This window comes from Pholcus phalangioides, unplaced genomic scaffold (genome assembly GCF_987345545.1).
Source record: "Pholcus phalangioides strain wild (caught in Gottingen) unplaced genomic scaffold, Ppha-v1.0 ptg000009l_1, whole genome shotgun sequence".
Lineage (NCBI taxonomy): Eukaryota > Metazoa > Arthropoda > Arachnida > Araneae > Pholcidae > Pholcus > Pholcus phalangioides.
The window spans coordinates 15,547,266-15,691,444 of NW_028301602.1; the positions used below are offsets into that span (position 1 = coordinate 15,547,266).

General features: G+C 36.8%; 2 protein-coding genes across 5 annotated transcripts in view; one reads left to right on the top strand and one right to left on the bottom strand.

Annotated features, from left to right (window-relative positions):
- Window positions 1-260: 260 nt before the first annotated feature.
- PRL-1 (protein-tyrosine phosphatase 4A family member PRL-1) lies at window positions 261-79,245 on the top strand. Of its 4 annotated transcripts, none has more exons than XM_089235599.1 (6): window positions 261-579; window positions 65,850-66,367; window positions 67,700-67,792; window positions 71,045-71,175; window positions 74,440-74,514; window positions 78,656-79,245. In XM_089235599.1, exons 2-6 carry the CDS (start codon window positions 66,236-66,238, stop codon window positions 78,762-78,764), a joined length of 540 nt encoding a protein of 179 aa, XP_089091725.1. In that variant the 5' UTR covers window positions 261-579; window positions 65,850-66,235; the 3' UTR covers window positions 78,765-79,245. The 4 variants fall into 4 exon arrangements, with proteins under 4 accessions (XP_089091725.1, XP_089091727.1, XP_089091726.1 ...); XM_089235601.1 differs by lacking the exon at window positions 261-579 and adding an exon at window positions 19,018-19,110; XM_089235600.1 differs by lacking the exon at window positions 261-579 and adding an exon at window positions 20,174-20,478.
- Window positions 79,246-97,972: 18,727 nt separating this feature from the next.
- LOC149082091 (uncharacterized) overlaps window positions 97,973-144,179 on the bottom strand; it is a 57,964-nt gene continuing 11,757 nt past the window's right edge. The window contains exons 2-19 of the mRNA XM_089235603.1: window positions 127,831-128,074; window positions 125,081-125,107; window positions 123,378-123,490; window positions 122,692-122,759; window positions 122,365-122,537; window positions 119,112-120,986; window positions 118,896-119,003; window positions 117,875-117,967; window positions 114,201-114,314; window positions 113,013-113,196; window positions 109,185-109,283; window positions 108,132-108,202; window positions 107,839-108,016; window positions 107,534-107,710; window positions 106,482-106,597; window positions 104,954-105,093; window positions 101,034-101,187; window positions 97,973-98,719 (exon numbers count right to left, since the gene is read on the bottom strand). Of these exons, the coding sequence (XP_089091729.1) occupies window positions 98,565-98,719; window positions 101,034-101,187; window positions 104,954-105,093; window positions 106,482-106,597; window positions 107,534-107,710; window positions 107,839-108,016; window positions 108,132-108,202; window positions 109,185-109,283; window positions 113,013-113,196; window positions 114,201-114,314; window positions 117,875-117,967; window positions 118,896-119,003; window positions 119,112-120,986; window positions 122,365-122,537; window positions 122,692-122,759; window positions 123,378-123,490; window positions 125,081-125,107; window positions 127,831-128,074 (4,089 nt within the window). The 3' untranslated portion in view covers window positions 97,973-98,564. The remainder of the gene's footprint in view (window positions 98,720-101,033; window positions 101,188-104,953; window positions 105,094-106,481; window positions 106,598-107,533; window positions 107,711-107,838; window positions 108,017-108,131; window positions 108,203-109,184; window positions 109,284-113,012; window positions 113,197-114,200; window positions 114,315-117,874; window positions 117,968-118,895; window positions 119,004-119,111; window positions 120,987-122,364; window positions 122,538-122,691; window positions 122,760-123,377; window positions 123,491-125,080; window positions 125,108-127,830; window positions 128,075-144,179) is intronic.

Sequence of the window (144,179 nt, forward strand, 5' to 3'; positions counted from 1 at the left end):
TTGTTCCGGGAAATACGGGACGTATAGTCACTCCAGGAGTGACCAAATTATTTGAAAATACGGGAATGTCCCGGCAACTATAAGACATATGGTCAGTTCTTATATTCAGAATCCCGGTTTCCTGTCCTTTTCTCTATGAAATATGGTTTACACAATAAATATGTGAACGAGACCATCACATGGTGTAAGTTAATTTGCATGCACATCAACACTGCACGTTAACATTTCTTTATCCCAAAAAAACAGTGGAACTAAGTAACACACAAATGACATATATATCTTTAGAAGGAAAATAGTTACCCCATATCCTACAATCTTGAAAATTAAAATAGAAAAGTTTCAATATTCGGATAGTTTTGAAAAAATAAATAAAGTATCGCATCAAAGTATAAATTTAATGGCAACAGACAGAAAGAGGATAGAGTAAAAAAAAAAAGAAGCAGAAGGCAGGGGCGCATCGATCTGGTCAATTTGTGTGTGTGTCAGCTGGTGGTTCGCGAAATCATTCCGCGTACGTTTTATTTTTTGTGGTTACGCGAAATTTTGACCGTTTAATTTTCAATGAGCATCGCAGTGGTGGTAAGTTGGACATCCGTTAAATGCTTTAATTGATGACTCGACCGTTTTTTTTTACGCTCCGTTGGAAATCCATGGCTACCCAATTATCTAGAAGTTGTCAGCTGTGGCATGGCATCCCCCCTCCTCCCATTACCTCAATGTCGACCAATCAAATGCATGAATATAAGCCTCCATATGGCCGATATTTGTCAATATTTTATTTATAACTCAACCGTAATTTTCATATATTTGTATCGCGTGTCGACGTGTTTAATTGTGAAGAATGAATGCACCGACTGTCGCGAGCAGAAGCGTATTTACAGGGACGGGGGGGGGGGAGACTTAGAGTGGGCTGAGCCCAATTTGTGGAATTCAGAGGAGCAGCACATTTGAGTAGTGATTGGCCAATTAGTGGAATGGGCGGCGGGCGGTATATATAAAATGTGTGTAACTTGTATAGGTGGTGAAACCAGAAATCTGCCTCTGTGTAGAAAATGAGTGACCAAAGGAGTGATCTGCTGAGTAAGGACCCAGGTCAGAGTGAATGACCAAAAATAATGGGCTGAGCCCAATTTGTGAAATTCAGAGGAGCAGCACATTTGAGTAGTGATTGGCCAATTAGTGGAATGGGCGGCAGGCGGTATATATAAAATGTGTGTAACTTGTATAGGTGGTGAAACCAGAAATCCGCCTCTGTGTAGAAAATGAGTGACCAAAGGAGTGATCTGCTGAGTAAGGAACCAGGTCAGAGTGAATGACCTAAAGAGGCAACCACTGATCGATAGCATGTGGTGAAATAGCTTAATTCTTGAACAAGCATCATTATCATTTTCTCCCCGTGTGACAAGGAGTGGAGAGAATCACTCTGGAAGATTCGGATCACTGTATATTACGGTCGTGATGGCACTGCACTTGTTGAAAAATAATTTTTTATATTATAGTCCACGTCGTTTAATGCGATCACATCAGGACTGTGTTTTTGATAGCAATAACCAAATGATAACTACATCTGATAAAATCCCATTTGGAAGTACGGTGACCATACATCCTGCGAAGTACGAAAGCCTGAATAACCACTCAGAGATCGAGATGTAGTTCAGAAAGAAAATTCACATTCCTCTGTGAAGAATCGAACCACCAATCTCTCAGTGTCTGGGCGGGTGTTCTAACCATTGAACTACAGAGGACAGACATTTTCCTTCCTTAGAGCATATGTATGAATGCTGAATGGGACTGCACAGGGACAGCCTTCTAGCTCAGCTAATAGCTCTTATGACGTTAGCCCCCCAGAATTTGAACAGCAGAGAGTGATATCGTTTCTCTCTACCATACATTCTGTTTGGTCAAATGGGATGTGTGGTAAAGAGATATTGGTAAAACGGGACAAATGTTTTTCCTTCCGCATTCAGTGAAACCTGCCTATAACAATATTATAGGGACCTAGCAAAATATTGTTATAGACATGTCATCATTGTAGATAATTCGCAAGTTAAGCATTTGTGCTATTTTATATTAAATAAAAATTCTTCCAGGACTCAAAAAAACTATCATTATTAGGCAGGTTTATCATTAGACAGTATCATTCTACACAGGTTTCACTGTACTTGTAAAATATTCAATTCTAAAATGGGAATTTTTTTGTTTGCCTTTAAGTTAAAATGCTGCAATTTTATTTATTCAGCCATGTGAGGCATTAGATTCCTGTGAGAAAGTCAGTTGAGACCAGATTCAAAAATTTGTTCAGAAAGGAGCTGATCAACTGAACTGCAAATGCATTTGCCTTCACTATAGGAAGGTCATTGTAGAAGCAGCTTTACACATATATGGATCAGAGATTGCTATGGACCAATTACGACATTAAGTACAGAAATGTTTGTCAATTGGGGGGGGGGGGGGGTTAAAGAGAAAACCTTTTAGCAACTTAGCTTCAGAATGCGTCAAAAAAATTATATACATATGGGGGAAAAATGCCTTTATCTGAAGTCCTGATAACTTCAAACCAATTTTTTCCGGTGTTATGAAATTGGGCTGTTCCCTTCTTTACAAAAGTGTTAACTAGAGCTTGGATTTTTATGACCTAAAGATGAAACGTTGTTGCTGATAGTGAAAAAAACCTGAATTTCAATTTTTTTTAGTTGATCAGCAACAACGTTTCATCTTTAGGCCATAAAAATCAATCCTAGTAATAATGATAAGTAGTAATGAATGATATCTGTGATTATAATAAGCAGTGTTGACTGTGTTTATTTTTAGAAATAATTGCAATACAATAATAAAAACATGGCTTTTATTTTATAATACAAACAGTAGTTTTCCTTGTGAAATAATTGGGCTAATTGTGTTTCCATTAGTTTTTTATGACTGATAGAACTTGCGGGGCTCCCAGTTGTCTTACTTTTCCTACTTTTTTGTAAAATGTCCTCATTTCTCAGTTTTGTCTTTCTGGGTTTTGCCTTATTTTTTTTTACCAAATCCTATCGACAAAATTTGTGTAATTGATTTTAATTGAGGAAGGAATCGTTGATATATTGCCAAATAATACAAATGTAGTGGATTGTAATTAATGATTTTCTGCTTTGGCAGAAAATATCTTTTTATGACTATTTCAGGGAGGGGTTGCTAGAGATGTAAAATTCTCGATAATATTCTCATGAAGGAGAATATTCCTGTAAGTTCTTGATGAGAATATTCTGTTATTTATAATATAGTTACATATAATATCCTTGAGAATATTCTCTGGAAAGACTACTTTCATAAATTACTGGGGAATATTCTTATAGAAAATAATAAGAATTATTCTGAAGTTATTAATAATAGTGCTTCCACAGAATATTCTCAAATATTCTCCTAGATGAGAATATTCTTCAGTTACCGAAATCTTTCCAGATATTATCAAGAATATATGTAATATGTATTATAATAAATAGGCTAATCTGGATGAATAACTTGAGAATAATTATTTTCGATAAGAATATTCTCTAGTAATTTATAATAGTAGGCTAGTCCTTTGAGAGAATATTCTCTGTCCCCGTCTCTCTTCCCGTCAAGAAGATGGGAACATTGAAGTTTGTAGACCACAATATTAAAGTTTGAAAGCAAGAAAATTAAACCAGCATGGCTGAATTGCACAACTTTTAAAGAATTGAGTGATACAGAATTTAAATGTATGTGCATTGAAAAAAAACAAGTTCTGTATCTTATAATGAAAGTCATTTTATAAGAATAGCTTCCTTTATCAATCAACTGTGGTTTAATTTCTTATGTTGTGAACTTGCTTCTGAAAATTTATCTAATTTTAAAATAATTTTTCAAGGTTTAATCTAAAGGTTTCTAAAATCTTTATAACCAAACTTTTAACCTCTCATCATGACCTGGAGAATATTCTCGAACTAAAAGTTGCCATTGGAGGGGGTTGCCAAAGTTGCCAAAGGGTGATTATATCAAAAATTGTTTTGTTGTAAATGTTTCAGGCAATAAAAACAGATTTATGTTTCACAATATAAACAAAATTAGTAAAAAAAATTTAAATTATTTAAAAGAAAAATGAATATTCTCGATTATTCTGCAATTTTTACATCCAGGAGAATATTCTCGTTCTTCGAGAATATTCTCACCTCGCATCACTAGGGGTTGCAGACCATTTGGTTTATTAATTTCTTAATCTCCTAATTTGAGAGTCCAACAAGTCAAAGCAGTCACTAAAAACTTTTGTCTGGAATAGGTCTATTCGAGGGTTGTTTGGTTTAAACCAGTGATTCCCAACGTGGGTGTTAATGTCCCCTGGGGGGGCGATGGAAAAGTTCCAGGGGGCGGTAGAAGCTACGGGTATAACATAGGATTCTATGGGTTAGATTGCATTGGGGGCAATGGGACAAAAAAGGTTAGGAAACTATGGTTTAAACCATGTTGGTTTTAACCAAGCGGTTTTTCTTAAAGAACCAGTTTGGTTTTTTCAAAAAATCACCTAAAAGTGGCTTAAAGTATAATTTTTTTCCCTTGAATAATATCATATTGGTTCATCATTAGCCAAAATGATTAATTTTTACCACATTTTTTACTCTTGGGGTACGTTTTGATGGTATATCTTTGAATGGTGTAAGATGATATAAGTGGTTTTTCAAAAAAATCTCATGAAAGTGGCCTGAATATAAATTTTCTTTCATATTAACTATTTAGTAGGTAGTTGCTAAAAATTATATACAGTATCAAAATTTTTCATTCTTACTGTAGTTTCAACTTTACTGTAGTGTCTAACTTTACGTTACATTCTGATGCTCTATCTTTAGCAAACTCGCGAGAAATGCATCACACATGTGGTGTATATCTCCCAGGTTTTTCCCCTCTTCTCAAAGAAGCTGCAACAGTAATAACTTCATGGTCAGGGCATAAAAAAAAAACAGTTGGTCTTATAATCTAAAAAAGACTAACTGCTCCTAAAGGACAAAAACCAGTGTACTAGTGGGTACATTACCTCGGACATTTGTTTTCGATAGGAAGCAGCACATCTCGTACTGTATATTGCCACCAGACTTAATATTGAATTTTTTTTACATATTTTCAACATTCCCCCCAGTTAATGAAGGTTGGGGTCGGCTGAAGTTGGTTTTCTGTGGTTCCCAACTTCAAGGCGTGAATGCGAGCCGATCTCCCCGTTAAAAAGTCTCGCCACACAGAGCAACAGGGCTACAACGTTACAAATATTCAATCATTACACTTCACTCACAATTTGAAGTATATATGGCAGCACTGAAATATCATACACAACACTAGCTACACACTCGGACTGTTAGGTGCACTCACTTTGTTCCAGACTCTGCCACGAAGGTTCTACTGTACAGTAATAAAAGCCCGAAATCTGTCAGTTCGTGAATTGTCTTTTCCAAATAATTTTCAGTTAGAAATTCCTTGGAATATGGACTTGGTCACCATTTGGTTAGAATGTACAGTAGTAAGTGATTTATGAAAAATAAATTGGCTATATACAAGATAATTATAATTAAAGTTCTGATTCCAAAACATGAATAAGAACTGCTGGTCAGAATAGCTTGAAAATTTGCATGGATCCATTGCATGAAGCAATGGAATTATTTATTTTGCTGGAAAAAAAATACAATTTTAAATGTACAAGTAGATGTTGTACTTAGCCAGAGATATAATCTATTTTGCGCAACCATATCATTTTGGCATTTCAACAGTATCAGTGTGTGTGAATAGCTGGGCTGGACAAATCCCAGATGCGGAGGTGACTAGAAAATCGGTTTTGGCACCTAAAATTTTATATGCATCATTGCTAAAATGAAGTGCAAGTATGAGAATTTTTTTGATTTTGTAATGTCTTCTAACATGAGAATAGGCCATTAAGGCCTGGAAAAGTGAAAAAAAAATTACTCTGAACTTTTTTTCGTGGGGAAAAACATGCTTCGATCATAACGAATTTGGCTGGTGCCTAAATTTTTTTCCATTTGTCCAGCCCTGGTGGATAGCACAACTTTTATCAAGATGCACATTGTAACACCAGCAAAGCAGCTGCTGAAGAACCATTTTGACAATAACAAGATATGTCACCTGGTCCCCATGTTCACCTGTCAGGTGAACACCACTATAACCCTTGCAACTTTTGACTTTGGGGATATCCCAAAATGTTATGTGCAGTGGTTGGATTGCAAACTTTGAATTGAAAGCACATCCACATATCATTACCATAACATACTGATTCGTAATTGAACAAGCATTTCTGTATTTCCACCTCACAGCCAGAACACGGGACAACATATTCAACATTTCTTGTGTAAGTTGTTTGTTCAAATGACTTCATTTTTGTGATATTTCCATGAATTATAAAATCGTGTTATGCTAATTGCGTTATTTTGTCTTGACTGGCTATCATATCCATTCTGCAAGCAAATTTCCCATGTGTTGGATGAGTACAGCATCATCTATTTTACATTTTTAAGTATTTCTTCCCCTTTGCCATACAAAATTCCATTGCTTCAAGAACATGCATGTAAATTTCAAGTCATTCTGACCAGTGGTTTTTATTTTAGTGTTTTGAAATCAGAACTTTAGTTACAATCATTCTTCATATTGTAAATCATTGCTAATTAAATTGCATTAATTATGTTTCATTAAACATTGTATTTGCCTAGTTTTATCATATAACATCCTAATTAAGCATATTGAGGGAGAGAAAGTAACGAGAAAACATCTTCATTATAGGATTAATAAAATAACATTAAGAGAATTCTCAAGCAATATTTCCTTGAGTTAAGCTATAAAATAATTAAATTGCAAAAGCTGGTTTTTATTAAAATATAAGAAATATTTATAGATTTATTTATATAGAAATTGTGTTAATTACATTAATAGACATTTTGTTTTAATTATTGGAAGTTTAAAAACAATAAAATTTCTAAAAATCATTCAATGTAAATGCTATCAAAACCAAAAAAAAACTTTAAACCAAAAAACTGGTTTTTTTTTCCCACCAACCCTGGTCTATTCTAGGTTTGGTGATTCTGATGCTACCCAATGGCATTCAGTTGTCTTTTGTATTTTTAGGGCATGCTGAGACATAAACAATATTTACAATGCTCAGCTAGAAATGAAAGCGCTTCATTTGTCAAAAACGATTACACTGGTATTGAACAGTTAAACGTAAACAAATCCCTTTACAAAAAGGATGGCAATGCAGTAAAACCACCTGGTCCACCTTGACTTATTTACATCAGAGATCAGACCTTGTAATTTATACATTTTGCACTGTGCTTTTGGAAGTGGTCTAGAAAGAGTGTCATTCTGAAAAAACTTGCATGTCTTCATGCATTGTCGAAGAGAGTTGACAGCTGTGGACTGTGAAAGGCTCCAAAAAAGAATGTAATATATATTGTGAGGAGAGTCAGAAAAGAATTATCTGTGGTTGCTAATACCCTATTTTGGTCAAAAATTGTTTGTTACCAACATGGCCCCCACATGGGAAAGGGGCTGACAGCTCCAGCCCTGGGGTCCTGGGAGTTGGTGTCCTGTGGTAAGGTCTTTTTGATTTTTTTTTTTTTCTTTCAGATATGTCCCATAGGAAAATAGACAGGACTCTTTAATGTCAATTGTATTGATTTGTACTCGTATGGTGACCTGGGATTTGTCCAGTCCTGATCAAAGCATCGCTTAGTGCAGGGCTCCCACTCGTCCTACTTTTCCTACTTTTTGGTAAAATGTCCTACTTTTGTCCTACTTTCTTGGTTTTGTCCTACTTTCTAGTTTTTATCCTACTTTTCCTACTTTTTTTTATCAAATCCTATCGACAAAATTTGTGTAATTGATTTTAATTGAGCAGGAAATTATTGATATATTGCCAAATATTACAGATGTTGGAGAATGCAATTAATTATTCTGCCAAAGCAGAAATTGTATCATTTTTAAGGTAATTTAGAGGGGGGGGGGTATGTGGACCATTTTATTAATTTTTTATTTGCTTAGTTTGAGGGTTCAACAAGTATAGTAGTCATTAAAAACTTCTGTCTGGATGGAAAAATAATTTTGTATTTATTAATTCGTGGTCTTGGACAGTAACTTTCATCATTCAAAATTATGGTGCAAATAGGTGAAACAACAGTTTGCATTTCAAAGCAGTTGGATACATGGGCCTATTCTAGGTTTGGTGATTCTGATGCTACCCAATAGCATTCAGTTGTCTTCTGTATTTTTAAGGCATGAACAGGCATAAACAATATTTACAATGCTCAGCAAAGAGCTAGAAATGGAAGTGCTTCATTTGTCAAAAATGATTACACTGGCATTGAACAGTAAAATGTGAACAAAACAGAAAAATTTTAAAAATGATGAGCAACACAGTAAAACTATCTGGTTCACTTAGCCTTATATACGTCGGATCTTGTAATTTACACATTTTGCATTGTGCTTTCGAAAGTGGTCTCAAAGGTGTGTCATTCTTAAAAAATGTATGTCTTCTAAATTTGCTGTGCCTTGTCGAAGAGAGTTGACAAGCTCGTCACTTTGGAAGACTCCAAAAAAGAATGTAATGTATATGAGGAGAGACAGCAAAGAATTATCTGTGGTTGCTAGTGCACTGTTTTGGCCAAAAATTGGTTTTGTAACTAAGTCATTTGTCATTTTGTTTTGGCTCGACTGAAATAGTGCTAGGGAAAAAAAAAGTTAATTCAAAATTAACGGGTATAGTGGACTAAATGCTGCACTACGTCAATACCCCTGTGCGGTATATCAATTCGTAAAAATTATTTTATTTAAATTATATAAAAAACTTAGCAAGAGATACAAAACTCAAATAGCTCAAATAAAACATTCTAGAACAATTTTTTTTGTTTACAATACAATGAATAAAATACTGGGTTATTCAGAAGTTTAAAAAAAACAAAAAAAACTCAAACCTTAAACTAAGTAGACAGCAAACTATGGCCTACTTAGCGGTTCTCTATCCAGACCGCCAAATATTTTAAAATAATTGTATAGAAATTTTCAGTTTGTTTTGAATAAATTCATTTAAGGGGATGTTCAAATTTTTTGCATATGCAAAACGTGGTAATTTAAATATTTTTAGAAATATGCGTTTAAAAAGATGATTTATGTATGAGTATACAGGTAGAATAAAGGCTATTTGACCTTAAAACTGAGGAACAAAAATGCAATTGTGTGGCAAATAATTTTAGAATTTTTTTTTTTCATGTACACATTTCAGTGTTCTCTTGTTGAGCTTCAACCTGCAATAAATTGAATTTTATTTGTAAGTTTCTCTAATGATTTAAACTGAAATTCATTTTATTTAACATAAAACTTTCTAATACATTAATTTGTACTTCAAGTCTGTACTAACGTTGAAATTAAACTATTTTTACTTCATGGTCCACTTGGGGCCTCAACTGGGGGGGGGGGGGGAAGAGCCGGCAAGCCAGGTCAACACCATCTATAACAGAAGGCCTCCGTGCGAAACTCGTGATGTCACTGTAGGTGCTGCCATCTATTGGAAGAGGTGGGTTTTTTTCTTTTTTTTTTTTCTGGGCACTTTTTGTCCCTTTACAATTATGCTGCAACAAAACATTTTCAAAAATTATTACGATTAAATAAATGCTGCTGAGGCTGATTTTACTCATGGCTGAGTCTGCATTTTGCGACACCTTTTTTATAATACCATAATTTATATTCTACATAAGAATCTTGTAGGACCATACTTTAAAGTTGACTATACCTTTTATTTTTCAAAAAATGTTGGAAAAATCAATGTTCAAGATTTTTTTTCTCTTACGATCCGTCTGAAAACCTAGCCTATCGGAGGCACCGTGTGTATGTTTGGTAAAATTAGTCGTGTTGACAATCTCTAAATTGTATAAATCTAAGTTTTGGGGGGGGGGGGGCGAAAATTAAGAATTGTTCTCCGGACTCCCGCGACAATTCTTACTTGGCGATTCCGTCAGTCTCATGCTTGTGGGGAACTACGATTTGTCAGAACTTATAATACGGTTACGGCATTCTTTCTGCGAGTTCCGAAATATGGAAGAATTGGTAGGACCAGTATAACACGAAACATGCATAACTCCAGCATCATTAATACGTTAGAGTCACGCAGACGCGCTTCTGCATGTACGAATTCGTTAGAAATTCCTCAGGAATTTTTACGAGGTGCATACGCGGTTGAGTAGTAGTTTCTTCTGTGACTTGAATTACCAGGCAAAACTTTTCTCTTTTTAACGTTTCCTATAAATTATCGTTGTATAGAAGAACCTCTTAACACATCCATGGGCCCGTTTTCCGTTCACGGGAAGTGCCTGCCAATAAAAGGGAATTACTGAGCATAGAAGTCCAGTTTCATGGAATCAGGAAGAGGTACTCCAACGAGAAGTGTCCATTATGGAAGGTTCTACTCTCTACAGCAGTATTTCCCAAAGTAGACAATATCGCCCCCGAGTGGGCGATGGTATGCTCCACGGGGCTATAGAAGCTACGAGTCTAACATAGGATCCTATGGGTTCGCTTGAGTCGGGGGACACGATGAGGGAAAAAAATTTCTGTAGAAGGGGGGGGGGTTGGAACAAAGTTTGGGGAAATACCGCTATAGAACAGTTTCCCAACCTTTTTGTCCCACCGCCCCCTTCAGAAATTTTTTCTCACATCGCCCCCAACGCAATCTAACCCATAGGATCCTATGTTATACCCGTAACTTCTACCTCCCTCCTAGAACATTCCATCGCCCACGTTGGGAATCATTATTCTACAGTATTTACATTTCAACTGGAAATAATATTTTATATTAAAAAAATTGCTTTCAGAAACTTAGGGTGTCTGCCTACCTTCATATAGCCATTGATTACCTTAAATTCATCTAATGCAGGGGTTCTCAAACTTTGTCATTCGCGGCGCCCCTTTCTCTAATCAAAGCTTATCCTCGACTTCCCATATAGTAGTCTAACAAAGAATTTCTTCGAAAAACCTTTGTTAGGGCCGCCGTTCCGCAAGGCCCTTGACAAACGTTGGCGGCGGCGCACAGTTTGAGAACCCTTGTTTCTGTGGAATAAATTGAAAGTGCTATTTTTATCTTTTACAAAAATTATTTCGTAAGCGCGCCGACTAAATGCACTGCTCAAAACAATTAGGGGAGCACATGGTTTTAACAAAATTACGCAAAGATGTATACCGATAAGTAACATAAAATGAATCGTCCATAATTTAAAGCCTTGCAGGAAACGGAAGAAGAAAACTTCATATGCAAATCAAAGTTCATGACGTCAAAAACCAGAAAAAGAAGATAAGGGCAGAAATCGGGATGTTGCAGAAACGTCTGTTTTACTGCCGTAACTGTGAAATTCGATTGCGCAGTATTTTTTTTTTTTTTTGAGACAAGGTGACTTGATGTCTCAACAACGTGATTTACCGGAATCCATGGCATGGCGTGTTATAGGCAGACTGGAATCCGGGCAAGCACAACGTAGTGTCGCGGACGCTGTTGGAGTCGCCAGAAGTGTTGTTGCAAGGCTGTGGAATCGATTCCAAGAAACAGGAAATGTTAGACGTCGATCAGGGCAAGGTCGGCCACGCGCCACTGCAGCAACTGATGACCGGTATATACGGTTAACAGCCCGTCGAAACAGAACAGAGAATGCTACGCAGCTGCAAAGACGGTTGCTCTTGGCAACAGGACGAAGGGTGTCCAGCCAAACAGTACGTAATCGGCGTCATGAGGGAGGGCTCTATGCACGTAGGCCAATGGTCTGCATTCCGTTAACCCCACGCCACTGTGCGGCCCGAAGATGGGCTGCTGAACATCGAGATTGGGAGCAACATGATTGGAGCCAAGTGCGGTTTACAGACGAGTCCCGATTCAGTCTGGAGTGTGACACCCGTGGTATGGAGGGACAGGGGCACTCGAAATAACCCCGCATTCGTTCGTGAAAGGTCACAATACAGACGAGCTGGTTGGATGGTATGGGGTGGAATCAGCGTAGGCGGACGTACGGACCTGCATATCATTCGGAATGGCAGTTTGACGGCCCGAAGGTATGCAGACGAGATACTGCGACCTCATGTCATCCCTTACGCTGGAGCCATTGGAGATTCCTTTGTTTTCCAGGATGATAATGCCCGACCGCATAGAGCTTGTCTGGTGGAGAACATGCTTGAAGCTGAAACAATACAGCGTATGGAATGGCCAGCGTGCTCTCCTGACCTGTTGGGACATGCTCGGACGACGCATTGCTGCGCGACCAAGGCCGCCTGTTACTGTCCGAGACTTGCAGATTGCACTTCTTGAGGAGTGGAACAGTATCCCCCAAAGTCTGACCGATAACCTCATCGCATCCATGGCAAACAGGTGTGCAGCACTCTTAGCTGTTCGAGGAGACCACACGCCCTATTAAAACTCATGCATCATGTCTAAACAGTACTTTTTTTTATCGTTTACATGTAACCAAATTGTTGCCCTAAATCATCTTTTCATGTTTTTTCCATATTTTCAAAGAATTAAAGCTTAATTCCAAATTTTTTTACGTCTTTTTTCTGTATAGCGCATTGATACGCGTGTACTATCCATTGTATGCCAATACGTGGCTGTCTCGCACGGTTTTCTTCACTTTTTTGCTTGCTCCCCTAATTGTTTTGAGCAGTGTAGTTACACGAGGTTTGAATGTAAATTGAACTTCGAGTAAGGGTCGTTCTTTTGCGTTGTCCTGACATAGAAAAGGTGAACACTGAACAATAAGATTGCTCTTCGAATAGACTTTCTCCTCTATCAAAGCAAATAGGACATTATCTCCGGAAGTATCACTTCTAACACATTGTCGTCCTCTCAAGTATGAGTCATTATCGCTTCGTGACGATGGCTTTTAAGAATGTCATTCAATGAGAAGCACTTGTTCGGATGATTGCAGTGTTTAGCTCTGCGACGAGAGAGGGTTCTAATCTATTATCAGCTGAACCCGGCCATCTTGTTGCGGAGTTGAACTAGTTTGTCTGAGGTAGTCGTTATCACAACTTCGTGATGTCTCATATGACTTATCTTGTCCACTTCATCCAGAAATGTCTTTACCGCAAAACATGCTTGGTGTTGACCTTGAAATTTCGTGTTATCGAAATGCATTTGACCACTATTTTCACTTATTTGATGTTATCAGACTTTGCTCTTTTGTTTTTCTTATAATGTATTGCATCTTTGAATCAAATGTTTGTTTAGATGTTTACATTCATTAGAATTGGCAATGTTGCTCAATTTTATCAGTGTACTGAATTTGCATTTACCGAAATGCTAATGATGGCAGCGCTATTGTTGTGGTCTTATTAACAGCCATGGCTGAGGGAAATTTTCTTTTCTTTACGGATTTAGACATTTAGAGAGAGGGTGCTTTCACATTAAATTTCAGAGTGAAAAAGAAATGATCAAATACCTATTAAGGTTGCTGTGTAGTTCAATCTAGAGTAGCTAGACATCTCGGCAGATTTATGAGTATTTTTTTGGGAGATTGTATAATTTGGTCGTGTGGTACCGCTTGCGAATAAGCGATGAAATTTCCGATTATTGCATTAAACCACTTTACGTGCTTGGATCATGGGAACCCAATTTTTTTTTAGTAACTCCTGGATCTGCTGCCATGAAAATAAAATTTTGGCTGAATTTAGGCGTTCGACCTTTGGGACCGCTCTGATGTCTATTAAATGGGGAGCGGGACGCGTCTGGTAAAAGTAATGTCCTGAAAATATACACGGGATTCATCTCTCCAACGAGTAGCATCACTAGCTAGTGCCTGAGACGCCTTAATTACGTTCCTGCTCTTCTCCCTAATTCAGATTATGTTGTTTTCTGATGAGAACCTGAATTTTTGTATCCCGATAACTTTCACCTTCACTTGTTTATACACAGCAATCACATACGCAAGGTGAGGATTTTAAGAGAAGAAAAAATTCGAACCCCACCGGTGCCAAAGTGGTGCTCGGTTGAAGTTGATTTTTTTTTTTGTGGTTTCCACCTTCGAGGCGCGAATGCGAACTCCCAGTTAACCACTTTACTAGCAAGGACGTAATGTTGCGTCCAAACACTCACTACTAAACCGTACATGCGCCTCGTACACATTCCTGTGCCGTCAAACCGAAAGATACCCAGGCCACATCGCCATATGGCAGTATCGGCTCATTGTCCTCACGGACTGGATACCGCTGGCAATTTATTCGTAAAACAGCATACATTACAAAATATACATTCCTCTACCGAATTTCTAACGAATCGGCACGTGCCGGAATGTGTGTTCTGAGTGAATGAGTGGCTCTAATATTATGGTATTTATATATGGCCCTGGTATTTATATGTTGTTGAGTTGCGCTTGTTTCGTGTCCGTGCTGCCATATGCTTTACATTTTCTGAGGTAACATGAAAATTCAAGCATTTCCATCTTTATATCAGTATCGTGTTGTAGGTCAGCCTGCTCTCTGCGGAGCATAGGCGGAGGTAGACATGGAAGTCTGGGGGGGGGGGGCACGATGATGTCAATACATACATAAGATCAGTCGACTCCACCTTTGTCGCTGGGGGGGGGGGCAATGCCCCCCACTTTCCCCCCGTATCACCGCCCATGCGGAGAGACTTTTTCAAATGGGAGACCGGCTCTCATTCGCACCTCGAAGCTGGGTAACCGCAGAAAACCAACTTCAGCCGAAACGCTCACTCACTAATAAACTCAAACAAGCTGTTTTCTTTCCTCTCTCATCATCGCGAGTCTTTGTTGTAATTCTACGACGTTGTTCTTTTAACCTTTCTTTTATTTCTATACGATTATTAGGGGTTTATTTCTCCCACGTGTGATGTATGTATGATATATGTGGGATTTATGCTATGTACATACGTTGGCGTACGCAAAAGGAAGGAGGGTTGGGATTCTAAACCCCCCAAGCCGATATTCTAGTGTTATTTTGCAGTAAAAAAACGTAAACCCCACTCCTTGAAGGGGGAAAAAAAATTGAAAATCCCCCTTAAAAGTTCTGCGTACGCACGTGTATACATAAGAGAAAAATAGAACAGATAGGGTGATGGTGAACAGAGATCTACTTCGTGTACCTACTCTCTTATCTGTACTTGTCTATTATACGGTTTCCCTTTTCTTTCCCTTCAACTTCCTCTTTTTCTAAGGTTAGGACAAGGTTACCATATTTAGCGCCTATTCGTCAAATAGAAATCATCTGAATTTATTGCCAATACCTTGTAAGCGAAGGGGTTAAAAAGTCTCTCCACAGAGAGCAACAGGCCTAAAACGGTACATGATTACACTTCTGTCGATATTTCAAATATACGTGGCAGCACTGAAAATTCACACGGCTCTAGATACGCACTCACTGTTGATACAGAGGTGCTTTGTTCCACACACTGCCACGAAACTGGGCTGGAAGAGATTTCGGTAACGGGATAAGTCTGGTGGCAGAGTCCTGGCGTTCGTTCATTTAGCTGGAAAATTAGAAGGTCAGGAGAAATGTCTCAGACACGCATCATTCCACTTTTAAATTAGTAGATCTAAATGAGATTGGATTTCCAAATCTGTTTTATTAATCATTCTTCGATCGTTTTTACTAGTGAAGAAGAGTTGGGGCTTTTGCCAGTCATTCAAAGTTAAAAAATTATCCTTATTAGAACTATAAAAAAGTGCTAAACGATTTCATTCAATGTCACAGAATTTGTTTTCAAAATTTAATGTCAAATTATATATAGACATTTTATTTGTATGTTTTATTTCTAGGTCTTGGATCTTGCTTTTAGCCCATTACCTATTTAAATTAATTCATGGGGAAATGTAGTTTGGGTCAAAGTTACCCAAACCGGGGTTACTTGAACCCAAATTTCAATAACTTATATGTATATAATTAAAATTTTCGTTTGAGAAAACCCTAGAATTTTAGAAAAATATCACAAAAGTATTAAAAATTAGGTTAGGGCCCTTTCACACGGAGCGGATGCGGGTCCGGAAGAAGTTTTAACAATTGGAATATACTGCGCCTTTCAGACGAGCCGAAAAATCTCCGCACCTAGGAAATGTTCATGCGGGTCCGGACGTCGTCCGCATGTGTCAAAACCTAAGTGCGGGCTCCGCATCCGCACACAGAAGTTTTGACAATAGGTTTATTCGGAGCTGTTCAGACGATGCGGATGCGGAGCGAATTCGTCCGCATCTTTGGCTACTTTTTGAAGGTGATTTTTCACGGAATTTTTTTAATTATTTGCCATAAATACCCTTAAAAACACCATATGATGGTCCCTACTCATTAATATAATGTACCTACATACGTGTATCCCTTCGTTTCCTTCTGAGATTGAGATATAGCAACTTTAACTGCCTTTTGTCCATATTTCACAATTTTATACAATAAAACCTGCCAACAAGGGCCACTGACGGGACCAAAATTATAAGCCGTTCTGTTCATTACGAATATTTAATTGACTACATACTTTAATAACTTTTAAATTTAATTTAAAAATATTAATTTTTTTCTTTTTAAATTTTTAAAATTATTTAAAAAATTATAAATATTTGAAATATTATTTTAAATATTTGTTATTTTTTTAAATATTTATTATTTTTTTAAATTTTTAATCTTTTAATTTTTTCAAACTTAAAAAAAAATTCTTTTATTAAACAATGTTATCCACGTACGGTGTTCACTCATGTCCGGATTAAGACGTTTGAAGACCCTAGCACTTGAATATTTTTGGTGGTTCCCCCGATACCCCTACAAGTTTATTTTACTCGATATTCAGTCTATAAACTTAAAAAATGAAATTTTATATTTCAGAAATGACTAATCTAAGGATGGGATTTCACTATAAAAGGTTTATGAAAGTTATTTTATAAAACTTGAAAAAAGCAACTAATAAATTTATCGGTTGCATTTGCTCTAATGCAACCGATAAATTTATTAGTTGCTTTTTTTTAAATAATTGTTATAAAATTTTTATAGTGTAATCCGGCCGGGATTATACTATAATGTTTTATAAAAGAACTTTTATGAAAGTTGAAAAATTCAACCAATAGGCGCATCGGTTGAAAATGCAACCGGTGCACACACACACACATTTTGTATTAAAAAAATTCAACCAATAAGATAATATTGGTTGAATTTTTCACGTTTTATCAAAGAGCTTTTACAAAACTTTTATAGTGTAATCCCGGCCTAAGGCTGGTATTACACTATAAAACTTGAAAAATGTAACCAATAAACACATCTGTTACATTCGAGCGAACTTAACTGATCGGCCTATCGGTTGCATTTTTCAAGTTTTATAAACTAACTTTTATAAAACTTTTATACTGTAATCCCGGCCTAAGACAGAATTGTGATGTGAATATTTCTAAGCACAGACATTTTGAACGTTCCCACCCCTCCCCTTTTTTTCTACTTGCAAATTCTTTGATATCTCCTGAATTTTGTTTTTAGGAACATCGAATATTTTGGATGTTTTTGGATTGGATTTTTCGAACATTGGATGTTTTTGGAATTTTTCTTTCATATTTTTCCGGAAAGACGGATTTTTTTTTTCAAAATGTTTTGAAAATATTTGAAGACATTTTCTCCCATCCACTACTTGTGAGGATCGGAATTAAGACATCTTTATTCCCATATTCTATGTGGCTCTAGACTAAACCACCAAAGAATGCCTCTAGGCTGCCTATGGCCACTAAATCAGGGGTGAAGGAGAAAAATAATTACAAAAATTGCGAAAAAATAGTTTTTATGCACGAATTTCAACCTAAAGATGCGGGCGAAACACCCGCATCTTCAGTGCTCGTGTGAAAGGGTATGCGGACCCGCTTCCGCATCCGCTCCGTGTGAAAGGGGCCTTATCAGCATAATTAATGTTCAAGGCTATCATGTAAGAAATGTACAAAAATGTTCACTTTCGGAACTAAGTTACGTACAGGGTTTTGACAACGTGCTGTTGAAGTAGCAGAAATAAATCTCGAAAAGTGATATTGATAATACGTGTGTAAATGAAAGGGAAAAAAATGAGAGGAACGGGTTTTTCATTCTCTCCTTTTCCAGCCACGCTTTCCCTATTTATAAGTGATACTTTTTTTTACTTAAATCGTAGCAAGGGAGAAAAGAGTTTATTGCTGAGAGAGAGGTAATGGAAAAGAAGAAAAAAAATTCATTTACAGAGTCTACCAATTGTCTCGAGAGAAGGAATAAAGAGCGAAAGTATTTCTTTTTTGTGATAACTACTTCGCCTTTATAATATACCTCCTCAAGGGGTTAATATCGAAATGTGATCGCACCCCTTTTTCTGGTTTGTGCATTCACCTAATGCAGTGTTTCCCAAAGTGGGCAATATTGCCCCTGGGTGGGCGATGGAATGGTCTAACGGGGTGGTAGAAGCTATGGAGTTTAGTTTAGGATCCTACGGGTTGGCTTGAGTTAGGGGGTGATGATAGAGAAAACAATTAAATTGAAGAAAGCGATGTGTTGTGTTGAAGTTAGGCCGTGATGCGTATTTTATTATTTCTTTCTATATTCCCATTCTTATCTTATATGTACATCTCTCAAGTAAATTTTTCGCTCTTCATTTTGGCATTTGTGTGAAGTGAAAGTTTCTTTGACTTTGAGTACCTACTGTATGCCCCAAACACGAAGTCTCTCGAAAAATCTTTTTTTTTTGTATTTCTCTGTAAAAGCTTTACTTCAACTCTCAAGAGTATTTTTGCTTCACGTGATGATTTTAATGCCTACCCGTGATAACGAAAAAAAAAAGGATTACTACTCAATGTGTTCAGCGGAATATTTCCTTCGTGTTCATTGGCTTTTGAGCCTTAAATTTTATGGGTGTGGAGTGCAAGATTCTTTCTTCATAACCTGGCAACAAACACTCCCCTAAATCATTTTTTTTTTCGCTTTGTGACATCTCTGGGACAGATTCTTCTAAATGGGATTAAGTTTTCAACGTCACTTCGTAGACTGGAAGATAAAAGGCGTCGCGGTTATACAATATATATTCATACCTATTTGGAGACACAGCATTTTCTCTAGTTTTCAGTTGATTGTGTAATGTCTCGGTTCAACAAGGTAAGTTACTTCATATTCATTTTGCTTGCACTCCCGAATTACCACATCCTGGAGCTGGGCCCACTCTATAAAGTAAAAAGAACACTCATCCCTGGTCCTCGGGCTAGAGCCCTGTCGGCTTCCACCGTGGGGGGGGGGGGGTGTGCATGTCACGCTCTTTATGCTCCCCCCAATTTCGAATCAAGAATTTGTTTTGGTGTGAATGAAGATTGAAAACGAAACCAAAACGTGAATATTTAACTGATGTATAAACGCACTCTATTAATAGCTGGGTGCGTTTATTATAAAGTAATTACTTATACCAAGCTTACTTATACTATAAAGTAATTACTTATTAACTACTGTACTGTGTTTGAAGATAGGTTTGGGGTTTTATTTTCGAGTGAAGAGCAGAGCATTTGCGATTGAAGCAGGACCGCCCTCAAAAATGCGGGGAGGAATATTTTCATAATTTGTTTTCAAACTTCCACTGTTGGAAAAGAGCAGCCACATTGTTCAACTGTCAGACTTAGTTTTTTCCCTCGTGTCTATGACTATGAGCGTAACTCCCTCAGCTGTCGCACATCCCAAAGGGCGGCTCTGGTGTGAAGTTCCATTGCACTTTTTTTTTTTCATCAGAAATTTTCACGATTTCTACATTTTTGATCAACAAATAAAAACTGACTAAATCCCCCCATCCCCACGATTTTGTTTCTCTTGCTCTGATTTGTGTGAATTGGAACAATCTTTCAGTGATGTTGCTGGATGCAGTGTTAGACAGGTGGCCTTTCGAACACTCGCTGTCCATCATATTACGTATTCATTTTCCGCCCTTTCCGTCGTATAAACGCACAACACGGAGCGAAATCCTTTTCCACTGCGACTATTGCGCAATAGCGAAGCGAGTGACGTCATTAACCGTGGCGACTTCTTGGCCGAGTCTGGTTGGCGAGACCTTTTTGCCTTAGCATCCCAAGGCCGGTGCTTCCGGCAGTTTTTTGGCTTGTTTTACACAATTTGTTTTTTTTTCTTGTTTTTACTTTATTTTGGCTCGGGTTCAACTACGCGTATTTTCCCAAAGAATGAGATCCTTTATTACATGCTTTACGAGGAAGAGCAATTGATAGTGATTCAAGCCTTTCATGCGTGTGTGTGTGTGTGTGTGTGTGCGCGCGCGCGCGCGAGATTGTAGAATATATACGGTATTGTGACTTTTCATTTTTAGTGGTGGTTGGCCGTAATAATAGGCCGGTCTTCTAATTAAATTATTAACTGTCGAGATGTGATCCTTTGGAGTTATTCTGTAGGCGCCTTTTTTTTCCATCTTCCATATTGGTACTTTTTTATACTTGTACGTGCTGTGGATTTCTAAATGGGCAGTGATCTGAGGTAAGTGTGGTGAACTGATGACATTACCGTATGGGGGTGACCTTAACATAAGTATCGTGTTGAATATATGGATCTTGTGGTTTTTTTCCCTTAGTTTGTATGTGAGAATTCCGCTCTGTGTATATTATGATCGTTTTTGTCGTGTATAAATGCTGAACTGTCTCAGATTTATGTATCCATCTTCATTATCAATCTTCTATGCTTCATTTTTTCTTATTCTCTTTCCACATTAATATTGCCCAAGAAAAAATTGTTTTCTGTTGAAAAGTAACCGATCTCAAAATGTTTAAAAATGGTGCTTTCTACGTTAGAGATAATTGAATCATTGATAATTCGTGGGAAACTTGGACTCCATCTCCTTTTTCCATTAACTGGTGTGCACGCTGTCTTTCTTCAATCATTTAACAATAAAACCCTTCTTGATGGTCACCCGTTTTACGGCCAAATAATTTCCCTTAATGTCCGTAAATTATATTGCGGACACCCCTCAAATGCTCTTTTACGGCCAAATAATAATTTCCTCTTGTATAATAAAGGTATGCACTTCAAACTACTGAATAACGGTCACCCCCCTTTTACAAACTTTATTTTTTTGTCCTGCCGGTGTCCGTAAAAAAGGATTTTACTGTACTGCATAATCTCTTGACCGAATTCTTTTCCTCAAGCAGCCTTAAAAAAATCCCATTTTTCCTCTTACGTTGTTAAAAAAATGTTAATACTTCATTATAAATGGGTGGGGGAGAGTGCTTATTTATTATCACTTTTCCTCCACAAAATGATGAGCTAAAGTATTTCGTTTCCAGTCCCTAATTGACTTAATAGAGTATAATATCCGAAACCTTAATTGAAATTTAGTGGCTTAATATTCTTGTAATAGATACGTCATGAAGAAATATTGTAACTGATTCAATGTACAACATATGCGTAATTTTTCGAGGGTTCAATCTCTCGCTTAACCAGATTTTCGCTAAACCGGCTGACCCTCCGCCACAATTAAACGTGGTAAAAGAGGTTATACTGTAGTTACACCTTTCACATGAATTACATTACAAATGCAATATGAAAGAAAAAAAAGAGGAAAATACACTCAAATGTTGTAAATGGTAGGTTTCTCGTTTCTCTGATTTTTCATCATTTGATATTGAGCATCTTTTTTCATTACGGTAGATCAAGTCTTCATCTTTCGCATTTCCATAGTGATTTTGGGCCTGAAATGAATCTTTTTTTTTTTCGTTGGAAAATCTTGATTTGGGATTTTTTACATACAAATGTGGTTTTTTGTAGATTATTTGTACACATGCTGAATCTATTTGCATTTTTTTCTTCAAGACAAGTTGATGTTGTGGATGTTTTCAAGTGGCGAATGTGTGTGTGTGTGTGTGTGTGTGTGTGTGTCTCCTGAAGCGTTACTGCCTGTGGTTTGAGGCTTTTTTAGAGAACTTGTTGGTAAAAGGGAGAGAGAAGCTAAACAAAAACACTAGGCACACGTCCAGCGGCTGTCACGAGCGAAATAAAAAAAAGCGCCGTTCTGTGCTGATCTTTTATTTTTCTTAACTGTAGTCGTCTTTTTCATCTTTTCTGGAGTCCTTGACAGAACGGCGCTGCCCCTGTTGAATGTAGAAAACTTCGTCTCCTCATTCGCCTTCCTGAAATACCGCGAATCCGTCGTAGTTAAGCTGCGGTAGTTGAGGTGGGGAGAAACTTCGCATGCTTGTCTACCTGACGTTATTCGACCATTTCCTCGGCTGAAAATTGCAGAATGGATTTTTTTCTTTCGTGATTTTATTTTCCGGCTGCCGTAATTAGACATGGTTTTTTCAGCCCATGTCGACAATGTGGTAAATTGTTTCAAATGAGTTCAGTTTTCGTGATTAAAACTCTGTACCCTTGAGAAACGATTGAATTTTTCTGTGAAAATTTTAAACCACGGTCGGTCGAGCTGCGTACTTTTCCCTTCCTCCTGAACCTACAATTTTCCGCTGAGAATGCGTAGTTAGTATTTGTGATATTTATAATCGCTGCTTCCGTTCTTATTGCCGAATGGAAAACATGTATATCCACTTACTTTTTTCAAAAAACTACAGTCGATGCTCGTTATAGCGACCGTTCCATTACAACGACCGGTAAGATCAGTCCCAAATGTTTTCATGAAATGACTATCATATTTTGCTTTCGATATAACGACCCTCCCAGTATAACGCCCATTTGCGACGGGGCGAAGGGGATCGTTATATCGAGCGTCGACTGTATTATGAAAAAAACCGTAAGTGTGCTTTAAACGGGAAATCTTGATAAGAATTAAATTTGGGACCACGAAAATAAGTCGTACTAAGCGGGAAAACATAAGTTGGATCGTTATAAGCGGGATCGACTGTATACGTATTTACAAAATGATTTGGTCATACTGAGATTCCGAGGTCAAGAGAGAAGGGTCATAGCTAGAGCCTTGGTCCCAGGAAAATCTTTTTGCATAATTTCTCTCTCTCATCACTATTGTTGGAATTATCTTCCCCCCCCCCCCTGTTTTTAAACGATATATTTTTGAGAAATTTTCACTTGGCCATGGTATTTTTTCCCCTCCAATCAACTGTTCTATGGCACCGGGCTTGAAATTTTAATTTTTTAAGACACAAAAAAAAAACCGATATGTCGAAAATATGTGTAGGTCTGTGTTCGTTTCAAATAAATTCGATCATCCATTTTTCTGCGGCTTGATTAAGAACAACTGTTTATATCATTCTACATGAAGGAAATCTGAAAATGACATTTGATTCAAGATGACTGGGAGCTGTGATAGTGTTAGCTCTTCCATCAGACTATCATCCAAAGGAGTGCAGTGACCTCCCGCGAACAAATGTGGAAAAGTTTGTGGGAAAACTACTACTGCCTGACATTTGTCTGTACCAGCTTCCCGGAGCACTTTTCCCGCCAGTCCCGTCTGGATCATTCCTATAGTCTGGCTCCGCTTCGTCTTTTTCGGATTGTTTTCCGTCTGGTTTTTCCTGATAGGGCCAGTCTGCTGGAACTTTGTGCGTAATTATTCGCGCTGTGGATGGTATGAAGTGTCAAGACCAAGAAATTTTTGTTTGCAGTGATTTTTTTAAAATATCTGATTTTTCCGGGGGGTAGTCGGTAAAAGATGTGCTGAAGTTAAATTTAGCACTTTTTTTTTAAGATTTAATTATGTGAATGGAAAAATTTAAAAAGTTAACGAATTATTTCATATTTTTGTTTTCTAATTGCATTTCCCTTGGGATCATTGTGTGATCTGAATAACATCTTTGATGGATTATAAAATATATTCTGTATGTTTGTTACTTTATTAGCTTTTTTGCTGAGTTTTTTCCTCGTTGAAGGTTTACAACTAATTATATTTTTCCCTACACAAGTTTCAAGAAATTCTTCTGATCTTCTCGATATTACTTATGGCATCTTTTTTTTTTTTTTTGAAGAACCTTTTTATTTCGCGGTACACTTGGACTCTCACTGAACAGTTGAACTTCCGCTCCACTCTCTTGGTGATATTTTTTAAAAGTTAGTTTTTTAATGATTTAATCATTAAAAATAATATCAGTCACGAGTTTATTAATAAATAAAAATTATTTTTAAAATAATTATGAAATCACTGAAACAAGATTTGGTTAGGTATCTGAGCTTGACGATGTTGTAGAATATTTTTTTCTCAGGAACTCTCTTAAAGCTTCTTCCAAAGATTCTACGATCGGTTCTTATTTTTAATGTTTCATTACAGAAAAGAATTCACACAAATGGGGTGTTAAGAACAGAATTTTTGCTTTTTTAAAACATTTCAAAATGTGCCATTAATCGATTCCCAAATTTGTCTAATTTACTAAATTAAATAAAAATTTTATTATATATATTTTTTTAATGGTTTAATTGCGATTCTCTGCCATATTTCTCACAATGTATTTTTACTGTGACCTCTTTTATGTAATATTTCAATTCGCTGATGCTCGCACACGGTTCCCAAACATTGACTCGAAGAGTTGTTTCCAAGAATAAAATTCTGCGCTAGAGCCCCTTGACCATCGGTTCTCAACCGATGCTCCGTGTGCACTTCCCAGGGGCTCCGCGGCCACTCGAGAATAAAATCAATAAATTTGATAAACAAACCAAAAAAAAGAGGCCTAAAGGGTACCGCCACATAAATAATATACAATAATATACTAAAAAAAGGCTCCTCGAGTTAAGCAGGGCTCCGCCGAAGAAGTTATTCACTGAAAAGGGCTCCGCGAGTCGGAAAAGGTTGAGAACCGCTGCCCTTGACCATCTTTTTACCAACATTTAGTCACTAAATTTACTGATTAATTTCATTTTTATTAAAGTGACCACTCAGCTCCAAGGACTCCATGGAGCTCAGGTTGTAAACCATTACCTTAACCAGTGGTACTGTTCACTCAATCCGAAGACAATACTCGTTTATGTCGACTGGCTGCATAAAATTTTGGAATAAAAGTTTATGCAATAAATCGAACTTTCGAAAAAATTCGTTCCTCATCGACTTTACACCTCAATAGTTTTTTTATTGTATTTTCTATTTTTACGCGTTCTCTTCGGCAAATTTGATAGTCTTGTCTAGGACTTGTTTTTAATTCAGGTACTTTTGACTATTTTTGTATAAAACTGTGCAGTTGGTGTTAAAAAATTGAATGCAATGCTATTTTGTGTTAGAAAATGACCATGGCCTTCAAAAATATTGGTCCGGTTTATTCATTTTTTCGCTGAAACATATGAACTGTATTTGAATTTTTCAGGAAAATAAAAATTCAATATTTGAACATCGCGTTGATTTTTTTTTTTTTTCCCCCTGCCCTTTTTCTTGCATCTCATCAATAAGTTTCCCCTTTCGAAGTGAACGCCACGCCAAGGTTACAAGTTATTGACCGAAGCGAAGCTACGCCAAACAATTAGCACCGTGGTAGAAAAGAAGAAAAAGTAGATGAGACGACCTATTTTTAAATCTTCATTCATAAATAGGCCACCAACCAATCTCGGTGTCTAGATTTATAACGAATGGTTTTGGTTCCTCATGAATCGGGCCAGAGTTGGCTTTGACACCTTTTTTTTTTCATTTCCTTTTTTTCAATATTTTAAGTACTAATTAACTGACAATTGTTGTTGCAGCTATCAGTTGGATTAAAGGATCGATATGCGAAATGTTTGGTTAAATTGACCTTGACTTGATAATTTCCCCTCCTCCCCTTTTTTGGCTATCATCAATTTGCAGACTTATGGAGTCCTTGATTGGCGTCTTCGTCTCGCTAAGAAAAAAGTGTGGAATGATAATTTGTTCGAGTCGTTAAAGATGCTGCGAGATTAATCATTTCAATGACGGCGTTGACGTTTCGTTTATTTTAAAAGACTGGCAACGGAGAGATATTACAACGACGGACGTCTTAAGTAGGAAGCAGTTCACGCAAGACTGAGTGATAAGCTTGTTACGGGAACTTATGCAATCATATTATCGGGATTACCAATGAAATGCAATAGTGTGAAAGCTTTGTTTTGAAATTTCTGAAGCAATCGCAATGAAAATGTTCTATTTAGAACTGGCAAGCTCTTTCATGAATGTATTTGCTGCTCATGAATATATTACTGCTCAGTAATCTCAAATCGTTCTTTTTCATTTAGGAGGCGGGTTTTCTCTGCTTGTTGCACTTTTCGGACTACCCCCCCCCCCCCGCTTTTTTTTTTTAAGATGTGCAGTTAACGTGAATGGTCCCCATGGTTGTTTGCGATTTCGATTGAATGTTCCAGGAACGATAACAGACTCATGGGAAGTAATTTTTGAGTGTAACAATTGGACATTATATACGGCTGTGCCAAGCGGGTGAAAAAATTTGATTTCGTGCTTGAATGTTGGTAGAAGCCCTTTTGATCTTTCTGTGGAATCAGAGGGTGGCCGACTACGAGACCAAGAGGAACGACAAGACTTAATGATTCAGAGTATACTTGTACAGTATTCAGCTTCTATTTTTATATTCTATTCAGCTTCTATTAGGTATTAGGGATGGAACGAATAGTGATTTAGCCGAATACCGAATATTCGACTTACGTTTTGGCCAAATATAAATTTTCTTAAAATTCACCAAATTATAAGATTCCCGTTTTTAATTGAAAATTATTGGTGATTTCAAATGATTGATATTGAATATTAATTATTCAATTCATCTAAATAAATATTAAACTATTATCTGAAAGATTTTTATTGCCATGATACTGACAATCAAATTAACAATGACATTGTATTTTAATATTGCAGTAATATCTCCGCTAACAAAGATGATTCGTTCCGGAATCACGTTCGTTAGCCGAAACATAATTTCCCTTAGGTTTCTATCCAGTTTGTCTAAAATTTAAAAGTTTTAAAACATAAAGGAGTGATATAAAAGACAAACTGGCTGAAAGCTAAAATGAACAGCATCAAAATTGGATAAATGAGAATATACAGGAAGATATGAAAGTACTGAAGATATTTTTTATTTTAGAGACACAACATTGGTATCAGGATGGATGATATCAGAAATTTTTGAGCGAAAGATGGTTGAATAAGCTGTCTTTTTTTTTTTTTTTTTTTTAATTTTTTTCCATCTTATCTGATTTATTGCATTTACCCTAAAAATACAAATTAATCGCTGTCATTCAAATATTACGTCAGCATCGATGGGGGGGGGGGGTGTTCCAATTTGCTGACTTTTGATGATAGGGGGGGGGGGGGTTCGGAGGATGCTTACGTCATTAATCACCCTTTAAGAAGATATGAAATATTCTTAACTGCATCTCTTTTCGGTGCGCCAAAAACGAAAAAAACCTTTCAATAGTTATTGGGCACTTGAACTAACATTCTTCCTATTGATAAGTCCCCTACAGAGTCACTTCAGTGATTTCTAAATGTTTCATGAATCCTTCAAGTGCTCTGGAAATGTTTCCGTGCCGCTTAAGTGCTCTGGAACAGTGCCACGTATTGCTCAAGTGATCCGTAATTATGCTACGGATCACTTAAGTAATCTGGGAATGTTCCGCGTGTAACTTAGTGATGTAGAACCGCATTGGGCGCCGCTTAAGTGCTCCCAGTGCTCCTAATTGTGCCACTCAAGGGATCTCTAAATGTACCACGGATCGTTTAAGTGTTCTGAAACTGTGTTGCGGGTTACTTAAGTGATCTGAAAATGTTCCACGGGCCACTTAAATGCTTTGGAATAATGTCGGGTCATTTAAGCGATTTGTAAATGTGCCGCTTAGTTCATTTTTATAAAATTAAGTTTGAGGGGCCTATACCTTCAGGGCCACATTTGGTCCGCGGGTCAAGGGTTTACCATTTATGGCTTAAAGGGTGGGTCGCAATGAATTTCTTGAAGAGAAATTTTGAGTTCTCACCCTTCAAATAGCATTTAAATTGACAGAAATTGATTATAACATATAAAGGTATTTTTTTTTTCAAAAATTTTGCATTAAAATTTTTTTTTTCATCTGGGAGGGAGGTGCGTGAGTCCCCTATGCCTCCCCGCATACGTTTCTGATCCCACTAATATGCGTTAGGAGGTAGGGGGCAGTGCTGACGGAATTTTGCTGCCAAGGGGGAAGAGGGGGTCAAAAATGGCTAAATATTTGCTGACGTAATACTTGAACGGCCCCTAAGTATAAAAATGAATGAAAATGTGTTTGGGGACACTCTAAACATTGAGAAACTGAATTTGAAGGTTGATGACGGGGAAAAAACACACGCCAAACAAGTTTCGAACGATAAATACTCCATATGCTACGCGAGTGTTTGGATTCAGTGCTGTTAAAAAAAAAATTTAATTTTATGGAGGTGAAAAACAAACTTTTTTATTACTCTTCATTTCGGTGACACTATATGCGTGATTGAACGAATATTTATACAATAATTATTTCAAACGATGTGCCACAAAGTAATTGCTTGTGACTACAATTTCATCAAAATTAGAAAAAAATATAAGAATTTTCCGTCGAACATTGCGCTATATTATAATTTTGTTTCATTTTGCAATTTCCCAATTTTTGATAATGCTAAAAATACGGATGAAACGAAATGCCGTGGTTTTAGCAAAGACGACGACACCACTATCCTGAACTTGGCGCACAAACAAGATGTTTTACGCTATTGGGAGAACCATTATTTATTGATTATCTCCATAAATATTTACATCAATCTAATTGTATGGTATTAATTTGTGAATTCTTTGCACTTTATTATATTTACCATTTCAGCTCATGAATGCTGTCTAAGGAATGAAACAAATTTCTGAAATAGTGAAAAATTGCAAAATTTCGTTTTACTCGAATACTTAAAAAAAAATGTTTGAAAAACTGGATGGATGGCTTATTTGTCGTATCACCGTATACTTAAAACAATAATTGCCCATTTCAGCAAAGTTGAGCTTCGTATTTGAACATTTTCGCATAATTTGTCATGAGAAATTTTTCAATCGTTTTCAAATTTATATCTAGTATATGGTCCCTAAAAGTGGTCATTTTCATATAATCGCTCGTATCTTGCGAAATAGAGGTCAGATTGAAATGGAAAATGATTCCGTTGGGTTTTCGACTATGCTGATTCGAATGAAGTAAAAATTAATGTATGCGTCTATTCATAAATTTTTGTTTTCATAACTCATATTTTAAGAAAAGCCAAATTCAAAATGAGTAATAAAATTGTTTAGCCCGTTAGAATCTATCATTTTAAAATAAAAAGTAATGAGATACCTATATTATTTTAGCAATTATGCTCAAAAACAAATGTTCCTGTTTAACATTACGACACTCGTTTTTCAAAAATTTATATTTCACTGTTTGTTCAAAATTGATGAAATTTAGTATTTCGGCATTTCATGAGAGAGATACTGAATCCAAATATGGAAGGGAAAAAAAAAATGAGGTTGCTATATTGAACGTACAAAAGTTGAATCTACTTTTAACATCTAGAATCTGTGTTCCTTAACCTTTTTCAGCTTATGGCTCCTATGGGTCATTTTTTTTTCTCGTAGCCCCCCCCCGCCCTATCCATGGCCCCCCTCATCCAAAAGCGAGATGCTTTCTATTTTTTTATTATGAATGAAATTTTAATAAATTAGATCAATCTCTGGAATCCTGGCTAGGCACGGATTCAAATTGTGGATTATCTCTCCCAGGAGTCAAATTATATTGCAAAAAACGGTCTGTGTAAAATACGGGACGATCCAACGAACCTGAACGATAAATCGACGCTCCCAACTCATCAACCGTTGCTCTGGCGGCCCTCCATACTTAGCTGAAAATAACAGCTTACATATGAAAATAATAGTACCAGATCCCATATAGTGTAGTCCCCTTCCTCCATTCCATTATAGACATGAAGACCCGGGTCATGCCCACATAGACCCAAGGGTTTAGATGCCCCTGGTTCTATGGATGAATGTGAAAGTAGTAATATTTTTCCACCATGTTTCACTTTTAAAGCTTCTCTCTTCATAGCTCTGACTCCCTTCACCACCTGTCGTTGATCGCCTTTTTTTTCTCCCTTGGCGCCCTAGAATATCCCAGGACCGCAAGGGGGCCATATGGCCTCAAGTTGAAAACCACTGATCTAGATGGCCCCTTAAGAAAAAAATGAACTCAATACACTTATGGAAGATCTTAAACGAAGAGAAGAATGCTACCTTTCTTTTTTTTTTTTTTTACAATAAGTAGAACCCAAGATATCGTCATCGTTCGGTTAAAAGTTGTGCGTACTGTACATGACATGAATGATGTTTCAGAATTGGGAGATAGAAATCAAATGAAACCTCGCTAACTTGGCATCCGCTAAGTCGACATGCTCGTCGATATTTTTTGATGTCGAGTTATTGAGGTTCTACTGTGTTATAATGACAATTGGTGTTACTTTGGGGAAACATCCATAGATGTAAAAACCCAATATCCATACTTTTGATTTTCGTTAAGTCTTGATCAAAGGTGCTGGCCACCAAGCCAGATTTTCCCGAGAAAATGGGATCTTGTTGCCTGTGAAAGATGCTAAAAAAAAAACCCAGCAGATGTGCAGAAACTGCCCTATATAAAGTTCCATGCGGTATCTAAAGTTTCCGATGGTAATATGTCCAATATTTTTATTTTGACAGAATTCGAAATTTGATATTCTTATGCTGTGTGGCTAATATTGTTTGGACACACGACCTAATTTTTTTTTTTTTTTTTGCTTGTGTGATTTGTAGTTTCCTGATAGTTCCCCATATTGTGCCGAGAAGTGTATATCATGCGGAAAATCACGTTCTTATTTTCTTACGATAGCTGAAATATTTGTTTCTTCTCGGGCTCCATTATTTGACAATTTTATTTCTTTAATCATGTGATATATGCAGTTTTCAATGCTTTTACAACTCCATTGTAATACAAATATGTTTAAAACTGCTTCATATAGGTTTCTTTAGAATATTGTGGCAAGTTGGTTTTATCGCAAGGTATGCTGTATTCCCTAACGTGTGCGAGTATAAATTTTTTTAGTCAGAAATTGCATGTGTGATCCGAACGCAAAAAATCCAACTATGTTAACTAAAAATATGCGGAAATGAACGCCAGACAGCTGTTTCGGAGCTAATATATGTAGCTACTTCGTCAGTGGAAAATGAAAGTGAAAAACCTGTTATAGCGCATGTCACTCGCTAAACACGCGGTGTGATGATAGTGATGATGAAACGATTACGATTCGGTGTGTATCAATGATGGAGTGGCTGTGAATACCTCCCATTTCACAGATCACCGTCTCACTTCTGATGAGCTGAATGAAGACTGTAAATTAATGAATGGGTTGGGCTTCATAATATTTTTTTCCTTATGGTAGTCAAAAGTTAATTATTAAAATTCGAAGAATCTTCGTAAACTTTAGAACTCGTGGGAAAATCGGTTTAGAAATTCGTACATACAAGGTTTTCTCTTCTATGATGGGAACAGGAGCCGTCTTTTGAATGAGGCGAAATGTTTATTGGTTTGATGTAAAGTGGATTGATTTTCTTCATTTATCAAGCGAGCTCAGTGATCCATACTAATATTATAATCCTAGAGTGGAAAATTAAATCGAGTACACAGGCCTACTGTACTGTATTACTTTGCTGCATTACTCGTACAGATAGGATTAACTGCAGCTAAATGAATAATATATCTCTATATTATATAATGTGCGTTATAGTCCGCTCTTTGCATTGATGAATGCAGTAATGATTCGGAATCGCCAGTGTAACTTATGATGTGGATATTAGATCCGCTCGTGAACGATAATTCTGTTCCAAGGAGAATCTTATCCCCGTTGCCTAAAAAACTGAACGAGGCTTTTTTATTATCGTGGTTAGAGAAAATGGACTACTTAATACCTACCCCAAAGGGATTTTTTTTTCTTTCAGTTATGTTATTCTTTTTTTTATAAAACGGAGTCATGGAAAGTGAACTAAGATGATAAAGCTGGATTATACGGACAAACAACACATAGGAATCCTTTTTACGTATCGACGCAAAGCTTTTTAAAAGAGCGAAGTCCTTATCTTGTTTTTATTTTCCGACTGTTGGCGTATCCGGTGAGTGTTGTCATTTTTATACCTGCAATTTACTTTATCAGCATTTATATTGGAGCGTGCTCGTATCCATAGACTTTCCGGAAGATTCGGGATGTAGGTAAGCTTGCGTATTTTCTTTCAATTCCTAATAATTGTGCAATCGAAATTTATCTACGGGTGTAATTAAGTGACAATTTCGTTGAAAAAAAAATTACGTAGAATTATTTTAGTATACTTTCTTGTAGTCGTCGCCTTATTTTCCCAACGAATTACGGCGTTTTAGTTTAACACTAGAAATACCAAGCGGCCACTTTGATCTTTTCAAAATTTGATCGAAATTTGCAATGCTATTTTTGAAAATTTCCGTCCGCGACTTTTTCAAATTCGTTGAAAGGAATCTTTTTGAGCAAAAACGAAAATTGTAAGTCATTCCATTGGTGGTTAATAATTATATTCACCTCGGTTGCGGGGGGGGGGGGGGCACAAATCGGGTAACCCTATTAATTCGGGTACTTGAGGCCGCTTTCCCCCAAGACCAGTGTCACCTGGGTGACGTAGAACAACACGTTCCGAAATTCTGAAATTAATTAATTTGAAAAATGTAAACGTAATATTCATGAGGCTGGGCCCCCATGTCCCCGAAAATCATAAAAACATCGCAAGTCATAACATCGTACGTCAAAACATCGCCTGAACATGGCCCTCGAAAAAAGATCGCCTTATGAAAAATTTTTAAATTTAAAATTTAATGGATTAAAAATTGTAATGGAAATCACCTCATCCCTTTTTTTTGTTCAACTGGTAACCAAAGCTGCACTAAAAGTGCATTAAACTTTCAAGCGGCTTTGATTGTGACAAAGCCACACTGTCATGTGTATGTCTGTGTTCGACTGTTTCCACGCCTATTAGTTTTCTCTCAATACTTCTAATTCGGCCTTTTTCTGAGTAATGGACAATGAACAGAGAGAGAGAGAGTTCTTATAAATTCTGTATTATACAAAAAGGTTGTTTTAACAGCTGGCTGATGCGAAAATATATTTTGGAAAGAGAAAATTTAACTGCCCCTGCGGGGAATCAAACCCACTTTCTAATCGAGTGAACGCCCTAGACCAGCGGTTCTTAACTGTTTTTTGCTCATGGCCCCCTTGCGACCATGATCAATTTCCTACCCACCCCCGTTTTCCCGTTAAATGACAACTGCTCAAATATTGTTTGCAGTATAAATATGTTTGAATTTAATTTATTTTTAATTTATGAAAATTAAAACACAGTAAAAAAATACATGTTATTTACAATCAATGTAAACATTGTGCTTGAAGACGGCATAATGTCATCAAGTTACTGTTCAGGATGAAGTTTGAATTATTTACAAATTAGTCTGTCTTGGGTAAATTTGAATTTGGGTGAATCAGAATTTCAAACAAATCAGGAAGTATAAATAATCAGATTTAAAAAAAGAAAGTTATCGGTTTATTTATAATTTCGATACGGTGAGATTTTTACATTCGTCGTGAAAATCTGATGTCTCGCTGAATGACAAGCTATCTCCAAGTGGCTTTTTGGTTCATAATGTGACACCTCTCGCCCACAGCGAACGAAGCAACGTGTGAGTCTGTTATGTGAAATATTGTGTTATTTCACATAACAGACACTACTGTATGTAATGTACAGAGGGCATAGGTAACAAGACGTATGGTATTTTACTTTACTGGGGCAAACCGCGTTCACCCTACAGGAATACTTTCAATTAGAAAAATTATTCAAATAACGTGAAGTACTCAGATATGCCATTCATGTTGCAAGGGGGTGTATAGTTATGAAAATAAAAATGTTAACTTTTTATACGGACACGTGTGCTCAAAAACCCAATTACAATGTTGTTGCCCCGTCTCTTGACGCCAAAAAAACCGTTTTATCCGCATTTAACGTTGTTTTTTTGGTTGTCTTCAAATAAATGTTACTGTCAATCACTGTCAGTAAAGTGACACTGTATGCATATATATATGTACATTCATCTCGAAACCTTATAATTATTGATAACACAAGCTTTTATGACAAGGGCTTTGATTTTTATGACCTAAAGAAGAAACGTAGTAGCTAATAATTTATCAGCAACGACGTTTCATCTTTAGGTAAAAATCAGAACCCTACTTATGAGAAATTGGTAACACACACGCAAAAAAACTCAACTTTGCAAGAAACTGAAAGGGAATTCCTGATATTCGAATTAACCAAGTTCACCTGTACCTTTATTATTTCTGTAATAAAATCTCAGAAAAATATGCGATAGTGTATAATCTTAAGGAATAAAGCGATTATAAAATAATGAAGCGCAATTAAAAATATCCGATGTCTTTTTGAAACTCAAAGCCGCTGATTATATGCAGGTAAATACTATATATATATATATATATATATATATATATAAAAAAAAATCACACACACAGTATATTAATTTTCGGTGATGTTTTTGCCACGGCGATGTTTTGACGGGCGATGATTTGACGCGATACCGTAAAAAGGGGTTTTACTGTAATTCTATATCGAAGGTAAGCAAGCTGGAAATTGGTGTGTCCGTATTGATCTAATAAACATACGTGCAGGAATGAATTGAATTTAAGTAAATAGGGCGCCTACAAAGAATATTGAAGTATTTGAATTTTTTCTCTATATCAAGGTAAGATTTGTTTTTATTTGTTTTCAATTCGACATAATTGCAAATCGTATTGATTTACATAGTTATAAATGAGGGTCCTTTTCCAATTTGATCATTGATCATTTTCTGCACACGGGCTAATTATTAGACTGGGAGCTAGTTTATTGCTGATTCCTACCGCAGCCTTTTTTTTATACTCATTGAGAGGTTAGTGCGCTAACCCTCTCGATGTGGACTCCCTGCGGTATTAATCTTTTTCCTATGGTCATGCCGCTATTTCTGTTGTACCCCTATGTCAGGGGGTTAGGCGAGTATCTTGGCTACCGTCCTTTTTTTCTTCTAAAGTCGCAAACACTGCCTTATCATCAGAAAAGCACCAATGTTGGGATTCCAATACATGCTTCAATCCGAATTTTTACTATGTTGATTCTTGAATTGTATGTAGATTAATTCTTTCCAAATCTAAATCGGGTACAAAATTAAGCAATAGTAGAAGAGAGCTGATACAGAGCATAGAAGTTTATGGTATTGAACAGAAAAATTTCACCCGATTTATGTTTTTCATTCTTGAAAATATATTTTTTCTTAAGAAAAACTATTGGTTGCAGTCTTGGAATTCAACACTTAAATTCAAGTGAATTTTTTTCTAACTTTATATTTGGAGTGTTTATTGCAATAATAAAGCTTACGATTCATGCGCCTGGCACCTCAAAGATAACATTGTTTTCTCTCGTCGAAAACAACAGCGATATTTATTGTTTGAGAACGGGGGGGGGGGGGGGAAGGACGATCCTAAACATTTTGTCTCTACGAATAGGTTGGGCAAAAGGTGCGTAAATATGTCTTGTATACTTTCTCGAAAATTTTATATTAAGGGTTTCCCCTCTTCCATTTTAGATTAAGAAAACATTTTTGCGTTTTAGTTTTTCGCCATGTTCAGTTTTTGAATCAATCTCTGCTGTTTGATGATGCCATTTATAAATTAATCCAATTTAATACCTCTTAATTGAACGAACCCTTATTACATACAGCTTTTCGTGTATAATATTTATTAATTTTCGAGAAAATAATCTAAGAAATTTTTATATACTAATAAATCTATTTTTATCATTCGCAGTCCGTACTTGCATTATATCTTTTTTGGTTCTCGATGCCCCCCGCACTTAATACGATTTATAGATCGATAGAAAATCTTAATCAGGCATGGTGGTATCAGTATCTCAGTAGTAACTATGGTTTTACTGACGTGACAGCATGTGGTTCTCGAGCCACAGTTTGACCACATCTGGTACAGATCTTGGCAGTAGGTACAGTAGTCTCGCAAGTTCGAGGTTCCGGATAATCTGAGGTGCTGGAGTTTTTTAAAATTCCTTCTCAAATCTTTTTCTGTTTTTCACCAAGAACACGTTTTGTTTGATTCTTCGAGCGAATGCGAGTAATTTTAAGGGGTCTTCAAAACCTTACACTGAGGTCTTCAAAAGACCCCCAGGTCAGTTTTTCTCAGGTCTCTATAGTAAATTTATAGTGCAGAAAAAGTAATTCATTCACATCTGGCTCCAGGGATAGGAAAGCCGCTATCATTTTCCCTTATTAAAAAGCCATCGGTCTAAGTGACCCTAATTTTAACGAACTGAGCTACTGTTGAATAAAGAAGAAAATAGATAAAAGTACGAATACGTAATCCCTTCCCCGAAAGTCAATTACTATTCGTCCCCCCCACAAATATGAGGTAGACTGTCCCGTTCACCTAGGATTCTAGACTACTGTATTCCAATCTTTCCCCCCTACCATTGTGAGTTTTATTTCAAACATTTTATTTTTTGTGTGTTTGGAGGATGCAAGTTTTTGTTTTTGGCTAATTTGGGACATTATGCTGATGCGAGTTGAATAACTTCATAAAGAGAATTTCACTTTTATAGTTTTCAGTATGTTTTCTGTCTTTTCAATAGAGAAGTATAATAGAAGTGAAGTTTGGGAGTTCTTGGAAATTTTTTCTCGTTACAAAAACTCATCATAGTACGGTAAAAGAACCGTGGAAAAGAGTTTTTCCCGTTTGTAAAAGTTTTACCGTAGTACTACTATGAATTCATTGGCTTGTTATGTGAAGTGAAAGTCTTACTTCGTGGAATGTAGTGATAAGAGGCGCCTGTCATATCCTTCCCGGCCAAAGAAAAAGCCAAACTCTTCCTGTAGCCCAGACAGTCTAATCAGTTTCAGTAGAAGAGTGGCAAGCAATGCGGCTTTTGCTCCGTTTCGTCCCATTTGCTTTGCTGGAAGAAATAGCCAGTTGTCGCTTCGAATACGATACGGAAATGGGATACGAGAATAATACGTTGCACATGATATACTGTCGTAATTTTTTTCCCTTTTACAATATGCTCTTGTGAAACACCTACAGAAGTGAATGTACGCTATGGGGTTCACTGAGTGCCTTTCTGGACGCTCTGACGTTTCATAAAGATTATTCTCGGTACTCCAAATGTACGACAGTCAACTTTTTTTCCAATCGATAACATGCTTATTCAATTGCTGTCTGACGCCTCGGGTATAATTTTGTTTTTCATCCTTTTAATGAGCTTTTGATGTGCAAACATCGCAGTCCTCACTCTTAAATATTTCTCTAAAATAACGTTTTACTCTAGACTTTAAATCATACGTTTTCCGTCCTCTGACGTCTACGATGACGTCAACCGAAATTTCCATTCCCGGTGTTTTTCTGTGAATAAGAATTTTATAAAGCTTTTATTTTTAGAATCGTGGTAAAGGGGGTGGTGTGGTAATCAAGCTTTTCACTGGATCCGTTTTCTTGCAAGGTCTTATATACGTTTCCTTAGTGAAAAAAACTAACTTTCGTTTAGTTTTTCCAGAAACTAGATTCCTTATTTTTCCTGGAAATGATGTCTGGCCTGGAAAAAGCAATTTCTCTTTCCTCTTCACTCCGGGGAATTCGTGTGTGTAGGTGGAAAACGTCTGTAAGGTCGTACTGTTATAAAGAGCGGCAGTAGGGGCAAAAAGGGGCTTCTGCCCCACCGCAGCCGCCGCAGCCGCAGCCATTCCCCATTCCGCAGCCACCGCATCCTTCTATTCCGCAGCCATCCCCCACTTTTCCGCAGCCAGCACCTGAGTCATTTTCTTCTGTGATAAGAGATCTTTCTTAAATAAAACTTTAGTGTCTGACATCAAGTCAACGCAGCTGTAATGACGTCAAAGATTTTTCAACGCTGTCCCCATTCCGCAGCCACCGCAACCTTCCATTCCGCAGCCATCACCCACTTTTCCGCAGCCAGCACCTGAGTCATTTTCTTCTGTGATCTTGAGGGGTCTTTCTTAAATCAAACTTTAGTGTCTGATCACTCCCATGACGTCAAAGATTTTTCAACGCTGCCCCCATTCCGCAGCCACCGCAACCTTCTATTCCGCAGCCATACCCCACTTTTCCGCAGCCAGCACCTGAGTCATTTTGTTTAGTGTGATAAGAGAATCACTTCTTTCTTGATTCAGAGGGATCTTTCCTAAATTAAACTTTAGTGTCTGATGTCAGGGGTTGCGTTAGCAAGCTAGATATTTAAATTTCTACCAGGGATCTTTCTCAAATTATCGTTTTTTAACTTAATTTTTTTCTGTCGTTATTCTAAGAGGGCTCAATTATTTTGAAATAAAAATCTCCCAAAATTATCGTTTTTATTTTTAGCCACTGCAAGTCGTGTGGGGTCGTTCTTGAATTAAACTTTTTCATATCATCCTAAAAAGTTTTCCCCAAGTCTCAACGATGATGTCACAACACTCCGTGATAGGATTTAGAAGGATCTTTCTTAAATTAACGTTTTTTAACTAACTTTTTTTCAAAGAGGTTTGATGAGGGCTTAAATTATTTTAAAATAAAAAATTATCGGGTTTTTTTTAGCCACTACGATGCAAGTCGTTCCTAAATTAAATTTTTTATGTCACATTTTCTAAGGTTCCAAGTTGTTATTCTTGTTCCAAGTTGTTACCAAGTTGGTATTTGTATTTGTATTTGTATTTGTAAAAGGGCTCGTCATATATTAAATTATCTTTTGGAATTTCTTATTTCTATCTCAAGTGATGAGATTTTTTTTTTTTTTCAAAGAGGGTGCAATTCCTAAATTATCGTTTGAAATTTTTTTTTTATCCCCATGTTCAAATCTGACTTTCAACCAAATAATGCGATTTTTCACAAGAGGGGACTTGTTCATAAATCAGCTAGTAAAAATGCATGTAAAAAGACTTTAAATCTTACGCAACAAAATATTTGAATAGTAATATATATATATATAATCACCACTTTATATTTTTGTATACGTCCTTCCAAATTAACGTTTTCACTAATACCATGATGTCACAACACTCCGTGATGGGGTATTTTTCAAAGAGGGGTTGTATCGTTTGGAAATTTTTTTTTTTTTTGTGAAATTCGTCACAACTCTGACCTCACATCCGTCCCTAATGTTCTATACCTTTTTTCTTTTTTTTTTAAATTTCATGCCCATGACGTCGTCAGGTCATTATTCTGAAATATTTTTTTTTCACAGGGGTCGTTCTTGAATTATCGTTTACGCGTCGTTAAATTATCGTTTGGAAAACTTTTCATTCTGACATGTTTTTTACCATCGTGTAACTTCTCTTGAAATACGAGTTCGTTTACTTATCTGAGAAAATTTTCCGAGCTGTAAAATAAAAGAGTTACTACAAATGAATTGCAAAGTCTTTTTTACAAATCAAGTTTTCAATTATTCAATATTTTAAATAATTTTCTTCAATCATACATTTCAAATTTTCATAATTAATCAAATAATTCTCCGTGGCGTTATGATTTTCCACTAGAATTTCAGCGATGTCATGAAAGTCAAGGCATGATCGTAATATTTGTAATAATGTTAAGTTATCAAGCAACTGCGTGCCCAGCTGATAGCCCATGGCGCATCCACGACAACTAGATATTTTTTCCCCTTCGAAATCATAACTTCTTTTAAACTTCCGACTATAGCAACGGTAATGTAGAACTTGTGTTCATCACTTTAGCTTGATTTTTTCTTTTACGCTAACTCTTCTACTATTTTTTCCAATGACATCCTCTCTAATGTTCTGGGTACAGTAACATAAAGTTAATTTTTGTTGGAAAAACTATAAATTGCGAAAGAAGGAGGGAAAGCTCCAATACAATTCTTCCATCTACCGAGATATCACACTTAGTACGAGAAGAGGTCAAAGAGAAATCGAACTAGCGCAAAAACACTCTTGATCGCTATAGTTCATTCTTTCTTAACAGTCAACCAACAGGTAGACACTTTTTGCTTTCATAAAAAATAATATATATTTTTCACATGCATTTGTTAATCTTGAAGAAACCCCCGCGTCGTTTTAGTGATCTCACAGTCAAATAGTGTGATAAGACAAAATATTTTATCCGAATGTATATGATTTCCTGAAGTAACAAAAAAAAATTAAAGGTCATCTTTCAACGAAGAGTCAAGAATCACTTACCATGGTGGATACTCATTCATCGTTTATTGAGAGCATGCAAAAGAGTTAGCTTACAGTGTTTAGTACTAGCTTCAATCTTTTACCTGCAAACTTACGCATTTGTCAACATCGGGAAAAAATAACAGCGAAGAAGAAGATGCTATAGAAACAATAAAATCAAAAATATAGTAATACCAAGAGGCTTTGAAATACTTTTAACATATATTTATTTTTATTGATTATTCTAGATAATTTCTTTGAATCGTATCATCTCCCACCCAACTCAGCATTATCATCACCGCGATTCATTACTGGATCTCCATTTGGATTTACCCACATGTTTCCTCATTCGTAAAACGTTCTGGGTGCAGCTGTGAATCTGATAATATCGGGGTGGTCGCCCTTGATGGCGAACTTGAGATGTCGATTAAAAGAAAGTCATTGGCTGATTCACGATTATTCGCCCAATCTCGAACCCGTTGTTGAGTCTAAAAATGAAACATTTGGGGGAAAAAAAAACCTTTTATTTTAAAAATAGATAAATTTAAAGAATAATTTTGCTATTTTTTGAGTTTTCCTACAAAAAAAAATTTCAATTTTAGTGATGAGGATTATATAGACAACCGAAGAAAAAACTTTTATTTTGTTTTATTTTTTTATGTCCTCCTAGTATCACAAAACAGTTTGTGAAACTATGACGTTGAAATTGGATAAATCGTGTCGATCAAAAGACGTCTCGCACTTCGATAGTATGTTTAAAATGTTGATACTAATAGGAAAGCAATATTTTGTAGCATCGATTTTATTTTTCTATTGAGCATAAAAAATAGTTTAAACAAAATAATTGAAGAATTGTGTCAGGAATATTATGTTTATTACAACTGACTACATTCGAGACACTTTTAAAAATAGAGCAGTCTATACAAAACGTATGTTTTTAACTATAATTCAGAGATATTTTTTAGCTGTTACACATTATTTCATCGAAATTAGCTTATTTTTATACTTACGCTGAACATTTTACACTGAAAAACTAATGTATATAGTCATTTTTATACACTACGGGGCTATAGCAGTTGTCAATTCAATGAATTAGAAGTTCTAAGATATGCTAAATATTTTCGGAAATATGTTAATTTTTATGAAACAATACATGAAGTTTGAAAGAAAAGAAATTCAATATTTTATATTTAAACACTTGTAAAATACAACTGAGTATATAGCCAGTTCATTGCAGTTAGTATCACCTGAAAACCACGACTAAAAAATTTCATTAAAATATCGAACATACTTTTGAGAAGATGAGTTTTGCACGCAGTGAAGTAACGAAAAACACGAATCTTCATGAACACGTTTAAAAATTAATTGAGACCTATACTCTGGTTGAATTGACTCAGCTAGAATTTTTTTCATCACTTCATATGTATAAGAATAAAATAGTTGTGTATTTCTATGAAAAAAAAAGAATCGCTAATTTCCATGATTTTCGTCATTTGAAGATAGTCACAACCTTAAGTTCACATCGAGAAACGTTCATAACGTTATATAGATCGCTAATAAATGAGAGATGCACATCACACACTCCTTATTTTTACCTTTAAAAATCGAAAACGATGTTAACTCTGTTGGATAATTTTAACCGCTTGATGGGCGTACATATTTAAAATGCAGGTTAAACACAATCCGATAAAACCGACACCACCGATAATTCTTTTCATACTCTTTTAAATTTTCAAGACAAGAGAGGACGAAACTTTTTATAATTAAAGACTAATACAATGTTGTTAGAAAGAAAGTCAAAATTAACAGGAGAACCATATAAAACAATTGTTTTATTTCACAGTAAGAATCGATAAAACGGAATAAATTGAAAACTATATCAATTTTCCTTTTTTTTCTTCGTTAATGAATTTCCCTCCTCAGGAGACCTTTTCATAGATGACTGGGCATTCCCTTCCAAGGTATCACATATCTCATGTTATGCTCTCATTCTATGCTCATTTCAAACTGAGCGAAGTCATTAAGTAAATCACACTCATGCTGCATATTGTAGAACAGCCTAGAAAAATTCAGCTGAAATGTGAAGAAGAAAATCGCTGTCAAATTGAGGTGAGTATCCCGACACGCTCTCGCTGTTTAAACTCCCAATGACAAGTAACGCGGATAAAAAATTAATACGTACGGAAAATCGTGACGTGGAATACAACAATTTCAATTAGAGTGAAATTGATTCGAAGTATATTTTTGATAAGAAAGTTGCTGTCTTTTGAAAATGTCACTATCTTCATAAATCCGTAATTGTAATAGTTCAACCTCTCATAAGAAAGTCGCAAGCAGACGTGAAAAAAATTCTTCACCTCCATTCTTCAATTGGCATATATGAAGTAGTTGCATATCACACGACACCTGCGAGAACACTATGTATCGATCACATATTCAGAGACCCTCGCGAAGAATGGTAATGAAAATTTTTACAACGTTGAACCTCAGCGTGAAGAAAATTCCTCTTCCGTGCGTCATTCAGATCACTGTATAGACTTTTTTCCCCTTCACATCTCTGCTTCTACACTCCACAAACCAATATAGCACACATTTTTTTTAATTAATTTTTTTTTTCTGTTTAAAACATTTTTGTTTTTTCAATTTTTTAATATTTTTAAACTCTTCCCCAGATCTAGTTCTTACATTTTAACCACTCCCGGAACGCTAAAACTTTAGCTAAAGCACAATGGCCCTGCTGCTTTGGGTGATATGAACATGAAACCAGACTTTTCGAAACATTCATCGGGGAATCCAATAGTATATAGGATGGAAGACCGAATTGTCGCTGCAAAATTTTCGCTTTTTCTTCGAATTTCACGAAAATCGTATGATAATTTTCATTTATTCGGACCAAGTCTGCTACAACCATCTCGTACGGGTTAAAACCCAAGTACCACCCAAGTTTGCGTATGTTTCCATACACCCATGAAACCTGGGAGAATTCTCCATCACTTAAATCGTGAACACTAAATGATGCCTTATAAATGTTATGATATGGCTCATCTGTTTCCAAGTTAGAAAAACTTTATTCCTTAACAATAAATTCTCGCGATCTTAACCTATAACACTCAACATCTGACACGCATGCCACAGCAAACAGGAAGAAATTTACTTACTCATAGAGTGTAGAAACAGAGATGGAAAATCTAAATACACTAGCTGGAATCGAACGAAAGAAACAAGGTGATTACAGTTTATTAGACACTCGATCAAATATACTTAGATTAGGCCAAGCTGACGAGTTCCGCTTGTATAGAATTATGCTAAAATATCAAACTTCAACTAATTTGGGGGGGGGGGGGGTGTTATGCCGCCATTGTAGCCGTAGTTAACATTTCAACCCTAAGTGGCTAAGAATAGAGGCATTAGTTAGTCAGTCACACGAGTGTTTGTCCATCCTTACGTCTCTTTTTTGATTCATATACCAATGTGTGTGATAATCAAGTGAAACCAACAGATCCGTAATATGCAACCCCTGATACGAGTTCATGAAGTGAGGGGTGCTAAACTGAGATAGTTGTAAATAGTCAAAAAAGTGGGTGATAAGAGGATCGAATGATAAGAGTGAGTTGTTATCTCGAACGTACTCATGCTAACTCATGCAACCTTCTCCTCAGATTCCATCACACATGATGTGTAGTATGTGTAGAGACAGATACATAAGCTCACTGCGAACAACCGAGAGTGCGTGATGAATTAAGTTACAAGTGTTTTTACAGAGGGGAAGGCTGGTGCGTCAATACCAAATCATTACCCCATGATAATGATAATCAGAAGAAAAAAAAAATAGTAAGAATTGTAATCGAAATCACATCAGACACTAATCAACAGTGGACACTTTTAATCGCAATATGATAGAGCACAACTTTTTTTTATTGCAATAAAAAAAGTTAAGTAAATGAAACCAAGGAAGCAAAAAAATAAATAAATAAATCTCTCTTCACACCAATTCCTTATACACTGTATTGCCTTCGCCTCATATACACGCAAGCTAGCAAAAAAAAAAAAAAAAAAGGAATTCATTAAAATTCATACAATGCATTACGTCTCCATCAATCAATCAAATGATTGATCTACGTACACCTTTCAACGTTGTTTCACACAAAGAAAAGTAAAAAAAAAAATCAGTTTCCTACGAACAAACTCTAGCTGTGGGGGAAAAAAAAGAATCAGCATGCATCCCTCTCTCAATTTTACTCTGCTGAATTTTGCTGAAATCACCGTTCTTTCAAAAACTTACAAATTTTACGCTAAATTCCCGAATTTTACGTAGCAGTATTTTCAAATTTTTGTTAAATGTTTTGTTTGTCAAATTTTTGTTCAGCGACGTTGTACCATTAGTGCTTCTCAACGCGGAAACCAATGGCGGAGGGGGGGGGGGACGGTTCTTTGATTGTCGCCCCCCCCCTCCGCCATTGGTTTCCGCGTTGAGAAGCACTAATGGTACAACGTCGCTGAACAAAAATTTGACAAACAAAACATTTAACAAAAATTTGAAAATACTGCTACGTAAAATTCGGGAATTTAGCGTAAAATTTGTAAGTTTTTGAAAGAACGGTGATTTCAGCAAAATTCAGCAGAGTAAAATTGAGAGAGGGATGCATGCTGATTCTTTTTTTTCCCCCACAGCTAGAGTTTGTTCGTAGGAAACTGATTTTTTTTTTACTTTTCTTTGTGTGAAACAACGTTGAAAGGTGTACGTAGATCAATCATTTGATTGATTGATGGAGACGTAATGCATTGTATGAATTTTAATGAATTCCTTTTTTTTTTTTTTTTTTGCTAGCTTGCGTGTATATGAGGCGAAGGCAATACAGTGTATAAGGAATTGGTGTGAAGAGAGATTTATTTATTTATTTTTTTGCTTCCTTGGTTTCATTTACTTAACTTTTTTTATTGCAATAAAAAAAAGTTGTGCTCTATCATATTGCGATTAAAAGTGTCCACTGTTGATTAGTGTCTGATGTGATTTCGATTACAATTCTTACTATTTTTTTTTTCTTCTGATTATCATTATCATGGGGTAATGATTTGGTATTGACGCACCAGCCTTCCCCTCTGTAAAAACACTTGTAACTTAATTCATCACGCACTCTCGGTTGTTCGCAGTGAGCTTATGTATCTGTCTCTACACATACTACACATCATGTGTGATGGAATCTGAGGAGAAGGTTGCATGAGTTAGCATGAGTACGTTCGAGATAACAACTCACTCTTATCATTCGATCCTCTTATCACCCACTTTTTTGACTATTTACAACTATCTCAGTTTAGCACCCCTCACTTCATGAACTCGTATCAGGGGTTGCATATTACGGATCTGTTGGTTTCACTTGATTATCACACACATTGGTATATGAATCAAAAAAGAGACGTAAGGATGGACAAACACTCGTGTGACTGACTAACTAATGCCTCTATTCTTAGCCACTTAGGGTTGAAATGTTAACTACGGCTACAATGGCGGCATAACACCCCCCCCCCCCCCAAATTAGTTGAAGTTTGATATTTTAGCATAATTCTATACAAGCGGAACTCGTCAGCTTGGCCTAATCTAAGTATATTTGATCGAGTGTCTAATAAACTGTAATCACCTTGTTTCTTTCGTTCGATTCCAGCTAGTGTATTTAGATTTTCCATCTCTGTTTCTACACTCTATGAGTAAGTAAATTTCTTCCTGTTTGCTGTGGCATGCGTGTCAGATGTTGAGTGTTATAGGTTAAGATCGCGAGAATTTATTGTTAAGGAATAAAGTTTTTCTAACTTGGAAACAGATGAGCCATATCATAACATTTATAAGGCATCATTTAGTGTTCACGATTTAAGTGATGGAGAATTCTCCCAGGTTTCATGGGTGTATGGAAACATACGCAAACTTGGGTGGTACTTGGGTTTTAACCCGTACGAGATGGTTGTAGCAGACTTGGTCCGAATAAATGAAAATTATCATACGATTTTCGTGAAATTCGAAGAAAAAGCGAAAATTTTGCAGCGACAATTCGGTCTTCCATCCTATATACTATTGGATTCCCCGATGAATGTTTCGAAAAGTCTGGTTTCATGTTCATATCACCCAAAGCAGCAGGGCCATTGTGCTTTAGCTAAAGTTTTAGCGTTCCGGGAGTGGTTAAAATGTAAGAACTAGATCTGGGGAAGAGTTTAAAAATATTAAAAAATTGAAAAAACAAAAATGTTTTAAACAGAAAAAAAAAATTAATTAAAAAAAATGTGTGCTATATTGGTTTGTGGAGTGTAGAAGCAGAGATGTGAAGGGGAAAAAAGTCTATACAGTGATCTGAATGACGCACGGAAGAGGAATTTTCTTCACGCTGAGGTTCAACGTTGTAAAAATTTTCATTACCATTCTTCGCGAGGGTCTCTGAATATGTGATCGATACATAGTGTTCTCGCAGGTGTCGTGTGATATGCAACTACTTCATATATGCCAATTGAAGAATGGAGGTGAAGAATTTTTTTCACGTCTGCTTGCGACTTTCTTATGAGAGGTTGAACTATTACAATTACGGATTTATGAAGATAGTGACATTTTCAAAAGACAGCAACTTTCTTATCAAAAATATACTTCGAATCAATTTCACTCTAATTGAAATTGTTGTATTCCACGTCACGATTTTCCGTACGTATTAATTTTTTATCCGCGTTACTTGTCATTGGGAGTTTAAACAGCGAGAGCGTGTCGGGATACTCACCTCAATTTGACAGCGATTTTCTTCTTCACATTTCAGCTGAATTTTTCTAGGCTGTTCTACAATATGCAGCATGAGTGTGATTTACTTAATGACTTCGCTCAGTTTGAAATGAGCATAGAATGAGAGCATAACATGAGATATGTGATACCTTGGAAGGGAATGCCCAGTCATCTATGAAAAGGTCTCCTGAGGAGGGAAATTCATTAACGAAGAAAAAAAAGGAAAATTGATATAGTTTTCAATTTATTCCGTTTTATCGATTCTTACTGTGAAATAAAACAATTGTTTTATATGGTTCTCCTGTTAATTTTGACTTTCTTTCTAACAACATTGTATTAGTCTTTAATTATAAAAAGTTTCGTCCTCTCTTGTCTTGAAAATTTAAAAGAGTATGAAAAGAATTATCGGTGGTGTCGGTTTTATCGGGTTGTGTTTAACCTGCATTTTAAATATGTACGCCCATCAAGCGGTTAAAATTATCCAACAGAGTTAACATCGTTTTCGATTTTTAAAGGTAAAAATAAGGAGTGTGTGATGTGCATCTCTCATTTATTAGCGATCTATATAACGTTATGAACGTTTCTCGATGTGAACTTAAGGTTGTGACTATCTTCAAATGACGAAAATCATGGAAATTAGCGATTCTTTTTTTTTCATAGAAATACACAACTATTTTATTCTTATACATATGAAGTGATGAAAAAAATTCTAGCTGAGTCAATTCAACCAGAGTATAGGTCTCAATTAATTTTTAAACGTGTTCATGAAGATTCGTGTTTTTCGTTACTTCACTGCGTGCAAAACTCATCTTCTCAAAAGTATGTTCGATATTTTAATGAAATTTTTTAGTCGTGGTTTTCAGGTGATACTAACTGCAATGAACTGGCTATATACTCAGTTGTATTTTACAAGTGTTTAAATATAAAATATTGAATTTCTTTTCTTTCAAACTTCATGTATTGTTTCATAAAAATTAACATATTTCCGAAAATATTTAGCATATCTTAGAACTTCTAATTCATTGAATTGACAACTGCTATAGCCCCGTAGTGTATAAAAATGACTATATACATTAGTTTTTCAGTGTAAAATGTTCAGCGTAAGTATAAAAATAAGCTAATTTCGATGAAATAATGTGTAACAGCTAAAAAATATCTCTGAATTATAGTTAAAAACATACGTTTTGTATAGACTGCTCTATTTTTAAAAGTGTCTCGAATGTAGTCAGTTGTAATAAACATAATATTCCTGACACAATTCTTCAATTATTTTGTTTAAACTATTTTTTATGCTCAATAGAAAAATAAAATCGATGCTACAAAATATTGCTTTCCTATTAGTATCAACATTTTAAACATACTATCGAAGTGCGAGACGTCTTTTGATCGACACGATTTATCCAATTTCAACGTCATAGTTTCACAAACTGTTTTGTGATACTAGGAGGACATAAAAAAATAAAACAAAATAAAAGTTTTTTCTTCGGTTGTCTATATAATCCTCATCACTAAAATTGAAATTTTTTTTTGTAGGAAAACTCAAAAAATAGCAAAATTATTCTTTAAATTTATCTATTTTTAAAATAAAAGGTTTTTTTTTCCCCCAAATGTTTCATTTTTAGACTCAACAACGGGTTCGAGATTGGGCGAATAATCGTGAATCAGCCAATGACTTTCTTTTAATCGACATCTCAAGTTCGCCATCAAGGGCGACCACCCCGATATTATCAGATTCACAGCTGCACCCAGAACGTTTTACGAATGAGGAAACATGTGGGTAAATCCAAATGGAGATCCAGTAATGAATCGCGGTGATGATAATGCTGAGTTGGGTGGGAGATGATACGATTCAAAGAAATTATCTAGAATAATCAATAAAAATAAATATATGTTAAAAGTATTTCAAAGCCTCTTGGTATTACTATATTTTTGATTTTATTGTTTCTATAGCATCTTCTTCTTCGCTGTTATTTTTTCCCGATGTTGACAAATGCGTAAGTTTGCAGGTAAAAGATTGAAGCTAGTACTAAACACTGTAAGCTAACTCTTTTGCATGCTCTCAATAAACGATGAATGAGTATCCACCATGGTAAGTGATTCTTGACTCTTCGTTGAAAGATGACCTTTAATTTTTTTTTGTTACTTCAGGAAATCATATACATTCGGATAAAATATTTTGTCTTATCACACTATTTGACTGTGAGATCACTAAAACGACGCGGGGGTTTCTTCAAGATTAACAAATGCATGTGAAAAATATATATTATTTTTTATGAAAGCAAAAAGTGTCTACCTGTTGGTTGACTGTTAAGAAAGAATGAACTATAGCGATCAAGAGTGTTTTTGCGCTAGTTCGATTTCTCTTTGACCTCTTCTCGTACTAAGTGTGATATCTCGGTAGATGGAAGAATTGTATTGGAGCTTTCCCTCCTTCTTTCGCAATTTATAGTTTTTCCAACAAAAATTAACTTTATGTTACTGTACCCAGAACATTAGAGAGGATGTCATTGGAAAAAATAGTAGAAGAGTTAGCGTAAAAGAAAAAATCAAGCTAAAGTGATGAACACAAGTTCTACATTACCGTTGCTATAGTCGGAAGTTTAAAAGAAGTTATGATTTCGAAGGGGAAAAAATATCTAGTTGTCGTGGATGCGCCATGGGCTATCAGCTGGGCACGCAGTTGCTTGATAACTTAACATTATTACAAATATTACGATCATGCCTTGACTTTCATGACATCGCTGAAATTCTAGTGGAAAATCATAACGCCACGGAGAATTATTTGATTAATTATGAAAATTTGAAATGTATGATTGAAGAAAATTATTTAAAATATTGAATAATTGAAAACTTGATTTGTAAAAAAGACTTTGCAATTCATTTGTAGTAACTCTTTTATTTTACAGCTCGGAAAATTTTCTCAGATAAGTAAACGAACTCGTATTTCAAGAGAAGTTACACGATGGTAAAAAACATGTCAGAATGAAAAGTTTTCCAAACGATAATTTAACGACGCGTAAACGATAATTCAAGAACGACCCCTGTGAAAAAAAAATATTTCAGAATAATGACCTGACGACGTCATGGGCATGAAATTTAAAAAAAAAAGAAAAAAGGTATAGAACATTAGGGACGGATGTGAGGTCAGAGTTGTGACGAATTTCACAAAAAAAAAAAAAATTTCCAAACGATACAACCCCTCTTTGAAAAATACCCCATCACGGAGTGTTGTGACATCATGGTATTAGTGAAAACGTTAATTTGGAAGGACGTATACAAAAATATAAAGTGGTGATTATATATATATATATTACTATTCAAATATTTTGTTGCGTAAGATTTAAAGTCTTTTTACATGCATTTTTACTAGCTGATTTATGAACAAGTCCCCTCTTGTGAAAAATCGCATTATTTGGTTGAAAGTCAGATTTGAACATGGGGATAAAAAAAAAATTTCAAACGATAATTTAGGAATTGCACCCTCTTTGAAAAAAAAAAAAAATCTCATCACTTGAGATAGAAATAAGAAATTCCAAAAGATAATTTAATATATGACGAGCCCTTTTACAAATACAAATACAAATACAAATACCAACTTGGTAACAACTTGGAACAAGAATAACAACTTGGAACCTTAGAAAATGTGACATAAAAAATTTAATTTAGGAACGACTTGCATCGTAGTGGCTAAAAAAAACCCGATAATTTTTTATTTTAAAATAATTTAAGCCCTCATCAAACCTCTTTGAAAAAAAGTTAGTTAAAAAACGTTAATTTAAGAAAGATCCTTCTAAATCCTATCACGGAGTGTTGTGACATCATCGTTGAGACTTGGGGAAAACTTTTTAGGATGATATGAAAAAGTTTAATTCAAGAACGACCCCACACGACTTGCAGTGGCTAAAAATAAAAACGATAATTTTGGGAGATTTTTATTTCAAAATAATTGAGCCCTCTTAGAATAACGACAGAAAAAAATTAAGTTAAAAAACGATAATTTGAGAAAGATCCCTGGTAGAAATTTAAATATCTAGCTTGCTAACGCAACCCCTGACATCAGACACTAAAGTTTAATTTAGGAAAGATCCCTCTGAATCAAGAAAGAAGTGATTCTCTTATCACACTAAACAAAATGACTCAGGTGCTGGCTGCGGAAAAGTGGGGTATGGCTGCGGAATAGAAGGTTGCGGTGGCTGCGGAATGGGGGCAGCGTTGAAAAATCTTTGACGTCATGGGAGTGATCAGACACTAAAGTTTGATTTAAGAAAGACCCCTCAAGATCACAGAAGAAAATGACTCAGGTGCTGGCTGCGGAAAAGTGGGTGATGGCTGCGGAATGGAAGGTTGCGGTGGCTGCGGAATGGGGACAGCGTTGAAAAATCTTTGACGTCATTACAGCTGCGTTGACTTGATGTCAGACACTAAAGTTTTATTTAAGAAAGATCTCTTATCACAGAAGAAAATGACTCAGGTGCTGGCTGCGGAAAAGTGGGGGATGGCTGCGGAATAGAAGGATGCGGTGGCTGCGGAATGGGGAATGGCTGCGGCTGCGGCGGCTGCGGTGGGGCAGAAGCCCCTTTTTGCCCCTACTAGCGGCTGTTTCACGGCGGTGATTCACATTCTGAAACTGAGAATATTTCCTTTTCAGAGAAGGAAATGGTTTTCATCGATTTACCTGGATATCAAATACTTGTTGATATTATTCCGCTTAAAGCTTGTGAGGTATGTAAATGAGCGAGTAAAGATTTCGTGCCTGCAGATATTTTTAAGTACTTGTGGAATGAAAATCTTTTTTTTTCTTTGCTAACTTGTGTAGATGGTCTGAAAAGTTTTGAACCTAAACATAGAAGTTTAATTTTCAGACTTAATGGAAAAATTAAATTCACACTAATCTTTTACTCGGAAAGGGTACGTCGCAGATTTCGGCATATTCTGCTTTGGGGTTCCTGAGGAACCTAGGTGAGTTGAAACAGTTTAAGTCGCTTAATTCTAATAAGGTCTTGGAAATGTTCATTTAAAATATGTTTTTATAATCTTTCAAAGCGAACACGCTCACTGCTCATATCGAAATTCTTCAGTGAATATTGCAAAGTCGCTGTGATAGTCGAGTGGCCGTAGTGACGGATCCTCATCGCGAGGACCCGGGTCCGAAACCACAACCCCTCTCCTCCCGTCGCCACAGAGGTGGTCGGCTGAAGCTAGTTTCCTGTGGTTCCCAATGCCGAGGTGCAAATTAGAGTCGATCTTCCCGTTAGTATTAGCACTATACATAACAAGCATTACGCAGAAAAAAACTTCATGGTCTGTTCATAAGTATACTCAAATTCTAATATGCACCAATTCGTTAGAAGTTCCGCAGAGGAATAAGGATGAGGTGCATATGCGGTTTTGTAGTACCACACCATACTTTCGAGCGCCAAATCGTAATACGCATGCATCAGCGCACGTACCCTTGTAAATTGGTGCAAGCTCTTTTAAGAATCTTCCCCCCCCCCCCCCGAAACCATAACATATGGGCTATTGTTGATTCCACACTGTGTATTTAATCATACCAAAGAGTTTATTGGCTTTCCTTTCCTAAAAATAACAAAAATCGGAACGTTTTCTCCCGGTCACAGTGAAGATGCGTGGTTATAATTCTTTCTCGTTGAAGATGTTTGTATGCATATAGTGTTTCTCTACGTCCTAAACAAGACCTTGGCATCTAAAACGCCTCGCTAGGCATCTTTTTAGAAAGTGGGAAGCGACTGCAGGAATAGGTGAAGGTCAGAAAAAGGGTAGGTTGTGTATGCTATAGTGGTGGTTTTTCAACACGTTAAGTTTCGCTTCGTGTGCCAATCCTGTGTTGATCTGATACTACTGCAAGCTTCCCCCCCCCCCCGTTTTTTTTAGTTTAAAAAATTGTCCTCTGATTTGGGTGCCATCAGAATCCATCTTGACAGCGACGACATTTACAGGTTTTCGCCTGGCGAATATCCGACACACGTTGAGGTATCCCCTCTTTTCTTCCAGCACATTTCTTCCTCTTATAACAGCGTAGTGCGCATCTGAGTTTTAAATTCGGCAACCCGTGACAGTTAATTGCAACCTTCTGTCTCTTTATTTTGCACGACGGCCCTGTTTGTCTGGCTTTCGGAAGATAAATGATTCGGAAAATTCTTGACATTTTTTTAGGGCTTGTATGAAAATATAATTATATACGCTCCATAAAATAAACCTATAACACATACCTGTTTAATAGTTTTTAGTTAAAAGCATATTCAAGGTGGGCCTATTTGAACCAAAAATAATTAGGGAAATGGTGTTTTTGAGGGGATTCGTGTATTATCTAGAAACTTGATATCTTCGAAGCATCACTCCGGGGGATGGGAAAATTTCGAGATAGCATAAAGCAGTGAAATGGTTGTTTGTGATCCAAATTAAACTGGACTTGGGCATCTTTCGACGTTGCGACTGGGATAAATGAAAAAAATATTCTGTTAATATTTTTCAAAGGAAAGGAGTCGCCTTCCGTTGGCCACTCAATTCTAGTTTCGAATGAAACTTAAGGCTTTCGTTGAAGGCTAGCGACTGATAGGAGACTCGGTATATAAGTGTTCCAACAAGTATATTGCTATAGTGCTCCTCATACGAGGATATTGGCGACGAGATATCCTACGCGACGGAGTCACTGACGACTTGGCGTGCTAGTCGAACGAAACACTTGTAGCGCGATTCAATAGTGTTTATTCATATTTTTGTCTGAGGGCTCCCCCACTTGTCCTACTTTTTCGTAAAATGTCCCATTTTTTGTCCTACTTTTTTACCAAATCCTATCAACAAAATTTGCGCAATTGATTTTAATTGAGGAGGCAATCATCGATATATTGTCAAATAATACAAATGTAGTAGACTGCAATTAATGATTCTTTCAAAACAGAAATTGTATCGTTTTGAGGTTATTTGGGGGAAGGGTGTGTGTATATGAACCCTTTGGTTTATTAATTTTTCTTTTGCTTATTTTTAGGGTTCAAGTAGAGTATTCATTAAAAACTTTTGTCTGGATGGAAAAAATAATTTTGTATTTACTACTTCATAGTCTTGGAATATAACCATTACTCCAACGGTGGATGTCGGATTCAAATAAATACAATTAAATGTATCTATTGTAAAAAGTCGCCATCAAAAATTTCACCATGAGTGACGTAATGGTACATCACTCATTTCCGCCAATCACGATGTGCTAAATTTCTAAACGTAGCTAGTAATGAAGGGATTGCTTATAAGGTGCGGGCCATGAGCGAATCTAGAGCTCGCTGTTGGGAGAAGTAATTTTACAGATTGCTAAAAATTAGTCAATTTGAATGAGGTGACCACACGCCCCGCATTTTGTCCCTGTTTTTTCTTTGTCCCGACTTTTTTTAAAAAATGCCCCAATTTTTCTTGTTTCAGTCGAAGTGTTGAGTTTATTTAAACAAAAATGTGTTGATACGGGTAATTTCAAATGATTGATTGAATGCAATATTATTGTATAGAAGTTGCAAAATTTTCATAAATTATTAAATTATCGCATTTCGGGCGCCCCCCCCCCCCCCATTGATCCGCGTCTGGCCCCGGGTTAATCTGAAATCAGTGGAAAAACTTCTCGCCACTGACCGCTCCAGGTAGGTCTGGAACGGTTTAAAAAGACAAGCCATGACAAATGCTTATGCGGGGCAATGGGCAGTCAACTTCATTGCGCAACTGCCTGCCCACACACAAGCCAATTCCACATGGTGAAACTGAGGGTAGAATTAATCGAGGAGTGGTAATCGAAGATGGCACGAGATCTGCAATCATCCAAGATGTGGGATCTCGCGAGATTTCTTGAGGATACCCTGGAGCAAGTTCATGATAAACGACCACTGGTTGCCAGGAGAACAGATTTCTCCCATCAAATCGAATGAGGCAGTAATCATTTCACTGAGAACGGCTTTTCTCCTACAGTCCTAGTAGCCTCGAGGTGCCACACAAGGGCATGGCATAGCGAGTGACGGAGTTACTCAGCATGTATGTTGCTGAACGTGCGTGGGCATTTTTAAACTTTTGCGTCCATAGCCTCTTCATAGTCTTATTTTTCTGTGAGCCCTATGCCATCCCATATACTGCATGGTTTTTAAATATGTCTGCATTGTGTTTTGATGCATAACTTTCTGTTCCCCCCCCCCATCCTGCATGCATTGTATAAGGCCTACTACCTCATTGCTGAATACCGTCATTTTATTTACACAGTATCTTTCATTTTCTGTGGCTCCCATGCATTTGTTATACATAAAGATACTAAAGCAGACATACCCCAAAGCAAAATGTTCTGCAGTTCCCATAATAGTGTTTACACATTTTTTTGAATGCCTTCAGATTGTTCTGCCGTAGCACTGATTTCGATGTATTCTGCTTTGGGGATACACACCGTCCCCTGTACTGCTTTTCTCTTCCGTATATTTGTACTGTGTTTTGATGCTTCATTTTCTGTATCCCCATGCGTTTGTTTTGCACCGTCCACTACGCCTTTGGTTTTCTATATGTGTTCGCTCCTCGGAGTTGGAGAACCGCAGAAAACCAACATTTCAGTTCAGTTGACTGCCATTGTGTCGAAAATGTGGTGCGTACATGGATCCTTACGATGAGAGTCCAGCACGATGCCCACTTTTCACTTACTGATTAGTATCTAGAACTGGGCTTTTCGCGTCGAACTAAACTTTCGTTGATTAACGATAGCTCCCAGCTTTAAAATAGTAAAAATGAAAAATTTTGAAACACTTGGGAAAATAATTTATTTTCCCGATCTCTTCGCGGAGCACAGTTTGGGAACCCCAGCTCTAGATAATCACTCGCTCATCAAGGCTCACATTCTCAAATTGTCTGTATAATGTAGCTATGTCTGGAGTTAATTCCAGTCTCTTTATATCCTCATTCTGTAGAATACGATTCCCTTAATTCTGTGGCCAAAACAGTGCCGTCTTAACGTATGGCCCACCAGAGCACGTCATGAAATCTGGATCAAATTTTCGTGATTGAGCGTGCTTATTTGTGGGCAGGCATTTCCAGCCAGGTAGGAGGCCTCTGAAAATTACTGCCGGGAACCCAAGATGCTCTTAAGACTCTGTGTCGAAAATAATAGTCTACAATGAAACTTGTAAGTTATATACGATCCATCGAAATTGTAACTGGTTCTCAGAAGTTTGGGAAGCATTATCGAAGAATTTATGTACGTCTTTGCGGTTTCGAGCGTTTGATTTAATGCACGATTGTTCTTGTCATTATGATGCAATCTTTTTCTTTCTTTAAGCGATTACACCAGAGATTAAAATGACTTCTGGCTGGGATCAGAACTTGTTGATTCTGGTTACTGTTCTCTCTCATAATTCGTCTTTTCTCTGTTCCTAATTTTGACGTCTTTTATTTTTGATATCAACAGGCTTTATGAGTTTTTCGTCCTCGTGACGTGTTTTTCCGCTCTTTGTTTTCCTGGAAAATCCCCCTTCAGATCCAAATGTGGAGTTAAGTTACGCACTCCCTTCCTTCTCTTGCGGTTAGAAATTTTCGTGCAAGTCATTACGACTTTCCTCATTCGCTCGAAAGTTGGCCTCCATCAAGGTCATCGTCGCATCCAAACTTCGCAATTTTCGTTCTCGAGAGATTGTCAACGACGTCTCATCATGTCGTAGTGAGTACGTATAATAGCTCTTCGTAACGGTGAAGAATATTATTCAGTCTCATTCGACGGGAATGACCTTCATCGAGTGGGCAATAGCGTTTATTACGTTCATGCTCGAACCAAGGCCAGATGTGAAGGATAGAAAATAGGTGATCTCGCATCCTAGGAAGGGAAATGAGTGGGTGATGTTTGTCTTTTATATTAGTGCGTGATAGGACTTACAAATTTATGGTTGGTTTCGTTTAATTCAAGTTTTCACATTGTTTTTGTTTTACCCCCATAGCCCATCAGAAAATGATTTCCACTCATATTAAACTCGACTATTTCTTTGTAAAAACACGTTCATGTCATAACTTATTTTTCCTCCGTTGATTTTTTTTTTCTTTTTCTCTATGAAAATCCTAATCGAATTTGTTCTCGTGTATCAAGTTAAAAATAGTTTATTATACATGTTTTAGAAGATTAGGGGCCGTTCAAGTATTGCGTCAGCAGATTTTTTGCCTTTTTTGACCCCCCCCCCCCCGTTGTCAGCAAATTTTCGTCGGGCATTGGGATCAGATACATACGGGGGAGGGGGCACGAGCCCCGCTAGCCCCCCCCCCCGTTAATTTTGTTAACGCAAAAAAAATTTTTAATTAAAATTTCGAAAGAAAATACCTTATGTTATAAATTTCTGTTAACTTCAATGCTATTTGAAGGCAAAGAATACTAAATTTCTCTCTAAGAAATTCATTGCGACTTCCCTTCTACGCCACAAATGCTAAACTTAGGACCGACGGGCCAAATGTGGCCCTCGGGGTTATCTGATGTGGTCCGCCACCTCAAACCTAATTTTGTGAAAACGAACTAAGCGGCGCATTTGCAGATCGTTTAAGTGGCCCGTTCACAGATCACTTAAGTTACCCGCGACACATTTACAGAACAATTAAGTGGTCCGTGGCACATTTAGATTCCTTGAGTTACACGTGGCACAGTTTTAGAGCACTTAATCGGCCCGTAGTGCAGTTCTACATCATTCAAGTTAACTGCGGGATATTCCCAGAGAGATTAGAGTGATCATCGGCATAGTTACAGATCATTTGAGTCGACACAGTTCCAGAGCACTTTAAGCGGCTCGCTACACATTTCTAGAACACTTGAGCGGGCCGGACACATTTCCTGCTCACTTGAAGGGTCAGCGAGACATTTATATATCACCAAAGTGGCTCTATACAGGACTTATCAGAGTTGCGAACTCTTTATTTTTACTCTATAGTGAATCCCGCGTATAACGTTCCCACTGGGTACGGCTTATTTTCGTAGTCTAATTTTTATGAATTAAAGATTTCCCGCTTCCCATCATGATCTTTTTAAAAAACGTTGCAAACGTGTTCCATTGCATTTATATTATGGTGGAATGACTCAAGGCCGAAACACACTACACTGACGCGAAGCGATTATCATGTCTCATCAGAGACGTTGTGAATTCTGATTCGTGAAAATTCTGCGACGTTGAAATTATATGACGTGAAATTATCACGTCACACAATTTCCACGAATCAGAATTTATAACGTCTCTGACACGACGTGAAAACACATCACGTCAGTGTAGTGTGTTTCAGCCTTAACTCTGTGACACAGCATTTGATTATTTTATACAATACCTTCATAATACATGCTGTATCGACCTTATTTTTTAACGATACAATTTCGCGGTACCTTGAATGTCGTTATAACAATGCTTAACTACAATTCTGGCGCAACTTTGCATCAGCTCGGTTATTTTCTGTAGTGATGCAAGAATCTAAAACAATCTATAACTGTGGTTCTCGACCTTTTTTAGTCCATGGAGCCCCCCCCCCCCCACCACCCCGTTAAACCATATTTTCTTCTCGTGGGTCTTGCCCAAAGCCCCTTACCCTTATGCAGGAGCGAGTCGCTTTCTATTTATTGAATTTACTCAAAACAATTCACAATGAACAAAAATTTTAAAAATGAGATTGATCATTTTTGTCGCAACACGGTCATTTTCTGCACACAAGGGCTAATTAGAGGCTACAAGGGCTACAATTTATTGCCGATTCCGAGCGGCAGGCTTGTTTTTTATACTCGTCGAGAGGTTGGTGCGCTAACCCCTCGATGGCGGACTCCCTGCTGTAGCAATTTTTTGCTGCGGTCAAGTCGCCGTTTTTTTGTTGTACCCCTGTGTCAGGAAAGTTTTCTGACAAGGACGAACCGGGTATCGAACTCGCGACACCTCTAAACATCCTTTGGTACTTTCGGCGAGTATTTTATCGACCGGGCTACCGCGCCCAAAATGAGATTGATCTGTGTGACACTGGGCCAGGCACGGATCCGGAAAGAGGGGATGTCATCCCTCCCAAGAGAGCCGAATTATATGGAAAAAATTGGGTCGTGTAAAATACTGAACAATCCAACGAACCTACACAGTAAATCGATCTTTCCGTCACATCACTATGGGCCCCACACCTACCCTGGGCTAGAGCTCAGTGAGCTATTCTCGTGGGGGGGGGGGGTTGTGCAGGGCCGTCTCACTATCATGCGTCCCCGGACAATTCAATTCGCTGACAATAACCCCGGCAAATCGTTCAAGGACAATTTTCTGCCGAATCCCTATCTGGGGAAAGGAGGTGGGGGCTAATCAGCACCTCTCCTAGAGATAGGCCTCTGCGCTGTTTGCCATAAACGTCATTCAGACCACCTAGCAAGTTTGGCACATTTTGAAACACAGCATCCTATTTCGTTTCTTATTTTGGCGTAGAATCTTTGACTGGCTCACAAATACCACATAGTGATTGAATGTGGGGCATAGAAATCGCCATTTCATTTCCGCACAACGATGATACTGGCACGAGCAGGGAATTTTTTTCCCCCTGAATATTCTGAGGGAAAATGGACTACTTACTAACGTCACAAGCAGACTGCGAAGGCCTATTTCTAGGAGGTGCTGGGATAATGCGGGTTTTTTAAATATATATATGAAGAATATGTTTACAGAAAAATAAACAAAAGAAAATATATTGTGGGCAAAAAGTCCGTAGAAACTTTAAAAATTCATAAAAACCGGAAAAATAACCGAAATCAAAAGTAGTTTACAGGGTTAGCATCGCTAGGTCACGAATTTTTTAAGACGGGAAAAATCTCAAACAGCCGATAAGTGGCGCTGGCGTACACAAGTCAAAGAAAAGATACGCAAATAACGAACAGAATGCCTCCAAATCGTTTATTACAGCAGTATGTGTTGTGTTCCGTATGACCACCACACATTGCAGGCGAGTCACAAATCCAGCAACGGCAGAGTGCAGCAGGTCCACATACACGGTTTACAACGGTGAACTGGTTGTGGATTAGGAGCGCAAGTTCTTATAACCGTTTCATTTGAACTGAACAGTCTCATTTCCACCGAAGTCGCTCGTGCCACCTATCGGCTGTTTTTTGAGGGTTTTCCCTGTCAAGAAAATTCCCTTGACCTACCGATGCTAACCCTGCAAACCGTTTATTTCGGTTATTTTTCCTGTTTTTATGAATTTTTGAAGTTTCTACGGACTTCTTGCACACCCTGTATATACATTATATTCATAAAGACACGATATTTATACATCTTCGTATCATTTCAAAGTCCGTGTCACTGTCCTGGAGGGGGTCTCTCGAACCGTGTCGTAGTCGCTCCCGTGTTCTATGTGCCTTATTGCCGGTCTGCGTCCTCGGGCAAAGTGATGTGTTCTGGGGCCCTATACTTAGCTGGAATTAACCGTAACAGCTTATAAATTTACACTCGAAAATCATAGGGAGCGTTTATGGATGGTGCGATCTGGTACTATGTACATGAGGATCCCAAGCCATGCCGACATGGATTAAGATCTTTGATGGGCCTGGTTCCTTGGACTGTTTTGCTTCATCGTGAAAGCTATCACATTTGTTGGCAAAGCTTAATGTCTTGAAAGCTTCATTTCTTCACAGTTCGCTATGGCCCCCTTCACCACTTGTCATGGCTCCTTTCATTTGATTTTCACTCGTGGCCCCCTTACAATATCCCAGGACCGCAAGGGGGCCGTATGTCCCCAGGTTGAGAACAGCTAAAACATGAATACGTTAGAGTTCACACGCACATTTGGAACATACATTCCGGCAGGCAATGATTCGTTAGAAATTCCAGAGTGGAATGGGTAACATGCGTGTGGCCGGTTAGTTCGCGAAGACGCTTGGTTTTGGACTGTGTGCACGTTACGGCCCATCTTGAACCTGCATTGATGTCCAATGACAAAACATTATTTTGACAACGATTTGTCTTTTGGAGGAGAATTCGGATTTATTCCGAAATTTCTATTGAATATTTTAAGCAAATAATTAATGTAAAGCAGGATAAATCCAAGAGATAAGCCGAAGAATTGGCCTCGGAATGGGTAACATGAATGACACTTGCGCGTTTTTTTTTTTTCGAGCTAAAGGTGGACCATCTTCTTCCTCTTCCCTTCACCTTTAACTTTCTGTAGTTACACTATGCGTGACTACAGCTAGGACGAGTCCCCTCCTCCCGTCAAAATCTTTTTCTTTCTCTCGTGCAGCATTTCTTGTCCAAACGTGTTGCTGCGACCTGTTGAATGTAAATACACTGTCGCCGATTTGCTTCGGTAGAATTTATTTGACTGAACTTTTGCTCTTCACAGTTCATGCATGCTGAAAAAGTTAGAAGTGCAGTACTTTTTGAAATTCATTCAGTTCTTTATTTTTTTATGGTCTATGTCACGTTTTTTAAAAATACTCTACTTGTCAAGGCTCTCAAGAGAAGGAGGTAACTTTTATTTTGGATTTCCCTCCAATGTTTCTTGTTATGCTTAAATATTTATCAGTAAATTTTTTTCTAACCGCAAGAGAGTAATTTCATGGCTGGGGAAACGGGTCGAAATTGCTTTACACTTGATTTCTTATTCGGAACGTTTTATGGTTTTTCCCCCCTGCCTCTTAAGGGTTTTCGTATGAATGTATAACTACTTATTAACGTGTTTTGGACGCTGTGCAAAGCTAGCCTAAACGTTTCAATTGCCGTTCATATTTATGTGAGTTACGAGTTCTTTCATAAATTTGTATGAATAAAATCCTTCAAAAAATTCTGGCCAGGCCACTGTTTTATTGAACTTCATGATTTTGAAGATTTCAAAAAAAAGTTTTTGGTATATTGCCTGAAATTTTTTTTTCAATTAATTTTTCAACTGAATTAAATTCTCATCTGGATTTTTGACGTGAATACGCCTTTTTAAATCATCTGACGATACTTGGTGCATTCGCAAAAAGTTGCGTTACGACCTCATTTAAACGCTCATATCTCAGGAAGTATTCAGAATATATCGGTGTTCTTGATGTCAGCGGGGTAGATCTCATTACATAAGTGAAAAATCTGCGCCAATTGCGCTGAATTGCTAGAATTTTCGATGTCGGCTAAATTCTGCTACAAAAACACCGGAATTGATCAACTTTGCGCCAAAAACAAAATTTTCCGTCAGGAAACAAAGTCACAATGAAGACAGAATTTCCAATCTCGTCACGTGTTTGCTTTCTCGCATGTTTTCGCTGATAAAAGAAAGAACAATAAGGTGTCGCAATTCATTTTCTTGAGGCTATAAGTAGCTTGAGCCACGGCCCCCAAAAGGTTGGGGCTGACAGGGCTCCAGCCGAGAGGGCCCGGGACAATTCTCATTTTTTGTCCTTTTTTTTCTCGCTATAAATTCACTATGAAAGAGGGGGGGGGGGCCGTGAAAGATTCCAGCCTGGAGGGCCTGCTTCAGAATGTGGGGCTAGGCGAGCAATTGCTTGAGCCAATACCACTTTAGAGTTATCTCTAGTGTGATATTGCTTGAATTCCAGATTTCGGTGCCAGTGGTTCCGACGACGTGTAATTGGGCAAGGGAGCCGTTGGTGCAGAGTTTGCGAACCAATGCCTCAAATACAACAGAAATCCGTGTTTCCCCAGTTATTTTTTCGGGAAAAAGTTTCTCCCTTTTTGAGTTTGTTACGTCAATTTTTGCTGACTAAAATTCTATCTACCCAATAAAAGTCCGTTACTTTTGTCTTCTCCCCCCCCCCCCCCAAAAAAAAAAAATTTGGTTCTGTCATTGTCGCATCTTACCAAATCAGTGACACATTTAATTTGGGAGAGGAAACGACAAAATTCGCGAAATGCTGGTACTGATTCTGCTTCTCAACATTGGAAATAGCGGGATAACTTGCGTATATCGCGTGACCATACGTCCTGTTTTCGGACGTGACGATTTTTTTGTTTTTTTTTATCAATTTTTTTTTTCGCGGGGGGTTGGGGGGAGGTGCAGTCACTAGAGTGGCTTGAAAAACTTGGCTATGTTTAGTTGTTTGAATTGTAGAGCACGCAAAATATTTAATATCGGGGAGAATCTTTTTAAAATATGAATTTTCTTCCTGCAAATTGAAGGAAATGTCCTTCCTGGTGAAATTAGTTTTTCTTATGCAGTGAAAAACCGAGAATCACTCTTGAAGGGGAAAAAAAGGGATGAAACAAATGCAAGGCCATAACACCAAACATGGCCCCCGCTCTGTCCCTTGCGGGATATAAGCGGATTACCTTGCGGCTGGGCCATGCTGGAAAATGCAAGGCCACAACAGGCAAAATGCCCAACGAGGTGGCTGAGAAAAAGATGGCCATAACAAATATGGATGTTATATACAGTCGAATCCCATTATAACGAACTCCAAGAGACCAGAGAAATCCCTTCGTTATAATGAAATTTTGTTATAAAGGAATTCCAGGTTTTTTAAAATATTCCAATGTTAACTTATTTGGAGGAATTATAAAAGTGTTCGTTAAAATGAGATTTTTGCTAAAAAGGTATTCATTAAAACAGGATTCAACTGTATATTTCCTAAAATACAGCAACCCAATTAAAAATGCAATTATAAAAACTGTATATGCATGATAAAATATGATACAATGCCCATAAAAAATATTTACACTTTTATCTAAGTATAGATAGCTTCTCAATTTTCCATAATATGTTTTTAGCATATTTCTTTTTGAACGTGTCAATTGTGCTAGAACTCACTATCTACCCAGGGTTATATACATGCGTTACTGTGTATATATATTGTTACGAAGGGTAGAAATTTGAAAAGGCTTGTTAACGCATGTAATATAGGCTTGGCATGCTATTGTTCAAATAGAAGAGCGATATTCTATGGACTTGGATAGAAGAATCCGAAGAGAGAAGACAGCATTTGTGCGAAAGGATGCTGTAATTTAACAGGCTTCTAGTTGCTATGAATAAAAGTTTCTTTGCTCTCGAACCCACCAGACTGGACTGGGGTTCGTACATCGTCTAATTTTTGTGCCGCGTGGATTTCTCAGGTTCTTTATTGGAGACTTGAAGATGCATAAAAATTGACCGGAACAAGGATTTGAGAATGAGGATACTGTTTTTTATTTACAGCTACTAGCAATTCTGCTAAACTACAGTAGCCTTTCACACACACCTCTTTTTTAAAATTTTTCTGTCTAAGTCTTTTTTTCATTACCTGAAACATTTTAAAATGAAACCATTTGACATAATCATCCCACAGTGACAACTTTTAAAGTTCAATGAATATTCTCTTCGTCATGATAAGAGGTTTTTAGAAGTTTGGTTTCAAAGATTTTAGAAGCCTTAAGATTAAACCCTTAGAAAATCACTTTAAAATTAGATAAATTTCAGAAATAAGTTCAAAACAAAAAGTTAAACCAAAGTTGATTGATAAAGGAAGCTATTCTTATTTAATCACCTTCATTCTAAGAAGATATGGAACTGTTATTTTCATCAATATACATACACTTAAATGCTGTATCACTCGTATTTCTTTGAATGTTGTGCAATTCAGCCATGTCGGTTTTTCTTGCTTTTAAACTCTAATATTTTGGGCTATAAACCTCAATATTCCCTGTTTTTTTGACAGGAAGAGAGACAGGGACATAAAATATTCTCTCGAAGGACTACTATTATAAATTACTAGAATATTATTAAAAAGAATTCCTCTCAAATTATAAATTATTTATTATATGTTTACACACACAAATATTCTTGGATACTCTCTAGAAGGACTATTATTATAAATAACTGTAGAATAAATATTCTCATCGGGAAGATTTTCTGGAATGACTATTATAAATAACTTGAGAATATGTATATAATTCTTATTTTCAATAAGAATATTCCCCCGGTAATTTATAAAAGTAGTCCTTCCAGAGAATATTCTCAAGGATATTATATGGAACTATATTATAAATAATAGAAGACTATTTCTATCAAGAATAATAATATTCTCAAGTTATTTATAATAGTTTTTGATGACAATATTATCCTAAAGATATTCTTGAGCCTTTCACGTCTCTAATAACAATATATGTATTCCTTTTGATATAAAACAGTGTATTTAATGCCAAAATTTTATGCTGCAATACTGATAAATTCTGCTTCAAAAATAGATTTTTCCTGGTAGAAAATAATTTTTCTTCCATGTCATTATGACAAATCTAATTGTACCACTCTGGTTTTAATACCTGTTCCAGTCTTGGTCACCAGGCTCGCTGCCTGCATTCATAACGAAATTATTTTATGTTTTATCTTGGGAGGTTTGCAATGTAAATAGAAGATAATTTTATTCGCTAGATATTTTTTTTTTGCTGAGAAATATCTGATACTCATTTCATTATGCAAGTACTTTTTCATGTGATTTAAGACACAAAACATATTTGTGTCAAAACCTGCACCTATGTCTGACACAGTCTACCCCAATTTATTTTAGATGTTTCCACATTTGGGTTTGATAAGCATGAATGGGGAGGGAAGACTTGAAAGGGGAAAGACAATGCAGTGCCGTCCTAATATATGGGGCCCACCTGGGTGGCCTCACAAAAGCTAGAACCTATTGAAAATTTCTAGAATTCACCAGGTAGGATCTCAGAAAAATAATTGTGCTAGGCCAGACCAAGTTATGTTCATATACATGGGAGATCAGTCTGCCCTGTTCATTGACGTTTGGGGCAGTGCCCTCCCCAACTCCTACTTCCGTATCTCAGTTTACCAAGAAGAAAAATATGCTGATGAATTAAATACTAGTTTGTATTAATCAATAATGAGTGGGTCATAAAAATGCCTTTTTATTTATTTCTAATTTTTTTAATGAAGTGAATGAGTATTTTAAGATCATGGAGAGATGCTTATTTGAACACCTTTCTCTTTTCAGTGCTCTAGAAAAATAGTTTTGCACTTCATGGAGATCTTCCCAGCTTCCACAGGAGAGTACTGCCGAGCACAGCACAAATAAAGTGTTAGTAGACTCATCGAATTGTTTTAGGTACTGCTTTCTTTTATTTTTTTTTTAATTTGCTGTCCTCCCGTCCAGATTTTTGCCGGAGCAGGCGGTCTCATCGCGAAAGCTGGCTGGTTCTGGTGGAGTTAGATTTTGCTGCTGCTATACAGAGTGGCCTCTGCTGTGGGTAGTAGTAGCTCTCCGGTGCCACTTGCTCACCGTTGGAGTGGTGTGTGCGCCCTAGGAAGCAGGGAAACTTTCTCTGCGATTTGCATATCATCATTATCATCCCTCCAGTTGGTTTGTGTGCAGCTCACTATATGGTGGAAGGCGAGAAAATGACAATGAAACAGAAGTGTTTGAGGCCTGGACCATCGGAGATTGCTTACAAGCATATGAGGTTTCTGATTATGGATAGACCGACAGATGGCACCATCAACTCTTTCATAGAGGTATTCTTTGTTTTTGTCTTTAAATCTAATTTTATGCAATTCAATTAAACCTTGTTACAACGATATTCGATATAACAATCCCTCTATGACTTTATATTTTTCAATTCTTGTTCAGAAATGTCTATACTTGAATGTTAAACTGCTGCCTCTTGATAATAAGAGTTAATCCCTCTACAACAATATTTTTTTCTTGGTCTTCAGAGTATATTTATAACGAGGTTACTATATCACAAAATATGGAATTGGAACCATAGAAAGCATTGTCTTCTATTCAAGTGTACTTAAATAAAATGAGTCATTCTAATAAGGAGAATGTGTGACTCATGGCATCGGCATGTGCTCATGTTCTATAAATCTGTAATAATTTTATTTTGCATTTAGATTTGGTTTAGTTTTCATTAAAAATAACTATGAAAGGTATGCCCATAAAAGGGAGAAAATTATAAGGGAGCTTAATGAAAAATTTAATGACTAGATGCTCTCCTTTGTTTTTTTTAGGGGGGGGGGAAGGTAAGGTATATTTACAAACACCTTAAAAATAAAAATCGTTCTTGAATCTTTTTTTCTGGATACTTATTTTTATCAAAACATGGAACAGTTTGGCCTTGATATTTTCCAAGTCTCAATTAACAGAGGTTCAAATTATCCAAGGTGCTTTTTATGATTGATTTAAAAATTAAATGCAATAAAACATGTTAACCACTTTGCAATGGTAGCCTTAACAGACTGGTTTACCGAATTCCTCAGTGTGTGATTAGAGCTATACAGGCTGTGTGAAGGCAGATTCCTTTTTCCCTGAATGGGTGATATCGGCATTGTTGGGGGAAGGTGGAATGTATATAGTGGATGGTAAAAGCTGTAGTTTCAAAATGAGATTTCCTGAGTTGGCGTTGGGAATCTTTTGTGAGTAGGGGATGCGATGCGAGACAAGTTTGGAAGGCACTGTACTAGATAAACATCTTGAACCTGTTGTTTGTGAGCACCATGGTTGTTCCTGAAGCAGTTCAAAGTGTTTGATGGCAATGAAAAGGCTATCTTTTAAACTACTGCATATAATCTTTGAAATGTCTTAATGTTAATACATTATAGTACTTCATGTAAGTTTATCCTGTCTTCAATCGATCTTGTTATTGCATTATTATAAATTAATTTAATTTCCATTTGTATTTATTTAAATTAACCTCAATTCTTGATTTACTGACGTTTTAATCATACAAGTTAGGCCTGGTCCACATTAGCTTGGATAATTGAAGGTCTTGTACTCTATGCATATTTGTAGAACCTTGTGAATAAAAAATCCTAATGCGATACAATATGCTTATATTTAATTAGGAACTGAAGAAAAGAAATGTAAAAGACGTTGTCAGAGTTTGTGAGCCAACATATAAAACAGATGTTTTGGAGAAGCACCACATAAATGTTGTGGTAAGTGGGTTATTTTTATAAATTAAAATATTGCTATGGGCTATTTGACTTTCTTTATCTGCAGTTTATTAACAAGGATTTGTTTTTAACATGCCACTCTGTAAAGAGTTAGCCTTATCTCAATTTGGGGGGAAAATGCAGCTCAACTGCATTTAGAAACATTAATCAGCATTATGTGCATATATATGATTGCAGTAGAATATTACTCTTGTAGTACAAGAAAAAACCAAAATTCATAATAGACCGATTTAGAAAAAAAATTTCAATCCCACAGTTTAAAAATATGAATGTCTTGTATATTGTTATATCCTCCGCATGAGACTAGGAGCCACATTCTAAAAAAAGCATTGGTAAAAAAAGTTGTTCAAAATGTGTTGCACCATTCCAGGAAAAATTTAAAATTATACGTTATTGGCTTTTACATGATCTAAATAGATATTTGTAGAAAAATAGTTGCTAAATTCTCAAAATCATTTCTGAATAGTTTAACTATGAATTTCTTTATTTGATATTTGAATTTTATATGATTGATGTTGGCGCCGCACTGGAGTAGATGCTGCTAGCCTCCAAAATTGTGTTTTTGCAGAATTGAGTCCAGTGGCAAATTTATAGAGAAATACAGTAATCATGAAATAGATTTATGATTTACTGGTACCCTTGATGACTTGCTATGTATGTAACCCAGTGGCTCTTAACTGGTGGGCCATATCATCCTACCCCCAGTGTAGCCCGATATTCGGGGGGGGGGGGCAGGTATCAAGTAAAAGGGAAGTCAAGATGGGTGATAGAGAGGGACCAATGCTCACCAATATGCATCTAGATACGCGATTCATACTTCAAAATTTGGTTTTACTCCAAATTTCGTTGAGGAGTGAAAATACTCCTTTTAAATTTTATGTAATTTTTAATGGGCGCTCGTGGCTCCCACTCGTCCTACTTTCCCTACCCACTGGGTAAAATGAGTTTTGTCCTTTCTCTGTTTTGTCCTACTTTTCCTATTTTTTTACAAAATCCTATCTACAAAATTTGTGTTTTAATTCAGCAGAGAATCACTGGTATGTTGCGCAGGGAATCATCGATATATTGCCAAATAGTACAAATGTTGTAGATTACAATTACAATTTCTTGCTTTGGCAGAATCATTATAGTTTTCAAGGTTATTTGGGGCGGGGCGCGTATGTGTAACATTTGATTTAATAATTTTTCATTTGCTTAGTTTGAGGGTTCAACAAGTATAGTAGTCATTAAAAACTTTTGTCTGGATGGAAAAAATAATTTTGTATTTATTTTTCATGGTCCTGGACAGTAACTAGCAGTCATCATTCAAAATTATAGTGCACATTTTACGTATAGGTGAAACAACCGAGTTTGCATTACAAAGCAGTTTGATGCATAGGCCTGTTCTAGGTTCGGTGATTTTGGTGTTACCCAATAGCATTCCATTGTCTTCTGTATTTTTAGGGCATGCAGAGGCATAAACAGTGTATACAATACTTGGCAAAGAGCTAGAAATGAAAGTGGTTCATTTTTCAAAAATGATTACACGGGTATTGAACAGTAAACTGTAAACAAATCCCTTTAAAAAGGGATGGTAACGCAGTAAAACCATCAAGTTCACCTTGACTTATTTACATCGGAGCTTGCAATATACACATTTTGCACTGTGCTTTTGAAAGTGGTCTTACATGCCTTCATAATTTGCTGTGCATTGTCGAAGAGAGTTGGGCTGTGGAAGACTCCAAAAAAAAGTAATTTATATTGTGGGGGGAACAGAAAAAATTATCTGTGGTTGCTGTTTTGGCCAAAAATTGTTTTGTAACCAAGTCATTTGTCATTTTGCTTTCACTTGAGTCTATCTTACAGGGTACTGAAATAATGCTATGAGGGGAAAAAATTTGAAAGTTTGTTGTTTTTTTTTAAGTTTTTTAGGATTTTTTTAATGCTATGATTATGTTGTCTGTGGGGGGGGGGGGGAGGGTAACCCTCCCCATCCTACTTTTTATTCCTGCTTTTTCCTACTTTTTCTATTTTTTTGAGTAGGAGCCCTGGGATACTTTTTTCTTACCAGTGAGAAATAACTATTTTTACCAAAATAACCTTGAAATTTTGGAGAAGTGTAGAATTACTCTTTTTCAAAATTATATTTTTAATAAAACTGGGAGGGACCAGATTTGTGAAAAGAGATGTGAAGCATTTGGGTGAGATATGGGGAGGGAGATTGTGACTACTTCTATAATTCAGTAAAAGTTCTTATAGAGCATAGTTCCCAAACTTTTTGTTCGATCGTCCCTTCAGAAATTTTTTTCTCATTTCCTCCCCAACTCTAGCGTACCCATAGGATCTTATGTTATACCCGTCGCTTCAATTCCCCTGGACATTTCCATTGCCCACTTTGGAATAGCCACCAAAAGAGGGTGGTGGACAGGTATTTAGCCTGGGGATACATGGATCCATCTATAAAAGTTATACATTATAAATTTACTCGGAAATGAACTTGGTAAGTATAAATGGTCTTGTTCTTGGACATTGAAAACCTTGATTGAGATGTAGAGGGCATAAGAAAGATGTGGTCTTAAAGCAGTCATGGTGAAAAAAAGACTGATATTCACATTAAAAAAATTATAATGTATAGGTGCAGTTTTAATTTTTAACTTGTCCTCATTACAGTAGTCTCAGTAATCTAAGGTAATTGGGGCCAAGTTTACTTTTGATTACTGAAAACTCTAATAATCCAAAAAATTGTAGAAAACAACATTTTTAAGCAGGGAGGGTATCTTTTTTTTATCTGTTTTGTTCTTTATATAATGTCTCAATGTATTAACTGCCAAGGCCCATGGCCTCTTTATAAGAAGCTGACAGAAGCTCCATCCTTGGGAGGGGAGGCTTGATATGAATGTTGTTTCTTTCCTGCTATAATAAATTTATTATAGAAAAGCCTGTGAAAAATTCTGGTCTGGGGGTCCACTGAAGACCCTAGTCTAGGAATTGAGATGTCCCCTTTAAACTGAAATTGCTCATATTCATAGGCAAAATGGAATGAAATGGGGGGAGGGGGAACTCTTGGTAAAAAACAGATTTTGAGAAGAAATTTCAGAAAATTTGGATCACCTCAGACTATTGAGACTTGAATTATCAAAACTCTACTGTATGATGCTTATGGTCATATGACATTATAGTTATTTTTTTTTTCAATTTTGCCACAGTTAAAATTATAGGCCTATGCAAAATTAATCCTTTTTTTAAAAAAATTAGGATTGGCAATTCGATGATGGTTCACCACCTCCAGGCAAGATTGTTGAAGATTGGTTTGAGTTGCTGAGAAACAGGTTCAGAGAAGATCCAGATTGTTGTGTGGCTGTGCATTGTGTAGCTGGTCTGGGCAGGTAAGGAAAATATAGGAATAGTTTTTGCTTCCTTTGTTTCTCTTTCCCCCCCCCCCCACCTCCTGATAACTATTTTTGAATTGATCTTCATACAGTGTATCTGTCTCAGACCTGTGTCACCAAAATGAGAATACAAGTCTAGATAATTTTTGCAATGGAACCCAGGGTTGTGCAATCCACTCATTTAAGGGAGTATATATGTATGCGTTGTCTTACTTCAGAAATCTCCAAAATATGGCATTCTCAATCGCATATGGAGCATGGGGAAAATTTTATTTTTAAACAAGTTATATGGTGCGATAGAGATTTCTTTTCTCTGTCATATATAGGTAATTCAGAAGGGGGGGAAAATAATAGCTCCTATGAAATGATGTGTATAAGGGGAAGAGTTCTCTTTTCACTCTCTCCCAGGTTACTTTGATTTTTTTTGGCACCGGTGGCCTCAATTGCATGTTAATATATGCTGAGACCAAAACAAAGTAATTTGTGATGCTAGTTTCCATTGCAAAATTTTTTTGTCATGACATGTACCATAATTTCTCTCGTTTTGATGGTAGAATTCTGGGATGCTCTGTATGGAAAAATATTGACTAAAAGCTCACATTTTTGGTGAATTACTAATTTGAGAATTACATCTGTACAGTCAAACCTTGCGTGACTGGTCGTGCAGATAATAGGTCACTCTGCTTATAGGTCACTTTTTTAAAATTCTGATTATCCCCAATGGCATTGCTGTGTTATTAAACATCTGATAAAGTGTCTCCACCTTTTGCTTAAGAGGTCAACTTTGTTAGAGCATCCCCTCAAAAATTTTTATTTAAATAAATTATTCACACAATGCAAACAATAGGCTTAACTCTCAATCATTGACAGTTTTCCTGCCATTTGAAAGCATGAGCCCCCACCTGCATACAGGAGGCTAGTGGACCTCTGAGCCTGGCTCTAAGAAGCCCTGTGACACACACATATATCAATTTTTATATTCATGCATTTCCCTCTACTAAACTGTAATTTCTTTTCACCGATAATTTATAGTCTTATACACTTATAAAAAATTGAGCATAAATTATTTAAAATTTTTCTCTCAAAGGGGTCGTATTACGTCATCAATGGGGGAAATTTTGCTGACAAGGGGGGAGGGTCAAAAATAGCTAAAATTTTGCTTACGTAATACTTGAACGGCCCCAAATATGAAATTTGTATGTGCATCTGGGTTCTCTGGGCCATACCTAGGTGGATGTATGTGTAGACAGAGCAAGTATGGCCACTTAGATTATCCCAAAGTGAGATCTTTTTCTTTACAGTAATAATTTTTTATCAAAAGAAATTTGTTTCTTGGTATTTTTTACTTCCAATTTTGTGATTTCTCATAATTTTGAAGATTCTGCTACTTTTTTTTTGAAAATGGCAAATTAGGCAGTCACATGAAAATAATATTGTTCATATTGTTTCAGTAATTGCAATCAAGAATGCTTTTATCATTAAGAAATAATTACAAAGCCTATAGATTCAAATCTCACAAATGAAGGGAAATAACTCCATGTTTTTGAGTGAAGCTGGATAGTTGTTTTAGTATCAATTTTAATTAATAATTACTGGTTGAATATATGCAGGGCTCCCACTTTTTCTACTTTTTGGTAAAATATCTTACTTCCTAGGTTTTGTTCTACCACAAATCCTATCAACAGAATTTGTGTAATTGGTTTTAATTGAGCAGGGAATCATCGATATATTGTCAAATAGTATAAATGTTGTAGATAACAATTAATGATTCTTTCTTTGCCAAAGCAGAAATTGTATCATTCTAGGTTATTTGCGGGGGGGGGGGGGGGGGAATGTATGTGGACTATTTGTTTTAATTTTTCTTTTGTTTAGTTTGAGGGTTCAACAAGTAGAGTAGTCATTAAAAACTTCTGTCGAGATGGAAAAAATAATTTTGTTTTTGCCACTTTGTGGTCTTGGACACACAGTAACATTCATCATTTAAAATTCTAGTGCACATTTTGTGTATAAGGGAAACAGTTTGCATAACAAAACAGATACATAGGCCTATTCTAGGTTTGGTGATTCTGATGGTAACCAATAGCATTCAGTTGTCTCCTGTATTTTTAGAGCATGCAGAGGCATAAACAATATATAATATACAGTGCTCAGCAAAGAGTTGGAAATGAAAGTGCTTGTCAAAAACGATTACACTGGCATTGAACAATTAAATGTAAATAAATCCCTTTAAAAAAGGGATTGGCAACACAGTAAAACCATCCAGTTCACCTTGACTTATTCACATTGGACCTTGTAATTTACACGTTTTGCACTGTGCTTTTGGTGCTAAGGTGGTTTTAAAAGAGCATAATTTTTAAACTTGCACACAGCATTATAATTTGCTGTGCATTGCCAAACAGAGTTGACAGACTCGACTTGCGAAGACTAAAAAAGAATGTAATATTGTGAGGAGGAAAGGCAAAAAGAGTTATCTGCAGTTGCTAGTACAGTTTTGGCTAAAAAAAAATTTTTGTTACCAAGTCATATCTGTCATGATTTTTTCGCTTTGGCTCGAGTCAATCTTATAAGATACTGAAATAATGCTATGAAATTATTATTTTTTTAATTAAAAAGAAAGGGATTAATTTTATTATGTTCTCTGGGGGTACCTCCCATTCTATTTTTCAAATTTTTTTGAATGGGAGCCCTGCATATGTAATTTACAACTGTGTATTAAAATGAACATTTCGTATCAACTTTTAAATTCAAATATGATCTTAAATCCGTAATACAGTGTTTCTCTTTGAAAAAAATTGCAAAATTCATGAAGTGCTGCAGTTGTAAAAAATTTTCTAACAAAATCTGGAATTATTCAGAGGTATGATTCCCCCCCCCCCCTTTCATTCATTTTTAATAAACATTCCATCAAGATGGACTGTGGAATAAAATCTGATTGCAGTGTCACTGTTACAGCAATAGTTTCTGTTGAATTTTTTGTACTTGGATGGTAGAGAAGACATTTTCCAACTAGCTAAAACATAGAATTTGTATAGTAAAAAAAGTTTTAGAAGGAAAGTGCTTGTAAATTTTGAATTAACAAATGTGCTGTATGTCTAAAAAATAGAACTTGTAAGCAATCAAAATGCTATGGTGCTGCTTCCAGAAATTATGACAAGTCTTTTAACAAGTTTCAAGAAAATACATGATTTCTCGAAAAAGACCCTTGATTGATTAGGTTTTAATAGTATAACACTATTGTCTTTAACATTATTTTCATTTCAGAGCTCCTGTGCTGGTGGCATTGGCACTTATCGAATTGGGGATGAGGTATGAAGATGCGGTCGAACTGATCCGGCAGTAAGTTATCATTTCCATTTTTTGTTTTTACTTTTTTTTTAATTTCATGTTCGAACATATATTTTGTTCATTTTTAATTTTCGCATAAATTATATTTTTTCTTGGTCCACACAGAATATTGTTGTAGGTACATTTCACTGTATCATATTTTTAAACTGATTTCTTGTGCGGGAGGTAGTCAAGGTCAAAATAAACTACCTTGAAAACAATATCTGGAGCTGTTCTTATTAACACATCACAAGCTGGGAACTTAGATCTGTCCAACCTCAGTCTGGTTGGAATATAAAACTTTATTCATCTGCAGAGAGTTACAGAGTGGAATCCTTTGTTACACTATCAAAACAAGGAAGGGGTGGGAGAAATGAGGGGTTGTCTTTTCTTTCCCTCATCTACCAACTTAACTTATATAATCTAACTTGCATCTAAGAATGCATTTTACCCGTATTTATATTTTTTCCCTAACTTTTTTTTTTGAGTTCAAATATCTCTGCAAATTACAAATGTGAAAGTGTCTTTTGCTGACCTCTCAGGAGATGCAGGGCAATAACTTTCTAATTGGGCTTGAGCACAGGGTGTCCATATAAAAAGTTAACTTTATTTTACTAACTTTACAATCTCTTGCAATATAAATGACTTAACCCCTCAGTGCCTCCTATGTACCCAATATGCTCCCCTCTGAACTTCTGTATTCAATCATTTTTCTTTGTCAGAAATTGCATTTCAAAATTTAATCAATTTACTTTATTTTGTGAAAGTATATTTTTTTTCTGGAATATGAAATTCATACTATTTTTAAGCCTTGCCTTTAGGTTATCATATTCATTATATTTTATTGTGAGTGATGGACGTTTGCTGCTTAACATGTGGGTATCTGAGATATTAGTGTAAAGAGCGTGTTTTTTAATTTACCATATTTATTCTAAAGAACATGTTGTAGCCAGTCGAGCTAAAACACTCTGTATAATTGACTTATTGGTTCTCTATTGCAAGCATAACGCTGAGTTATAAATCCCATTTTCGGCAGCGGTCAAAAGAAAATTTTTACCAAAGAAAATATAAGTTTTTAGGTAATGCAAGTTATACCATAGTAAGCCTGGGTGATTTTTGAAAATTTTACACATCGTGATGCACTGTCAACCTTAAATCACTATATAATGATACACTATATTGCCAAAAATCTGTCCTTTTTAGCGTTTAGACATTTTCTTGAGTTTCTAGAAAAATGCTGAACGAATTAGTCTGAAATTTCGGTCATACATACCCTGTGGTAGTACTCGCCATTTCCGTAAAAATTTAGTCTTTAAGTGACTGACAAAAAAAATTAAATAAGAAATGAATGTTTTTGATTAGCCCTGTATCAGAAAAGCCTGCAAATGACTTGTAACTTTAACAAAATATTGTATTAACTTTGCTCAATATTTCTATAGGTTTTCATAAAAATACCCCATATACTCATGAAAATATAAATATTTTCTGTAAAAAATTCCAATTTTTATCGCATGATTTTTTGCTTATAACATGCCAAGTTTTCAATAATTTTTTACGAAATTTACAGATATGACGCTATACATCAGACATACTGTATAGAAATTTGAAATGCGGCAAATCATTATATTCAATGAGATAGGGGTATTTTTAGTAAATCATTAATTGTGCATGCTCAAGAAATATTTTTTATTTTTCATTATTTCATTGTCATATATAGTGCACCTTTTTATAAAAAAAATTCTAACAATATCATGAAAATTCTGAAAAATATACACGATCTTGTGAGCTGTAATTTCAAAACTTGCTGAAAGTAATTGATAAATGAGAAATTGTTTCACACAAATTGATATAGGATTATTTTCCATTTGATTATTTTGAGAATAAGCCCACGGCATTATGCAAATGAGCGAAGCGTGTGTCTGATGATATGTAAGAGAAGTGTTTTAGCGTAGAATATGTGTATGATGTCAAAATAAACAAATCAAAAATGAAATAATTGTACACCAATTTGTAGAAAATCTCTTATTATTTACATAGTTACTTTCAGCAAGTTTCAAAATCAGTTCATAATATCGCGTACGTCTTTCTGAATTTTCATGACATTCAGTTAGAATTTTTATATAGGTTGCACTATATATCTGGCAGTAAAATTATTAAAAACACTCGTATCTCATTGAATAATGATTTGTCACATTTCAAATTTCTACACAGTAAATCTCATGCATAGCATCATGTTTTCAGTTAATTTTGTAAAAATTGGTTGAAAAATCATGCGATGAAAAAAATTGGAATTTTCATTGAAAACATTTGTATTTTCGTAAATATGTGGGGTAGTCTTATGGAAATGCATGCAAATATTTGCTCAAAGTTAGTACAACAAATAATTTCAAGTCATTTTCAGCTTTTTCTGATATACTGTAGTTCAAAAATATAGTTCAGTGTTCAAAAAAAATTTTTTAAATTTAATTTTTTGTCAGCCCCTTAAACAATCGTGACTATTAATATAGGGTACATATGACTGAAATTTCAGAATGATAAAAAAACAATAACTTCTACTTTGGCAGAATCATTAATTACAATCTACTATATATGCATTATTGAGGCAGTGTTAAAAAAATAAATTTTTTTCCAGATTCAGTCGCACCCATTAAACACAAAATGTATCAAATGTTATTTTATTCCCAGAAAGCCTCCTACCGTAAAGAAGCATTTCTAATTATTTTTTGCTCATAGATTTAGTTGCTGTAGCCAGGGCCATTACTAGGATTTTTGATCCACCAATTTAAAATTTGGCAATTTTATAAGTGTTTCACCTAAACCTTGCCGCCGCAAATTTTTTGGCCTGGGGCAGTTGCCCCTCTCCCCTTTTAGGTCCAGCCCTGCCATAGCTTTCCTTCATTTATCGCATATATGAGATAAAAATAATTTTTTATAATAAATTAGAAAAAGAGAATGTCTAGCAAATAAGTGATATTTGTGACATACACTTGTGAAAATTTGCCTACGTTCTGTGAATACAAACTATGAAAAAAAAAAAAATTCTCGAAATCGACGTCATCTGTGGGTTTGTATGTTGATGGTTTTTTTTATCATATTTCCACGATACATACTGCGCTTGTGTATTCGCTAAATCATTATCATCATTTCAACTCTGATGTTGCATCGTATTCCACCGATATTAAATAGCATGCTGGTGCACTTATATATTGTTAATTCTGATGTTGATTCAACATCAGAATTCCTTATCCAAATCAGGATATTAATGTGGGCCTTTACATTGGTGGTTTATTAAAAATTGATAAATCGCCCAGTACTACTATATAGTATTATAGACTAGATGTTATTTATAAACAAATATTAATTTATGGTTTATTATGAACAATTATGAATATAATTTCAAATTACTTCAATGATTAGTTTAAAAGTTGTTTTTTACTAAACATTTGCAAAAACTGGCAATTGCATTTAAATCTCCTTACGACCTACATCGACCTCCCAATCGACCTACGAGATGGGATTAATTTAAATCTCTTGAGGGGTCCAATTGTTATTTTGATATTTTTTTAATTGGAAATATGTCTCTAGGATTAATGGTTTGCCAGTAATTTGTGGTGTGTGCTGTTAGCTATGCACCCAGTTTTTTCTCACACATGTTCCTGTATGTACTGATTGGTTAGAAATTCTGGAGAGGAATGTGGAAGTGGTGCACATGCGGTCAAGTATTAGATGTATAAATCTTATTGAATCCTAACCACTTCATGGTGAAATATTGCTTATGTATATGCAAGTTTAAAGATTTATCTTGATAAATTGTAATTTAACTTTGAAGATTAGTATGTGTATATATAGTATATCGAAATAAGCAATTCTATCTTTTGGCTATCGTAGCAGCATATGATCACATACGAGATCAATTTAGGTAAAGATCTTTTGTGAGCAAGAGTTATTTAAGAGGCTCTTTTGCTTTTGTATTTTTATTGTTCTGGTAAAAGCTAAAATGTATTAGCTTAAATGATTATATTATATTTTAGCTGAATATAAATGCATATATTCAGCTAAAATGATTTTTAAATATCTTATGGAAATTTGACTGATGGATGAATTTCTGATTTACTATGCAGTGTTTTTTAAAATATATATTTTTTATTTTCAGAAAACGACGAGGAGCAATTAATGCCAAACAATTATCTTATCTTGAAAAATACCGTCCAAAATCTCGGCTAAAGATCAAGAATGGCCATAAGCAATGCATCATTCAGTAAAAAAATAAAAGAAAAATGGAATTTTTATTTTGTGATCATCGTGCACCATGATGTTGAGGGGAAAAAATTAAATCAAGTGTCGTAATTTGAAGGGGGAAAAAATTGGAATGTAAAAGCTTATCTTAAACGTCTTTAAACAAATTTGCCTTTTTTTGTTTCATTCGGTTATAATGCATTTCAATATTTTGTACATATTATTGAAAGGAAAAAATTAATCTCCAGGGATTGGACCAGCGAAACATAAGCAGTATTCCATGTTACTTAGCTTTGTTGTTCACTCGTTTGTTTTTAGATAAAAATTGCATTGTCATTAGTGCTTATATATATATGTAAAATATCTGTTAGCTGCATTATTTTTTGCTTTTGCACAATTACACAAAAAATGTATTTGCATGTTATTTAATAAATTTTGTGGAAGTTTCTATTAATTTTTTTTCTATTTGTAAATGTCTGATTAAAATCTGTACGATGGGAAACAGAATTCAAATATATCTTTTTTTTATTTTAATGCAACCAAAAAGTATTTATACTCAGGTTTAATTTATGCATGTCCTTTCTGTGTGTATATATTAAAAAAAGATGTAATTTTATAGCGGTTATAGTTCACTTAGTGCTGAGTTTTTGTCTCCAATTTTGACTACATAGGGTGAACAAGCTGAAAATGTACTTTTATTTTTGTCATATAAAAACAGTTGATCTCCTGATTTTTTTTTTTTTTTTTTTTTTTTTTTTTTATGAACACTTGAAAAAATTACAATGATGCACACGTGAATATTAGGATTTTCAAAAGCCCTTTGATGATAATGTCGAAGATTCCATAGGTTCAAAAATTAACTTTGAAATTAACTTGTCTAAGTTACAATAGTATTCAGATTCTTCATGCAAATTTATTTCTTACTCAACCATACACCCTTATACATTTTTAAATTGTTAAAGGAGCTATGGAGTTTTTAAGTAGAATATTTTCTGCAAAAGTGGTTGAACTTGATAGGAATAAATATGAGCATAGCTTTCAGGAGATCAATTGGATGATTTCTAAAATGCCAATAGTTCAGAGAAAATAACTTTGAAAAGCAGATCTTTTCACTATAAATAAGTTTTCTGAGGTTCATCTCAAGTACTTTGAATAATGTTCAAACTTTTGAATAATGTTCAAACTTAAAGATTCATGGCTGAGCTTTCTACAAGAAAGTATAAGCTGTTCAAGTTGCTAGACAGTTTTATGAATTCGCTGAAAATTTTCAGTTGCTTTGAGTTTTTAATTTTGACATCTGAGATGATCAGCGTGTCTTGGTAAAAATAATTATAGTTTAAATCTGAATTTGTTAAAGCTATGCAACTTCAAAAACAGCTTAAAGTGGACTCTTTCTGGATTTCTAAGCTATAATCATTCAAGAGATATTGTTTTTTTAGACTGAGGGCACAATTTCTCTTGTCCACCCTTTTTTGACAGTCTGTATATGTATTTAAAGCTAGTTTCAAAACCTTTTATACACCTAAGTGAAAATTTTCTGGTTTCCCCTCCAAAAGCATCACAAATCATCAATAAGGAAATAACTTTGAGCCTTTCATCTAGAAACAATTGGAGCAGTTTAAAAAATAAATTGCTAGTATCCTTTCTGTTGAGTAGATATATGTCAGTTGTTTTACGAGAGTAAAATGTTTCAATTTTGATAATCAAGATTGAAACATCTTTGATAACCTGAATTTTATCAAGTAGATTGTTGTATTTTCAGGATATTTATTTTATTAAAAAAAAACGTAAAATTTCTCAACATATTAAGCACTGTCAGTCGCAGCTATGGACTTTAGAGTGTTTTTATCAATGCTTAATATGTGAAAATTTTATTGATTATTTTATTCCCTTTAAAGTTTTTGTGATTTAAATGTTTATTTAGGTATTAGTGTAATCCAAATACATAAGCAGACTGTCATGTATATCATTATTATTAGGATATTTATTTGGGAAAAAAAGAAATTTATGTATAGAAAAATCTAAAGTTAATAAACTAAGAGAGCTAGAAACAGTGTTGTGATGGCTCAATGTACTGTTTTTTTTTCTCCAATTTTCTTCAATGTATTATTCTGTGTGACTGTAAATGAGCCTATCTCTAAATATGATGATAAGGTTGATCTAAAATGTGTTTCACAGAGGACTTTAACCTCTCTCTTGACTAATAAACGGCCCTGCTTGATTTGCATACTGTCATCCAGTCTTCCACTCATTCCACTAGTTTTAATCTAGTGGAGTGCTTTGTCCATTACTGCAATTTTTACTTATTACTATATCGCTGTCTGTCTATTACAAATGTTCCATGGTGCTGTGTTAGGAAGAATTTTTTTATTAATGGATTTCTTGATGTCTATAGATGGGTTTTTTTTCTTTTCCTCTTTAGGGAAAAAAAGCTGTAAATAGCCATGTCTAACGAACTGTATTATGTTTAATTCTTTTCTCTTTTTTTTTAATCTCTTGCTGTGCAATTTCATGAGAGAGAGAGTTGCGCTTGTATTTTCTGGCACGTGTTGTATTTTTGTAGATGTAAAATTCTTTAACTTTTTTTATGTTCTTTCACAATGAAACAGAAAAACCGTGCTTCTATATCAGGAATTATCTAGTTTCTCAAGTGCTCCACACACATACACAAAAGTTTAAGTGCATTTACGTCCCACCAAATGTTTCTTGTCCAACGTGTTATTGTGAAATTTAAGCATTTTTTTTTGTTTGTAAATAAATTTTAAGGTGGGAATTGGAGATTAGTAATGTAAATCTCAGTACTTGAGCATGGACTTAATTAATGAACAAATCAAATATGTTTACAGAAGGTAAACTGCAGCAACTAGACTTTTTTCCATGCAAGCCATGGTTTTTTTTGTATATCCATCAGGTCAAAGGAGTATGTTTATGTATTCCAACAGTTATTTTTTTTCCTAATTACATGCATTAGGTTGGAAAGGAAGTAATGTCCATCTCCATTGAGACATCCTTCTCCTAATGACTATTGTGACACACAATATTAATCTAACAATTCTGTGCATGTATAGTTAACCTTTTACTTGCCAAATTAAGATTTGAATTGATTTTCTAAATTTTTTTTCTCTTATTTCCACTTCTGATCCTTTAGTTTAGAAATATCAACCATAAAATTCATGGAAAAAATTTTTCTTTTATATTTTTCTAGACTTGCTCATGCCCATAGAAACATTAAAATAAAAATTAAATTTATGGCATAAAAAGTGCTGAAATGAATGAAATTTTTGTTTTGTAAATTAAGTTTGGAATTGCACGAATTCAGGAAAAAGTAGTGCTTTCATTTAAGAAAAATATTTTTTTATAATTAATAAAAAAACCAATGTTCCTAATTGGAAACATTGGCATAAGGTTAATAGTCTCACTTGACTAAGGGAAAATAATTCATTTCAGTTTATAGCACTGGTGAAAAGCTGAAAGTGATTGCAAAGGAGCATATTTATCTTTTATAACTAATGGTATGAATTTTTGCGAGATAAACAGCTCTGCTGATGTCATTAAAAAAAACAATCGTTTATCCCAAAGCCATATACTGTAGGAATCTTCATTATCTAAAAAATAAAAGGGGGTAGTAAAAGGCTTTAAAGCTGGTAAATGTTTTTTCAGTTGGTTCTATCAAACTGATAACATTGTTGGGGTGGGGGGAGCAAAACTTGCTGGTTTTTAATTTTGAGAATTCCAACTGATTGAATGAATTTCTGGTGGAACTATAGTAAATATATTATATGGTTTGTCTCCACGTTTTTTTATTACTCAGTGGAAGAGCATTTGTCTGATTGTACGGGAGTGTATTGAATATGCACGCTTGAAAAATATTGTTTTTCTGTTCATTTATTGTTTCGAAAATCGCCATAAGCAACATAATATGAAGCATAAATTGGGAGTACAAGCACATAAAGCTGAAAGGTTAGATTGGGAACTACCCAATTTACCAATGTGAGTTCCCCTTGCACTCACATTTGGCATATCTCACAGGCTATGAATTTTAGCACAGATTCCTTATACTGATTTTCTAATAAATTTATGGTTTAAAAATTTTTAAGTTAAGATCTATTCATGGTTTCTAAAGCTGAAGGTCTGCCTGTTATTGTTGAGGCAATGGGCCCACTCTCTATCTGGGTAGGCAAAAAATAAAGAAATTGTGACATTTCTCTGGTGTTTCACTCTAAAGCAGTAAATCATGTAATAACAATTGTTTAGAAACTAATCTGGGGAACTTTATATAGTCGCATGCAGCATATTTTCCAAATGTTATTAATACTTATAACCGTTTTCCTGTTCATGTAGCATTTCCTGAATGGGAAATGCTTTAACAATCTTAACAATGACTTAAAACATTTTTTCACCAATTTTTCTCTATTTCAGCCCTAAAATACCTTTATATTGAAGAACACAGTGCAGTGGTAAATGACATCAATTAATGTGTAATTAAGGAAACTATTTGAGATAATGTTCTCATATTGGGGGGGAGGGGTGTTGCCCAAAGTAACCAAAATTTCTTCATTTAATTTTTTTATAAAAAATTCAATTCCCTTGACAGCACTGCCCATTAGAGCTAATGCACTTGTCACATCTTTTCTTCTATTATTCAAAACATTTTTTAAATTTATGTCAGACAGCACCTTTCCCATTTTTGTTTTCATTTCATCCATGTTGACAAAACGCTTTCATTTTAAGTTATTTTCATTCGTGGGAATAAAGAAATGGCACAGAAAGCTAAATCAGAGGTGAATAGGTCAGGGGGGGACCCCTAGAGTCATACTAATTCTTGTTAACAATTGGCGTACTGTGAAGGATGTGTGAAACAGTATTGCACGATGCAAAAACCAGTTTTTGATCTATCACAAATTTGGTTTTTCCAAGGGCACTGTTGTGTGCAATCTTCCTAGCTTGGTTGTTAAACATTTCACCACCTTTGAAATGAGGAGGGAATCATCCATCCACTTGAGTTTTACCCATAGCAGCATCCTCGTAAGTTGTCTAGCATCCTAATAGTTTCTGCTGATTTTTTTTTTCCCCCAAGCAGGAAGCAAAACTTCACGACCCCGCACTCGTGAAATTCTGCCATGACCAAAAACGAGGAAAGGGCTAAACTGCTTCCACGAAAAAAATTAACAAATGGCAAATACAACCTTTCCAAGCAACACCACTTGGCACATTGGCTTAGGGGAGCTTTACACTTACCTATTGAGAAAACCATGTACTATATACAAATGCTCCTCTTACCACAATGCAATTCCGGTTATTTTTGGGGACCCCCCCCCCCCCCCCCGTAGGATTCTAATCTGTCTTGCTTTTCATTTTACGACCTTACTTTCCTTCCAATCCAATATATGCGTGTGAAGATAAATTTCGAAGAAGTTGCTAGGATTTATATGTATCTGTGTAGTCTGAAAATAGTTCAGTTTCAGCTGCCTTAAAGCCCAGAAATAATTTACCAGTCGAATAATTTCAATTTTTTGTTTTAATTCACTCAAAAACATCGTTTATTGGATATGAAATTGTACTAAAAAAACATCGATTGTGAGGATCTGTTATTGAACTTTAAATATTTAATCACGAATTGATCAATCGCTGTGATTTAATTCACTTAAAGCAATCATTTTAAAACAAGTTTTCTAATTATCAAAACCATTGAAAAATATATATTTACATGGTTTTTTAAGTCTCTATGTTGTATTTATTTGTACGAATCGCTTAATCTTTCAATTTACAATAAAAAGGACATGTATTTCTTGCTTGAAAGATTTCATTATTCCCACTAATTATATATTCATTTGCATGTTTATGAAACTTATATTTGCCCAAGCATATAGGGTTCTTTCATACATATTTTACATACTTGATCAAAAAAATGAGTGCAGTCAGATCTCTGTGATATCGCATGTCCCTGTGGACTGGATTAAAAGTTCAGTCAATTCATTAATTATGCTGGAAGGGGAGCCTTATGAAAACTGGAATTATAAGCTGAGGGGGAACGATAAAACTAATAGGCATATATATATACCAAGGTCTGGCTATATTTTTTTAGCCTATTAATCGCATGTATATTTTATCATTTTTGGGTTTTGCCACTACATTTTATATGCAGGAGTGCTCATTAGAATCCATATGTATTGCATATAGCCTAAACGAGTTTGCATGCATGCCACTTACCAGATTCTATAATCTTGGGTCATCAAGTGATAAATTCTTCCTCTAACAGGGTTATATATTTCATTTTGTCATTAATCCTAGTAGTACAGAAAAAAGAGAGCTCATTGGTTGTGTGTAGAGATATGAGATTCTATTAAGTCACCAAAACCTGTGGATATATTGTTAAAATCATATATAAATTTATGCATTTTATTAACCCTTTTCCGGTATGGTGCACCCCATAGCGAGACTGTTTACATTGTTTTCTATGGGTTTTGAAAAGCTGCCTGCCCCGTAAAGAGTTGAAGGATCTATAATTGCTGCTCTTATGTATGCAGGGAACGCATGTTCCAAGATTTTTTTTTTCCTTAAGTGCTCGATACTGCCAGCGTTTCTTTGTGAAATCTGCTTGCAAACACATTCCAGATTTGTTTCATAGTTTGCAAACTTATTAAATATTCAATCTCGATTCATAAATTTTGGCCTGCGATACCCTGTTACTCTTTAACAGTTCCAGAAAAAAAGTGTGAAAGGGAGGGCCCATCCAACACACGGAGGGTTATTTCTGGCTGTGGAGCCCCACAAGCTTGCAGCAGTTGATTAAAATTGTAAATGAAGTAGGTGTACCTCAAACGAAGGGCACCAAATGTTTTGTGGTTTTACTCTTGGATTAAGGCTGTGCGAGTTTAAAACGTCCATTTTAGTACATATGGATATTTTTGAGCAGGCCCGTCATTTGGGGGAAGGGGGGTGCTCCCCCTGGCTTTTGAAATTACACTGAAAAAAGATATATACACACATTGAGTACACATGTCTTTACCCCCCCCCCCCCCAGAAAAAGTTGAAATGACGGCCCTGTTTCTGAGGAAGAAAGATGGACTCCAGACTTCCCTCAATCGTTATTAAACACAATGGCATCTTATGGGTGATACAACTGTGCCCATTTTCAAAGCCAATCTGTCAAACAGGTGCCTCATATTATGGATTATTTTTCCTTGTTAATTTGAACATGTCCCAATGAGTTGAGATTTAGCAGTGTTCTATCATACATGTCTACTGTGCAGATTTTTTTTCCGTCCCAGAAAAAATCGATTCGCACGCAATAATCAACAATGCAATGATAATTCTAAACATGGAAAATGTTATCTATGCAATTTTACCCTTGTGTGTTTCGCTCGCAAAAATCTCTAGCTTGAAAAAAAATGATTATTTTCAAACTGAATTTCTTTTATATATGTATATGTACAAGAACCTTAATTGTTTGATTGATTAGATCCAAGTCTCTGTTTGTAAATATTCTTCATTCATTATCCCGAAGCTTTGAGAGTTATCCGATGAATTTTATATTTATATATATGTGTATGGCTTTGTTTTTTATCGAACTGACTTTTATCTCAAATAATTTATTTGCTGTAGAAAAAAATGGATTATTTCTTTGAGAAAATATATATATAACGCAGTATTATGAATATATGGTTAGAGTTGTTAGATGTTGTGATGGTGTCTTTAGAAGGAAATAAAAAAACACACATTTCTTGCTATTTATCTATATTATAACTGCTTTTTCTCGCTTTATTATCTCTTGAAAGGTGTCATTATACTCTATTGATTTAACGGGAGCGTTCAACCATTGCAACAATAATTGGTGTAATTGTGTTGATATTTTTCAGTGACATAGGATATGCAATAATGCACTACTACCATGAATACTATGCAACTGATATTATAGAAACAATGCCTTTTGTTTAGTGGTTGAATAGGCGAATGATATATCTGTATTGATTCTACTTCTTTTAAAAGTGGCGATACTGGAAAGCTTGTTCATCATGACTTAAGACCTATGTGAATTTTTTTCTTATTCTCTGTGAGTTTGGCGAAATAGCCATATGTATAGATGTTTAATGCACGAATTTCAACCCTTATACATCAAAAACATCATGTTATATACCTATTTTAAATTTCTGTACATCACATTCGCATATTACGTACTGCAATATAATTGAAACACTCATTTGGTATTTGTCTGCTTTGATAAAAGTTTGATTTTTTATTGGAAGTTAGCGTGACTGAAAAACAAAAATAACATTATATATCGACTATAGCTTTTTTTCCTCTATATTTATGAGGGTACACTACTTCTGGGATTCGTGTCTGGGCAAATTATTTGTTGTAAGCGAGCTTCTTTCTTCTCTTGATAGTAAAGTACAAATTTAGGTCCATCGATATTGTGTTTTTTTATGTGTTTTAAAAGTATAAATTTGATTCTTGATGATATGCAATATTGTGTTTATCTGTATGAAATTTTTTGTTATTCTGGTACATTTTTTTTTCTTGAATATTCAATGTTTGTCCAGATATTTATGGTTATAATAATCACACACACAGTCTAAATCTTATATTTGTAGCGAGTGTAGTACTCATCTGAAGTTTGTTTTCCTGACATTCAGATGGAATCAATCTCGTCTGCGACAAATTTCATTTTAGTACTTTGAAACAACACAATATTAAGTTATGAATTGAAAAAGATATATGAACGAATATTAACGTGATTAATCAGCAAATTTAGTTTTGTAATCGTTTTTTGCGATTGTTGATTTCTTGTTTTGCTCTGATTCGTAATTTGATACCAATGGATATAGTTAAATAGTTTGAAATCAACGCTGGAACAAAAATCTATTTTGTTTTTTATTAATTTACGTAAATCACTGTGTAAATTATAGATAGCTTGGGAAATCGATTGTCAGAGAAGAAAAAAATGGCATTAGTAACGCAGATTTCCTGCATGTTTTTTTTTTAATTTTTTGGAATGTATTTGCTATAACAAATGAAATTTTTCAAGATGATGGTGGTGGCCCCACCCGTTTACGCTTCTTATTGAATAAAGAAACAAAAAAAATCTAAATGTTTTGTAAATATATATTTTTGTGGGAAAAATAAATGAAAAATTTTTTTTTTGTTTTTCTTTACTTTGTAAGAAAAAGCACAAAATTTGTTTTTTTTTTCTCTCAGATTTATGTTCGAATGAAAATCATTTTCTATTTGATAAAAAAAATTATATATAATATGTAAAAAAATTGATTATGTAATGATCTGGCTGTTTTCCCAATTTCTTTTTTGCTTTTAATTTGGAGGGGAAAAAATGTTTTTATTCAGTGTAAAATAATGTGGTTTGTTGTATTTTAATAAAAGTGTAGTTTAATGTGACATTCAGTTTTTTTTTGTGTGTGAATACTTACTCATCCGCCATCTTTGAACGACGTAACGTCAGTAATATCGCTGTGGAGCTCCTTTATGTATACGAAGGCATCTAGTGGCTATAGTCCAAGCTAAGGCGACTGTGAAGCCGGGATTGCACGATAAAAGTTTTTTTATAGAACTTGAAAAAAATTAAAACCAATAAGCCCATCGGTTACATTTGAGTGAGTGTAACCAATAGGCTTGTTGGTTGTTTTTTTTTTAGTTTGGTAAAAGAGATCTGTTATCAAACTTTTATAGAGTAATCCCGGCCTAAGCTATATCTAGTTGCTATAGTTCAAGCCAACACCACCTATAGAAGATAGATCTACAGGTGGCGTTGTCCAAGCACTATTCCCTGCCCTGCTTTTTTTAATGATTAGACATCACTTGGAGCAGCAAAACCAGTTTTTTGTTTAAAGGTGGAGAAGGATGATGATTCCGCCAACACCACCTATAGCAGAAAGCCTAAGCATGAAGCTTTCAAGTCACTGAAGTTGTCCATTTCACCTGTAACCATTGGATAAAGCCAACACCCCCTATAGATAAGAAAACCTCCACACTGCTTACGTCACAACTAGTGGCGTAGCCAGGTGGAGGCTGAAGGAAGACGAAGCAGGACAATCAAGGCAAAAACAATCATATTTGCACGTCTTTTATTCGTTGGTGTTAATGTTTTTAAGTTTGTTAGATGGCATTTTAATATTTATTTTTGTGTTATATTCCTTTTTAATTTTAATTAATCATGCCTCGTGGATGCAAAAGACAAAGAGGCCCCTCTTGTTTTACTTTACTGAAGAATAAGACCGATCATCAAAGACTTGCTTCTGCAATCAAGGTAGGACATCAGTGCCGAAACTTTTCGAGTAAGTATTTTTATTGGATTTATTTTTATCATTACCAGTGAAAATTATGCCATTATTTACAATGAATAAAACAAAAGAATTTATATCTGTATTTTAAGTAAAAATTTTATATAATTTGCAGAATAGACTATTATACAGTAGGATTATACAGTATATTGTGTGTAAATTTTGCCTAAATCTATCCGGGGCAAAAGTATATTCACGTGTCATAGAATTATTATTTGTTTTAAAATACGGTGAGATCTTGATATTACGATAATCTGTGAACCAAAAAATATATGCATATATCGTTTTAGAGGGATTATCATTATATCGAGAGGCATCAGTTTAGCACTAGAGTATAAACATTTCCAAACAAGACGAAAAACATCATTGTATAGGAATTTATTGTTATATAGAGTATCATTGTAACGAGATTTCATTAATTTTTCAAAACAACTTTTGATTATAAAGTACATTGTATATAAAATTTGGGTAAGTTGGCGAGAAAGAAAAGTCATTTAGCAACAGTATTGAATATGCATCAATTTTTTTAATTTTTTTTCTTTCGTCAACTTAATTTATCAACTTATACTAAACAATTATTATCTTTATACCCAAGAACTAAGGTCAGAGTAAATTGCTTTTAATCTAATAAAGGGAAGAACTTATTTCATATGGATGAATTAGTGTTTAGTCATGCAGATAACTGAAAAATGTATGTAATGAGATATAAAAATATGTAATTCCCTATGTGAGAGTAATATTTTTACCATATTTTCTTACATGATTTTGTTTTCACTCCAGTATACAACTGCCTGCGGATTCTTGTGGTGACTCAACTATTCTGTACTGGTGCGTTATTTATTTTTTGATGGAGAGTGCATTTCTACAGCTGTAGTTAAAGGCTTCAACTCCTAACGAGTAGTCTACAAGGAAAAGTTCTATTTTTCGTCTTTGGATATACTGTCAGTGTAAAAAAAAATTGAAAGACATAACGGAGAACTTTTTTTTCATTCATATTATCAACACACAAAAATGTTGACAATATTTGAAAGCTAACTTGATGTTGGGTGTTTTTGTTATGATTTGTCATTCAAAACTGGGTGAGTTTTCATTTTAAAACCGTAATATAAATTATCTCAATTATTTTTAAATGTAGAAGCATCTACACAGAGAAATCTCTATCACACCTGTTTGCAAACTGATATCAAATAAATAAAAAAGTAATTTATACTATCAAAAAATAGGACAGGGCTGCACAAATTGCAAAAAAATCTAGGCACCCCCAACAACTTTTTAATTGCTAAAAAAAATTTTACCCGAAGAAAAAGGTCCAAAATAATTTTTTTTTTACTTTTAAGGACATAGTGACCCTCTTTCATGTTGGCAGATATACTGTGCTATAGATTCTAAAATTTTATGCTGCACCCAACCTGCAATTTAGTAATTACACATAAACATTTTGGGTGCCAATACCAATTTTTTAGTCGACCTGGTGCCTGGGATTTGTCCAGCCCTGTAATAGAATATCATAGACTGTTTGGTGCACTCTTATATCTACTCTGTTTTTATCTAAATAAAGTTGATGACATTTCATGATTAATATGAAAAATATATACACATATGAAAACCTTAATGAAATGCTTTCATGAAAATGTCAAACTAACAAAACTAGGCAAGTTTACATTCCCATTTTTCATTCATGTACATGATCTCGAAGTTAATTTGAAATGTGCTTTAAATGCAAAAAAATCTGATAGCGATGGTCTTAGTCACTTATTCGATGTATGCGAGGATATTTCGAATGAATTGCTAGTTTATGTTGAAGACAAACAAAAACAATGCTTTTGTAAAAGAACAAATCAATTTGATTAAATATACTAAAACTCTACATAGTTGTTCTACATATTTTACAATTTTGTGTGTGTTCACTTCATTCAATATGTTCTCATGCATACAGATATTTATTATTAGTTAACCTGCAGTAGTTCCGCATGCACAAATTATTCAAACAGTAATTTTTGGTAATATCGTCAGTCCTAGTGCAGAGCAATCTGATGACCAATCACTACTGTATGTAGAAGTTTTATTACTGAATGAATTACTTAAATTAATCATTATGACATGAATGTCGCTCTCCACTTGTTAATACAAGATATACAAAAGACTGGATGTTGTGAAGATATTTGTTATTTCAGATGTTAATTTTTTAAGGAAGGAAAAAACTCATCTCTGCCTTTACCGGGAGTCGAACCCGGGTCCCTCGATTGCCGGACGAGTGCTCTGACCACTAAGCTACAGAGGAGATAGAGATTTTCCTTCGCTAGAGCGTATATGTGCCGAACGGAACCGTGCAATGGACGGTGAACCGATCAGCTAATAGCTCATGGACGACGAGCCACCAGAGGGCTATATACATGACATGAATGTCGCTCTCCACTTGTTAATACAAGATATACAGAAGACTGGATGTTGTGAAGATATTTGTTATTTCAGATGTTAATTTTTTAAGGAAGGAAAAAACTCATCTCTGCCTCTACCGGGAGTCGAACCCGGTCCCTCTATCGAGGGACCCGGGTAGCTTAGTGGTCAGAGCACTCGTCCGGCAATCGAGGGACCCGGGTTCGACTCCCGGTAGAGGCAGAGATGAGTTTTTTCCTTCCTTAAAAAATTAACATCTGAAATAACAAATATCTTCACAACATCCAGTCTTCTGTATATCTTGTATTAATCATTACTTGAATGAATCAGACAAAAAGTAAAGCTTCTAATGGATAAAACCATTCCTTGATTTTATGAGGCTAGGGGGGGGGGGGGCTTGTGTGCTCTATGAGAGTGCCACATATTTTGAACTGTGTCTGAAATAACTGAATCAACCAAAAAAATTGTGAAATTTCTTTATATTATCCATATTTTAAGGAGGGGGCATTGAAGAATCTCTAATGTATTTCAGTTGCAACGTTGAAAAAATTGTATGATGAATCAAGCAACACAATTAAATATTGCCATACACTTAACTTCCATACATTAAATGGGAATCTTTATTTTTTCAAGTTTTACTACTTTCTGTGTGAAAATTATTTCTAATATGATGTTTGCGGCAATTTTCTAAAAAATTTTATAAATTTTTTTGAATAAATATGCAAAATTCTTTGAAGTTGTGTGCTGTTGTTTTGTTTGCTTCCTTGTTTTATTTTGAAGTTTATATATTTATATATTTTATTTTGAAGTGTTTTTAGATTTATCATATGCTGATTTATATTAATTTTTGTCTAGCTTTGCAAACAATTATTTTGCATTTATTTTTAAAATATTTTTCTGAACAGAAAATAAGATAGGGGAAGATATATTGCAAAAGTTTAATTTGTTTTTTCATGATCGAGGTAGTAAGTGGGAATTAAGAATGGAAATGGGGATTTTTAATTTGAAAATATAAATCAGTGCAAGCAACCGCTTTCATAGTTTGTTTATATCAAGGTAATTTCATGAACTTCAGAAATCTGTAAAACAAAATTTGATTCAGTAGGCTTGAAAGGTAACATATTATAAAGGAAGAAAAACGGTCATCCCCGAGATCAACCTTACGTCACGACTCCAGTGTGTGGGCTTTCTTATCTATACGGGGTGTTGGACAAGCACGCGTTTTGGCGCCCCCTTGTGATGTCGAAGTAGAGTTTAGGGTAAAATTTGCACCCCCTCTGGTCCGGGGAAAAATAAATGCGAAATTTCTGATTTCATAAAACTTTTTTTTTTTTGCGAAATTTACGTATCACTAAATATAATTAAAGCCTTTTTGAAATTAGTAAAATAATGAAATTTGAGGAATCGAAAAACGTCCAATCACGATGAGCGAAATTTCTATAATGTTGCTAGACAAGTAGGATTTGTTTATACGCGTCCGGGGCACAAGACCCGCTTCCTTCCCCCTAATTGCGACCCTGGGGGCAGGGCTGCCCTCACCAGACGCGGGGCCAGAGGCGTCCCTTAGCCCCGATTTTTATACTGGGAGAATATCCTATGGTAGAGGGAAATCAAAAATTTTCAGAAAATGAAAATTATGAAATTCCGAATAAATACAAGAATTAATTCCAGCGTCCAATGAAAATTCAGAATAAATGCTAAAAGTAATTCCGGCGGCCACTTAAATTCAGAATAAATGCTAGAAAAAAAAAATCCAACGTCCATGAAATTTCAGAATAAATGCAAGAAAATAATCCCAGAGAAATTGATTAAAATGCAGAAAATCCAGAATATATGAAAGGAATTATTACTGAAAGTGCGGTAGTACCTGTCGCACACCTCTAAAGGCGGCTATTCTGTGTGTGTGAATGTTCGCCATCTGGTGGAATAGAAGATAAACACACGATGTCGTGCTTCAGGTTACAAGCCGATAAAATGAGCCATCTTATCATAGATAGCTTGATTTAACGTCATATTGCAGTTTTCTTGTTCCAGAACACGTTCCAGCTCCGTTCCTGAATAGTCCTTCCAGAGTCGAGAAAATCTTAGGAAAGGTCGCCGGCCAAATCCCGTTCGAGACCAGAGACCCCAGTTCGTGTGGCAACGATGGCTACTACTCCACCGCCGACAACTACTCCACCACCGTCGACCGCCGGGGCGACGCCGTCTTTCGCCAAATCGAAGATCCCCACGCCAGCTCTCCCGGTCAAAGCAATCCACAAGATGCTCTTGAAGGGAGCGAAGACCGTCGAAGCCACGGCCCCGATGTACTTGGCCGGAATCGAGGAGTTCCTGATGTGCGAGGTGCTCGAAGTGCTCTCGAGATCCCTCGCCGACGACAAGAGGTCCAAGAAGATCTCCGGCGAGGACATCATCGTGGCCATCGAAGGCGACACCGAGCTGAAGAAGTTGTTCGGCGATGCCGCCAAGAAATGGAAGTCGGACCGATCGCGGAAGAGGCGGGCGACCAACTGATCCCCAACCCGATGTCCACCACCTCCACTCCGAAGGAACTCGCTCAGCTAGAAAAGTCAGATGAAACCAGTCAGCTTCTTTGTCATAGATTGAGATACTAGGGAACGACCGAAACATTCAGCCCAGGCTCAGTCAGACTTGTGTCAAAATAATCTCAGTAAAAGCTTGTACGGAGTATCAAAATTGTCTGTGTGTTATTATAGATTAGGGGGGTTCTTAAACTATGGGGGTGGGCAGGGCCGTCTTAAGAGCATCATGGGCCCTACCCGGCAAATTCTCAAAAAATTCAACCACTTATTTTTCTGAGGCCGCCGTCCCATGCGTTAAGACGGCACTGGGGGTGCGACATAAACTTGGGTCGCAGAGGCTTCCCAGATGGGTCGTTTAAACAGGTGCGGATAAAAAATGTATCGGGAGGGTCGATTTATATATATTGTATACCTTCATTGGATCGTCCCGTATTTTACGGGATGGATAAATTTCAGATAAACAGAGGCCCCTCTTAGAGCCCCTTAGGAAGCCCCCTCTGGATCCGCGATTGCGTTCAAATCCACTAACAGCCAGGGATTCTTGAGCTATGGGTCACATCCAAAACTTGGCTCGCACAGAATTCCGAGATGGGTCGTATAAATCCACTTACAGCCAGGGATTATCTAGCTATGAGGCATGACCAGAGGCGAAGTTAACGACGGGCGGAACCAAAACAGTGGCCTAGCAAGGTCTGGTGGCACCCGGTGCGGAGTTTTTAGTCATCCCCCCCCCCCCGTCTACCAAAATATAAAATGGAATTTATCGAGGAAGTAATTTTTTAATAAGACAACAAATATATACCAGGAAATACTACAAAAATTCTTATGCAAAAAATTTCGACACGCTATGGGCAAGGGCGGCACGAGCTTATCTACCGCCCAGGTGCCAAGCCTCATATGCCGACCCTGGCAGCTTCAGTAAAGGCGACCGAGATAAACCTGATTTATTATTTTTTTCCAGAAGGAAGCCGCACATCATATTTAATGTGCAAAATGTGCGTGACCATACGTCCCGCTTTTTGTAGATTATTATTTTTTTTTTTTTCAAAATTATCTTACCATTATTAATATAATGCCAGATAACTTAACCCTTGAAACAGCACTTATTTTTGTGATCCATCATCACTTATCCTGTAAAGATGACATGTAACGAGATAATTTTTCTTACAAATTTTTTTCAAAGGTGTTTCTGGTAGTCCAGGGACCGGCCAAGTGAGAAGCCGAATTGTTCCTTTGCTTTCATTAACAAATTCTGGGCGAGGGCACGGCACTCCCCTTCATCCTAGAGCAGGGTCCCCTCAGTCAGACACTCCTCACGGGATTTTCTATAGTTAATTTATAGCTTGAATAAGCCAAAAAATTATGAGAATTGTTCCGGGCCTCAGGGCTAGAGCTCTGTCAATTCTGCCCTTGTGGGGGGGACATGGGTGACGGAACCAAAATGCACACTTGCCCATTGTGATAAGAATACAGGGGCGGCGTTTGGCTGGACGGGGCGCCGTTCATGAGGAGTGCTAAATTCGAGATGAATAGGTAAAAAAAAAAAAGTTTCATTGGCCGAAAAAAAAACGAAGAAAATTTTCTGTCTGCTTTGGAGGGGCGCAAAACCCGAGATGAAATGGCGTAGGAATTGTTTTGATAAGTCGCAAGGGAAGGGCATGAACCTCCCAACGGTAGGGCTGACAGGGCTCCAACTTGGGAGCCCGGGACTATATCCTTATAATTTTGCTTTCACACTATAAATTAACTGTAGAAGCCCCCCCATGGAAAATCTGTTTTGGGTTAAGTGAAAGATTCCAGCCTGAGGGCCCTGACGCACGATGTAGGTGGTATGGGTGGAGGCAGGAGGCGCAAAAAATAGGTCCCGCACGGGTACAGATTTTATCTCGAGCCGCTTCGATTGCTTACATTCTTGTTATTACAGGCTCACGGAGCGGGGGCCATGGTTGGTCTGGAGGTATTACAGGCCCCGTCTATTTTCTCAACGTTTCCATTGTCGAGGTATGACTCAAAAGCGTGATGCCATGTCAATTTTTACTGTATTAAATTTTGGGGTCTTAACTAAAGGCTGCGCTGCCGCACCCCTTGCACCCTCGCTTCAGCCGCCGCTGGCTATGGGTGTCGTCTTCAGAGGATAAGAATATCACGAATGACGGAGTTTACTTAAACGCAGGCGCTTCGCTTCATTCTTGCCACGACGTTCGACTTGGACAGAAGTATAGTTTTTTCCTAAATTGAAGATTTGGAAATCAATGAAGGGGGAAACGCGGTCAACGTGATATTCTTATCCTCTGAAGACGACACCCATAGCGTGTCGAAATGCATAAGAAATTTTTTAGTATTTCCTGGTATTTGTCTTGTTCGTTGACGATTTTTTTAATATTATGGTGATGTTCGGGTTAAAAATATGATCTTGTTGCACAGAACGACTTGAGGCGAATGATATTTGTGGGAAGGATGAGATGATGGGTCACCAGGACCGGCTGTTTGTTTACTTAAGCACCAACACAGTTCAAAAGAAACGAGACAGAACACCACCTTCTCCCTACGCACCACACAATAATAATAAATTATTACAGCATCACATCGTTCACCCGCAATTTGCGATTGTAAAGGCCCATGTAAAATTATTTGACGTTATTTTATGTAACAAAAAAGGCGCATTAATACAAAACCGGCAATTTTTTGTTACCCCTCAGAGCGGGTCGCACCCGCCTTCCTACGCCACTGTGAACCCCAAAACATCAACTTTACTTTTTTTTTCTAATTCGAAGGAGGCCCAATATTTTCTTGTGCGTTCGGGCCTCAACCCGCCTCTGGTCACGACTCAAACTTGATTCCGAAACGAATCGTACAAATCCACTCACAAGTCCTGTTATAAAAATGCATTTATTGCATCTGGTTACACTACTTTCGGGAAAAAAAACAGTGAAACACATGGGTCGCAAAGCTAATCTTGGTAATTTTGGGGTCGTGGCTGAAAAAAGGGGTTAAGAACCTCGGTTATAGATCACAGGGGGGGGGGGGGGTGTCGAACCGAGAGCACGATCAGCCTCTGTCGATATTGCGATGTAATGCCGGGTTTTCCTAGTAGTAGAATATCTGCGCAGTGTGCAGCGTAAAAACGCTGATTGGTTAAAAACTGGAAATTCAGGTTATTGTGACCAATCAGAGTTTTCACGCTGCACGCGCTGTAGAAACTTGCTTCTAGGAAAACTTGGCTTGAGCTCAGTGCTTCGGCGGCAGCAGCCTCCCCCCACCCCCTCAGCGATTTTATAGCCTGAAAAACAAAAAGATTAGAATTGAATCTGGCCCTGTCAGCACTACCATTGTAAGGGGGGGCATATCTACAGGGGTGATAAAAAAATTACCACTTTTTTTGTCGATTATGCGTAATATCCGAGCATCGTTGGTGAATTTGATAAATACTAAGAAAATGATCACTTGGTTTTATGAGAAACCAAAGTCGTAGCTTCTCCTTATTCCGCATTTTAGGATGTGATCATATGACTCGTATTTTTTAAGCGTCGAATTTTCTTCAAGCTTTTATTTGGCAATATTACTCTCAAGAAACATGAGCTTCTTGAATTTTTTTGCAAATAAATGCATTCCATATTTTCAACTCGTTTCAGCATTGAGGCTTTTCTGAGCAACTCTTAAGCATTAGATTTTTACTTACCCACGTTGCACCATGAAAAAGCCTATTAAACTCTTCTTCCCCCCCCCCCTCCCGTGCACCCTCGAATGATTGATAGCAAATACGTCGGAAAAATATATTTGCATTTGTTGAAGTGCTGTTGTGTGCTCTCAAAAACCACCTTCTACCGCCTTTGCTACTGCGATTCGACCGCACATTCTATGACTAAAAATGCTTGTTTAGGTGTGTCTTTTATCACTTTTTTTCCCATGAATTTTGACTCGCCCTGTACACCAACTTATATCGTGCTCACTGTAAATTAATTACTGGAATTGCGAAAATAATTCAGAACTCTTTCCAAATTAAATAATTATATTTATTGACATTATTTACAGCACATACCCATGGATTTCATTAAAATTTTGCGACATTTCTTTAAAGCATAATAATAATAAAAAAAATTACACTAACGCAGTTAAGATCGAATTAAAATGTCCTGAAAATTAAAAATTCCTATTAAGGTATGAAATAACTTGCATGAGAAACATGAAATTCTGTACGTCGATATGTAGATAGATGTTTTTTTTTCATTGCTGATGAATGGAAATAGGAGCATGAATACACATTTTTATAATAAATATCACAGTATCCTTCACCCACGCTTTCAACGTATCACTCCGAAAAACACAAATGGCAAATCTTAATTTCTACTATATATAAAAATATTGTACACATCCATATATATTGCTACGTCCTGCGCAGACACACACATAACACGTACACACACTTTGAGAATCAAATTTACTTTGTCTTTTTTTCATTTCCTTATGAAATTGCACAGCTGCCAACGAAGGGGGGGGGGGCAGATACCAGAGATGCAGTCGCTGTATCTCTGGTAACATAAATTAATGTAAGCTCAATGTTTGTATTAATCCAAATGGCGAACAACTTGGCTTACAGCATTGGTAAGATAGGACAAGACGATTCGTCTGATCCATCTGCACAGTCGAATCTTCCATCGCATATCTTATAGGTTTGGACACAACGACCTAGGGGACAGCGGAGACCTAAACATGTGGCTGATGAGTTCGGGTGGAGGTTGTGGGAACCTAGAAAAGACAGACGTGACTAGTTAGGCAACGGAAATTCATATAAATATAACACATAACTGCTTGCGCATTAACAAGTCTCTAAATGCAAGGTTTATTTTTGCACAAGTGCGGCGGAACTTTTAGTAGAGGTAGAGCGGGAGGTAAGGAATGAAACCCCTACTGCCGGAATGTACCGTATGTACTCGTGTTTAAGCCGACCCCCCCCCCACTTCAGGACCACCAAAACCGCAATAAATTGAAAACCCGTGTATAAGCCGACTCCAAAAAATCCGTGCATTTCAGAGAAAAAAAATTCTTATATTCTCATGCAAAATTAATAGCTTGTGGATATTTACAATAGAAAATGATTCAAACTTTTTAATCCGTTTCTTCTGAGTCTCCGAGCTCATCGTAGTCCATCAGATCATCACAGGGGGTGCGGCATCTTCGTTTTTATCCTTATCGTCATTGTCACTTTCAAAGAGGATATCATCTTCGGTTCTGTCCATCGCATTGCTGATGCAACACTTTTTGAAGGATCGGATGATAATTTCGGAGGAAACAGAATTCCACGCCTCCTGTACCCATTGGCACACTAGGCCAATGTCAGGTTTCTTCAAGGCACCACTTTTTGTAGTTTCTTTATAATCGGAACTCATCCATTCGATCCACAAATTCCTCAAATAGTCTTTCAAAGACTTGTTATGCTCACATCTAAAGGCTGTACAATCGGCGTTAGCCCACCTGATATCAAAGCCAATGATGTTTTCAATTTCTTTGCCTCGGTTCTGTGGGATTTGAACATATACCATACCGATAATGCCGGTTATCCGAACTCTCCTACAAAAATGACTACTGATTTCGGGGGGGGGGGGGTCAATATTTTTTCATCAAAAACTAACCCGAGTATAAGCCGACCCCCCCCCCCTACTTGAGGAACGAATTTTTCCACAAAAAAACTCGGCTTATACACGAGTATATACGGTACTTACCCTAGGGAGTCTAACTAACTAACTAACTGTCTGATCGCTCGGTCCATATCCTACGGGACTTCTAACCGAAAAGTCATCACCGGGAAACATATTTTCAGCATGGTAGTATGGTTAATATGCAAAATGAAAAATACATATGCTCGTCCTATACACATTCCACAATTTCCAAACATTCCAGAAACAGTTATACATACAAGCACAGTAAAATAGCAAGCAAATAAAATTGTACATACGTGTATCTCATACACATTCCACAATTTCTAAACATTTCAGAGATAATAATTATACATACGTGCAAAATAAAATAGTACACATATGTGCATCCCATTAACATTCCACAGGGAGTCGCACAGAAACACGTGATATGTGGTGGTGGTGGTCGGCCGATAGTATCGTCCAACAGGCAATCGGTTGTTTTCATTTGATTATTTTTGCAGCACCAAAGTCATTTCCTGCACACGAGGGACCGGGACCTACAATTTATTGCCGATTCCACACGGCAGCCTTTTGTTTTTTTATATTAATCGAGAGGTTGGTGCGCTAACCCGTTGATGTAGGACTCCCTGCGGTAGTAATGTTTTTCTGTGGTCGTGTCGCCGTTTCTATCGTACCCCGTGTCAAAAATTTTCTGACAAGGACGAACTGGGTATCGAACTCGCGACACCTCTAAGCATCTTTCCGTTGGCTACTTCAGACGAGTATCTCATCGACCTGGGCTACTGCGCCCACTGGTTGTTTTCTGCGGATGGTTTGCGAGTAAAGAAGAGCAACGCGGTGTTATTCATTTTTTAGTAGCAGAAGTTGGATTTCTCTCTCGCGATGTGCGTCGGCGAACGAAGGCAGTCAGTGTACGGTGAAACATGCACTGACTCGTATGCAAGACTGACACAAGCGTTTCCGCGAGGGACGGGAATCTGTGAATGATGACACATGGTCAAAGTCACCTCGTCATCATGGACACTTTGGTGAAAGATGTATTTTTGATCTCATTCGTGCAAACCACAATCGTTTACCATCATTTGTTTTTTTACTTCAAAAGGCGGAGATTACACTATAAAAGTTTTCTAAAAGTCCTTTTATAAAACTTAAAAAATTCAACCAATAAGATTATCGGTTGCATTTGCTCGATAATCTTTATTGGTTGGATTTTTTTAAGTTTTATAAAAGGGATTTTATCAAACTTTTATAGTACAATACCCGCCTTAAACTGTGTGCAAACTTTTGACGCAACCCGTACGCATACGACTTCCCAGCATGCACTAATTCATTTGAGAAATTCCCCAAATGAATTTTCACAAGGTGCATATATTAGTGGTGGTAGTTGTATCTAATAAACTTACTGATTGTTTGATCGATCCATTTCAAATACTGAGTAACTTTAGTATAGACACCCGGTCGACCAGGTCTTCCGCATCCATCTCCGTTGCTGGTGATCCCTAGTAAGACCCATCGACCATCTTGACGCTGGCACATGAGTGGCCCACCAGAATCACCCTTGAAAGAAAATGAAATACTCATTACAACAGGTCGTTCGCTGCTTTTCAAGAACAAAAACCATGAACAATGGTTTTAAATCTACAAAATTTATAATTTTGAAATTTATTATTCGCATGTAGAAATTTGAGGAATGAAATTAACTGCACTTTGGTTTGAATGATATCTACTATGAAACAGATACTTTCCCCGAACTATTCGTTTTATAGTGTAATACTAAATCCTAGGAGTTTCCGATACAATTAATTATCGTTATTACTAATCGTTAATTATGAAAATACAAAAGCGTAAATATTAAGACGTGATAATATACGATCAGTTAATTATAATTACTGAAATGAATTAGGATTATAAATTAATATATGTCAGGATTTAATGAGTTCATGATGGTCAATCGATTCATTAAAAACAGGCTTTTACTGTTTGGAGTAAATTAATTATAGCGGTTAACTAATTGTTTAATTATAGTTATTAAATAATTGTATAACCGTAAACAAGTTTTAAACATTCCTTAGTCCAGGGGGTTTCCAACATAAAGTTCCTCGCGGAACCCTTGATGATAATTAGGTTTTTCTATAGAACACGAAAACATTTTTGTAGATTTAATCGAAAAAAACGTGTCCCCCCCTACTGCCGTCCCAACATCATCATAGCCCCAGGACAAAATGAAAGAGCAGCACCTGTTAATTTACATATTTATTGTCATAAATCATTGTGCTAGATTTTAGCGTGGAGGTCTCACTGAGGTCCATGCATGCCCTCCCCCCTCTTAAAGGAAGTGGGTCTGGTAGGGATCTTGCCTGAGGACCCGAGATGATTCTCATCAGATTCTATGTGTGATTCTATTTTTGTTTCTCATACTACAAATTCAATATTGGGGGTTGCTCGTGAAAAGTCAGACGTGGAGGCCCAACAAAGATCTCCGCCTAGAGCCCTACTGCGGTATGTTGAGCCATTTGTCGCCGCGCCGTGCCGGTTGAACTGATGGTAGTAGGGATTCGCGAGGTTGGAATAGTGTCAGTCTATTAGGAGAGAGATTCATGAATCGAGAGCTTCGATTATAATCACCACCAGAAGAAAAGTACCCGTACAAGAGCTCTGACATGTGGCTTAAACTGAAATAATCTTGATAATCATTAAATCATAGGGCGTTCATCTGTGTTGTCGGCGAGTATAAAATCAAGCACTTTTGAGCATTATGACCTCTACAAGGGTAGGGCTGGAAGGGCTCTAGCACAGGGCGCGGGACAAGCCTCATTGTTTTTGACACTATAAATTCACTGTAGATGTGATATTCACATTTGTGGCGCTTGATTGAGTAAGAGTTTTCCTCAAATTATTTTTAGTAAACTTATGTAGAATTTCAATGCATTATATGATTTTATATATGTGCGTGTGTGTGCGCGCGCTAAATAGCTCAATTAATTCTTTGAAGGGCAGACACTTTTCCAAAACCCATAGGAAAAAACGCAAACAGGTGCGCCCACTATAAGGGATACCCTCCCTCTTGAAAGAAGAGTTAATAAATTGATTTGATATATATTTTCTATCAGGAAGTTTTTGTTAAGGAAACTCTCTCGCGATATCTTAAATAATCGTTACCCCCCCCCCCCTTGTCGTGAAGAACAATTTGATAACCACTGTAGTAAGGTAATAGAGGCGAAGAGAGAATGTTCTTTTCAGATAATCATATCTTATATAAGGACAGCAGAATATTATTTTCCTCAGGTGGCAGAATTTCCAGGACCGAATCTGGGTGCCCGGATGGGACTCGTGTGTTTAGATGGCCCTGGGTATGTGTCCCGTAAATTCTGCAATCAAAGAATCCTCACTTCCAGTAGATAAAAAAATTTCCAAAAAACGAATCAAGAGGTCTGATTATAATCAAAGAAGAAAACCTCTCGTACAAGAGCTAAAAACATTATTTAACAGAAATAATAATGATGCTAATCATTATGAATCATAGGGTATTCATCCGAGTGGTGTCGGTGAGAATGTGATGTGTTCCGAGTGTGAAATCAAGCCTACATCGTTAATTGCCTATGACCCCCCCCCCCCCGAAAAAAAAAGGTATAAATAACACTATAGATTCGTTATAGAGGAGGATCACCAAATATCTCAGTCCAGGGAGTCTGGCTCTAAGTTAGGGGCAGGGTGAGCACCGAGATTCTTGTGGGGAAAGGGAAAAACTTTATTCCTCCATTAAAAATTTCTCATTTTTTCCCCCAGTTAGTGGGCGCATTCCCTTTTATTTCACTTGCACAGACCTGTTATTTCTCTGCGCGCAGAAATTTGATATCTCGATATCTGCGCGATACGAGGTATGACGATATAAAATGCTAATTTCTACATTATAGGGAATTTTTCTCTGATCAGCAAAAAAAACTGCGTACAATATCATTCTCAGTCACTTTCAGACTCTAAACGTCTATACTTTGCAAACTTATTCACTATGAAAAAATGGTGCCTTTCCTAATTACTTTTGTCCATAACCTATAAACGGGTCAAAAAAATTTTATCGGTAAAAATATGCCTTCTAGAAAATATTTAAAATACGTGTGTAGCCCTACAGTATATAATACTGTATATATATATATATTGCTTGTAAAACATCATTGAACTGGAGCTACTGCTGTTACCCAGCAAATAAAGAATACAACTGTTGCGATTCTTCGATTGAAATTGAATTGACCGGTTTTTGATTGATGCGCGGCATAGAAAAAGTCAATATAGCATGATATTGATATTTTTTGAGCAATAACATCAGTTAAATTATCAAGTTTGCTTCGAAATTTTAACAGCTGCTGTTTGTATGTGAAAAATTAATATTAGTAAGATACACAAGAGTAAAACTCCATCAACTGTTAAAATTTTTAAGCAAACTTGACAATTCAACTGATATTATTGCTCAAAAAATATTTAACAATATCATACTGTATTGACTTTTTCCATACGACGCACTAATCAAAAAACTGGTCATATCAGTTTCAATCGAATACTCACAGCAGTTGTATTTGTCATTCCATAGGTGACAGCAGTAGTTCTAGTTCAGTGATGTTTCTTACATATATATATTACTAAATTCCCTCTTGCTGCATTTTACTGGCAAACCATTGATCCTAGAGGTATACTTCCAATTAGAAAAAGTATCCAAATAACGTGTAGAACTCAGATAAGTAATTCATGTTGCAAGGGGTTGTATGGTTATCAAAATAAAACTTTTTGTACTAGCACACCCTATCCTCAAAAACCCAATTAGAAACTTGTTGCCCTGTCTCTCCCGAGGCAAAAAAGAAAAAAACAATCCACGTTTCTAAGAGCAATATTCGCAAAGATATATAAATGCAAAAATCGAGGAAAAGTTAGGAAAAAACAGCATAATAACCAACGGACAACGCTTCTTTCCTTTATTTATGCTGTTCTTTCAATCTGCTGATTTTTTAAGAGAGACACACTATCTCATTAAAATCTCAAAATAAAGAACAGCTTTGTGAGAATTGGTGAAAAGAAAGTTTTCTTCTTTGAAATCTCTCCGGGTTCCGGGATTTTTAAGTGTTCCGTGGGCCCGTGGCGTACGATCAGGCGGAACCCCCCCCCCCCAAAAGCTGCAGTGCAAAGTATGAGAATCATTAATGCAAAGTATGAGAATCATTAGTGCAAAGTATGAGAATCATTAGCGCAAATTATTAGAATTATTAGCGCAAAGTATTCGAATCAAAGCGCACTTTTATATATTTTCTGAAATTACTATATGACGATGACTCACTAGACAAGCATCTCTGCCTCCCCTTTCAAAACCAGCGCAGAACATGTTATCTGTTATGTGATACATGCTTAGGAACACTATGCGCTTCCTACATTCCTCCGTCGATATAACTGGGAGACGAACTTCCTGCAAGCTGTCGGCTGAAAGATAAAACAAAAGCTATTACATAATGAATTAATTACATCCATAAAAGTTTAAAATCATTGTACTGATCATGGTAACATAGATATGGGAAAAGATCTCTTCGAACAGAAACACTCAACTTATAAATTTTTATGAAAAACACCAAGGGCTGTGTAGGGAAGTAACAGGCCCCGTAGCCAGAAATTTCGTTCGGAGGGGGGGGGGGACCAAAGTGATAGAACAATAGATTTGGCCATCTTTTCCCCTTTTTTCAGTCATTTTCTCACATTTCTTTTCAAGGGTGACAGCATCGATATTTTGCACTATCTACCCTCGGAAAGTGTTGATAGAGTTGCTTTTTGTGTAGTGCGCAAAAGAGTTGTTCATTAAACTTACTTTACAAGGCAAAACAACTAAATTTTATTCATCAACTCTAATCAATTACAATTTTTTGTTGTGAGTAAACACTAACAAATGCATTTTATGGTGGTTCCAACAATGCTATGCAAATTCAAAAAGGATGGCAACAACCAACAACACTTATACAGAAATATGCGTACAGAAAAAATGGTAGAAAAGATACATATATGTTATTACAAAAGCTCGAAATTGGCCAGTTCGTGAATGGCCAATTTCGTTAAATATTGAACTGGACAGTTCACGAAGTGGCCGATGATCCCTGGTCCGATAAAAAAAGACATGATTCGGATCATTGTCACGTTGTCGTATTTTTCCGTGATAATCATGTCCACGTTAGTCATGGAAACCCATCAAACCACAGTCAGAATACGATAATCATTTTTCTCCAAAATTTGGCAGAAAAAAACTGTTTATGTGATTATTTTTATACAGTAGTTTTATGCAGTAGTTATTTGTAGTTTTTCTCTCAAATTTCACTTTTTCTCTCTCTCGTCACGTGGAGCTAATCCAATACAGCTGCTATATATAGACATGTATCACACGTTGGCGATTAAAAAAATTTATTTTCCTACCTGGCCTCATCACAGCTTTCGCCAGCGATCTCCGGCCAATTCACGAAATGGCCGGCCAAGGTCCGAAACACCTCTCAATTCGGACTCGCATTTCGGCAACATATATATATATAATTTGTTTTTCTTGTTTTTTTATTGTTCCATGTTTCGGAGGAGTTAAGAATTTATCACTACACGGGATTTGGAAAAAAATATTATTCTTCTTGAAAACAGGTGGCAATTTCCAGAAGGTTTAGTGATTTCAACTATGGCAGTTATAATAAGGATCAGGGAGATTGTAAAAAACCACTTAACGGAAAGAAGGCGGACGAGGGGGGGGGGGTGGCTGTCCCCTATGACTTTGGTGTCTGTTTACATCTATGAATATTAAAGTGGAACAGAAGGAGGAACTTTGTTAAATTGCGTGTACTTACGGAAAGTATGACCAATTTCGAACAATTTTCCCCATCCAACTACTGAGCAATGTTGTCCGTGCCAATGTTTCACATCTTCTGACGGAGTTGGAAGACATAAAGGTCGCAAGTAGTCACTGGAAGAAGTAAATGCATAAAATGCCGTCTTAATAATAACCGAAGATGGATTATGCATTTTGCATACACTGCGCTGTCATAATAAACAGGGTGCATAGCTAACACCTGGCACCGCAAATTGCTGTGGAACCGTCGATCCTAGAGGCATACTTCCAATTATAAAAAGTATCCAAATACAGGGGGCGTAGCCAGAAATTTCGTTCGGGGGGGGGGACCACTTTCATTTCGGGGGGGGAGGGGGCAAAGTGACAGAACAATGGATTTGGCCATCTTTTTCCCTTTTTTCGGTCATTTTCTCACATTTCGGGGGGGGGGACCAGACCCCCAAGTCCCCCCCCCCCCCTGGCTACGCCCTTGTCCAAATAACGTGCAGCACTCAGATGTGTCATTCATATTGCATTTATATTATCACCCTGTCCTCAAAAACCCAATTAGACAGTTGCCGTTTCTCTTGATGCCAAAAATAAAAAATAAAAATAATCCGCATTCCTAAGTGCAATATTCACCGAGATTTTCAAATTCGAAAAACGGAACAAAGTTGAGGGGAAAGAAACAACATTAAATGTGGGTAAAACGATTTACTCGTATTTAATGCTGTTTTTCCTCCAACTTTCCACCGTTTTCCGAATATCTCAGCAAATATTGCACTTAGAAAGGTGGAATTTTTTTATTAGCATCGAGAGAAACAGAGAGCGACAACTTTTTAGGGTTTTCGAGCACAGGATGTTCGTATAAAAAGTTAATATTTTTATATTAATAACTGTACAACCCCCTCGTAATATGAATGGCATATCTAAGGTCCATACGTTAAACGAATACTTTTTCTAATTCGAAGTATGCCTCTAAGATCATCGGTTCGATAGCAATTTGCGGTGACGGGGTGTTTTGCTTTACACCTAATATGGAATCTACTAATGCACATCGCTGATATTCACCTGAATTGCACCGGCTTGTCAAGCTTCAGCAGAGCAATATCATTAATAAATCCCTTGTCTACGTAATCTGGATGTAGAATTATCTTCTGAATGTGGCGGACTTTTTCTACGGGTGATGGCAGTTCCGTTCCTCTACGCAGAATGCCTAATCTGGCGCTCCAATATGCAGTCTGTGTACTATTTGAAACGAAAAGAACCCATAAAAAAACGCTTCAATGATTTATTGGTTACATTGAGCATGATTTATGAATTAAAATTAAATTCCAATGAAACTGTTGAAATCGACATCAATATAATGATGGCACCTGTAGAAACAATGTCCAGCAGACAGAAGCCAAGAATCGGATACGAGTACTGCCCCACACTGGAACTCCCCTTCTTTATACAGAGCCACTTGCCATGGCCACGAACCACTTCCAGTGGTCTGACCACCAACAATTCGTCTCCGTGATGATGAAATGGCCATCGGTCTCAATCCACATTCTGAAAAAGATTAATTAAATGCTAATAATTTCTGCGGGCTAGAAAAAAACAGCAATTGGCAAGAGAAAATTCATTTTATAAAAGATAAAATATTATTTACAGTAGTTTTTCTTACCAAGTGACTGGCATTTGACGTGAACCACATCTTCACTCTTGCAAGAACTTGGTTTGAAAACAGTGCTGGATCTGTGAGAACAAATTTAATTAACATTCAGAACAGCAGGATTCAATATATTCAGCTCCATTTAAATGCAATATACACATGAGGAGCTTATTTTCAAAAGGCAGTATTTCCACTTTCTTCTCTTATTTTTTTCGAAATGTACTTTTCGATGATTATTGAATCTTTGGGATTAGCTCTGTCGGATAATGCAATAGGATTTATTCGAACGGGAATATTTTTGGTTGAAATTACAATGCAACGTGAGCCGTTTCTACCAAAATGGGAACATATTCACCATGTTCATTCACTTCGGTATTTTTCATTCAAAAAGAAACATAACAAAGCGGTTGTCCTATTGACATTAAGGGATTTTCTTCTCAAAATGGTACATATTTTTCAGGAGCACTTTCAAAGATGCATTTTACAGTAGAACCTCTCGATAACGGGCACCCATGGGACCGAAAATTTTGTCCGCTAACGAAGAGTGTCAGTTAATAGGTAGTAAAATACATAGTCCCTATATCGACGTAATTAAAAAAAAAAGTGTCTTGGTTAGCGTCTGCTAACGGGATTGTCATTTATGGGAGGTTCCACTGTAGAATGATCATGTTCCTTATGTTATTCCCGAGAGGGGTATGGGTATCTTATTTGGTTAGGTGAAACCTTCTGGAATCAATGGGTGGCGTCCATTTTTTCAGACTTAACCAACTCTAATTTTGATCGAAAGATAGCATTTTCCATTAATTTTCGTTCATAACGGAACATTTTTAAAATGTGAATGCAGACAACTCCCTTAAATATTGATCAAGAAATATAATATTTAAATATACCATTCCCTTATGCTGCCTGTTGGGCTTTTTGCTACTTTTGTAAAGCAGTCCATTTTAGAGAAAAAGGGTTTTTATAGTTTAACTTTAAACTTAGCAAAAATGGAAATGTTTGTTCCCTTTTGAAAATAAGCTCCTTACATAATGCTGCAATATAGTTTATGAAAGACTCGCTGACCTGTGCTGTTGTTGTTGTTGCAACGAATGGGATGCGATTTCGTAATAAGTATCTTGCTTCTTTGATGTGTCTTTAATTCTTGTCGCTTCTTTTAATTCCCTGGACAAAGAAAAAAGCAGCTTTATTTAACGTATAACAACACAGTAAATAAAAAAATAATAATAATGAAGACAAGAAAATAGTGATATGAGAAAATCTAAATGTTTACTTCGATGTTTCTACATTATATACATGTTATTGTCAAAGCTCGAAGTACGGCCAATTCGCGAATCAACCAAGAGTTCTGGCCAAAGTCCGAATTTCAGAAATGATTCGGACTTTGGCCGGCCATTTCACGAAGTGAATGGTGATCCCTGATCAAAGCTCGATGTGCTAATGTGAGACGGCCCGATAGGAGCCAAATCCATTTTCTTAATTGCCAATGTGTGATACACGTCTATATACAGCAGCTGTATTAGATTAGCTCAATGAGACGGGGGGGGGGGGAGTGAAATTTGAGAGAAAAATCTATAAAAACAATTATATAAGCATATAGTTTTTCTGCAAAATTTTTGGGGAAAAAATTATTACAGCACGTGACTGGTTTGATGGGTTGCCATAACTAACATGTACATAATTATCACGGAAAAATACGCCAACTTGATAATTCCGAATCAAGTCTTTTGTTATCGGCCAAGGATCACCAGTCACTTCACGAACTTGACCCGAAAATATTTATCGCGTCAATATTTAACTAAATTGGCCAATTCGTGAAATGGCCGGCTCCGTCGCGAATTAGAAAATATATGTTACTGCCAAAGCCCGAAATTTTACATCTTCAAATCTTTTCCACATTTTTCAAATCTTTACTTCAATGTTTTCTGCATTATATTATTGTATATTCTTTGTTCTATTAATAAGAAAACCGAGATTACACTATAAAAGTTTTATAAAAGTTATTTTATGAAACTTGATGAACCAAGTTTTATAAAAAAAAAAATTCATAAAACTTAAGTGCAATACCAGATTTAAAATGTTTTCTATATTCAGTATATAGCCCACAAGGTGATTACTTAAATTCCTTTGCAGCATTTTACTGCTGAACATCCATTGCAAATTAAAACCCCAACTGCCAGGAATAATGTTAAATTTTATAACTTCCGATGCCGAGTTGGCAGAGTATGGAATAGATTGCCACAGAGCTCGTATGTTCATGCACATACCACAGATTTTGCCATTCTCTCAGCGCTTTTTGATTTCCTCATCATTTTTAACGTGTTATGCATTTTAGTTCATGATTTTTATTAATGTATATTTGCTTATTTTATATACACATTATATGTATGATAGTGTTTTCGTGCGTTTTTTATATGATCTATTAATAGGTGTCATCTTTTTATGTGCTTTTCCCTGTTTGTTTGCGTTCTTGTATGAAATCTTTTTCATTGTCTTTTCATTGTTGCTTTTTCTCTCATAAGCTCTATTGATTATTTTAATTTAAAATTACATGCAATGATTTTTTAACACTTTTAATTAATTTTTTTTGTATATATTTTTAATTTGTATACGTTCATATTTTGACTTTTATTTGTATGTACATATTTATTTTAATATATACATGTGTGGGGGTTTTTTTACGTATTTATTAGTGTCATTTTTATGCATTTTTTCACATGTTCGTGTATATGTTATTGCTTTTTACTGATATTCCCCGCTGTTTCCTTCCAATTTTATTGATTGTTTGAATTGTGCACCTGTGAAATTAGAGCCGTGCACAGGTTTGTATATTAAATATATAAATAATAGACCGTTGATCCTAGAGACATACTTCCAATTAGAAAAATTATCCAAATAACATGTATAGAACTCAGATACGTCATTCATGTTGCAAGGGGTTGTGCAGTTATTAAAATAAATAAAAAAAAACTAACTTTTTATGTTGACACTCTGTGCTCAAAACCAAATTAGAAAGTTGTTGCCCTGTCTCTCCTGAAGCCAACGAAAGAAATTCCGTGTTTCCAAGTGCAATTTCAGATGAAATATTTGAATCCAAAAATGGGAGGGAAGTTGGGAAAGAACAGCGTAAATGAGAGAAAGGAGCGTTGTCCGTTAGTTTTTGCGGTACTTCCCTCATGGGGGGGGGGGCCTCAATTGCTTTTAAAACATACCTCCATCCTAATATATGTGTACATTCATCTTAACTAAACCCCGAAACTTCTCCAACTCCTAATCCCATCTCGTCTGTAATCACCACAAAATTTGTTAATCGCGACAATTGTCCGGGGAAAATATGTTGTAAAAGTTTGTGTGTGTGTTTTTTTTTGACACAAAATAAAGTGTTCCAGACTCTGCCCCGAAGCTGGGCTGGAAGAGATCTCGGCAACGGGATAAGTCCAGTGGCAAAGTTCTGACGTTCATTCATGCATTTGCGGTACTTCCCTAACTTTCCTCCGATTTTTGAAACATTTCATCGAATATGATTTCTTATATTAAACGTGGAACTTCTTTTGTTGGCCTCGAGAGAGACAGGGTGACAACTTTCTAATTGAATTTTTGAGCACAGGTTGTCCGCACAAAAAGTTAGTTTTCTATTTATTTTAATAACTATACACCCTCTTACAAATATGAATGATATATCTGATCTCTATACACGTTATTTGAATAATTTTTCCAACAGAAGGTATGCCTCTAGGATCAACAATTCGCTAGTAGGCGGCAAGGAGAATTAAGTAATCACCCTATATATTTCAATGTTCAACTCTTTCTCTCCAGATTCTAAATAGCTTCCGTGGAGTAGCTGGAATTCAGAGCCAGACCTCTTGAACTAGAGCAGGCATCTGCAACCCGTCGCTCGTGAGCACTACGGTGCTCCCTGAAATACCCAAAGTGCTCGATGCTAGTATTCGATTTCGTGCTCGCGAGCACGCGATCAACGTTCCAATTAAAACACCTCGTAAAAATTGCATTCAAGGATTGAAATCATCCTGATTTCATGCATTCGTATATAAAACCTGCCGTAAGTGTGCTTTTTCTTTTGATGACGGGTACAGGCAGTGATCACGACTGGAAAAAGTTTGAAGACCTCTCGAACTAGAGAGGTTGGTTTTCCAACAACGCAGCTGCCACGTGGTTTTGAGCATTTTAACAACATTAACAAGGGGCATACGCCAAAACTCATCTTAGAAGAGAGGAGTAGCGTATTTCAAATATAGTAGTTTCGGTTTCTATTTATACTTCGTTTGAAAACTTTGACTTTCGAATATAAATCTAATTATGTTAGCATACACAAAAAATACTTCATATTATTTTTTAAACAAATTCTTTTGTATTTTTGATCACTTTCGGATGAGGCAGATGCCATATTTGCCGTCTTCAACAACGCCCTAGGTGTTGTTATGCTCATTGAAATCGTAAATGTTGCGTACTCACAGTCGAACCCTGCTTATATCGAACTACTACGTACGACGAACAAAATTTTCTGTCACGGCCCATGGAGTTTCTCCTACTAGATCGGACATAGCGAACCGAATTTTTGGTTCTTTGGAGTTCTTAGGGGCCGTTCAAGTATTACGTCATCATCGATTTGGGGGGGGGGGGGTTCCGATTCGCAGACTTTTGATGACAAGGGGGGGGGGTTTGGATAATGCTTACGTCAGCAACCACCCTTTATGAAAATATGAGTTAGGATTCAGAGGGGCAGAGCTGATGACGGAATTTTGCTGACAAGGAGGGGAGGGGGTCAAAAATGGCTAAAAATTTGCTTACGTAATACTTGAACGGCCCCTTATAGCAGACGTCGACTGTCTGCACGCAATAATTTATTTTTTACTCTAAGAATAAATCCGATACCTGTATGTGAGTGAACTACAAACTGCTCGTCCTAATTCGCTGAGCCTTACGGAATCGGGCTGTGTAACTTCAGCAACAGGATCAAGGCATAATTTACCCCATTTTCCATTTTTGCGGACCATCAGATACCCTTCATCACTGTAATCTGTTCCGCTCGCTTTCAACTCATTCTGAGCAAGTTTGACTGCACAATAATCATAAATTTAAATCAATAACGAAATATACGCACATGAAAATATAAAAAACTGGTACAATTTTAGATTTTTTTTCAATCCATCCGTATTAAAAGAAAAAAAAAATTAGGGTAAAGGGAGACCTCCCAAAAAAAAAAAAATGTTTGGGCCACAGGCCCCTGAACTGTAAGATTGCCCTATTCAAAAAAACAAAATGTGTATTTGCATCAAACCGAATTTTTTTCTTCAAAGTGACACCTCAATAATAAAGCATGCCAAGATTACCATGGAATTAAGCAAAACGAAAATTTTATAACCAGGAGTTACGATTTTTTTTTACTTAAAAATCGGCGGAATATACGCTCCACAAAAAATGCATTTATACTCTAAAAAAATAAAAATATGCCGTAAAAAACCTAAAAATAAGCTTTTATAAAATAGGCTGACCATATTTCCTCGCGGAAATTACAGGAAATCACCGATCATTGTCAAAAATGATGACAAAGGTACACAAATAAAATTGCCAATATATATATTGTAGAAATGCCTTCTCCACTTGTTAATACAAGATTCCTCGAGAGACTGTAATCATTTCCAAAAATGTAACCAAAGATGAAAATTCATATCTGCCTCCATGGGGAAGCCGAAAAATCACCAGTCACTGCCAAAAACTACAGGCACAAAATTAATTTATGGTTATATTATATCTACGCCAAAAACGATGTCAGAGTTAAGTAAAATTGGCAATTACTGCCAATCGCGGCAAATGAAGCTAAAGAAGAGAGGAAAAATCCCTCTTCATCGTTGAGCTGAAATATGTAAATTAATGATCCAAAATATGAAAATATGCCTTAAATTCTAAAGATCGTGGAAAAATACCCCCAAAATTAATAAAAATGATCTATTGTGTAAAACTAGCGAAATATGCAAGATGCACAAAAAATATGCACAAAGCCCTAATTATAATAAATTTAAAAACTCCATAATTAAGAAGGCTTTCCTGGAAGAGACCTACCACAATATCGTTCATCGGTTCCGAACGGGCAGTCGTTTGATCCGTCACAAACTTGGCTCATGTTGATGCAAAATTTCGACTGAGGACAGAGGAATTGACCAGGAGAGCACCAGGCTGGAAATGTAACAAATTTCAGCTTACAAAATTCAATTCGATCATTTTGTTAGTACTGTTTGGTCATTACTTAAAACGGGTTTTTCAAAATTTTTGTAATACGCAAATTTTAGTATACTTTCAATGTGAAAATAAAAATTGTGCAGGGGCGTTAATAAATACCTAGAGCAGTGGCTCGCAAACTGTGCTCCGCCAAAGATTTCTTATTATTGCTCTGTGAAGATATTGGTGCTTGAATGGCAGAGCTTTTTTTGTTTACCGCAATATGTTCGGACCCGGAATCTTGAATCCTACGACATACGCGGCCGCAGAAACTGAAAGGGGCAGATTTTTTAGGGCAATTTTTTTATCGCCAAAATATCATTCGCTTACACTTCAAAAATGTCCAGAACCGGCCCTGAATATGTTCGAATGAAGCACAGGAAAAATACGAAATACAGAGTGTCCCATAAATTCCTAAATAGTTTACAAATTTATAAAAGTTGAATGAATTGGTGTATTTGAATGCGGTATGCAAAACCACTCTCGCAAAAAGGAAATTTATTTTGGCACAAACAACATTTCAAATTTTTGTCGATAGAGGACGCTGCACGAAATCAAATCACCGAATTCTGGACTTCAAACTTTCTTCAATCTATCCTGTGTCCGAAACGTTCATAAAGCTTCAGCCGATGATTCGTGGCTGAAGAAACTTCACTAATAGTGCTTTGTCCACCAATGTCAACATCACAATGAAAACTTTAAGTAAGCGCCAATAAACACGAAAATTCAGCAAGGAACTCTTTATCGTACACCCAGTACTTTTATGACTCTGATTTGCATATTTTGCTTTTCGTGCAGCACCCTCTATTGATAAAAGTTTGAAGAAATTTTATTCCTTACCAAAAAAAAAAAAAAAAAATCACTATCCATGAGAAAAACTTTTCCGCACTTCGCATCCAAATATACAAATTCCTTCTATTTCTATGAATTTTTAAATTATTCACGAATTCATGGGACAACCCTGTATGTTTTGTCATAAACTAAATGTCTTTCCAAGACCAAGTTGTTGAAATTTTTTGTCTATCTTGCTTAGATTTCAAGATAGCATAAAAAGTTCCTAAATTTTCCACCAGGTGGCGTTCTAACCTTTCTGATCATTTGGCGCGTACTCCTATTGCTATACCACTACGTTATTTTCACGATTCTATCTGCCATATTTCAAAAGTTATTCAAGATTTTGTGAAATTTCCAATGTTCTTTATTTCTCTCAAATATTTATCCTGTTTTGCTCCCGGGCATCTCTCATCGATTCTTAGAGGTAGAAAATGATTGTAAGAGGCTGCGCATGTCATTACAGACGAGAACTTCAAGTGGTCATAACTCCTGAATAATTGAAGATAGAGCGATGGGAGAAGTGTCTAGGTATAGTAAACCGGACATGCGCTACACGATAGTAACAACCAAAATGCCACCTGGTGGAAATTTCTTGAACTTTTTTTTTACCTCGTCTTGACAAATCAACTAGCATCAAACAAAATTACAGCTTAAATTTGCGAAACTTTATTCAATGACATGATAATTTATAAATCTCACTCAGAATGCATACATGCACTGACATTCAACACTTTTAGCATTTAACGCCACATCTAATGTTACTACATACTTTCAAACATTGATGTCTGGAAAGCATATATGCTCAACCCACGGTCCGGGAGTTATCTGATGTGGCCCCGTGACCTCAAACCTAATTTTGTAAAAATCAACTAAGACACTCATAGATTACTTAAGTTATTCGCAGCACATTTCCAGATCATTTACGGGATGTCGCGGCTCCCGTAAATGCTTTTTTACAGCTTATTTCCAGATATGTAATATTTACAGATAGGTTGAGGGACAAACGGCACAGTTCAACAGCACTTAAGTGACCCAAGACATAATCCTACATCACTTAAGTGGCCCGCAGTGCAGTTCCACATCACGCAGCTCACCCATGGCACAGTTCCAGATTACTCAATAGTGCCCATGGCACCATTCAACATGAATTAAGTGGCCAGTGGCACATTTCACTGATCCACAGGATATTTTCAGATTACTTTAGTAGTCCGCGACTCGTTATCAAACCAATGAAATGGCCCGCAGTCGCTTAAGCACCCTTGACTCAAAACATTCGAAAAAATAAGGTTTCAAAGTTTTTTTTTTCTTTCCTAGTCATAATCTTTTCATAACAAGTTTCTTACATAACTTCGTTGCAAAAATTTTTTACAGCTGGTTGATGCGAAGATATACTTTGGAAAGAGAAAATTCAACTGCACTTGCGGGGAATCGAACCCACGCCCTAGACCACTAGACTGAAGAGCAACGAATATCTCAATCTTTCCTTGGAGCTCGCTCGTGTGTACTAACTTCGTTAGTAGGTTGCATTTTCGCATTAAGCACGCAGAATTCAATTCATTATTAAGTATAGTACTTATAAGAGAATTGATTATTATTATTTTGATTTCAATATTCGGCATGTTCAATGCGTGGGGAATGTTTTTACTAGATATGATTCAACCCTTATAGCAACGATCCCGAGATGTCTCGTCAAACTTGATCTGCTTTACTTCGGTCAAGGCGAAATATCTCGGGTTCTTAATATGCTTTTATTTCCGCTATGGAAGTCATAATGCGGTTCAGGAAAATTTCAAAAACCGCTCAAAGGATCCAGGAACCGTATTAAAAAATAAAATTTCTCAACTTTTTAAGAAATCATTTTTTGAACTGAACGGATTTTCGGATGATGCGGCAGCATTCGTAACATTTTTGAAGTTTTATCTACCTCACCGCACGCACACCAACGATATGGTAGTAAATTGCCATATCGCTATAATGCAATTTACTACCGTTAACGAGTTGGGTGGAATTGAAGGCCCCATCTACCGGTCGCTGCCGCAAGCTCATTAGGGGGGGGAAAAATATGTAATTTATATTTTCCCCCGGGACCTGACGGCAGCCTCCAAGGTGGCAGGCAAACCACTCGGGCAGTAGTTTTATCTACAACGGGCGGACCTACAACTGCTGAAGACCGATAATGACAATCGAACTGATGTGTGGAAGCTGGACAATGGATGACTGTGATTAGCTGATTCACCCTGCCATTCGAAATTTTATATTTATTATTGACAATCATTCGATTAACTGACGATGGCCAGATTCTTACGGGAGGGACTATTTGCTATCATCGTATAATTTTGTTTATAATTTTGATTACCTATTGGCGTTTGTTGTTTCGATTTTAATCACCTGCTATATGATTTTAGATTGACGATCATCTTTATATATATTTTATTATTACTATTATTTTTTGCCTTCGTGTGAGGCGACAATGTTTTGTTGTTTATAATAAAACTTTCCGGATACACCCATCCTCCGGGAACGCTTCGATATCTCTATGAGATGGGAAGCGGAGTGTGTCCGGTCTTCAAAGGTCAAAGTAGTTTTATCTGAAACTAAAACGGTTAAAAAGAATTATCTATTGGATTACTATAAGAATCGCCATCTTGGATATTATTAAAACTAGAAAAAAAAAATTTACTCACGACAATTTTCCTCATCACTGAAGTCCCAACAGTCGCTGATCCCGTCGCATATCTTTTGGGACTGACCGACGACCGTGAGGTAATCGGAGCACGCTGTGGAATCAAAGAAACATTTTTTATTCAGTCTCGAGCACTAATACTCAAAAAAAAAATGTAGCTGAAATGTACAGACTGTCTCATAAATTTGTAAATAGTTTATTGCGGTTTGCAAAAAAAGTTATTCTCACGAAGGGGGATTATTTTGGTTCAGAAAACAAATTTATTTCAAATTTTTGCCGATAGAGAGCGCTCTCTCCAACAAATCAGTGGAAATATGCAAATCAGACTCCCATAAAAATGCAGGGTGTGCGATTAACAGCTCATTTTTCTGATTTTCCCTGTTACTGGCGCTTACATAAAGGTTTTCATTGTGATGTTGACATTGATGGATAAAGCACTATCGGTGAAGTTTTTTTTCCCCACACGGCCACAAATCGCCGACTAGAACTTTTCGGACACAAAAGTGATTGAAGAAAGGTTAAGTTCCGATCACTTCTGTCGACTGGTTTCCCTGTTCCTCTATCGACAAAAATTTGAACTTTATTTCTGTACTAAAAAATATCCTCCGTAGTAAGAATAACTTTTTCGCAAACCGCATACAAATACAATTGAACCTCTCTTTCGCGGACACCGGCGGGACAAACAAAATTCGTCCGTAAAAGAGGGGAGACCGCATCTGAGGGCTGCCGGTTGAGGTGTGTTATACTTTATATAAATTCCTTCCATTTTTATGGATTTTTAAACTACAGTAAAACTGCTATCAACGTATACCCCCCCCCCTCCCTCCCACCAGATGCGATCACTCCTCTTTTACGGCTAAATAATTTCCTTTTGTATAATAACGTATGTATTTCAAACCTCTGATTAACAGTCACTCCCCTTTTACGGCCGAATTTTTTTTTTTGTTCCGCCGGTGTCCGCAAAAGAGAGGTTTCACTGTATTTACGAATTTATGAGACTACTTGAGAAAAATTCAACTCACTGCAATTGTGTTCATCTGAATTATCTCTGCAGTCTCTTCTCATGTTGCATCTATAGTTCGTTGGGACACATTCTCCACTGCCGCAGAACATCTCGTCCTCCGTGCATCCTGTAAAGAAGAAACATAAAAACTCCATGAGAAGAGAGAAAAATTGAATTGAAGAGACTCGATTAATCGGTAAATTGTGGTTTGAGAAAGAGAACTATATATACTTACTATGACTTGAAAAGATGGGGTTTTTCCCAAAACCCACGATCGAAGATTGGTTTTCCGGCTTTTGTGTGGACTGTGAAGCCGACACGAAATTCTGTTCGCTCTTAGAATCTTCTTCTGGCGTGTCGTAAATGTCCAGGAATGTCACCGGAACAGTTGGCAGTGTCGACGGGAACCCGCTGTTGAAGGTGAAAATCGGAAACTTGAAATCGTCTCCGCTGTTGATATCATTTGGATTCATATGCGAGAATGGCTGGACTATCTTACGGAATCTTTGAAGGTCCTCGAGAAAAGTATAGTTGGTTCTTTCGGAGCCATCAGATGGGCGATGGGTACTGACTAGCGAAGAGTTTTCACGTGACTCTCTGATTTTCGTGGGCAGTTCCAAAGCAGCAGTGACATCCGGAATAATCGACGATTTGGGCACTAATGCATGTTCAGCATCTCCACTGAGCAGCTTTGAATCTTTGCCCGAGCGATCAGTTTTATGCTCTTGGGTGCTTTCCCGATCTGTAAATTGTGTTACGGTAGTTTCGGTTGAATCATTCTCTGTCACAAATCTTGTAGAAATCAATTCCTTTTCTGTCGATGTCTTCAAATCTTCTGTAAAACTCTCTGGATCACCATAATCATTAGTTGATGGTGGGTTAGGTGAATCTGAAGCTGTGAAATCGCTCCATTCAGTTTTGAAATCATTTATAGCACTTGTAGTTTCTTTATCTTGGGAAGACTCTGTTACCTGATGAATAGACGTCGACTCATCTGATGGCAGAATAGTCGACTCGTCCCCAACGTATTCACTGCCTGTAGTGGTAGTATACGACATTGAAACTTGACTAGATGTTTCGTCCTTCGAATACTCAGACTGGTATGTATCTTCCGTATGTTCCTTACGGAATAATGGGTTTTCTGACGTCGTCATGCTTGGTGCAGATGTCGTATCGTGCATAGTAATGGAAGATTCGGTTTCAAACTTTGGTTCTGGAGTATCAGAATTTTCAGATGAGAGTTCAAACTCGGTTGTCTGTGAGCCAACAGGTGTGATTTCTGATCTGTTTGGTGACTGTTTTTCCAGTTGGTACGCCATTCCAACGTCTATGATACGGACGCTGGAATCGGATATGGTTTGAGACTGTTGTTCTTCGGCACGAGTCTCATCTGTGAGCGAGAATTCATCATCATCGATACGTGCTTTCCTATCCAAGTCCGAAACACTTAAGACTCTGTCGTGCTCTCGTTCCAGGGGAACGGCCTGAACGAAGCCAGTGCCCAAATTCTTTTGAGCATCGCGAGATCGGTTTTTCGAATTTGGACGAATGACAAGGGAAACGGAAGACATGATCGTAGGCACCACGTTGATTGAGCTATCCGGTTGAACCACGGTATCCGTTCTAAATTTGGCACCGTCACTCTCCACGGGTTTCACGAACCCGCTACCATGGTTCATCCTGATCTCCTTCTTGGGAGAATTAAAATCACCTAATGTCGCGACCTGTATGGCTTGCGGTAGATCGATAGGTCGCCACTCTGCATAGCCGTATCTAACGGCTCCTTGTCCACTGCTGGCGGGTGTTGTTGTTGTTGATCTTTGGCTAACCGCGGAATTGTTCCTTAAATTAATGACACGAGGAGCCTCTGTTCTTTTAGCAGTCTGTAATACTGTTTTCATCGTGGTGAATTCTTTTGGAGTCGAAGGTGCCGCCGTTCTTGTATAAACACGTTTCATGTCGATGGTTTTCGCAGTTGATAATACTGTTGAAACTGTAGGTGATGAAGATGAAATGTTGTGGGTGGATTGATTTTGTGTAAGACTGTCTGCTTCTTCCCAGGAGACGAGCTCGTCTTCATCATTAGCGAACCATTCCTCTTCGCCATACTCTGCAAAAATAGAATGAAAATATTCAATAACTTGAAAAGAAAATGTTTTTTAAGCATAATCATAGCTGATATTCTTCTAAATTTCAAACTAGCGGTAGCTTGACAGAAGGACAAAGAGCCAGGGGACTATCGGCTCCCAAGACAAATAGCGCCTCTTCCCAAAAATTATTTAAATTAGACTCTTACATTAATTCTGAATTGACATTCAGATCGTCACTCCTAACGTATTGGATGAGTTTCAAACCTAATAATTCTGTTCAACCAAAGTTCGTGCTAATCAGGGCAGCAACCTGGGGGTTAGGGGTGGTTTGGTTTTAGACCAGAGGGGGCGCCTCTCCTTCAACAAAACAAGGGATTTCCCCGGCTGAATACGTATCTAGTTGTGGCCTTGGTGCCTGCAGTACCTAGGAGACTTTTGGCTGGGATCTTTAGCAGGGCCACCAGGTCAGACTGTTCACGAGCCCATATATTATGAATTTATAATGTAAAAAACAAAAGATGAGAATCATCTCGAGCCGCCGGGCTGGAGACCTGGCAGCGCCCCCCCCCACCGCGAGGGCTATGCTGGGACCTCAGTTGCATATGGGCTTCAACGATAAGATCTGGCATGATGATTTATGGAAAATGTTTTTATAGAAGGTGGTACCTAAGCACTCTTTCATTTTACCCTGGGGCTATGATGGGACAAGGCAAATCACACAAAAATCTAGGAGATAAAAAAAAATTCCTATTCACCTAAAAAATTTTTACCCGAAGAAAAAGGTTCAAATAATGCTTCCTTTTTCAGGGCATGGTGACCCTTCTTCATGTTGACAGATATTCTGCTATAAATTCCAGACATTTTGTGCTGCTCTCAGAGAAGGCAATTTAGCAACTATACAAAGAAAATTTTAGGCACCAATACCAGTTTTTCAGTCGCCATTGCAACCTCGCACCTGGGATTTGACCCTTCCTGGGCTATGATGCTTTTGATATGGTAGTAGGGACATTTTTTTTGGATAAATATTCAGATATATTTGTTTAAGTTACGTAGAGAGCAGCCTCATTATCATCAAGAGTTCCGCGGAACAGCCCTATAACTATGAAGAGTTCCGCGAGAAACTTTACGTTGGAAACCCATTCTAGTGTCGCTTGTTTCACAAAAGACCTCATATAAATTATAATAAACAATTGTGACAAGCTTGTAGAGGCTCCAGCGATGTATGTGTGCGCGTGGGTCCTTCTCCCCTATTCATTTTTCACGAACTTTTTGCAAGCTTGTTCAGATTAGCGGGGTTATAGTGTATAAGGTGTATAAGTAACACCTTAAAGCTGATTATGGATTTAAGAACAGAAGATTCCGATTGAAAATATTTCTTGTGAGAAAACAACAACTCACCACGGACATCTATAGATGGGAGGTCAAGAATGAGATTATCGAATGATGAGCTTGGAGATGAGATCGCCTGTTCCATTAACAGGCTCTTGATTATGAGAACAGCTTCTTTATCATCTCGAGCAAGTTTTCTTCTGTCCAGGTGAATTCTGAAGAATACCATTAAGCTACCGTGCCTAATATATAAAAAAAGAAACGAAAATGTATCGTGCAAATATATACTCTTAAAAAACCAGATTTTGTTATTTAAAATAATAGCAGGGGTGTCCGAAGTTTTGCTTTAGCAAATTAACGGGTTTTTTTTTATAGATGATCGAAAATTCTGCTTACCTAAAGGCATACACACGAACTGCCACAAATGCAGGTCTTAAGGAACTTGACAGCAACAGGTTTTCAACCTGTAGAGCAGAAAAGTTAAACTGTACTTGTCCTGTATTTGAATAAAAATCATTTTCTGAATCAAGAATAGTCATTATTTACTAGTATTGAAAAATCCTGGTGTATTTTCGTATCGTTCAATTGAAATTTCTGAATCAAGAAAATGTATCGCTATCAATATTATTACATATTAATGTATCAATATTATTATTATTTACTAGTATTGAAGAATCCCGGTGTATTTTCGTATAGTTCAAATGAAAATATTATCCAATCAGCCCTCATTACCACAATCACAGCAAAAAAGTCGGCGATTCGGGATCCAAAACCAGACAAATTGCCGAAAAATGTTTTGCTTTATATAAAAATTCACAGCCTTTCATTATTTTCACTTGAGTTATTCTCATGAAAATCAATGCAAACGGTGTTTCAAATGTATATACATATTATTTACATGGACTTGTCTTATGAATGTATGACAGACAGGAATTTTAAAAATAGACGTCTGGTAATCCTACTATAACGCAACATTCTAAAGAAAAGTTTGAAAAAGCACATTCTTTACTGAACTAACAGCTGAACTGAACATGACTAGGTCAAGCCAATTCAATAAAAAGTAGGAATATAAAAAATCTTACCAATGCCTTGTAATATTCTGCTTTGGTTAAAAACTCAAATGATGTTTGATTCAAGAGAATATTGTTGAACTCATCTCCTTCGAGAACACGCACCCTTGCGCTAATTGAAAAAACTGGAAATAGGGATATAATATACATGTAAATCATATAAATTTCATAATGCATATCATTAACATATTACAAAATCGTAGAAAATAACCAGGGGTGACCCTTGAGCGATCGTGCAACAAACATTAAAGAAGAGGCACTGAGCCCGGTAGAGGACAAAAAAAAATTCTCGTGAAAATGCTTTCACTAAAATTATGAATATATGCAGCGAATAAAATAATACAAAGAGTTATCATAATTGAACAGCACGCGACTAGTACTAAGCAGTATTTATGATGTTCATTAATTTTAAAACCTAATTCACACACGAGAGATGAGCCATTGGCATCATTCGGATTATCTAAGGAATACAGTATATCGATTATTATACACAAATGCAAATTAATCCGAAATCTGTAGCGGGATCTTTGAAATTGATTTGCTTAAGAGCGTTGCAAAAGGTATTTTTATGACGGTATTTTCTGCTGAACGACAACCGAAACAAAAAAAAATCAGCATCGTGGACCCCTGGGCAAGGAGATGCTCTGGGATTCTAAGGTCTCCCACCAGATTCGGACCAGGGCTACCCAAATTTAAACTAAAATATCTTTGAAAAAAACAGACAGAATAGAAATCTGTCTAATTTATTAAATCAGTTGCATCTTTTTTTTTATAAATAGGAATTTATCAAGGAATATTTGAGTTTAGGATAAAAAAAATCTGTTCGATGAATTTATGAAATTTTTTACATTTAAATGATGGATTGAAAAATTTTTAATCTTTTGTACTGCATGAGTATGATGTATTAAAATTTTTCTTTTACACTTTGGTCCTATAATATGAGGCACTGTAGACAGTGCTAAGGCCCCTGGGGTGATCATAAAAATGTGAGTGTTTATAGTAAACGATCCTGAAAGTAAATACATTCAAAGCTACTCGGGCCGCATTTTAATCGTCACGAAATACGTACTCGTCAGTGTGCTTGAACCTGGAGGCTGAGGCTACTTGAGCCAACAAATTAATTTTGTGAGGGGGTTGAGGACTCCAATTATCAATGAATATACAATGCACTCTCCTCCCACCCCCGTTTTCCAATAAAATAAAGCCCATGGATCCCTTTAAAGAATAATTTTCAGCAAATAACTATGTAAAATATTTGTGTTGTTTTGTCATCCTAGCTCACTGACCCCCTGAAAAAATGGCCCCCACATCCTGGAGCAGGGCTCTTAGGTTGGAACCTTTTATAGGCCAGGTGGGGTTCCATGGGCTTTATTTTATTGGAAAACGGGGGTGGGAGGAGAGTGCATTGTATATTCATTGATAATTGGAGTCCTCAACCCCCTCACAAAATTAATTTGTTGGCTCAAGTAGCCTCAGCCTCCAGGTTCAAGCACACTGACGAGTACGTATTTCGTGACGATTAAAATGCGGCCCGAGTAGCTTTGAATGTATTTACTTTCAGGATCGTTTACTACTATAAACACTCACATTTTTAAATAACTAATATACTACAAATAATTTACTAATTGAATTAAATTAGAGCTTTTGCGTAAAAAAAGTTATTCATTTAAAAATCTTAAATTTTAGCGTATAAAAGGAATAAAATGTTTACTTACTTGGAGATCTAAATAAATTTGTTACAACTGCAAAATAAAAAAAAGAAAAGGAAATTACTTCTAAATTTTCATCAAGAGGCTAAATACACGCATTTAGCAACAAAAATGAAAAAAAAAATTAGCACACAGTGGCACTGAACGAAAAACCTAGCGTATTTTAGCTTTAAATATTTGGGTTTGAACCTCATTTTGTTTCATATGCAATTCGCTCATCATCACCCATCATCATCACTTTTCAGAGCTTCAAATGTTTGGTTGGATCGTTTTCGTGTGCGAAATTGTATTCAAGAACTGGCACCTGGGCTGTCGAGTGGTTAGGGAACAAGCCTCTCACTGTGCATTTCTGGGTTTGAATCCATGTTCGAGCATGAATGTCTACTAACACTAACAAATTCCCTGGACCAATCATACGAATCTCTTGAGAATATACTATCATAATCACGAAATTTTGAGGTGAATCCGCTGATGTCAATGATTAAGTGTGCGAAAGATGGAGCAACAAATAGCCAAAAATTATCGAGGGATATTCAGCCAATGATATATACCAGGGAATGGGCCGCATGCGGCCAAAGTTCGAAGGAGTTGGAATACTCAGCGAAACCCACCAAAAACAGATTGATATTATACTGTCAGAATTTCGTTCATTTTCAGCCAAAGAACTATTTCAGTCATTGTCAATACTGTATTTTATAGTTTCAACAGGAACCCCCCCCCCCCGATACTGTCACCCCTCTTTTATGTGTCCGCAAAAAAGGAGGGGTTTTACTGTATTTATGCATATTTTATCAAGTATGAAAAAGGAGCATCTCTATTATATTTAGATACTTAACTGCATCAATTAATATAATTTCAGGTTTTTGTTAGAATTCATAATGCACCATAGATTTCATTGTAGATTTCGCAGCTTCAGCTGAAGCCTTTTCCGACTCAAAAACAGACAGACCGATGCCATTGAACTTCAAAACAATTTTCTGCGATATCTAAGGACATCTTCACACTCATACACAAGTCGCAGAACAAATCGGTTTTTCTGCGACTTTTCATAGACAAAAGTCACAAGTCAAAGTCGCAGAAACACGTCCAGACTCATATACAAAATAGCGCAACAATAAGCGACACGACTTGTCGCTCTTTAAATCGAGTGATTCGTTACGCGACTTTGTGTATGAGTTTGGACATGGCCTAACGCCCATCACGAAGAAAAGAAATCCATACACATTTCAGCATTCCCTTTACTTGGATATTCGTTTTCATCCTGATCGTCCGAAAAAGTCGGACGCCATGTTGGTTACCTTGGATAATGTTTGTATGTCCCTCAAGTCCTTCACTGAAGAAAGGGAATATTACGTCATCCAAGTCGTCTCATAGTTTCAGGACGAACTCCACAGTCAATAAGCAACCATATTTCTAAAAACGGGACTTTACGGTTACAAAACTCCCCTTAACAGATTTAAATTACCGTGGTATAGCCAAGGCCGATAAGATACTCACCTAAGGAAACAGTTATTTTCCGGATATTATGCTGAGGTGAACTCGGAAAGAAAAGTCATCGCGTCTCCGCCGGGACTCGAACCCAGGCCCTCTTGCATACCGGGCAAGTAACTGTTCCGGAAAATAACTTTCTTTGATATTTCGGGCTGAGAAAAAAGCCATCTATCTCACTCTAAACTGTCCCACGCGAGGGCCATTTTCTGAAGTTAAGAGAGGCTACAGGCCTCTACTTTTGAAAATACACTAAAAATGGTATATATATATATATATATATATATATACATTGAGTACATGTGCTTTGCCCCCCCCCCCCTTTATAAAAAGTTGAAATGACGGCCCGGGTTAGCGCACCAACCTTTTTCGATGAGTATAAAAAAAAACCTGTCTTTCGGAATCGGCAATAAGATGTAGGTCCCGGTCTAATTAGCCCTCGTGTGCAGAAAACGTCCATGGTGCAACAAAAATGATCAATGATCAACGGATTTAAAATAAATATATATACAGGGTGATTCAGAAAAGATGAGGAAAAACTTTAAGAGGTAATAGTACACACCAATACAAACAATTGTCATCAAAGAATGCATCAAGCTCTAACATGAAACGACCGCTCCGCAAACGTTAAAACGCCATTCCTATAGAAATTTATCGGGAGAAAATGAACACCACATGCATGCAAATGTAACCTGGGGAAAAAGAAGAAACCATACGCAAATCTGCGTCAGTGAATAAAAGGCGCGGACGCCAGCCTTGTGAAGTTATTCCAGCGTGCAACTTTTCTAACGTACGGGGTGGCATCGCGCTTTTTATTCACTGTGACGCAGATTCGCATACGGTTTCTTCCCCAGGTTAAATTTGCATGCATGGTGTTCTTTTATTTCTCCCGATAAATTTCAACAGGAATGTCGTTTTAACGTTTGCGGAGCGGCCGTTGCGGAACGCGCTAGACCCATGCATTTCTTTGATGACAATTGTTTGTATTGGTGTGTACTATCAACTCTTAAAGTTTATCCCCATCTCTTTTCTGAATCACCCTGTATATTAAAGTTGATTTTCCCTGCTCGAATTGTGGAAGATTGGTTTGCAGAATGAGATAAACGTCTCACATCTCCCTTGGCCCGCCAATTCTACTGTAAATGCCGATTGCCAGGATTCAACAAATGAAATTCTGGTGGCTTGATTATAACCACGGTATATGAAACCCCTAAAAGTCTAGTCCCTAAATGATGTTACAAGATAACCGAATAAATATGACGCCTTACCACCTAAGTATACTGAAACGGCTACGATTGCCAGGATGGCAGCGATGAGTAAAACGACGGCAGTGACCAGAGCGGATGTGCTGCAGAAGTATCTCCGAAACTGTTCACTTCTACTGGCACGGAAGACGCCATAAGGCTGTTGCTGGTCCCAGATGAGATAAGGAGCTTTGCGCTGGTAGGTCGGAGACGTGTAAGGCAGGTAATCTTCCGGGAACGAGGTGAAAGCCAGGCCTTCGATGCGAGCCTGCAAAGAAACGAAAAATAAAAAAAAATGTTCATAAGTGGCAGGATAATAGGCTGGAACCACAAAATAACATTGAGAAAGAACTTTTTGTGTGCCCGGCCACACACTGTACACAATAACTGGTAGCATTAAAAAAAATATATAGTTTTTACGTACCATTAATAGTGCAATTTATAAATTTTATTTATTTTTGGAAATGTGTATTTATGGTTAGAATATTTTGGTTAATGCTCAATTGATGTTTTCCGATCGTCAATCGTAATATTTATTTCTCATGATCAATCGACATTTTTTGATGGACAATTTTGTGATGGTCAGTCTACAAAGTTTTTTCCCTGATTGTCAATCTACAGCTTTTTCCTGATGGTCGATCGACTGTTTTTTCCTGACTGTGGTCAATCAACAGTTTTTTCGACAGGTGTTTTATCTGACGGTCAATCGATATTTTTCGGATGGTAAATCGAGAATATTTACTGATAATCAATCGACAGTTTGCTTCTGACGGTCAGTCATTTTTCTTTTTGATAGTTAATCAGCAGGTTTGTTTTTTTTCTTCTTTTTCCTGATGGTCGGTCAATCGACAGTTTGTACCGATAGTTAATCGCTAATGATTTCTGTTCGGTTAGCCACGCCACCGGATCCAAAAGTATGATAACCATTTCACGAAACAATGCGCTGCTTTCCACACATTGTAATATTATTCTCTTTCTCATTGCCCTTTTTTTTTATTTTCTTATATTTTTAATAAACTTGGTTTGCGCCGCACGCTTTCGACGTCCGGTACCACTGACCTCGTCCCCCTTTCGGTCGTTCGTCCCGAGCAGAAACAAAGCCTTTGTCCATCCAGCACACACACACACACACACACACTGATCGGATCTAAATAATTTCTTATGAATATTTTTCTTCTCTTTTCGGTGGTATGGGCCGCTGATGTTATCGTCGATAAAAGGGTGGTGGTGGTGGTTAGAAAAACAGCCGTAGACGCTAAACACAGTTCATTAGCTAATGTTTTTTCTTCGGTTCACCCTTGAAAAGCATCCGTTTTTTGCTGTTAATGACCCCCCAACCTTTTTTTTTTGGTCGTCACGTAATAACGTTCTAGTAAACCCCCCTCGAGGCTTATTCGTGAAGGAATAAAAAAACAACGAAATCTCACGTTCTTGAGGTGGAAGAGAAAGTTTCTCAGAGGTCAGGGATACCATCATCATGTTTTGTAAGGAAAAACATTAAAAAAAAACACCTTTCATTAGCTAGAAACAGTTATGACGTGTAAGGTTCTGTAATCAAGTCGGTGTTTGAATATTTTACAGCATATGTGTTCAACTATTGGCCCCCTCGGAGTCATCTGTGATGTGGCCCCCACGACGAATAACGAAAACCATTCAAATCGGCTCGCGAAAGATAATAGAATCACCTGTGAGAAGTGGTCCGAAACACATTTACAGATTACTTCAGTAGCTGGTGGAACATTTTTAGATCATTTGAGCTGAAAACGGTGCGTATTAAAATTACCAAAGCGGACCCCAAGCGCATTTCTGAAGCACTTGAGTGACCTGCGGCACACCTCCGGTTCACTTGAGTGGCACGTGGAACATTTGCAGATTGCTCAAGTGGCTGATGGCACGTTTCGAGACAACTTGAGCGGCTCGCGGCACACTTAGAGATCACTTAAGATGCCCGCGACAAACATTTACAATTCACTAAAGTGTGGCCTGCTACACATTTACAGTTTACTAAAGTGGCCCACGACGAAAGAACACAGCTCACTTAAGCAGCCGCTGCATTTTAATAGATCATTTAAGTGGCTCTTGGCACATTTCCGGATCACGTAAATTGCCTGCGACACATTTCCAGATCACTTAAGTGCTCAACGGCATACTTTCAGTTGATCGCGGCACATTTTTTTTTCTCAGACCACCGGAGAGAATCGGGACACATTTCCAAATGACTCAAGCGGCTCGCGACACATTTCAAGATCACTCAATCGCCCAATGGCATACTTTCAGACCACCTGAGGGACTCGCGGCCCATTTCCAGATAACCAAAGTGGCTCGAGGCCTTAAAGAGAACGTACAGACTCAAAAATCGCCCATTAAAATGAATGTATAGAAGTAAAATGTTGTGCACATTCCAAATACATAACTACCTTCTTTGTGATTCAAACTAGTAAGGAAAAAAGATCTGGTTGTAAACATCAAAGTAAAAAAAGGAGGAAATGCAATCAAAAACTTTAATTAATTAATGAAACAAATGAGAGCGAAATCACAGCCAGACATGCTCTGCAACATACAATTAGTTGTCGTCGTTTTAATTCGGGCATCTACCAGCAAATTTAAAATATGAAATGAGAAGAACACGATGATCACCTCATGTTCGATTCTGAATTTTATGTCTTCGAACTGTGGCTGCAGTAATGAACGTTTAAAGGATCATTTGCAAAGCTATGCGTTTAACTCTTTGGGGCACACGATTTTGAAGAGAAAATAAAATACCCTAGTTATAAAAAAATGGGGAAAAATTCATTTTTCGATTTTATTTAACAAAATTACTCAAAATAAGAAATTTTTTTTCACTTATTTACGCATTTACCATTGGTGCACAGCATTGCCAACTGAATGAAAAACTTTAAATAAAATATTAAACTCTATGTCTGAGTAACTTCAATTTTTCGAGGTGGGTTAAAATATATCCCACCTTGCATAAAAAGCTAAGTAAAAGGTGGGACAGTTTTTAATCCACCTAGCCCCCCAAAGAGTTAAGGCATAATTTCCCAACCTTTTTTGTCCCATCGCCCCCCCCCCCCACGCAATCTAACCCATAGGATCCCATGTTATACCAGTGGCTTCTACCACCCCCTTGGAACATCCCATAGCCCCCCCGGGGGTAGTAACGCCCACGTTGGGAATCACTGGTTTAAGGTTTGATATTACTTCCGCGTCACTCGCGCCCTAAAGTCTTGGACTAGAGAGGATCTCTTCTGACCGTATGTATAAATTGGCAGAGCTTTAACGCTATTGTTTTATTGAACCGAACACTGTCCAAATCGATGTATTTTGATCCTGTTTTGCCGCCAGATGTGGCCGTACTTGGACAAGTGATTAGGATGTTACAACAGTCCTTACTGTCATGAAACAGCATCTCAGGAACAACTGGATTTGAAAATAGCAAGGTTTTTCCTAAATCAAGTTTGTTAACTCTTTAAAAGCGGCACAGCAGAAATCACTAACCCCCCCCCCCCCCCACTTCAAAATGCTATATCCGTTGTAATGAAGTAGGCTTTCTTCTCCGATTTTCAGCAAATGCAAATTGGGAGGTTTCGGGAAAATTGTTCCATTGAGAAATCAACTTTAGCAAATATCTAAACTTGTCAATGATTAAATACGAGGCCTTTAATCTCGTAAATGCCACTTAAAAGGGTTAAGCTAGTCCATAACTACTACTTACCTACTAATTCACACATACAGCTAGTAAATATTCTTCTGAGGAACTTCTTACGAACCAGGGCGCGTCGGAATTCTTAGTGTATGTATTCTGTACCCAGGGGCGCACGCAGGATCGACCTATGGAAGGAGCACAAAAAGCTTGGGGGTGGCACAAAAATTTTCCTCCCCAGAAATTTGGAGTTACCTCCCTTCTAAAAGCATTTTAATTGACAGAAGTTGGTTAAAATATCGTATAAAAAATGTATTTTCTTTCAATATTTCAATTTTTTTTCACCATCGCCTTGTGGGGTGGGGGGGGGGTTGCTGTGTACGCCTCTGTCTGTACTGTCCTCACCTGTACCTAACGTGAAATTTGTTTCTGAGGAATGCTTGTTATGTGTTTTAAGAGGTGCTGTCACCTGTCTTATTATGCGTGGATTTTAAATGTTTTAGCCTTGATTGCTCTCTGTGGAGAGAGAGAAATTTTTTTTGATGGGAAATTAGCTGACGTTTGAGCCGATTAAAGTTCGAAAAAAAAAACCAGTCGGTAACTGCTCGATTGGTTCTTGTTGTCCACTTCTTCACTCACACCAAAAGAATGTCCAATCTTTTAAAATTCGGATCACGTACCATATATCCCTGTTTCCCCCCCGTTCGTTCATGGACAAAGGCATTCATTCAGCCGAATGACTCAGACCAGTCCACCAATACTTTCACTGTGGAACAAAGTTCACGGTCACGGCTCTGCTCTCTCACAAACTCTTTCACATATAAAAAGGAACACTCGCGTGATTCCAGAAGAAGGTAAAAAGAAAATAACAACAGGATTCATCTTATTATTATTATTTTTTATTGTTATTATATTATTGCCAGGTGATCATCACAAAACCGGCTTCCTTCGAAAGATAAGGAGAATTCACGTTCCTATAATACCTGTCTGTATTTTGATTTCCCTTTCAACTGTCGCTGCGGGCCAGAAATGTTGGTTTGCCCCGGGGGAGGAGTTGGGGCTCTTCCGACTGGTCTGAACAGCAACAACAACAAGATCGACGGATTGCTTCTATAAGTACGATACACGGTAGAATCGAAGAGAGAAAGAGCCTCAAAGGGGTCACAAATGAAACTTGACCTTCTTCCAAGGATTGAGGGAACAATGACACGAGAGGAATGATGCTCCTCTGGCCATTATTCAGTGTCATCCATCTTTTTTTTCTCCCTTCCAGACATTCGAGAAGAAAGTGTCATCCCGAATGTTATGTCGTCACTATTGTGTTTTGTGAGGACGGAATGGAAATGGGTGTGTTGGAGAGAGAGAGGTGTTTCATATGAAAAATTTTGCTTTGTGCGCGTGACGCGAGTTGATTCTACCCATTTTAATTGGCAACACTGTCAAGATACATGAACGAATGCGTGGTACAGGCCTGTAACAAGGCTGTGCGGGGCGCAACAGAAAATGTACGCGTATTTTGCATGATGATAACGCTTTCGAGGGTCCTCCAAGAAAAAGTGACCCAAGAAGGCAAGCTACGGTCCCTGCCGTTAACAGGTGGACAGTTAGTATACCATGGTTCGTTAGGCAATGTAGATTCGATATTGTGGAAATCAATTTTTACAGACTAGTTAAAAAGTTGAAGTACGTTGTATAATTTAAAGTTTTTTTGTCATTTTCACTTATGGAAGTCAGTAAGGACAGACAGTACCTGCAGACATGGCCCTCACAAGGGGTGGGCTGGCAAGGCTCCAGCCCTGGGGCCCGGGATGATTTTCATTATTTTTGTTTTTTCACACTATAAATCCACCATAAAGGGGCCCGTGGAAGTCTGGTCAGGGGGTCCGCAAAAGTTCCCAGTCTAGGGTCCCTACTCCAGGATGTGGGGGGCCATGCCTGCAGAACACAAACCACGCATACCTCTGGCAATACATGTATAAATGCGTTTAACACTCGGAACACATATTCCGGCATGTACGTTAAAATTCCCCGGAGGAATGTTTACGAGGTGCATGTACGGTTGAGTAGTAGTATGTGTGTGTGAAGAATTATTGGTGCATAATCACAGTCGAACCTCAATTATTTAACACCATCTATTTCGCAGAATTCTAGCGCTATAACGAGTTTGGCGTTGTATCAGGAGAGAAACCGAATATATTTGCGGGATTCTCACGAAATTGACCTGAATTGTGACGCAGAATTTTTTTCCCGTCACTTTGTATTCCTGTCTTTGACATGTCACAACTCTGGATTTTTTCATCGATAGATTTCTAAAACTCGCTTGAACAATGTCCTTCTCTTGGCTGTCCCAAGTCCAGTTTTCAAATTTTAACACTAGTTACTGAGTAATATTGATTTAAGTTTAGTTATCTAATCTACAGTCGAATACTGTTACAGCGAAAATCTCGTTTTAACGAACACTATTCTAATCCTCCAGATAATTCTTTATAACGAAATTCCGTTATAACGAAGTAATTTCTCCGGTCTCTCGGAGTTCGTTATAACGGAATTCGACTGTATTAGGTAATCTACTAGACGAATGTTTAGTTATCTAGGGTTAAAATGATAGCTTTCCATCTCAAAGCAAGATTTTATATATATATATATATATATATATATTACAGTCGAACCCCGATATAACGCCACCATTTGTCTCGCAGATTTCTGGTACTATAATGAGTTTGGCGTTATATTGAATCACAAATGCCCAGATATAGAAAATTTTTTCACTCAAAAATTTTGGCACTAAACGGGGTTGGCGCTAAATCGGGGGCGCTACAATGGGGTTTGACTGTGTTTTCAATAATATGCAGTGTGCATAGGTAACAGCACGCACGGCATTTTACTGGTGAACCGTTGATCCCAGAGGCATACTTCGAATTAAATAAGGTATCGAAATAACATTCTAATTGGGTTTTCGGGCAAAGGAAGTTCCGTATATGAGGTTTTTTTTATTTTGAAAACTATACAACCCCTTGCAACATGAATGACGTATCCGCGGGTCCTACACGTTATTTGGATACTTTTTCCTAATTGGAAGTATGCCTCTCTAGAATCAATTGCTCACCAGTAAAGTACTATACGCCCTTTTAACTATGCACCCTGTAAATTGGCGTACGCAGGGGAGGGGGGGGGGGAGTGGTCCTAACCTAATTAATTTGTGAAAAATATTTACACTTTGCGTCGTGTTTCAGTTTAGAGAGTTCTGCTATTTCTGAAAAGCACATGTTTGCAACATACGTTATTGATCAGTGTTGCATATTACAGCCTAATATGCAAAACATATTAGGCTGTCTTTCTCCTGACATCAGGTAAGTAGAAGGAAGGTTTGATCGTAGGTTGGGGGAGGGAAGTAAAAAAAATACGTGCGTAAAAGCACATGCGGGCCGATCTCCCCGTTAAAAAGTCTCGCAACAGAGAGCAACAGGCCTACAACGGTACAATTATTCAATCACTGCATTTCAGTCATAGTTATAAAAAAATGATAGCAGCACTACGCATAGGCAGCACTGAAAAATCAGACACAAAACTATATAAGCACTCAGGCTGTTAGGTGTACTCAGGCTTCCGACACCACTCACTCGGTAATAAATAGCCATGGCGATAGATCGGAGTTTTGCTCCGGATTGAAATAAAGAAAGCACTACACATAACAAGCATTACACAGTAGTTCTTGAGCATTACACAAACTTCGTTAGATTCACACACGCACATTCGTTCGTTAGAAATTCCGCAGAGGAATGTGGTCGAGGTGCATGTGTGGTTTAATAGTAGCAATGTTTTAGCTAAAGACTTTGCTTTGAGAATACAGCTGGTGCTCTAGCAAAACAGAGATAAATTAGAGAAATCAGTTGTCCCCGTGTAAGTTTTTCGCCCCGCTCCTGAAATATAGTAGTTTACCCATCACTGCCATGATAGAGTGAAAATCGCACCTTTTTATGCCAATTGGTTGATTTTTATTATTATTAATTTTTAAAAGGCGTCCTGGACTTCAACCCATGCTGTTTAATTCCAAATACCAAAATGCTTTCAAATTTAATTTTTCTCATTTTTGATTTTTTTTCCCCTCCGACTTACACCCTGACTGACCATATTTCATCGATAAAAATATGGGGAATGCGGGACATCACCAATTGCCGTCAATTTCGGCACAAATGTTTGAATGAAAATTACCAGTATCATCGTTTTTGATAAAAATCCAAGAAAACTGCAACTGAAAAACGGATAAAACCGGGACATTTATTCAAAAAAAAAAATTGGAGACGGCCAGAAAAACCCCCCACGACTGTCTTAGGATGTATGGTCATCCTTTACTTACACCAAATGTATTTGCATTTCCCTGATTTTCTACGTCGCTAGGAACACTGCACAGTGGATAATCAACGTTTTTAAAAATTTTATGTACAGTAATTCATTGCCGATATTTTTCAAGGTTGTTGTAACGGGAAAAAAAAATTTCGAAAAATTATTGCCGAAGTATTTTTTTTTTCAGCGGGAGTGAGTTATAGACAGTTATTATAAATGGCCAATTGATGTCAAGGTATTACGGCAATCCAATATAGTATTTACCGAAGGGGGACCTTGAATGACGCGGTGAAGCCAACGGAGCCGCAATAAAGACATCATTACCAAATTTTTCGCTAATTCAAGTAATCGTGTATAGGTTTTTTTCGACTAACTTTCCCCGATGAGGGTTCTCATCCCACGCATTTTATTAAACCTATAATGAAATCAGTGACGTCACCTCAATTTCACACACACACACACACCTTCCTAAAAAAAAACACCATCAAAACTTCTACCGAGCATGTAATTATTTTAACACATGCCATAGATTTCTACAACATGGAGGGTGGTCCAGAGCCATCAATCTCCTACGAATTATTTTTTTTTCCCCCTGTCTGTCTGTCTTTATGAGCAGCCATGAAACTTTCTCCTCCAGTACAGAAATTTCAAGGAACATTAAAAACAAAATTTATAAGAACTTCACGGTTTGTTTGAAGAAAGATTGAGTAATTTGGACTCGCTGCTGCTGCTGCTCGTGGCCCTTCGAGATGGGCCCGTTGCGATGATGTACGGCCTTGAAGATGCTCACTCACCATCATATGGTAAAAAGATCTCAATTGCTTCACGGACTTCGTTTTCTTCCACCCGTTGCAATTGCGACTTACATCATTCACGCTACGGGGACAAGTAGGTTGAAATGCTCACAAAAAAGAAACCTACAGGAAAGCATTGGAAAAACTGAAGGTGATATGTGCAGCTTCTTCTGTTTTCTTTTTTTTTTTTTTGCTTCACTTAGACTTATTGCCTTAGGTTCCCCCATCTTACCTGTCATTTCACCTTTTTTATATATATATATACGTAGAAACTTCTTATGGATGGAAGAATGTTGTGCAATGCAGTGTGACTTCGCTCCATCGGTCTCGGAAATACTTCCTCGCAACCCACACTGAAATTTATACCGGGTTATCAGACCTGGCCGCAATGTAATGCATTTTTTTTTTTTACTGTTATTGGCATCTAATGCGTAGGTGGGACTGGTCTAATATTTCGTCATGATCATTGTGGTCGGATTTCGAATGTAAGATTTGTTATCTTCGAGATGTTCAGGGTGCTGCTTCTTTCATTCAGGACTAAACGTCCGTGTATTGAAATGGATTAACGGAATCCTTCCGTGGAGTTCTCAGCAAAATATATGCTTGGTAAATTTCCCCTTGATTCCAATGATTTTTTTTTTCTATTCAAAATTCGAAAATTTCCATTTTTTTTCTACAGTCGATCCCGCTTATAACGTTGCCATTTAGAATGTTTTCCCGCTTACAACGTTTTTTATGACAGTTTTTTGAAAAACGTTATAAGCGGGATCCACTGTATTCAAAACTCGAAAAATTTCACGACTTTATTAGAAACTAAAAAATTTCTACAACTTCCTCCGACCAAAAAATTTCCCCGACTAAAACTGCTGAAGAAAGATACAGCAAAACTAGGGCGAGCATGTTCGGTATTTTCCGGGACAGTCCCGGGTTTTTTTTTCAGATCTCCCGACTTTTTCGTAAAAATGTCCCGGTTTTTCACGTGATTCCAACGAAGCCAATTGTTTATTCTTCAAATCAACGATTGAAATTATCTTTACAACTCAGAAATTACATTACGATATAATTACGACTACAAATAAAAATATTCATCTCACATTTGTGTTGTCATGTTTTGTTTTTAATTCACTGCAATTTGAAATGGCGCTTCATTTCTCGCGATTGGCGATTTTTCTGTGATCTTAGCGTGAGTAGGGTGACGTTGCTTACTTTTGGCATCATTTTTAGCGATAATTGGCAATGTTTCGTATTTTCCCGTATTTTTCTGGAGCAAATATGGTCAGACAAAATGAAGCCCCTCTTAACGGGCACCCCTCTTTTAGGGACGAATTTTTTTGTCTCGCCGGTGACCGCCGCAAAAGAGAGATTTTACTGTAATTTGCAAACTTAACGACCCCAAATGTATTTTCAAGTTTGCTTCCCCCACCCCCCTTTACAGAATTTTTCTCAGACTTTTGTAAAATATTTTGTTTTCTCCGACGACTTTCCTTGACTTTCCAGAGCATGGGAACCCTGTAAAATTGTGTTTTATGGTAACGGTCAGGTTGTCCATGTTCTAGAGCAAGTAGGTAAGGATTTGCGGTGACCCCTTTCTAAGAAAATGCCGAAGTCGTCTTGATTTTTCTAATTTTCACTGAAAACGTAGATAATTTTCAGAACTTAAACAGAGTATAACGATAATTTTAATGATAAAATAAAAAACTATTCAGCTGGTTTTCGTGAAATATATTTTAATTCACTGCGACTTGTGGTAGCCCTGAGTTCGAACCCGAGGGACGATATAGATAACTTAATTTTCCCTAACGAACTTGAGGCGACCACCGATAGACATCGCTTTCATTTCCACCTCATTAATGGCAGCAAATAGCAATATGGCCAGAGTTGGTGCTTGGTGAAGTAGTATGACAGCCAAGTGAATGGATGATTGACCGACTGAGTGATTGACCAAGTTGAGTGACCGTGTTTTTGTTATATTGTGTGCAATCGATAAAATACCATCATATCGCTGTTTCACGGTGTTAAAAAATAAAATGTATTCCCATTTTTGCAGCCTACTCATTATATTTACACAAGGGGCAAAATTTCGAAGCTGAAATGTCTCAGTCGCTCATACTTGATCACTCACGCATTCACTTGATCAATATATGGTCACTCGTACGGTCAGGGCGGGCGAAATGTCGGAGGTGAAATTTCCGTAAATCGTGTGGAGGAGTCATATTGCTGTGCATTCACAAACAATGACAGAAAAGTTAGTTTGCAAGCAATAAATGACATTTTCACACATTCAAATCTACATAGATCATATACAGTGAAGTGCACACAACCCCCGATACATATTTTTTTATATATTAATGTATTTTTCTTTTTTTTGTCGTATAATAGAATTCAGGGTAACTCATTTGCTTAATATAACGTTAATAACCCCTAAAACCTCAATTAAAATAATAACCCCTAAAAATCTTTCCTCCTCTGGATATTTCAATACTTGCCAATTAAAGGGTTTAATTGAAATTCCCGATTCGAGAGAAAATTTTCGATCTGTTTTTCTCGTTTCTCGGAGCAGAAAAGCGCGATTGTTTTCGAATCACGTAGAAGTTGTATTTCACACTCTTAATAATTGGTTGATGTAACTTCAGCATAATTTCTGATGCCATCCTGAGAGATCCCGGATTCCTTTTATCTACCCATAAATTCCACTATTGCATCAAAACCAGAGGAAGCGAAAAAAAGCGGTCGCTCCAAGGAGGGTCTCCATAGGGGATCACGCAGTTGTATTATAATTGAGGTTTTTTCCCCCTCAAAACGATACACACCATGAATGGAAACTTTCGTTGAGCAACAGCCATTTTATCTCCACAAAAAAAAAACCTTCTTAAAACTTTTTTTCTATCCCATCATTGATTATTTACTGAAAGCAAAGGGAAACCTTTTACCGATTTCCATTGCCATCACCATATGTTACATATGAATGCAACCGAAGACCACATAAAGCGCCGGAGAAGGACAATCAGAAACTCAGCATGGTTCCCAAAATGTAGTGTGTCGACTCGAGTAAAGGGCATATTTGTGCATTATTGGGCCTAATATAATGCACTTTGATGAAAATAGAATTAGTATTAAACAATCTTTTGGAAATGAGGGCTTTTCAAGAGATCCTCAAAGGACTAAGTCATTGTTAGTACGCGTATTAAGCATTTATTTTTTATTCTTTGAAGAAACGACCCTCCAAAGTCCATGTTAGAGAAATAATAGTCAAACGCTGTTACAACGACACCTCGGCTTTAACGTCAATAATTGGTAATCCAGAGTGATATACACGATGAATAATCTTAAGAACCCTTGTTCATATAACTTCGATAAAATCGCAATAACCTCGGATATAAACGACGCATATTTTTCCTCACTTTGTTTTTTATGACGTTTTCACAAGAAATTTCCAGAATTGAGCCGTTCGACCTCACAACGGTGTATGTCATTTTTTCAAACTTGAAAGGAAAGACAATAAAAGTCATCGCTGAAATAGGGAAAGCTTTTTTGCATGGACTGCAGCTGTGTAAAGCGGCATAGCAACTACATCTGTTGGTGTTCCTGGAGGAACTCACTTTAGGAACGTTTAGTTATCACATACAGAGAATTTTAGGCGCAAGTACCGATTTCATATTCGCCATGATAACCTGGTTCCCGGGATTTGACAAACATGATTTATTGCATGTTTGCGCTCCTACTTACTCCCGTAATTTTGCCCTTCATCTTATAAAAATGTCCCGTATATTTCCCAGATCCACAAAGCTTACTTTAACCCTTTCACTTACAAGCGAATTGGTAGGAAATTCGGATGCTCTTTATTTGACGAAATCGGCAATAAATATAGTAACCTCGCCCTAACCTAACCGCACGGTAGAAAAAGGGAAGGAAACAAAACAAAAATGAAAAGGTAATACAGTATAATAGATAAGGTGAGAGATAAGATCTCGTAGGTGCAAAGTTAATTTCTTTTGACCCTCACTCTACATGGTCTTTCACTCTTATAAGTTACATCATATGTGAAGAAAAAAATCACTATCAGGGTATACAAAAAAAAAACCAAGAAGAGCAAAGAATATTGCAAGGTTGCAACAAAGCTTCGGGATGATCAGGAGAGAGAGAGAGGAAAGAAAACAATGTGAACTTGATTGAATTCATTCCACTGGCGTTTGGACGCAATATTACGTCCTTTGATCGTAAAGTGATCTTTGCTTCTTAATCTTTGCTAGAATCGGGGATGGTGATTTGTGCTTAATATATAATTATTAAATTACACTAGCCTATGATGGGAATATGAGTATAAGTACTTATCTCACATATTTGTCGTGTATAACTTTCTTTACCGCGTGAAATATATCTGAAATATATTACATATAATATATAACACCAAATTTGATGCATCACTTATTTCTCGCCAAAGGTTGTTTAAAAGCAATATTTGGTGACTGATTATAATTAGCAACACTTTTGGCAAGAATTGGTGTATTTTATTCGCTCAAATATGATTAATCAATGAAATAACAACTTTATGCATAGCGTTTGGTTGCATCAGATTCTATTTTCCGTCAAAAAAAAGGGTCTTCAAAACGTCAGTCTCGGATATAACGTGAAATCTTCGATACCGTTATAACCGGGTTTGACTGTGTGGAGACTAATTGAATTTTTAAAAATTCTACAATTGAATGTTGATAACAGGTATTCACGAGAAGTGAAAGCTTCCGGTAAAGAAAAACAAAACCCCGAAATACGCCTCTACCAAACAAATAAATGCGACGACGCCTTTCTTTCTGAAAACGTGCGACATCCGTCAAAAAACACAGCGAGTTCTTCTAGTTCTATGACCCATTTTATATGATGCACGGCTCGCACAGAGAACCCCCCCCCCCCCTAACGCATGCACTTTATTACACTATCCCTAGCATTATCTCTGACCAGGGAATCATTGTGTTATCAAGGATTATAAGTTGAATTCATTTCGTATACGCGAACGAAAAATGTTGGACAAGACAATTTGTATAAGCTTTGTATCTTTTAAATGAATATTTTTCCTCTATGTAATGAACGAATCGAGTTTTGTTTTGCAAATTCATCTGGAAAGCATTGGACGTTGTGGTCCGGGTTTTAATTTAATATCCAGTAAATTATTTACTGTGAATATACTAATATATGTATTTCGGTTTTTTTTTACCGGAAGCTATCTCTTCTCGTTAATACCCGTTATCAACAAACAAATGGAGAATTTTTCAACCATCTCCGTTCTGTCGATGCCATTGTTATTATTAGAGCTAAGATTTCTTTTAAGTCCCAAAAAGTGATAGAAAACGCTTTATAAAAAATGCATTTACGCCCTAAAAAAACTAAAATTATGCACTATAAACCCAAAAAAGATAATTTTTTTTTTGTAGCTCCGATAACATTAATTTCAGAAAAATAATGAAAATGAGAAATATTAATGCAATACTACAAGTATTAATTAATATACACTATCTATATACATAAAATTGATTTTTTTTGCGTGTGTTCTTTCTATACAAATCTTCAATTTTAGACCGATCTTCGAAAAACATTTTCATCTATACCAAACAGGACTCGACTTGAACGATATTCTACATTAAAAAATCATCAGTTCTGGGCAAAAATCTGTTGGGCGAACAATGCTTTTTGAGCCTCAACAATGATTTTTAAAATGCTTACTTTGGTTACCGTGGTATTCTAGCAATGTGTTTCAGACATGCATGTGCCTTAACAATGGTTTGTCGCTTTTTCAATCCTCTCCGTAATTGAAGAAAACCCTGGCAGCACCGGGTATTATAGCTAGTTCTAAATAATTAGTAAAGTGAATAATTTCAGTCAAAGCAACAACCTAACCACCACATGTGTATCACTGATAAAAATAATGCAGAAACCACAGAGAAAAGCATGGAGGATAGACGTATACTAGGCATTACAAAGGAGAGACAGAAAGCGAATCACTTGGGTAAGAAATGAAACAAAGGAATATGATGTCATGGAGAGAATAAATTGTTCAAAATTAAAATGGGTTGGAAACTGCTAAAAGAGAGACAACAGATGGACTTCAAATACTATAAATTGATTCTCCCAAAATATTAAGCGTTCAAGACGGTGCAAACCAACATGATGAAGCGACGAGAAAAGATGGCTGTAATCGATGGCATGAAGGAGGCGCTGTGAGAGCTCCAGCCCGGGAAGCCTGAGGCGATTCTTACATATTTTTTCTCATAGTGCAAAGTTACTAATAGAAAGGCTCATGAGATATCTGATTTAGGAGGGGCGGGGGCGCCAAAGATTCCAGCCTAGGAGCCCTGCAGCAGGATGTGGGGAGAGGGGGCTATAGTGGAGGGCAAAAGTATCAGACAGAAAAATGGAAAAATTTAGGGAAGATCTATATACAGCAGTTAATTTTTCCCATTTGAAAAAAAGCTCTCCGAAGAGAGCTGGAGGTCTTCAACTTGACGCTTACACAAGGGCGTAGCGGGGGGGGGGGGGGGGGACTTGGGGGTCTGGTCCCCCCCCCCCCGAAATGTGAGAAAATGACCAAAAAAAGGGAAAAAGATGGCCAAATCCATCGTTCTGTCACTTTGGTTTCCCCCCCCCCCCGAACGAAATTTCTGGCTACGCCCCTGCGCTTACATAACATGAAAATTCAAGCATTTACCATCCTTCCCCTTCAAAATATGGAAAAAAGATGGCACCAGCAAGAACAAAGAAAAACAAAAAAAACTTCCGACAACATAAATACATTAGGGCCAAGCATACATAAATCTACGCACGAAAGATCCGCAGAAGTGAGTTTTAACAGGTTCATTGATTACGAGGGTCTGGACATTTTCAACCGGAGTCCTTTATAATATGGCCGGATTTCTCAACAAGCAACTTATTTTGAATCAAAAAAAAATTACAGCAGTATCTTTCGTTTCATCAACACTAAAAAGTGTTCGCATAAAAAAAAACAGAAAACTGTAGAAATCCATCAAACCGTCATATCGTTGCCTCCTGCAAATTGCATGAACCACGTAATAGCGTGTGCCAAAGACTTCTTTCGAACGAAAAACTCAACACAAAAAAACGGGCAGCATTCGTTCCAGGATCTCACACGGAACGCAATAAAGTACACCAATTCATTCATACAATCATTCTCCACTCAATTTCTACCCCATGTATGTAATAAAAGATGACATTTGTGCAGATAGAAGAAAAAGTGTTCTCGTAATTGTTCGCATGCGTCAAATTCTGCTGAAAAACGAGGTCTAGGAGAAAGTGCAGATCCTTGAGGAAGCGTTCCTCTCTCTCTCTCTCTCTCTGAAAAGCGAGAAAATGCTTTTGTTCTCGTGGGCGTTGGGGTCTGTCTCTTATAAGAAAAAATAAGGACTATATGAATCCTTAAAAGCGTGAAAGTTTTTTTTTTTTTCTTTAGTCACAGAAGAAAAAAAAAAGGAAACACCTGGATATATCTTCGTTTTCTTCTTATGTATTTCTCGGGGTAAAAAGGAACGTCATTGTCTATTATAACATTTCCTCATCTAACGCGAAACGTCCATTTTGTGGCCAAA

Excerpts from the sequence above, each read along its gene's own strand:
- PRL-1 (XM_089235599.1), top strand. The coding sequence starts at position 66,236 with ATGGTGGAAGGCGAGAAAATGACAATGAAACAGAAGTGTTTGAGGCCT. Across the intron at positions 66,368-67,699 it reads CCATCAACTCTTTCATAGAG|GAACTGAAGAAAAGAAATGT; the intron begins GTATTCTTTGTT and ends ATATTTAATTAG. Across the intron at positions 67,793-71,044 it reads AGCACCACATAAATGTTGTG|GATTGGCAATTCGATGATGG; the intron begins GTAAGTGGGTTA and ends TAAAAAAATTAG.